The 144,179-nt window shown below is 39.7% G+C and overlaps 4 protein-coding genes, 1 long non-coding RNA gene and 1 pseudogene across 12 annotated transcripts in view; 2 read left to right on the top strand and 4 right to left on the bottom strand.

Annotated features, from left to right (window-relative positions):
* The window catches only part of PHACTR2 (phosphatase and actin regulator 2), a 298,637-nt gene extending 272,500 nt beyond the window's left edge, over positions 1-26,137 (bottom strand). For 3 of the 4 annotated variants that reach the window (XM_063666682.1, XM_063666684.1, XM_063666685.1), the window contains exon 1: positions 25,782-26,137. In XM_063666682.1, the coding sequence (XP_063522752.1) occupies positions 25,782-25,998 (217 nt within the window). In that variant the 5' untranslated portion in view covers positions 25,999-26,137. The remainder of the gene's footprint in view (positions 1-25,781) is intronic. The other variant, XM_063666683.1, reaches the window with a different exon arrangement.
* Positions 26,138-51,251: 25,114 nt separating this feature from the next.
* Positions 51,252-67,661, top strand: FUCA2 (alpha-L-fucosidase 2). Its single transcript, XM_054490418.2, has 7 exons — positions 51,252-51,692; positions 55,681-55,868; positions 58,891-59,230; positions 60,577-60,787; positions 61,016-61,206; positions 65,646-65,754; positions 67,300-67,661. Exons 1-7 carry the CDS (start codon positions 51,475-51,477, stop codon positions 67,438-67,440), a joined length of 1,398 nt encoding a protein of 465 aa, XP_054346393.2. The 5' UTR covers positions 51,252-51,474; the 3' UTR covers positions 67,441-67,661.
* Positions 55,863-66,141, bottom strand: LOC129037989 (uncharacterized). 2 transcript variants are annotated; one of them, XR_008503037.2, is made up of 4 exons: positions 66,041-66,141; positions 59,629-59,749; positions 58,542-58,616; positions 55,863-57,740 (listed from the first exon to the last, which is right to left on the bottom strand). It is a non-coding gene; the product is annotated as an uncharacterized LOC129037989 (long non-coding RNA). The 2 variants fall into 2 exon arrangements; XR_008503038.2 differs by lacking the exon at positions 59,629-59,749 and having other exon boundaries at positions 66,041-66,124.
* Positions 67,662-77,909: 10,248 nt separating the features above from the next.
* Positions 77,910-79,138, bottom strand: LOC129039134 (voltage-dependent anion-selective channel protein 1-like; annotated as a pseudogene).
* A 233-nt stretch (positions 79,139-79,371) lies between these two features.
* On the bottom strand, positions 79,372-118,944 carry PEX3 (peroxisomal biogenesis factor 3). Of its 2 annotated transcripts, XM_054490419.2 has the most exons (12): positions 118,481-118,944; positions 110,384-110,515; positions 106,588-106,669; positions 101,123-101,166; positions 98,210-98,334; positions 97,846-97,912; positions 97,684-97,738; positions 96,972-97,140; positions 94,736-94,806; positions 90,198-90,320; positions 84,136-84,232; positions 79,372-80,243 (listed from the first exon to the last, which is right to left on the bottom strand). In XM_054490419.2, the coding sequence occupies exons 1-12, from the start codon at positions 118,551-118,553 to the stop codon at positions 80,160-80,162; spliced, it is 1,122 nt and encodes a 373-aa protein (XP_054346394.1). In that variant the 5' UTR covers positions 118,554-118,944; the 3' UTR covers positions 79,372-80,159. The 2 variants fall into 2 exon arrangements, with proteins under 2 accessions (XP_054346394.1, XP_054346395.1); XM_054490420.2 differs by lacking the exon at positions 84,136-84,232 and having other exon boundaries at positions 118,481-118,808.
* ADAT2 (adenosine deaminase tRNA specific 2) lies at positions 118,876-142,674 on the top strand. 3 transcript variants are annotated; one of them, XM_054490422.2, is made up of 7 exons: positions 118,917-119,032; positions 122,687-122,750; positions 130,904-131,008; positions 135,629-135,779; positions 136,999-137,105; positions 140,911-140,983; positions 141,147-142,674. In XM_054490422.2, exons 3-7 carry the CDS (start codon positions 130,949-130,951, stop codon positions 141,188-141,190), a joined length of 435 nt encoding a protein of 144 aa, XP_054346397.1. In that variant the 5' UTR covers positions 118,917-119,032; positions 122,687-122,750; positions 130,904-130,948; the 3' UTR covers positions 141,191-142,674. The 3 variants fall into 3 exon arrangements, with proteins under 3 accessions (XP_063522751.1, XP_054346396.2, XP_054346397.1); XM_054490421.2 differs by lacking the exon at positions 122,687-122,750 and having other exon boundaries at positions 118,879-119,032; XM_063666681.1 differs by lacking the exons at positions 122,687-122,750; positions 140,911-140,983; positions 141,147-142,674 and adding an exon at positions 138,729-140,902 and having other exon boundaries at positions 118,876-119,032.
* The last annotated feature ends 1,505 nt before the right edge of the window (positions 142,675-144,179 follow it).

Genomic DNA, 144,179 nt, shown 5'->3' with positions numbered 1-144,179 from the left:
AAGCTTATACTCTATTTTCTGTCTCTAGGAATTTGCCTATTCTAGGTAAATCCTCTGCGTGGAATCATACAATATTTATCCATCTGTGTCTGGCTTATTTCATTGAGCAGAACGTTTTCAAGCCATGTTGCAGCATATGTTCCTCTTTATGGCTGGATAATACTCATGTACATAAATACCATATTTTGTTAATTCAACTACTCATTACCTTTTAGGAATAACTGTGGATGATGTATTTCCAATGCCTTAGATATGTTCTTTAATGTGCTTTTTTCTTTCACAATGAGACTCTGTGGCATGAATTGTATACACATAAATTTTAAGACAGGATTATTACCCTTGAAACTCAGAGTCACACCGGAGAGGCAGTCAAGTGATATAGTTTGGATATTTGTCCCCACCCAAATCTCATGTTAAATTGTAATCCCCAGTGCTCGAGGTGGGGCCTGGTGGGAGGTGTTTGCGTCACGGGAGCAGAATCCTCATGGTTTGGTGCTGTCTTTGCAATAGTGAGTGAGTTCTCGTGAGACCTGGTCACTTAAAAGTAAGTGGCACCTCCAACCCAATCTCTGGCTCTCTTGCTCCTGCTCTGGCCGTGTGACGGGCCTGCTTCCCCTTTGCTTTCCAGCCTCATTGTAAGCTTCCTGAGGCCTGGGGAGGCCAAGCAGATGCCAGCACCATGCTTCCTGTACAGCCTGCAGAACTGTGAGCCAATTAAACCTCTTTTCTTTCTAAATTACCCAGTCTCAGGTATTTATTTATAGCAGTGCAAGAATGGCCTAATACATCAAGTAAACAGATTATTCCAACACAACAGAGAGCACTGTGACAAGGCTACGAGGTCACAAAGGGAAGAACAAGGAACTCTGGCTGACGGCATAGAGTTTTCAGTGAAGCAACAACATCTGACTAGGGTTTTGAAGAATGAGCAGAAGCTCTGTGTCAGATGAAGAAGAGACGAGAGGCCCTCCAAGCACAGGAACCACTCATGTCAAGACATAGGGCAAAAAGAGAGGACGTATTTGGAGAACAGAGAGTAACTGAAGGCTATCATTCAATTAGTGATAGTCTTCAAGGAGGTTAACACCAAAGGCAACCTGAATTTCCTCAGACTTCATGAGCTGGCGGTGAAGGGTGAGATCACACAAGCAGTAATAACCCAGCTCTCCCTGGCTCACTGCCTTACTTACTGGCCTTCTGGTACCCAGCAAAGCTGTCCCCATGAATTTGGGAGTCTCCATTCCTGTCCTTCCACTCCCCTCAAACGTCCTTTCATTCAAGGTCACGTGGTAACTTGACTCCTCTCACCACTACTCCTGTGGGAATGCAGAGGCCAGGCCAGAGCCTGTGGGTGCTGCCCTCCCCAGAGACTTCATTATGCCCAGCTCCAGGGAGGACTGACTGGAGGAGGGGACCAGGCATCTCCCCTGCACTCTAAGCCCACAGCAACCCTGTATACCAGCCTGTATTAACCTTGCAACGCCTTCCTCCAAAAGGCTGAGACTTCAACCATGGGACCTGGGTGGTGATCACTAAAAAATTTCTTCCTGAAAGTTCTTCTCCAACAACTTCTCACATTCAGTTATTCATTCAACAAACATTAAGCAACAGCCTAATCTTTTGGGCTCTGGAGACCGAGTTAAAAAGGAGACAGCGGGCCCCTGCCCCCACTTCTCGACAGGTCACCGCATCTTGAGTGCTAAGACTGTCATCACAGGGTGAGGAGGGGAACTGAGCTCAGAGGGGTAGAACCTCCTGAAAGGGCAGAACGGTTCAAGCATCCCGCCAAGGTCAGAAGGTCAGTGCCTACTGCATCTTCCTCTCCTTCAGTCCCTGCTTGTGTTTGAGGTATGTGGGGCCTGGCCCAGGCTGGCAGCCAGTGAAGCCTATCTGGTCCTAAGACTAATCAGCCCAGCCCAGCAGCCAGCTTCAGGAGTCTGGCCAGTTTATTACTTAAAGCCCCCCTGAGTCCTTGCTGGTTCTAAGCCTAGAACTCCTGTCAACTCTTGACATTACCCTCCTCCAACTCTCCTACCTAACACACACACACACACACACACACACACACACACACACACACACACACACACACACACCCCTCTACTTTGCATTTTATATCCCAATCCCCCAGAGTTCCTCACTATTTCCCAAAATAAAGTCCTTATATGCCCTCTCATCTGTGCATCCAAGCTGCTACCCTTGGTTGGAACAAGTTCCTCTCCCTCCGCAGCGAGCACCTACTTGATCCTTCATGACAGCTTAGGTATCCAATACCTCCTCTGGGTGACCTCTCTTGGCAATCCCAGTCTAGGTCAGTTCTCCCTCCTACTATAGCCCATATTACATTATGTTGAAATGTAACCTAAATGAACTAGTCAAAAGATCTGTTTACACCAAAATAAGCACCCAGACACAGCAACTAATGGTATCTTACTCATTGCTGTCCAAATAGTAGAGTCTCATTCAGAGCTGATTAAATGAATGAGTGGGTAAATGGTAGAATCAAAGTGGAAGAGCTCAAGACAGTTGCCACAAACTAGGCTGGGTTTCTTGTCATTTTTAACTTGCTACCAGTAAATCACATGGCTTATGGATGAATTAGACTAATTTAAAGATACAGAATCAAATACTTGGTTCAGTTTCTAATCAATGAATTGACTGATTAGATCAATCCATTGCAACTGCAGGGCTCTGTTTGTAAAGACAGAAATTCTACAAGACACTTTTCTTCAAAATCCTTTCTGTGAGTACTGAGTTATTTAATTAAGGACAGATTTTAATTTTTAAAACCTAGTGAATTATATTTTCATAAATAATACCATACAATTATTACTAAAAATGTTTAAAAAACACCAAGTATCTGTTTTCCCGAAACAACTCCCAAATGTGCAAGAAATTTACAACTTATGTTTTCATAACAATCCTCATAATCCCTATTCTCAATTTTTGTTTTAGTATTGAAAAATAACAGCTGGGCACGGTGGCTCACACCTGTAATCCCAGCCCTTTGGGAGGCCCAGGCAGGTGGATTACCTGAGGTTGGGATTTCAAGACCATCCTGATCAACATGGAGAAATCCCGTCTCTACTAGAAACACAAAAATTAGCTAGGTGTGATGGTGCATGCCTGTAACCCCAGCTACTCGGAAGGCTGAGGCAGGAGAATCGATTGAACCTGGGAGGCAGAGGTTGCAGTGAGCTGAGATCGCACCATTGCACTCCAGCCTGGGCAACAAGAGCAAAACTCTGTCTCAAAAAAAAAAAAAAAAGAAAAGAAAAGAAAAATCACTGGTATTTTTATTGATATTTCTAGTACTAGAAAATAACTGGTATACTTAACAATATTTGTTACATGGCAGAGTAAGAGAGGGAAGAGGAGAAGGGGTTATCTTACATGCTCATGAATGAATTATATTCAGCTCCTTCCTTCATTGTCTCTTTCCACTTCAGATCCAGAAAGAATTAGGAGTGGAGGTAGGAGGGAGAGATGTCAGGATAGGGTTACCACTGATATATGTAGCATCACAAACTAATAAATAACTCATGAATCCTCTGCTTCTTCCTCTTCTTCCTTTCTACTGATATTTCCTCAGTAGGATCAGTGACGATTTTGAAATAGCCTGGTCTCACATCACATTCAGGGGATTCTGCCTCTGCATTCTTAATAGCCTGAGAGATGCAGTTGGGGCTGACCTGCTTGATCATATGCAAATTAAAAGCAGATGTCAGTAATGAGAACATTCCAGCCAAAATCCAAAGCTACCCCAAAGGAGCGGGGCATGAAGGCACTTGCTCTATTGGAAGAGTCATCTATATATTATAGCAGGGGAAAGCCTTGATCTCATTCCAGGAAATCTTCATGACCATTGAAGATGAGGTGGTTTCTTATTGGGTACAGCCCAACCACATGGGTAGCAGAAGCCAAAGATGGGCCGAGGGGGCTAAAAGCTACCATATCTGCTTCTGATTGCCAAGTGTCTGGAGAGACCCTTTCAACCGACTTGTAACAGATCTTCCCTCCTCCCAGGGAGTGGGGATGCAAGAGACCTAAGCCATACGCACGCATTCCAGCTGGTCAATCATCAGGGAGGCGTTTAGGGGCCCTCGAGCTACCTAATCACCATTACTGGTCCACTGTTTGCAGCAAGGTCCTGAAATCTTCCTCAGAGGTCTACAAATTCTAATGTACCTGTACTCAAAGGCCAGTTGGGAAACAAAGAGCACGAGCTCGACTTTGTAAAACGATCTCTACCTCCTCGCATTGCAAAAACGCATGAATGTATCTTACCACTACAGAAGTCATTTGTACACACTTCTTACCTTTCTCTACCCAGAATATTACTAAAGAAAATGACAAAGGAGACCGGAATAAGTGAGATAGTGAGCTTTCTGGTCTCCCCACCATGTAGCCTAAAAAATGAAAATGGACATGGAAACGTTTAATTTCATCCTTATAACAGATCTGACACTCAATTTTTTTAAAACCTAGTAGTTTTACTACATATGAATTTAGAAATTTAATATTTCTAATGCAAATAGGACATGTTTACATAGTAAAGGGAAAGAGTAGGTGAAAGGGAGAGTTGAAGATTTTGAAGCAAAAAAGTAGACATCTTTTTTCTCCTGTCATATTTTTACATGTAAATAGAGGGAGACTCTTTCTTAAAACAGACCACAATATTATTTCACACCTAAGAAGGAACATTAATTCTTTAATATCATCAAATATATCCAGGATAACTTTTTTTTTCTTACACTTTGAATAAGAATTCAAACAAAGTCCATATATTTTGATTGTGCAGTGTTTCTTATAAATCTCTTTCCATTTATAGGTGCTGGATCCAGGGCAAAAATGAAGACATACGGGACCCTAGGTGACAAGGAAGAAGCTCCCAGGCAGCATGTGGGATGGACCCAAGGAGAACGTCAGAGAGAAAGAGTTCAGTCTGGTGTCTCCTGAAGCAGGTGAGGTACACCTGGACATGAAGGATCCCATCCATCCTTCAAGGGTATTGCTGAGGCAGGAATGAGAAAACGAAACAAAGCAAAAGGGGAAAAAAAGCACAATTCTCATGGAAGATGGTTCCAGCTTATTCCATAGAACCCTGGCCTAACTTTACCTTCAAGAATATGACCTGACTTCGCTTCCCACTGACAAGGTGTCACCTTTTACATTTCTACTGGGGTTCAGGCAAAAGAAACAACACGCCTGTGTTTCAAAGGTGGCAGCATGCTGACAAAGGAGGGTGGAGTATGCAAGGAACTGGTGCCTCCAGGACTCACGACAAGACCTTACGGAGAAAGAAATCAGCCAGGGGAAAACGACTGGAGTGTGGAAGAGTCTGGAAGAGCTGGACCAAGTCCACATGGTCCGGTCAGTTCTCCAAACATCGAGACCCTGTGCGGTGAGGGTGAGCCATCTTAGCAGGAAGGTATACCTCCCTCCCCATGCCACCTCCAACACTTCCAGACTTTCTCTTCCCTCCTTCCCCAATCCCATCCAAAGCTCCAGTTCCAGTAAATGTGGGAGTGCAATGAATGGGGTGATGGCAGCAGCCCTGAACTTGGACTCAGAAGACTTGGCTTTAAATTCTGCCTCTGCACTTACTGGCTGTATGACCTAAGATGATTTACCTCCCTCTCCACTTTCCCCATCTGTGAAATGGGGTAAATAAGAGTCCCACTGGATTCAAAAGGTTATGAGGACGAACTATGGTTGAGAGATGAGAATCCTTTTAAACTTCTCTGCAATACTAGTGATGATGATGATTAAAGTAACTTATTTGCAAAATAATGTGAATGGCCATTACCTGGCCTTTAACCCTTCAGGAAGTGTTTATTCTTTAAAGGGAAAAGTTTGTCAAACCAAGTGAATCCTCTTGCTGAACCACATGGAGAACATATTTTGGAGAGAGATGGTAAGCGAGCTCCTGTGGCCCTCTCTAACTGAGGCTGGGGTTAGGGATGGAGGCCCTTTCATTCTGGCCTCATTTTTGTTTCAAAAGGAAATGTGGTCTCTCTGAGGGAGGAGGACAGACAGGCAGTATATCTTCTCAAGTCTTTGTGCATCATTTTTATTAGTTCCTGGCCCATATTTTTTAAAAAGAATATTTACTCTTAAATGACACACTTTAAAAGCATGCTTTTCTAAATGGCAGCAATTGGACCCCATGGCGTGGCCAGTGCGTTGAGTCTGAAAATTCTATGAGGACGCGTCGCTGTGGTCCTGTGGTGATGTACATCTTCCTTCTCCTCTAGTTAGCACCCTGTGAGCTGAGAGGTTCAAATCTGATAGCAGCTGAAAGCTTCAAACCTAGAGTCCTCCAAGCTGGGAAGCTGAATTGCTGCTCTAGGGCTGCGTTTAGATTGATTTTTTGAATGCTGTCACTGCAGAGGAGCTAGTCAACTTTTCTCAAAATATTTTTTCTCATCTTTTTCACTTTCCTCTCTCTAGTTTGACATATGGAGTTATAAATGTACTGTCTGGTTTTGTTATATGCCTCGATTTTTATTTTTGATGATTCTATCAAGCTGGCTGCCTTCAATGTTTTCTCCATTTAGTAAAATGCACTACTTCCTGTATTCCTCGCCTCCCTCCACCAGATATTCACTCTCCTGGCCCACACCTTGTGCCTGGCAAGCAGGAGCATTGGAGATGCCCCACACCTAAAGTCCATACCTTAATGTCTTGAAATAAATAAATGAATTTAAGGAAGAAAGTCTGAAATAAACTGGGGCCGAATTATACAGTAGCTGGTATCACAAAATTCTAATCAAAGCTAGGGACTTTAGTAATGATCCCTGCCTGAAGTCCTAAAAGCAAGTTCGTTTGTTAATTTCTTAACCATCATGAGTTTTCACTGTCCCTTCTGCTACTACCTTCAATGTAACACTACAAATAGATTAATTACTAAGAGTAAAAGATTTGGTCTCTGTTCTTTTTGTTCTTTTCTGTTTCTTTTTAAAAAAATTAATTGTGAAATAGCAAATTTAAAAGGATCATTTTTTTAAACAACAGTCTTAAAAAAAAAAAAAGCTAAATGTCATAGTGCTCTAAATTCTTTTGTGTCGGTGATTATATTGTATGTCAAGAAACCATCCTGAGGTGATAATTAGATTTTATCTGCAAATGGAGGTGGGAGGATGAGAGTAGGTGGTAGCGTCAACATTTCACCAAAACAATAAGACAATTCACACAATGAGGTAGGAAAAATATTACTCAAACAGATGGCTGGGGCTACTGTGTGATTAAGGGAATTTTGACACTATAATCATCTAGGGTGGAGGTATATTTTATTTGCCTATGGCCAGACATTTAGGAAGGCAAACTGGAGCAAGAGGAAAAGCAAGAAAAAATAGATTGATAACCAAAAGGTAAAATATCTCTGTGTTGATCTCATGGAAGTGAATAAAACAGGCCACAAAGACCCCTTTTTTTCCCACAGAACTTTTCAACAGATGGTTATACTAGTTGTTTCAGAATTAATACCAAAGACTGAGGGTTGGAGGCATGCAACTTAGAAGCAGTGCTGGTGTGAAAGTGATAAGGTTTTTGGCTCCAAGTAACACCTCCCAATTTGTACAGCAACCACAATAGAAATGTGCTTCAGGCAAGGTGGCGTCCTACATTTTAACTTACCCCCAAGAAAATATCCTGAATTTCACAGGTGTTCTCAGTAATATGACCTGACTGAAAATAGCTTCTCTTCTGTATTTTTCCCCAGGTTAAAATTAAGCTCGGCAGGCTCTATGTGAATGTGCAGACAAAGCAAAGCAGGAAGCCTCCCACACTAAAAAGGGAAGATAAGAATCACAGAAGCCGGGATGGTTTTTATTGAAGGGCATTTAAAGGCAAATACAGACATCTACAGCATATTTGTAAATCCTCCGTATGTGTATGGAAACACACACCTTCACACCTCAAAACTGGATTTGTTCCTGAGTAACAAAACGTCCTAAGAACAAAACGAAAGCAAACCGAATAGCAGAAAAATACTTCCAACGTATACCACAAAGGATTATTTACCAACTCAACACACCAAGAGTTAAGAAAATAATGCAACAGCAACAAAGGGCAAAGGATATGTACTGGGAAGACCACAGAGAAAGAAAATGCAAATGGCTAATAATAGAAAATATTTCCTAGGTTCAATAGTAACCAGGGAAAGACAAAATTACACTTTTGACCTCTTAGACTGGCAGTGACAAAGATTATTTGAGTGACCAAGCTTTAGTCAGGCTCCTGGATCTTCTAGGCCCATCTGGGCACTTCCTCGTAAAATATAGCTTTAACAAAAGCCCTGCTAAATTGGTTTACCAAGAACTCCCACCCTCAATCGAGTTCCTTAGCCCTTCACCTTTCCTCAGGTGAGGGCTGATCATCCTGGCCTGTCTTCAGCAAGAGTGCTCTAACCCCGACGTTTCCTCTTAGTAATTTTCCATCCACTGACACCCACTTGTAATTTATAGCCAAGGAGCAAGATACACTGCTCCTTGGCTATAAGTTATTTTCCCTGTTACATTCAGAGTTGAGCCCAATCCCTCTCCCCGACTACAAAATCGATAGCAGTAGTCCCTATACCTATTGCAATGGTCCTAAATAAAACCTGCCTTACTGTGCTTTAACAAGTGTCATTGAATAATTTTTTAACAGCAAATTGTTGGAGATAAAGACATTTTTAAATGTCTTCCATTAGTTTAGCTACTTCCACGTAATGTTAAAATCTCCATCAATTGGCTAGTGAATACTGTGGATTCACTCCTAAGTTGATATTGATATGAATGAAGTAGTTATCTCCCAAACTTTGCTTTCTACATTTGTATCAAAAAACATGATGCCCCTGTGCCCAGCGCCCCCCCTCCCCCGCCACTGGATCCCCAGTCTCACTCAGAGAAAATGTCAACGTCATTGCGATGGTCTACAGGGGCCCAACCCGGGATTCTTTTCTGTTCCTTGGGGCCTTTGCCCTTGCTCTTCTCTCTGCCTGGAAGGATCACCCCTTAACTTCTCTCAGGCCTTTCTCCAAATGCCACCTTCTCAGAGGGGCCTGCCTTGGTTGCCATACTTAAGGTTGCAATCTGCACACCTTCACCCCAGCACGACCTATACCCTTCCTCTGCTTTGTAATCACCATCTAATATTGTTTATTTAGTTTGTGTTATTTAGTTTATGTAGTTTGTGTATTGTCTCTCTCTCCCAGCAAAGACTCTTTTCTTGATCAAACTCTAGTCAGCTCCCCTGAGCCCTCTTCTCAACTAGGCCTCAACCTCAGCCTATAGAGACTCGAATAAAACACAAATACAGTTTCTAACAGCTCAAGGCCACATCTCTAGAATGACCTTAACTCCCCTTAAAGTGCCTGTCTGAGAAAACTCAAAACTGTCAAAATAATTTACTGTTTGTTCATCTAACATCTGAAGATGGGGCTCCTGTCTCCAGCCTCTGTGGGAGGGTGGGAGCCTGACTTCCACAAGCACCAGTTAACAAACCCAGATGGGTTTACATGTACCAACTCCCCTCTTCCTGCTTTGTATGATATTTTTACCTCCGTGAATTTACTGAACCTCTGCTCACCTCCCTCTATACTCCTTCATTTCCTCTTTAAAATGCACAGTCACTTCTGTACAAATTGAAGTTGTTCAGTTCACACTGAATAGTTCTCTATAGCAATAGTCTATCACTCATTAAAATCTCTCCTTGCCACTTTAGTTTCCAGCTTTATCTTTGACACCCTCACTATAATGCAGTCTCTATGAACTGGATTTTTGTTTTCTCACTGGCACATAATAGAGACTCAGTAAATACTTGCTGAACCTTGTTGATGGGTCAACAGTGGTACATGGGTTTTAGCCCCTCAGCCACACTTCTGGGCTGGGATAAGCATGTTTAAGCATCTGGATGAAACACCATTGCTCATTTCACTCCTTAAATACCTGGCAAGTGACAGGCGGCTGGACATCAGAGATCATGCCAGTTTTCCTAAAGGTTTCTTCAATGTGTTTTTTGGTTTGTTCGGTTGGTTGGTTAGTTTTTTGCTTTTTTTTTTTTTTTCTTTTTGAGATGGAGTCTTGCTCAGTTGCCAAGGCTGGAGTGCAGTAGCACGATCTTGGCTCACTACAACCTCTGCAATTCTCTGGCCTCAACCTCCTGAGTACCTGGGACTACCCACCACCATGCCTGGCTCATTTTTGTATTTTTAGTAGAGACAGGGTTTCACCATGTTGGCCAGGCTGGTCTCAAACTCCTGATCTCAAGTGATCCACCTGCCTTGGCCTTCCAAAGTGCTGGGATTATAGGTATGAGCCACCGCATCCAGCCTTCAGTTTGTTTTTAATTTTGATAGAGCACCATCTACTACATGTTTAATATTATCCATAAACAGACATGTCTGAACACAGAAGATCATGTTAATGAAAGATTATCGAAAGGTACTGGGTGAAGAGTAGTTGCTTCACAGGAACTTTTCTTGTTGGTTGTTGTTATTTCCCCGCTTCCCTGCCCTTTATTTCCATTTGTGGTTTTGCTCCTTAAACTTCCCTTCAACTCCAACTCCCTCAGTGACTCTCTGGGTTTTCATTCTTAGAACTTCATCAAAAATGCTTTGGCTGTGAATTCCAGTGACTTCCTTCAGATGCAATCTGAAGATGTCCTTTCAATTTTTCTTCTTTAGGTTCTCTTAGGTGAGCTGGGGCCCATTAACCTCCCTCACCACACTCTTTCTTCCCTAGTCTTCTAATTTTTTTTTCCAGCTGTGGCTTCTCACTATTTTCAGGTGACTACAAATACTCCCAAGTATAATCAGTCGCTTTCCAACAAATGCCTTATAAACAACTACTACGGATGAGGCACATTGAGATTACAAAAGTCTACTACTCAGAGTGAACTCGAAGAGAGGGAGACAGTCTATACTCACATGAAAAGTTAAAGTTTATTGCATAGTGCTTGCTGAACAAATTATTAAGCAAGCACTATGCAGTAAACTTTAACTTTTCATGTGAACAAAGCTATGTAGGAAAATTCCAGTGATACCCAAGGCAATAATAAATAGTCACATTATTAATCCAACCAGCAAGTCAAAGTTCTCCATTTAGAGCTTAGCCTCCCCCATTATTATATTTCTCTCTTCTACAGGGCATTTTCAATGGGTATTATAATATCAATCACAGATAATAAAATTAACATATCTTCTTATCGCAGCCTCAACCCTATTTTCCAACATGTTCATAATTATCATTGCCACCACCGACACTCTGATACTAAGGTGTATCTCAGCATCTTTAGTCTCCCTAGAAGGAGGTCTGTATGTTCAACCCATGGAGGCAATAGTACCCAAGGTCTCCCTTCCTTCCTGTTCCTATCATCACAGCCCTGGTCTGGGTGTCAAGAAACCCAGCTCATCTTGTTCAGCATTACCTTTTTCTAGTCTACAAAAGGCACAACAGACACTGAGAAATGAAGAATTAAAAATGCTTCACAATTGTAAAACTTTTCAAAAGTCCACAGTAATCCATAGTTATCTGAGGTTTTACTTTCCACAGTGAAGTAAGGTATTTTGAGAGTGAGAGAACACATTCACATACTTTTTACATTATAATTATTAGTTATTGTTGTCCTTACTGTATCTAATTTTAAAATTAAACTCTATCATAGGTATGTATGAATAGAAAAAAATATAGTGTATACATAGGGTTCAGCAGGTGCTATCTGCAGGTTTCGGGCATCCACTAGGGGTCTTGGAATGAATCCCACACAGATAAGGGGGGACTGCTGTATATCCATCTTCTACTCTTGTCTGTTCATGTTTTGGGTAATGTCACCTTAAAGAATGGATTTGAGTCTTCTGTGAATAAAATGTTTTAGTCTTTGGGGTTATTTTGTTGTTGTCTTTCTGTTTGTTGGAGACAGGGTTTCACTTTGTCGCCCAGGCTGGAGTGCAGTGGTGCGATCATGGTTCGTGTAGTCTCAACCTCCCAGGCTCAAGTGATCCTCCTGTCTCAGTTCCCCAGGTAGCTGGGACTACAGACACATGCCACCACACTCGGCTAATTTTTGAATTTTTTCTAGAGATGGGGTTTCACCATGTTGCCTAGGCTGATCTCGAACTCCTGGGCTCAAATGATCTGCCCTCCTAGGCCTCCTAAAGTGCTAGGATTAGAGGCGTTAGCCACCACACTCGCCCCTAATCTTTGTTTTTCTTTGTTTGTTTTTGTTGTTTTTATTGTTGTTTGTTTTTTTAAATCTATTCCTGCCTCTTAATTGTACAGTCCTCTAGACACTGGACACTAGAAGTTTTTCAGAGAAAGTCCCAGAAGCCAATTCATACGGACACTCTTGAAGCAAAATATTTTGTGTAGGTAAAAGTTCTAAAGCCATGCTCTCTCTCTAAATCCTTCAAAGCATGGATTAGTTTAGATACTTCATCAAAAAACTTCATGAAAAAGCATGACACCCTCCGCCCATTATTTACTACATAGATAATATACAGTAAGGTTTGCCAAACAGGAAAGCAAGAGTAGACTTTTAAGTAGCATGGAAGTTTCCATGGATGGGATGTTGAGGTACATCAGTGCTATAAGGAATCAGTCCTTAAAATAGTTGACAAGCCCGTTGAAAGCTCTCCATACAGACTTGCTTCCCTTAAAGTGTGGTCTGAGGACCAGCAGCATCAGCAAAACTTAGAAGCCTGTTAGAAAGTGCACAAGCTCAATTCCCACTCAAAACCTACTGCATTTCAACAAGATCCCTGGGTGATTCTTATGTTAGAATGTGTATGAGAAAGTCTACATTAGATATGAGAAATGCTACATTAGATAATACGACTCTGTCATCTACTCATATGTGAACTCGGAGTGGGAGCTCTGGTCAGCAGACCATTACGTTTGATTTGAGTAGTCCACTGATGCATTGAGATATCACTCCAACTCCCACCTAGCAAAAAATGGTAGCCTTGGCGCTTTCTGGTGTGGCTGACTGGGACTCTCAGTTTTCATCCTTTGTGGTGTGCCTTTGTTGCCTATTGTCTATTAACAGTGCAGCAAGGTGATCATGGCTGAAAACCACGATCTAGGATTAAGAGCTTGCTTGTTGAGGCCGGGGACCGGCTGAATCATATCGAGACACCCCACCCCCACTCCTAGGCATGACTTTAACACAGGTGAGGGCCTGCAAACATGAACATCAAGGGAAGCCTTAGAAGAAGGCTCAATAAGCAACTGTTAAAGTAGACGTGTGCAGAAGAAGGGAGGAGTGGCAGCCAGGCAGCTCAGGAAGGGGAGGTGGAACAGGGACATTTGCTTACAGATTTTAATGTACAAGGCAGGTTTTTCGGCACCAGAAATTTCAAAACACCTTTCTCCCTCCATAGCTGCTTAGCAGCTGCTGAGTCCCCCCCAGCATGTTCCTGGGCTTGGGCAAACATTCTCATCTTGCCATTGCCTGTGGCTGGCCTTCTGAGAATGTGTCAGCTGCCTAAGGAGCAGTCACCCCCATAAAAAAACAATAAATCCAGATCTGGATAATCACATGTGACCTCATGCAAATTCTAAACCCTTGCTGAGAAATGTTTCATCAGATTAGGCCAAAGGAATGCCATCCTGCACCCCGAGCAGGCCTCTGAATTCAGGGTCACCCTTGGGGATGTAATCCCCAGAAAGCAAGGGTTTGAACTGGCCTCACTACCATATTGTTCCATTTGGGAAGAGACCTAGGCCTGATCTGCCATGTGAGGCCCACTATTAATCTTCCTGAAGGAATGAGGAGAGCTGGTTAAATGACCACTGAGGGCTGCCTTGAATGGAAACCAGAGGGGCCCAGACAGCTCTGTGGAAATGTGCACCCTACAGACTGGCATGTTCGCTGGGGAGGAGATCAGGCACCATGTCAATCTGGGTCAGGGGGAGAGAATGCCTGTCTTCATGGCCAAGCCTTCTTCCCTGTACTCTTTATACTCCTCAAGCCACAGGTGCCCCCACCTCACCCCAGCCAATGATTTCCATCATCCTTCCTATTCTTACCTTGTTGTTCCCTAGGAACATGCCTCATTCTTGCTTGTTTCCCCACAACTCTAAAACACCTATGGTGCAATGAAACATCCACTTCGTTATTTAAAAAAAATGCTTCCTTATTTCACATAGTTTTCTTACTCTACTCTTTCCCTTCTTTCTCACCTAAAAGACATTAGGCTTTTCTCTGTGACATGTATGCTTCCCAGAAGCCCTGGAATTCCTTACCTCCCCAGGCCCCAGGTACAAGGAGGTAATGAATGCTTTTGTTGTGTTTTCCCAGTCCCCCACCTCTCATCGAGGAACTGTGCTCTCCACACCTGCAAGAATACATCCCAGTGGTCTCTGTCCAACAAAACGGATATAGCTGGTGTCAGGAATGGCTACCAGGCTGGTGTGTGGAATTGGGATCCAAGGGCAGCCCTCTCTGCTAGCTTTAACAGAAGACATGTAAATTGGGGAAATCTAAGGAGAATATATGCTCAAGGCATCAGAGAAATCTGGGAGGGAGGGAAAGACAGAAGGATGGATGGTTGAATGGATGGAAAGACAGATTAGTTAGGTAGTGTTATGGACTGAATGCTTGTATCCCTTCAAAATCCAAACATTAGAACCCTATCCCCTAACATGATGGTATTATAAGGTGGAGTCTTTGGGAGGTAATAAGGATTAGATGAGGTATTAAGGGTGGAAACTTCATGAATGAAATTAGTGTCATTATAGAAGCTCACAAAGAGCTTTCTTCCTCCCTCTGCCATGTGAGGACACAGCAAGAAGACGGCCATCTATGTACCAGGAAGCAGGCCCTCGCCAAACACTGAATCTGCCAGTGTCTTGATCTTGAATTTCCAGCCTCCAGAACTGTGAGACATAATAACAGAAACAAATTTCTCTTATTTATAAGCCAACCAGTCTATGACAGTTTGTTATAGTAGGTCAAAATAAGATAGATAGATGATATACATGATGATGATGATGATAGATAGATTAATAGATGATGGATGATGAATGGATAGATGGATAGGTAGATAGACAGACAGACAGACAGACAGACAGACAGATAGATAGATAGATAGATAGATAGATAGATGGATAGAGCAGGCAAGAGAGAGTTAGATCAATCCCTGGAAACAAAAAGGGAGTGCCCTCCTTGATCACAACCAATGTATCAATGTATCAGTTCCTGGCCGCAAGGTATCATGAAGCCACACTCTCCTTCCTGGTTAATGGCTGCTCTTGTTAACAAACAGACAAACAAACCTCTTTTCCTTCATTCGAAGAAGGGAGTCTCTATTGCTAACTATGGAAATTTGTTTGTTTTGTTCAAACCCTTGCTATTACTTAGTAATCCTCTCATTCATATCTGATTGAGTCCCTTCTACAAATGTCACAGTGGCTGTTTCAAAGCTCCTTTACTTTCTAGATATCACAGTCACTGTGTTAACAGTTCCAATTGATCTGCTTGGTTAGCACATATTACCTTGTGTGGTTATATATTTTGGAGGTACGCAGTGTTACTATAAAGTGATGTGAATGACTTAGCTGTCCAAATTATTGTTATTCCCACCAAAATAATCATGCTGGGAGACAATAAATGTATTCCTATAACGTGGCCACTGTTACTGCCATTTATGGAATGCTTTTTCAAATCTTCCTCAGTGACAGTACATCTATGTCACTCAAATGTAGACATGATTTTTAGAAAGAGCTACAATTGAGGTATAGTCAGGGCAAGAGGATAAAAACATGGGCCACATATTTTAGTCACAAAACTTTTGTTGAACACTGTTTTGCCTAATAAGATTATAAGGGGAATAAGTATATACTCTTCCAATATGACCACTCTAAAAGATAACACTCATTTGAAGACATAAATTCTATTACACTTACTAACCATAAGCCACATTCTTTTTTTTTTTTTTAAGATGGGATCACACTTTGTTACCCAGGCTGGACTGCAGTGCTGCAATCACAGCTCACTGCAGCATCGAACTCCTGGACTCAAGCAATCTTTCCACTTCAGTCTCCTGAGTAGAAAGGAACACAGGTGCACACCAGTTCACCTGGCTAATTTTTTATTTTTTATTTTTTTTTGTAGAGATGGGGTCTCACTATGTTGCCCAGACTTGTCTCAAGCTCCTGGACTACAGCAATCCTTCTGCCTCCACCTCCCAAAGTGTCGGGATTACATGTGTGAGCCATTGCGCCCAGGCTAAGTCACATTCTTTATCACTATCACATCTTTCTGTCTTGTTGTCCAAACCTCTGGAGCAGAAATCAAAGATTTATAATGCCCAGTAGTTTGGAGAAAAGGGGTTTAATATGTTTGTTCTTGATATTTAGGCTACTTGAAGATTATTTAATAGAAATTATACCTCCAAAGGAGATATGCCAAACATTCAGGTAGGTGAAAATATACATAAAACAAAAAAGATCATAAATCAACATTGATGACCTGACTAATGACCATCCATTATTATGTCACACGCTTACAGTATGTGAGTTACGGACCCAAAATCAAAGCATTGTACCTTTGACATTCTTGCCCTAGCCACAGTCCAAAGTTCTAGAGAGAGATAACATGCTTTTTTTTTTTTTTTTTTTTTAAGTCACAAGTTTCTTCCTGTTACGAGGGATAAGCAATAGCTACTCTTTCTCAAGACTTCACAGAGGTATCAAGAAACTGCAAAGTAAGGCATATAAATGTCAGATTTTAGCCAATAGGTCACAAAATAAGTTAGAGCTCAGAAATCTTTCTAAGGCAAGCTGCTGCAACCTACTTCTCTGTGCAAATTTCAGCAAGTGTGATCAAAGATAATGAGTCACTCAGCATGGTATTTTAAAAACACTAAAGCTGCTTCAATGTTTTTTCCTGAGTTTCACTGTAACCGAAACTACACTTGTACCTTGAGACAAGATATGGTTCTTGGGCATGAATTAAACACATGATTCCAAAACTGAATTGTTTTAGATTAAAAGAATCCACCTAAGTAATGATCACTGAAATGTGCTAGGCTGAAAACATGGCAGAACACTCCATCACGAGTAAGTCAAATTTGTTCTTTATGCTAGAAATGTGGTGTTGAATGTGCCTTAAAGTAGACAGACCATTGACTGGGGCCTTAAAAATACTTTTTGATAGAAAGTGATATTTATTCTAATGATCTCTTTCATAATTCAGAGTAAAACATAATGCAATTTTCCCTCTGTTGGTGGAGATAAACATGAGTTGTTTCTATGAGGGGCGACAGATATGTACTAGGGTGGTGTAGGGTAAGAAAAGAGTATGCGTTTTGAAGTCATGAAGATTTGAGTCTTGGTTCTATTCCTTCCCTGCTGCCTGAGGGACTTGGGTGGGTTACTCCACTCTTCTGAAACCAGATTCCTTACCTGAAAAAAGGAGCCGATACACTGTTCTCTCACAGGTTGCTATAGAGTGTGATCATGTGGGGAAATAATGCAGGATTGGGCTAGCATGAGTGCACTTCCTTCTGCCTTCGTTTGCCTACACTCTTGCATCCAATACCCAGCACCAGCATTCCCAGGAGGCTGCAGAGTCCCCATGGCTGGGGTTCCATCACCACTAGCCTCAGGCTGAACTGACACTTATGACTTTCTTTTCACTCTTCACTTCCACAGGTGTTGCCAAGTGAGGTTTACACACTAACCCCAAGGAAGTTCTAATGATCTCATGGGTAGCTGTATAAAAAACAAAAACAGGCCAGGAGCAGTGGCTTATGCCTGTAATCCCAGCACTTTGGGAGGCCTAGATGGGCGGCTCACTTGAGGTCAGGAGTTCGAGACCATCCTGGCCAACACAGTGAAACCCCATCTCTACCCAAAAATTCAACAATTAGCCAGGCATGATGGCACATGCCTGTAGTCCCAGCTATTCAGGAGGCTAAGGTGGGAGAATCGCTTGAACATGGGAGGCAGAGGTTGTAGTGAGCAGAGATAGCACCACTGCATTCCAGCCTGGGTGACAGAGTGAGACCTGTCTCAAAGAAGAAAAAAAAAAACAAAAATCTCTCATTATTTTTAAATTTTAAAACATTTGGAAATCCCCATTTTTACCCAATCTTCTATTTACACATTTAAAAACAATCACTTTAGGCTAGTTTTTGATTTATAGATACTTAATGTCAAAAGAACTATTTTTAAGGTAATTCATGCATTAATTCCACAAGTATCTACTGAGCACCTAGTATGTACCAGGCTGTGTAGTAGGTACTGAAAATGCAAAAATAAATAAAATATGCTTTCCATCTTCAATGATTTTATGGTGCAGGGAAGGAGAAAAATCCATGCATCCTTTGAATGCAGCACAATAAGTCTTATAATGGAAGCAAAGGTGCCACCGCTTACACAGTACTTTAAAGTTCAAAAGCACCTTTCACACATTTCAGCCTCACAATAATCCTATGAGCTATGTGTTACTGTTACTAATTATTTCCAGGTCACATATAAGGAAACCTAGCATAGGGAGGTGACTTAAACCTAGCATAGGGAGGTGACAGGTGTCAATCTGTCCTGACCAAGATTACACAGATAATAACCAGATTCTGTGTATGGGGGAGAAAGGTGTGATACCTTTTCTCACCTATCATAAGGGTCATGGCAACACTCTTATAACACAAGACAGGTTAACAAGAGGAAAGCCTAACAAACTTCTTGAATCAAAGTTTTATTTGATATGGGAGCCTGCCTGCCTTCCTTTCTTCCTTCCCCCTCCCTGCCTCCCTTCCTTCCCACTCCCTCCCTCCCTCCCTCCTGGAATGAAGGTCTTATGACCTACTATCACACAAGGCAGGTCAAAGGATTTCTTTATGGCTAGTTCCTACACAAAAAGTCAGGGCAAGGTTAGAGTAACATTCCTAGTTTCTACAACTCACCTCAGGGAAGAGGAATTCTAGCCTCTGTGGCCTGCGATTCGGGAGAAAGGGGAACAGAAGATAGGAGGTCAAGAGAAGAGCAAGAGAAGGTCAGAGAGAGGCTTTACTTCTGAGGCCTTTCCAATGTCCTTCAGTTAGAAATACTCAGCACATCAAAGCACCACGCTTTGAGGTATTGTTTTCTGAGCCCTGACAGTCCCAATCTCAGTTGTCTGTGCTCTTTCTACCATTGTCTCTGTCTTTCAGTATTCACGTCAGAATATACTCAGAATATATCCATATCAAACTTGCAAATGCCTTATAAACATTGCCTAAATTGTGTCTCCCAAGAAAAAGGCAAACACAGCAACCTCCCATACTCAGTCTCTGCCCAGCTCTCTACTCTCCCTTCTCTCCCAAAAGAACCCTGCTCAGAGCCAAAAGCAACTGCTGAGTGTTTTCTGATTATGCCAGTTTGTTTCAGGCCTTTGCATGTACTGTTTCCCATCCCCAAACACTCTTCCTCCCCAACCCAACTCCATCTTTCAGTTCCTCCTTTTGCACAGAGATAGCCCAGGTTTCACTTCTTCCCAGAGGGCTTTTCTCCCCAAAGCCATTCCCTATAGCCGACCCTCCTAGGTTCTCCCCCAGGCCCAGGAAAGGGCACTAATCATAGCTTATACTTTATTGCACTGTGGTCTTTGGCTTATTGGCCTGTTTTTCCCCACTAAACTGTGAGTTCCTGAGGGATGTCTTTGCAACCTTTGTGTTAGCTCATTAGCCATTTGTTGATTGAATGAAGAAATGAAAAATCAAGATATGCCCTTGCCTACAGCATCTTCAGCAGTAGGTAGGGGCCAGAATAAATCCACAGCTTTAATATCTGTCTCAGAGCTGCCACTGATGTACTGACACAAACTAGAGCTTAACTAGTTTAAGTAAATTAGCTCTTCATGCATCCTCTGAAAACAAGAACAGTCATCATCATCATCATGTTATTTACTGAGCATGATGCATGGCCTATAGCTTAGATCACCAGAGACACTGCTGTATCTGGCCTGCCACACCCTTTCTGAGTGTCCTCTCTGCTTTCAGTCTAACTCCAGAATCACAGAATCACATCTGCTCACCTTTGCATGCCCAGTGCCTGTACTTTGTATGCACAGTACCTGGCACATAGCAGTAATCAATAAAGACTAATTGAATGAATGGACGAATGGAAACTGGCCAGGCTCAGTCCCTTCTGCATGGCCATGTTGGCACTGTGACTTCATGCTCCACAACTGGTTTCGGCTCCAATTGGTATCTGATCAAAGGCAACCAATCCAGAGGCACCTCTGGGGCATATGATCTCTGTCTTGCTGTATAAAGATGGCTTCACACAATAGGTCTTTTCTAGAGAATTTGAACTACGAAATATGAAGAAATTTTCCCCAGGTAAACACAAGGCAAGAGCTAAAAGGAAACAAAGGAAGATTGTTGTCAGGTAGGTAGGACCCCTGATGTGCCATTTTAAGTAGATGGATGAGGAAACACCTATGAAGGAGAGATAATCTGTTTTGATTAGAGAATAAGAAAGCTGGTCAACAGAGAGACAAACAGAAGCTCAAGCCTGCTGAGACCATGCCAGCCTAGGAAAGGGCTAGAGAAAGAGGAATTGGTTGCCTCAATTCCTGACAATTCTCCGGTGTCAGCCCCAGGTCAGGGGCAATCTAACCTAATAAAGGGCCTCCTGACTTAACAGGTGAAGCCAATTTTTCAAATGTGCCAAGCTCTGGTACAGGACTGTCATCAGCTGCTATGGTAACTTGGTGAGAATCAGATGGGAGGTGCCCCTTCTGGAATGAAGCCTAACCGGTGGTCAGGCTCCTGCGTAGATGAGAAGCCCATGGATTTTGTGCAAAGAAAAGGGTGCTCTCCCTGGGGGAGAAGGAAGGCACACATGTCCACACCAGGTGCACAGCTTGACCTGGGCAAAGCACAGGCTGGACCTTAGCCCACCAGCACCTGCTCTATCCAGCACCCTCTTGTACTGCCTGATCTGGCCTGGGCAGGGTAGCCTTGCTATTCCCTGACCAGGGAGAGACAGAAAGTAAACTTAGAGCTAGATGGTCTTTGTTTGGGAAAAAAATCCACTCAGAGTTACACAAATGTAAAGTGAGCAGGTGTTCATCGTTCCTCGCTTAGGGCACCTGCAGCTCAGCTTGTGGCTGGGGCTCAGAAGCCTCTTGGGACCCAGCCACCCTTTCGGAGTACAAAGCATCAACTCAAAGAGTTACAACCTTGGAGGTCAGTAAGAAACACAGTAGAAGCACCAGCAAGGGATGAGCAAGCACAAGCTTCCCCCAACAGCACAGGTGACCCAACAGCAGAACTGGTCTTGGACAGCAGTATCTCATGGAAGTGGCCAGGAAGCAGTGGGTATGAACTGATAGTACACTGAGGTATGCGAGATTTCTCACTTCCACTCAGCACTGAACACACCAGGAATTAAAGATTCGAGAAAAAGATCCTGGATTTGCTGTTACCCCTATGCCTATATGTACCACGGCATAGGGATACTGAAGAGATGAATCAGAGTAATAAAAAGATGAGATTGTACTTGCACACTAAGCTAATGAAGTGGTCCATACACCTATACTGCTTTTTTTGGAGGTGGCTTGAATGGTTCTCTGATCTATGCAGCCCAATGTGCAAGACTAAGCATCATCACATGAAAATAAAAACACCTTTTGGTCCTCCCTATAGCCCACACAGGTCCAGAACAGCACCTGGCACCCAGTAGGCCAACAGTCGGTACTTGCTGAATCTTTACATGGTCTATGTGGCTGTGTGTCTTCAGGTTCTTTACTTACTAAACACTGTGCTTATAAGAACAGCACATCAGAAACCACTGAAAAGTTATCAAAGCTCCTTAATACCGAACAGGATTGGTCTAAAACTTAAGAGAATACCTGACCACATACTATGAGAACCTTGTTTCAAGATTTTACTTTAAAAATTGAGTTAAACATCACCTTATTTACAAAGAAATACTATATTTTAAAAATCCAAGGCTGGGAGAAGTGGCATGTGCCTATAACACCAGCTACTCAGGAGGCTGAGGCAGCAGGATCCCTTGAGCCTCAGGGTTTGAGGCTGCAGTGCACTATGGTTGTGCTGGTGAACAGCCATTGTACTCCAGCTTGGACAACACAGCAAGACTTCATCTCAAAAAAAAAGAAAAATAAATTCAGAACTTTTGTTGAATTCCAGAAGTGTGAGTTCAAAAACCATATGGCAAAATGAATCCACGTTTTTATAAACTCAATAAAAGAGTTTATTCATAAATGCCACTGTTATTTCAATTCTATCTTTAAAAATTACTTATTTGAAAATATTTATTTTCTTAACTTTTTTGTATAGATTTTGAAATATAAAACTGGCTTGGGTTTTTTTTTTCTGATAAAGCAGATGCATTCTTATGTGAAAAATTCCTTAAGCCACAAGTTAAATAAAATCCCTTGAAGTCTGAAACGCTTTTCTTGACAAAAATCTAGTAATAAGCTAGCATAGTCAGGGGAAGCCAATTCTCTTGGGGTACCCTCACAGTATCTATCAACACAGTGCTAGCACAGAACAGGTCTTTAACAATGTATATTTAGTACTAGACTGACTATTTGCAGCAGAGGGCAAGATTTTAGAGACTGAGTTCCAAGTTTTTATTATTCTTTCCTGGAAAGGATGGAGGTGGAGCTGTCGGGGAGGCTGGGGTAATGATTGCAGGTAGCAAGTATGGTCTGTCATTCCGGAGGGAGGCTGTTCTCTGACAACTCTTGGCAAGCACTCTTTCTTCCCCTTCCTCTTCTCCATTTCAGGTCACTGTCACTGCAAAAGGTGATTTCCTTTTCCCCTCAACACTCTTCTAAGGACTCACAGCAGGGAGTTAACTCATGATTAGAAATTATCCCTTAGGAAGAACATTTGACAACTAGCTGGAATCAAAAATAGGAGTGAGGAAGGCTGCTTGGGAGACTGCAGTAGTAGAAGAGAGGATGTAGCAATAGGGATGTGAGAAGGTACTAAAACAAATTCTTTAAACTTACACTTGTATCACGGTATCACAAGACATACGGTAGCAAGCCAGGGTGACATATATGGCACAGAACAGCAGTTCTCAAACTTTGCTACTCATTAGCATCATCTAATGACCAGGATGCACCTGATGCCAATTAAATCAGAATCTCTAGGTGTGTGACCCAGCCACAAGTTGTTTTGTTGTTAACTCCCCAAGCAATTCCTATGTGTAGCCAAGTTTGAAAACCAGTGTGAGAGAGTAGCACTTCTCAAACTGCAAGGTGTCTAAGAGCAACTTGGGGATCTTATTAAAATGCAGATTCAGTTAAGCAGGCCTGGGGTGGGGCCTGTGATTCTGAGATGAGGCCACAGATGCTGGTCCAGGGGCTGTTTTGGCAAAGCCACATATGACCTTGCTCTAGGTGCTGCCTCTGTGTGTGCCCAGAGCTTCTGGGGAAGGGCTGGAAATTGGGCTACTATAGTGTTAGGCCAAGAAATGTTTTTACAAGGCATGTAACCCTCTTATTGTGCCTCTGAGATAATTCAGAGATCCCAGCACGGTCATCTTGCTGATTCTCAGATCCATCCTGCATGGCTTACAGAGGCTGCAGAGGCTATGAGGCATTCTGGAGAAATACTCTGTGTGTCAGTGAAGGACCTGCTCATTCTTTTTCTCTCTGACTCTAAGAGCAGGGAGCTCCTGATCACATTTAGTCTGCTCTTAAAGGGATCTGAGGCTCAGTTCTGAAAATGAAATCAGGTACATGAAAGATGTTCACTCTTCTACATGTGTGCCAGCATCCTGCGGCACAGGGGACAACTGAGCTGAAAGGTTTCACTTCCTAGCATCCGTTAAGAGGACACAGAAAAGACAAAGAGTCCTTGGAAGTAAAATAATTTTATAAATTGGAGCCCATGGCTCACATGATGTACACTTTGCACACTCACATTTTAAATGTCTTTGTTGTCCTTTTTCGGCATGCAGGCCATAACTTCCATCTATGAAAATGAAAAAATGGCGATGCAAGCTATACTTTGTCTACAATCACCAACTAGGTGAATTCTCAGTGGTCTCTTTACAGTCTCTGAACAGTTAATCTTTGTAGAAATCAATCAAAATAATCCATGGCTCGAGTTCAGTTTGGCCAACACACCAAGAGCAGGTGGTTAAAAACATTCGGACTCAATGCTTTTCACAATACAAATTCAGAGGAAGAATCTTCACACAAATCCCACTACCTGTATTCTAACAGTTCTGACTTGTTTCATCCAATGCGATCTACAAAGTCACAACGGCAATGCTTTTGAGGTTTTTCAAGTACACATGTTGGGTGGCAAAAACAATATGACAAGAATAAGAAGACAGAAGGCTGAAGTGGAGTTAGAGGCATGGAAATGTGCTTTTTTGAACAGGAAGCTCAGCTTTAGGTGAGGTTGAGTTAGAACCCAAAGAAGGCCTGATCCCGGAGCACAGAGCCTGAAAACCAGGGCAGTGGTAGCGGGTACAGTGCACATTCACACCCTGGCAGGGCTTTTGCTGCTATGGGTAGTTTTTGATGCTAGCTAGCTTCATTTCTAATTTCCCAGCTCCCATGCATCCTACAAAGATTGCACATCAGACAACTGGTGGAAACCTGACACATCTGGTGGACTTTTAAAAAATAGTCCTACAGTTCTTAGGCTAATGCTTTGTTCAAAAGCAGTTTAAAATGATTACTTAATCCACATAACCTCCCGATGTGGTAGTACCATACTATGATTCCCACTCTGAATACTGAGATAGGAGAGACAAGGTTAAGTGATTTGTCCAATGTCACACAACTCGGCCGGCAGCATCGGCCTTAGCTGAGTTCCTGATTTTGTCTGTCCCGGTGCACGGGGCACAGGGCAGCCTCTGAGGACACATGAGCTGGTGCTACCGCAGAGGGGCTAGCTTGAGGTTTGTGTGTGTGTGTGTGTGTGTGTGTGTGTAAGACGGAGCATCACTTTTTCATTCAGGCTGGAGTGCAGTGGTGCAACCTCTGCCTACCAGGTTCAAGCGATTCTCCTGCCTCAGCCTCCTGAGTAGCTAGGACTACAGGCATGCGCCGCCTCGGCGGCTAATTTTTTGTATTTTTAGTAGGGACGAAGTTTCACCATGTTGGCCAGGCTGGTCTCGAACTTCTGACCTCAAGTGATCGGCCGGCCTTGGGCCTCCCAAAGCGCTGGAATTACAGGCGTGAGCCACCGCGCCTGGCCGAGGCTTTTTCAAAACATGTTAAAGGATGAGAGGCACAAACAGCCCGCCAAACTCTCCCCTGCTCTCCCCCATCAACCTCATGGGTTTTTGCAAGGAGGAAAAACTCATATCCCGCGTCCTCTTACCAGCAACCCGCAAAAGGCGTCTTTATTTCAGAACCATAAGCAGTTAGTTGGGAAGCCTCCCAAGACCTGCCCTGGCCCCAGCCCACAAAGTGAGGGAACCGCACCCTTCCGAGGGACCAAAGTCGCGCCGAAGACCGAGAATGTTCCTCTTTCTGATGGAAAAGCCTTGGAAGCCCAGCTGCGGTGCTGCCTGGCGCCGTGCAGCCGAGAGGGAGCGCTCCCTACCCCAACCCAGGCTGCACACTCGCCCCTTAAGGCGCACCAAGCCGTCGCCTGCTTTTAGCATCTTCCGCCTAGGGTCGCCGAGCCCCGGCGGCCGAGGAGGCGGCGGTGTGGGGAGTTCAGCCTCCGCCCTCCCCTGTCCCCCACCCCCACCCCGCCGCCAGCCTGCGGGGCCAGTGCTCGCGGGCGTCCCGGGTTGGCCGCGTCACCCTCGCGGCCACCTGCCCACGGCCGGCCCTCCCCGGCCAGCGCCCCGAGCCGCTCTTACCTGAGCCGGAGATGTGGACTCGGAGCGGGCGGCCCCTGCTCGAGGACGACGAGAGGTCGCTCTGTGAGCGGCCGCGGGGACTCGGGTCCCCGGGCAGCCAGCGCAGGGCAGGCGCCGGCTGCGGGGCGGGGGCCTCGGGCTCGGGGACTGGGACCGCCGCCGCCTGCCCGGCCGGATCGACCGGGGACCCCGCGGGGCGCCAGCCCGCCTCGGCCATCGGCTCCCGGCGGCGGGGCCGGAGCACCGGGTGGGGCCGGCGCCGAGGGTAGCGCTGCCCGCTGCTGCCCGGCTCTGCCCCGCGCGCAGGGACCCGGAGGCACCGAGAAGGGCGGGGAGGTGGACGCCGGGCGCCGAGGAGCCGGTGCGGAGGGCGGGAGGAGGAAGAGGACAGAAAAGTTTGCACAGGAAGGAGCCGCCTACAGCCGGCTCTCGCTCCAGCGGGCGAAAGCTGCAGGGCTCGGAGCTGGGCCGCCCTCGGTGCCCGCGAACCTGCCCGGCTGCTCCTCCCCCAAGCCCCGGGCACTGGCCCCCGGCAGGATGGCAGCAGGGGGTCCGCTCCACAAAGCGCTGTTCATCCAGCAATCTGGCCGCAGAAAAGCCGAGTTTGGGCTTCAGGAGCTGGGATGCAAGGTCAGAGTTAACGATATCATTTCCACTGTGGTGGGTGGGGGTGCCATGTACACATACGTGAGCTGCCCTGTGATGGAGCAAGAATGATCATACCCAGTTAACAGATAGGAAACTCCGGCGCGAAAATGCGTTGCACTTGCCGGACGGGTTAGGGGCAGATTCTGGAGTCCCTTGTGAAGTGAAGCCTAATGCCCTTCCCCACCCGCACCCATACCCCTTGCCCTCAAAGCCCATCTCTACCTCTCACGGTTGCCCACATCCCTGGGTATCTGTCTGCTGGGTGTAGGGAGCAAAAAATAGCTTCCCTCCACCCTTCTAGGTTCTTTGGCTGGTCTATGAATTAAATTGCCATAAGGCAGATTAACAGGTCAAAGAAAACCCATTTTAATTACCAACGTTCACCTGGGAGTTTCACAAAATATGAGGCTCAAAGGGTCAGATGACTGAAGCCTGTATAGCATCCTGAGTTACAGAAAAGAACAGGATCTTGGAGTTTGGGGGGCGGGCAGGTGACACAAGTTATGGGAGGGTGGGGGGAGGAAGTGTATAAAGAATAAAGGTTGTCTCGTGCAGATTTTAAAAAGCTGATCAAGTAATAAGGAGTTGTTTTCTAGCAGAAGCATAGGTGATAATCTGTCTGGGCCTGCTATGATCCCAGATTTTCCCATTCCTGACAGATGAACTCCTATTGGAGGATCTGTCTTTTTTTGGGGGGGGGGAGGGGGGACGGAGTTTCACTCTTGTGACCCAGTCTGGAGTGCAATGGCTTGATCTCGGCTCACTGCAACCTCTGCCTCCTGGATTCAACTGATTCTCCTGCCTCAGCCTCTCGAGTAGCTGGGATTACAGATGCCCGCCACCACACCCAGCTAATTTTTGTTTTTTGTTTGTTTGTTTGTTTTTAGTAGAGACAGGGTTTCACCATGTTGGCCAGGCTGGTCTCGAATTCCTGACCTCAGGGTGATCCACCTGCCTCGGCCTCCCAAAGTGCTGGGATTACAGGCTGAAGGATCTGTCTTTAGGCAGATAAAAGGAAGTTCAGAGAAAGCTCCTTCTTGCAATTGCTCTTCCCCAAGCACCCTCAGTTTGAAGTAACCAGCCTGCCAAAACAGCATATTTTGGGGCAGCATTTTCTGAACTCCTTCATAAGTAAATACTCAAAGGTCATGTTTAAGAAGCCAGTCTTCCAAGAACTAAATAAATATCACAGATTTGATGTCTGAGTCAATGCTTTCTAAAGGAAAGGCAGCTGCATTGATTAGAAATATCTTAGTTAATGCCACACCTTGTAGGATTTTGCAAAATGAGCGGTGGAGATCATGCTGATTCAGCTGGTGATTTCAAAGCCTAAGCTTTATCAGTTTCACAATTAGACCCCCAAGTTGTGACTCGCCCAGAATTAAAAGACTGTAAGTGAGGCTCAGGAGTCATCAGTCCTCTGAAAGTTCATGGCAAAGGAGGAATGTCCTTTGGTTCACCCACAGACCATAGATAGCCAGTGGGAAGAGATGGAGATATGGGGGGAAAGAAGGGACAGCGCTGGCAATTACTCTTGTTAACACACACACCCTGATTCTAGGTGCTATGTCAGGCATTTTGCACATATTATATCATTTAATAAGAGAACAAACCTAATCAAGAAGGTAAGAGAAAAGAGGAACAAAAACCAGGAGTACATGCCGCAGAAGCACAGCAATACGCACAAAGGCCTTAGTAGCAACTAGGTCATGATACACACACACACACACACACACACACACACACACAGCTCACCCTTGATCATTTAAAAGGGCTTTCACCTATAATTCTCACAGGAACTCTGTAGGGAAGATATGATTATTCCATCTCTGCTGCAAAAACTGTCCAAATATAGGCTAAGCACGGTGCTGCAACAACTGTCCAAATACAGGCTGGGCACGGTGGCTCACACCTGTAATCCCAGTATTTTGAGAGGCTGAGATGGGAGGATCCTTTGAGGCAAAGAGTTCACCTCCGGCCTGGGCAGTATAGCAAGTCCCCATCTCTGCAGAAATTAAAAATTAAAAAATTTTAGTACAGCTGGTGAGGCAAGCCTCTAGTCCTAGCTACGCGGGAGGCTGAGGAGGGAGGATCACCTGAACCCAGGAGTTCAAGTTTTCAGTGAGCTATGGTCATGCCATGGCACACCAGCCTGGGCAACGATGCAAGAGCCTGTCTCAAAATAAAATAAAATAAAATAACAAAAGTAATAAATCAAATCTGTCCAAATACAGGCCCCTTTTCACAAAGTCAGCCAATGTTGTCTGGTCTTGCTCTAAATATTTTCTACTAACAGTCTGTTTAAATTTATACTACTCCAAATGTTACCTTACTTTCTTGATATCTTGTGTAGTTTATGATAGGAAAAAAAAGGTATCTTTGCCTTTAGATAATTAACTATGCATTACTTTAGACAGTAGGTCATCGATAAGATTGAGAGTGCACTGAGATGGATTTTACAGTTACCCCGAATAACCAGCATTAGATTACAATGGCATTTCTCAGCACCGTTTGCTATCTAGTGTATTGTATTACCTGATGATGCTGTCTGTATTCCCTCAGTGCACTTCCTCAGCAAGAAGCTCCCCCTTCACAAGCTGCCTTCTCTCTGGGGCACACATTCCAGTTGCCTATGCCTGGGTCTCACCCCAATTTTCTCTCCCCATTGCTTACAACATGAATGTTCATACATTCTTCTGGACCGCATGCTTTTTCCTTCTCTGGTTAATCTTCTGGGTCCTCTCTTGTGAAGAGAGGAATTAAATGAGGAATTAAATGCTTTCAAACACAAGAAGTCTTCTCTGACTCATTTTTCAGTGATTTAGCAATTAATCATTTCAACTTTTATTAGATAATTACATATTTGAGTGCCTTTTTTGGGCCAGGCACTGTGCTAGGCTCTCCATATCGTCAAGGAACCTCTCAGCCCAATATTCCTCCATTCATTTTCCCATGACAGTCAATCTTCTAGAGAGAGTGGCATATACTCTAGAAGCTATTCCCGAGTTCTTACAGTCCCCCTTCCCCATTCATTCTTCTACCATCTGCGGTATGACTACTGCTCGCCCTACTGCATGGAGCTGCTTTGGCAAAGATCACGTCTGAGCAGCTCATTGTCAAATGTACTGGGAACCTCTCAGGTCTTACTTAATCTGATGTCTTCTGTCGCTTTTAACACTCTCGACCACTCACTCGTTTTGTGGGCTCTGCTTCCCTGGTTTCTAGGACACTCATCTCCCCAGGTGTTCCTTCAGCCCCTCTGCTTTCTTGTTACCCTGTTGTCAGGGTCTCTTTTTTCCATCTGCCCTTAGGTACTGTTCCCCAGATGTCCAGCATCAGCCCTCTTGTCTTCCCACTTGACTTGTTTCTCCTGGGAGATCCCAGCTTCAGCTTTGACTTACACACAAATGACTCTCTCCACCCCAGACCTCTCTCCTGGGCTTCAGATCCCAGCATCTAGTTTCTTCCTGGGCTTCCCTTCTTGATGTTTCATTGACATTTGGCAGTCAACACTCCCTGAGCTGAACTCCTCCTCCTCCTCCATGAACGTGCTCTGTCTATTCTCTTAGATAAATAAATATCTTAATACCTTAAATAAATATCCTCAGAATCGGTTTCCTCCCTGCTATTCCATTGCCACCTCTTTAGTTTGAGCCTCCATCTTCTATTTTCTCCTAAAGGAACTCTCTATCTCCGTACTCACTTTCTTCTACTCTGCCCCCATCCCATTTCTGGAATGATCTTTCCAAAGTACTCACAAGACTTCGCTACCCCTCCATTTTAATTCTCTCAAAACAAGTGTCTATGAATATACACAGAATAAAGTGTATATTCCTCAGCATGGCATATCAGGGTTCTATACCCTACCCCAAACTCTTTCTTTGCTGCTATTATACATACTGTGGCGGCTCAGGACACAACACCTCAAAATATGACTGTAGGAGGCCAAAATATGCCACTGTGGGATATACTTCTTTGGCATATTTTGAGCGGGTTATTCTGAGAAACTGCAGACACAGGAGTAGCTCTGAAAAGCTGTCCTTTGGTAAAAGAAATTTACTTCTGTAAAGGAAAACAATTTTTTAGGACTCTCATCAACCAGGGAAGATCTTATCATGGAAGATGAGAATGAAGGTTGACTCCTTGCCCAGATGGACTTTGTCACAGGCTGATACAGATTCTTCTGATAGGCTACCCTGAAACAACTTTTATTACCCGAGAGAATTTTTATCTGCATAATAAGACAACCTTTGCCACACATTTCCTCCCCTCACCCTCCCATGATGTGTGTCACCACCACTCCCAGAAGCACCAAGCCCCTCTTGCTTTCTGTAGCTCAGGGATACTATATGAGTTTCAATCATCTGACTCTTCTTCCAGTCTCAGATTTTGTGGGACTCCTGTGCATATATACATAATTAAATATGGTTTTTTCCTGTTAATCTGCCTACTGTCCATTTTTCATAGACTCAATGATCACACCCTCAGAGGGCAGAAAATCTTCCCTCTCTGCACAATACTCCACTCTCTAGCCATGCAGACCAATTCATCATTCTCTGAATGGCACCTCCTCTTCCTCTCGGGGTGCCTTTGAACTCCCGTTTCCTTTGTCTGCAGCACCATCCCCCGCCTTCTCTAGCATGACCTAATTGACCAACTGTCACTCATCCTTCAAGCCTCAGGTCAAGCGTCTCCTCATCTGTCTTAGTTTGTCTTCTGTTGCTTCTAATAGAATACCTGAAAGTTAGTAATTTATAAAGAAAATGAATTTTCCTTATAGTTATGGAGGCAAAGCCCAAGGTCAAAGGGTCACATCTTGGTGAGGGCCTTCTTGCTGGTGGGGACTCCCTGCAGGGTCCGGAGGTGGTGCAGGGCATCACATGGCGAGAGGGCTGAACGTATTAGCTCACGTCTCTCTTCCCCCTCTTATAAAGCCACCAATCCCATTCCCATGATAAACCCATTAATCCACGAATGGATTATTCCATTCATTAGGGCAGAGCCCTCATGATCCAATCACTTCCTAAAGGTCCCACCTCTCAAGACTGCCAGGTGGGGGATTAAATTTCAACAAGAGTTTGAGGGGACAAATGTTCTTTTTTCTTTTTTAATATGTATTTTTTATTTCAATAGCTTTTGGATTACAAGTGGTTTTTGGTTAAATGGATGAATTATATGGTGATGCATTCTGAGATTTTAATGCACCTGTCACTTGAGTAGTATATGTTGTACCCAATATGTAGTTTTTATTCCATGCTCTCCTCTCACCCTCCCCTTTCTGAGTCTCCAAAGTCTATTATATCACTGTCTCTGCCTCTGCATACTCATAGCTTAGTTCCGGCTTATAAGTGAGAACATACAGTATTTGGTTTTCCATTCTTGAATGACTTCACTTACAATAATGGCTTCCAGCTCCATCCAAGTTGCTGCAAAATACACTATTTTGTTCCTTTTTATGTCTGATTAGTATTCCGTGTTGTATATACACCACATTTCATTTATCTACTCATTGGTCAGTGGGCACTTAGGTTGGTTCCGTATCTTTGGAATTGTGAATTGGGCTGCAATAAACATATACGTGAATGGGTTGTTTTCATGTAGTGACTCCTTTTCCTCTGGGTAGAAACCCAGTAGTAGGATTGCTGGATCAAATGGTAGATCTACTTTTAGTTCTTTAAGGAATCTCCACCCTGTTTTCCAAAGAGGTTGTACTAATTTACATTCCCACCAGCAATGTATAGGCATTCTGGAGGGGACAAATATGCAAACCACAGCACCATCCAGGAAGCTTTCCTGACACTTCCCCAACCTCCAAGCCAGGTGAAGTGCCCCTCCTAAACAGTACCATCAGGCTCTTATGTCACTTTTTACACAGGATTGTAATGGCTGGGGTGCTAATCTGTCACCCCTACTCCCTTTGAGCTACTTTAAGACAGTAAGTACTGATTCTTGCCTTTATTTTCCCAGCACCGCTGTGTATTGAATGAATGAATCAATGAATGAAGTCTATTTGGGGAGTAGACATTAACAAATAATTACTTGGCAGTCCATGGCAATTGACAAAACTGAGATTTATGTAGAAGGGCTGAGGAAACTCAGAGGAGCAGTCACCTAACCCTCTTGGGGTGGAGAACCAGGGAAGGCTTCCCAGAGGATGTGGCGTCTGAAATGCAAAGGCACCCCAGGATGAGGAAGGTCATCTGCAAGGACAGAGACTTGAGGAACTAGGGCTCCTCTGGATGCTGTAATGTAGCACTGCAGAATAGGAACCCTGTGGGGAGTAGTTCAGTTTTGAACCTGACGAGGTGGACAAAAGTGGGCTAGGATTCACTTTTCAAATACCACTGTCTATGCAATCCAAAAATGATTAGGCATCCTGTTTATTTGAGGTTTTGTTTATTTCCAGTTTTGTTTATCCTGTCCCACCTATGCTATAAGATTTCTTTTTCCTTAGACTTGTCCCTTGGTACCACGGACATGTTGGCCAGCACGTAGCAAATGTGCCTATTTGACACTGATTTTAAAAAAAGAGGCATACAATACAGCTTTTCAAAGCAAAATGTTTCTAAACTCTATTCATTTATTTAGCTATTTTCATTGAATACAATTTCCAAAAGGTTAGGGATAAAAACTGAAGATGAAATAAGCATAGTTTTAATCACATAAGAGTGTTGTGATACCAAAAATAAAAAATAAAAAAAAGAAACAAAAAAACTATACCTCACTGTTTTACCACTCTCTTTAAAGTGATGACTTATGTAAGATTATAAAAGAAATAAATGAAAACTTATCAACTAGCTGGTTCCACCCATTAGTGCTACAAACACTGCCTTCAACAGGAGCCTAAATGTGGGCTGGGATCCGTCTCATCTCTGGCCAGTGTCTTCCTCCTCCTTGCTGTGCCAGGAGCCCCTCTTAAAGCCACAGTGCCACTTGAAGGGCTCTTTATACATTGCAGATTCACTTACAGAAGGAGGAATTTTTATTCAAAGGCTTTAATACATAATGAAAGGTATCCACATTTAATAAATTAGACAAGCTAGGGAGCTAAACGACCTTTGTAACTGAATTTGTCCCTATTTCATCACTAGTAGTCTTTAGATGCCTGAATGTGGATTTTTCATGGTAATGGAAACAGTTGTGACACTCTGGTTAAAATCAAACTTCCTGAAGGCATTCCTTGAGACAATACCCATCCCCTTCTAACTAATTATTTTTATAATTGCAATTTTCTTTTGCTATCTTCCCCATCCCCCAAATATATTAAGAAGTTTTATTTCTCAGAGTTTATATGCAAAACATGCACATAAAAATATGGTATGTTTTCTTATGAAATATTTTCCCCAAATACTTGGCATTAGAACTAAGTGTCTTTCACTGACAATAGCATTTCCTTAATATAGGCAGATAAAAATGACTGCAAGTAAGAGAAAGATCAAAATATTATCTGAAAAGAAATGGCAGAGATCAAAATTGACAATACACCATGAAAATGAAATAACAGAAAGGCAAGGAATCCAGGTAATAAGCAGAGTGAGGATAAATCACCTTCTGATAGTGAAAGTAGGCCTGCTTTTAAAGTCACTTAAAAAAAAGAAAGAGAGAAACAAAAAACAGGAAGTTAGTTTTGATGGTCTCTAAGGCCTCTTCTGGTCTGGAATGTGATGGTTCTATGAAATTTTTTCTTTGTTTTCATTTTAAAATCAAAGATGAATTTATTTTATGAGAGAGGCCAAAGCTGGCTCATAGTTTTGAGCCCATCCCACCACTTCCCTCTAGAGTACCAGACTGCAAAAGTAAACACCTCCTTTACCATGCTCTCTTCCTCCCACTCTTCCTTTCTTCTTCTTACTCTAAAACAAACTCATAGAAGTGGAGTGTAGGATGGTGTTTATCAGAGACTGGGGTGCGACAGGGTGGACGGAGAAAGAGGAGACGTTGCTCAACAGGTCCAGGGTTTCAGTCAGTCAGACAGGAGGAGGAATAAGGTCTGGTGCTGTATCGCAACAGCATGGTGACTGTACACATTTTGGAATAATGAAAAGAGCATTTTAGGTGTTCTCACCACAAAGAAATGATAAATATTTGGGCCAGATGCAGTGGCTCACATCTATAATCCTAGCATTTTGGGAGGTTGAGACAGGCAGATTGCTTAAGCCCATGAGTTCAAGACCAGCCTGGGCAACATGGCAAAACCCCATCACTACAAAAAAGCACAAAAATTAGCCAGGTGTGGTGATGTGCACCTGTACTCCCAGAGACTCTAGTGTCTGAGGTGGGAAGATCACCTGAGCCCAGGGAGGTTGAGGCTGCAGTAAGCCATGATTGAGCCACTATACTCCAGCCTAGGCAACACAGTGAGACCCCATCTCAAAAAAAGATAAATATTTGCAGTAATAGGCTAATTATCTTGATTTGATCATTCCACAATCTATACATGCCTTGAAACATCATGTATGCTATAAATATATGCAATTATTACTTGTCAATTAAAAATACAATAAAAAATAAATAAATTAAAACAGCTACTATGTCCTAACAGGCTCAGGCTCTGTGCTGGGCACACAGAAGTGAATAGGAATCTCTCTAATCTTGGACTAGCGGCATAGGAGACAGGGGTGTACAAACTACAGTGGAGAGATAAAGGAGGGAATAATTGACCCTTTTGGGGTGAGTTAGGAAAAGTTTCAGGACACAAGGAGTGGCTCATACAAGTGAGTAGGGATAAAAAAGAGGAAGAGGCAGGGAAGGCATCCCAGGCAGGGAAAATACCATGCATGCGGGCCCAAGGCAGGAAAATGGAAGCGAAGAGGAGGGAGGTGAGTATGGCTGGAGCCCTGGAGGAGAGCGGGGACGTGCTGGAATATGAAACAGAGGGCTGTAAAAAGATTTAGGCACAGAAGAAATATGATCAGTGTCACTGTCATTTGCTTCAATTTTGATACCTCAATTTGATCCCTAAGTAATGCATACGTTTAATTTGTGGTGTTGTTTTCAGGATTGAAATTCATGTATATAAAGCACTGGGTGTAATGAATGGCATGTAGTAGGAGCACAATACAGTGCTCTAAGACATTCAGGATACACATTCTATTTCTTTGTTTCTATAAATCAGACCTAGCTCAGCTCCTTCTACAAACATTGCCTAAAAGACATTTTCCAGGATGCCTTCCTTGTCTTGAACCAAACAAGAACTTTTGGGCTTATGAGTCTAGGAAGACAGGAGGGGACTGTCTTGAGTGTTAGCCTCAGCGATTGCTGCTTCTGCGACTCTAGCTCTCTCATTGAAGGCAAGCGATTCACTAGGGACTCCTTCCATCCTTGCTAGACTCAGCCACGGGTTTTTTTTCTTTTATATTTTTATTTTTAATTGACACACAATAATTGTGCATATTCGTGGGGGTACATAGCGATGTTTCAATACATATAATGTACATGATCACATCAGGGTAATTAGCATATCCCTTATCCCAAACATTTATCATTTCTTTGTGTTGGGAACATTCAATATCTTCCTTCTAGCCATTTGAAACTATATAATATGTTATTGTTAACTATAGTCATCTTAGAATGGTATAGGACACTAGAACTTATTTCTTCTGTCTAGCTATAATTTTGTACCCTTTAACAAATCTGTTCCTATTCCTTCCTTCCCTCTACTCTTCCCAGCCTCTAGTATCTTCTGCTCTACTTTTTACTTCTGTGAGATAAACTTTTTTTAGCTTCCACATATGAGTGAGAACATGCGGTGTTTAACTCTCTGTGCCTGGCTTTATTTCACTTAACATAAGGGCCTCCAGTTCCATCCATGTTGCCTCGAATGACAGGATTTCATTCTTTTTATGGCTGAATAGTATTCCATGATATATATACACCGCATTTTCTTTATCTATTTATTTGTTGTTGAACACCTAGGTTTCACAACGTCCTTTGAATAGATCTCCAAGACAACCCAGAAATCACTCCTTCCATGTCCTCACTCCTCAGAGATTGCTGGGGAGTGCTAAGATGCCCGTCACTAAAGATGCCAGAGGTCTCGACCCCATTCACAGTTGGGAGGTGGGGATGTTAACACACCTGGGGATTGGGTCCTCCTTAGTCCCACCCTCAAAAACTAAAGTCAATTGCTGATGGGAATGCAAAAGGGCCCCTTTGGAAACTAGTCTGGCAGTTTCTTAGAAAGTGAAAAGTAGACATATCAAGTGATCCAATAAACCCACTCATAGGTATTTACCCAAAGGAAATGAAAACTGATATTCATTTAAAACTCTGAAAGCAAGTGTTTATAGTGGTTTATTCATAGCCTCCCCAAGCTGAAAACAACCCAAATAAGTACATCCAACAATGGAATACTAGCCAGCAATACAAAGATAGGAACTACTGCTACATGCAACATGGAAGACTCTCAGATGCTTATAAATGAAAGAAGCCAGGCTCAAGAGGCTTCATACTATATTGTTCCATGTAAATGACATTCTGGAAAAGGCAAAACTATAGGGACAGAAAAACAGACCAGTAGTTGCCAGTTATTGGGAGTGGAGGAGGGGATGACTATTTAGGATAATGGAGCTGTTGTAAATCTTGATTGTGGTGGTGATTACGCAACTGTATTCTTCAAAAGTCAGAATTTTGTGCCCAAAAGACAGAAATTATGAAGAAAAGTTGTGTAACTTCCTTTTGCACATCACAGGTCCCTATAACTCATGTGGAAAGGGTAGCCCCAGAGGGAGATATCAGGCTTTCTGCTGAGAAGGTGGGTGGGTGCTTCAGATAGAATTAATGAAAAAAAAATAAACATGATGAACAAAATACCAAAACTTTAAATAGACAGGATCTGACGCTGAACTTGTACAACTGGCCTCATTTGCTCAAGCCTCATCCCAGCCTTGGTAAAGCTTTATGTTTAAAAATAGCTAGGCAGACAGCTATAGTTTGAGGACTTGATTTTTTAAAACACTGTATTGCATTAAAGTTATTATTTATCTTGATTACTGAGTATTTTGTGCTCCCTTCTATTTTGTTCTTGGGATGAGAGTCCTCACTTGCCTGACTGTAGTCCCTATCTTATTTGAGTGATTATGTGGAAAGGAGAAAATAGAGATCCATTCATTTGAACCCCGTGCAGAGAAAGCCATGCTTGTTTCAATGATCACAGGTTTCAGATTAAGCCTGGTCCTCCTGCCTTCAGAGCAGCTGCCTTCATTTACACTAGAAGATGATGAACAGACCTGGGCCAGCAGCGACCTCTGAGTGAGCTGGATCTGAATTCTCCCACTTAGAATACCCCGAACCTTGGGCATGTTCCCACATTTCTGAAAAGGGAACAATGCTATCCAACCTGCAAGGTTGTTATAAAGACTAAGACATCATCTGCAGTGCCTAGCATATGGATTGCACAGTGGGAGGCGCTTAATAAATAGGAAGTATTTGAATGTCTGAGGTGCCTTTTGCCAAAATCACTCATATGATGAAAGGTTCATATTTTACAAAGTAAAGACAAGCAACATCAACAATAACAATGACAAAAACAAAACTGTATATTATCCACTTGGAGTTACAGGAGCTCCAAAGTAGAGAGGGAGGCGGGGCAGGAACCATGACCAGAAACTTTGTGGTTGCTCACTCAGGCAGTCTTCCCAAAAAAACACCTCTCTCTGTCTTGCCTAATCCTCTGCACAGGTGGACATTTGCATCCATAATAATGTCCACATTCACAATGGGGTTCTAGAGCTCCTGGTTTAGAGGGATCAGAGAGAGCTCAAGTAAGGGGCATCACTGAAGCCCCTCAGACCCCCTGACCTCTTTGCTATGCTTCTCACCTTCTCAGGAATGAGGATTGAATCCCAACCCTCAAGGCCTCCACACCACCCAGGGGTGACAGTTCTGGATCTAGCAGTTCTTCTATTTTGTGGCATGAGGATGGTCACTTGCTTGGTTCAGAACTGAGGCAGATATTTCTCTGTTTGCAAGATCTGCTGTTACTTCCACTGAAGTTTGCTAGGAAAGAACAAAGTGGCTGGGGCCAAGCTGCCATCTCACCTAGAAGTGCTCGATTCATGTTCTCTGAGCAAGAGTGTATTAGTCCATTCTTATGATTCTAATAAAGACATACCCAAGCTGGGTAATTTATAAAGGAAAGAGGTTGATTTGACTCACGGTTCCACAGTGCTGGGTAGGCCTCAGGAAACTTACAATTATGGCAGAAGGGGAAGCAAACACGTACTTCTTCACATGGCAGCAGGAAAAAGAAGTGCAGAGCAAAAGGGGGGAAGCCCCTTATAAAACCGTCAGATCTTGTAAGAACTCACTCACTATTATGAGAACAGTAGCATGGGGGTAACTGCCCTCATGATTCATTACCTCCCACCAGCTCTCTCCTATGACATGTGGGGATTATGGGAACTACAATTAAAGATAAGATTTGGATGGGAACACAGCCAAACCATATCAAAGAGTATATTATGATCCATGCTGATATGAGGGAAAATTATTCTGCTGTGGTATGAGGTGGTTTGTGAAAGAGAAGGACAAGATTTGCTGATTTATTCAAAACATATTTACTGCATGCTTACAATATACTGGCCCTCTTCTAATCAATGGCTGTACTGCAGACAGCAAAGTAGACAAAGTTTTGCTCTCAAGAGACTTAAATTCTAGAAGAGGCAGATTGTGCTGAGCAGGAAATGGCCCCTCAAAGACATCCATATCCTGGGCCAGGTGTGGTGGCTCATGCCTGTAATCCCAGCACTTTGGGAGGCCAAGGCGGGTGGATCACAAGGTCAGGAGTTCAAGATCAGCCTGGCCAACATGGTGAAACCCTGTCTCTACTAAAAATACAAAAATTAGCTGGGCATGGTGGCGCACGCCTGTAATCCCAGGTACTTGGGAGACTGAGGCAGGAGAATTGCTTGAACTTGGGAGGTGGAGGTTTCAGTGAGCTGAGATTGCACCACTGCACTCCAGCCTGGGTGACAGAGCAAGACATTGTCTCAAAAAAAAAAAAAAAAAAAGAAGACATCCACATCCTAATCCTTGTAATCTGTAAATATGTTATTACATGGCGAGGGGGAATTAAAATTGCAGCTAGAATTAAAGTTGCTAATCAGCTGACCTTAAAATAAGATTATCCTGGTTTATCTAGGCGAGCCCAATGTAATCACAAGAGTCCTTGAATGGGGAAGTGGAAGGCAGAAGAGCGAGACCAAAGAGATAGCATCATGAGAAAGACTCAAGCTGCCTTTGCGGGCTTTAAAGATCAAAGGGGTCCACGAGGTAAGACATGAGGGCAGCCTCTAGAAGCTGAAAGAGGTAAGGAAACAGATTGTCCCCTGGAGCTTCCAGAAATAATGCAGCCCTGGCCACAGTGACTTTATCTCAGTGAGGCCCATTTCAGATTTCTGTCCTCAAGAACTGCAAGATGATAAATATGTGTTTTCAGCCACTAAGTTTATGGTAATTTGCTACTGTAGCAATAGGAAACTAACAGAGAGATAGAACCAAATAAAATGAATGAATGAATGAATGACATAATGTCAGGAAACAAGAAGTGCTCAGATGAAAACTAAAGCAGGGCAAAGAGATGTGTAGTGAAGGGAGTGAGTGATGGGTGATATAACAGAAGTGATGTTTTTGAAACATGAATGTGAGCTCCAGAGAGGTTAGAGGTGGGGAACTTGGAAACGGAGCCAAGTGATGTAGTCACATGACATGACTGAGACCCCCCCCTCCCAGAAGCATGCAGGGCTGGGCAGGCTCTTTCATGGGTCCCCCAATAGCTAAATCGTGGAGCTAAGTTGGTTGCTTTATGTTCCACACACAATACTCATAAGAAAGGCCTGGAAACAAAATTTATTGCGTAAGAAAAGAGAAATTGACTTAATCTTTTCAGCAAGTCATTTGAGAGTCCATTAACTTTTCCCTTATGCACTTGGTCTAATCCAATACTGAGTCATTTCTTTGATTCATTCTTTTTTTATTTACTTATTTGTTGGTTTATTCACTTATTCATTAACTCATTCAATCAATAAGCATTTCCTGAGCACATTACCAAGCCTTGGGAGTAAAATGGTGAGAAAAACAAATCTGGGCTCTGCCTTCATGAAGCACACTGTTGATTCGGTTGAAGGTTTCATATAAAAATGCTAAACGACCACTAAGTCTGGCATCCACTAATCAAAACTGGCACTGGCCTAGTCTTCCTTAAAATAGCCCTGGTCCATTCTTCTCTCTCCAGCTCCACTGCTACAGCCTTCTCTTACCTGGGAGAAGTGGTCTCTAAAGGGGGTTTCCCCACCCGCATCCAGACCCTCTGTAGCACATCCTCCCTCTGCAACACATCCTCCTGCAACACATCCTCCCTTCCCCACCTGCATCCAGACCCTCTGCAGCACATCCTCCCTAATACAGTCAAAATAATCTTTTGAAGAAACAGATCTGCCCCATCACTCCTCTGACTAAAATCCTTCAATGGCCTCTCATTGTCTACCAAAACTGATCCAAACCTCCCCACGATGTGGCATATTCCTCAGCCTTCTGGTATCCTATCTGCTTGACTCCACAAGGTGCTTGTGTCTTTCCTGCACTAGTGCCCTTGCCCAAGCTGCCCTCTCTGCTTAAAGTGCTTTGCATTTCTTCCTAGACAGTATGCTGGACAGTCTGGACAGCAAATGTGTAGAGGTTGAGAGCACAGAGTTCATAAGCCCAGTGGCCTACATTTATTTAAACCCTGGTTCTGCCACTCAGTATAGCTGAGTGACTTTGGGCAAGTTAGGCAACCATTCTTTGTCTCAGTCCCTCGTCTGTAAAATGAGTGTAACAATATGATAATGGAAATGATCACAGGTTGGCGATGAGCTAATATATGTAAGTAAAGCACTTAGAACACTACCTGTCATACATACAGAAGCAGCTAATAGGCATTAGTTATTCTGTATCTTCCCACTGCTCAGCACCTCTACCCTCTACATATTTCGATAATTGTGCTTTTGGTCCTTATTGCATTTATTTATTTTCATGTAGGCCTGGCTCTTCTAGACTGTCAGCTTTTTAAAGTCAAGGATGTCCTCTGATTCAGCCTTGAATCTTCTGGACTTGGCACATTTGTTAGTATATGTTAGGTGTTCAAAATGAATGAATGAATAAATTCAATAAAATGTGATTTTTAAAAGACCATGTGAAATAATTGAAAAAAATCATGTTATTTTGAGCATGTCACAAGCTATTATGAGATACATAAATCAAATGGAGAAATCTTAGTGTTTTATATGTATCCATAAATTTAAGATCACTTTTTAACATTTTCAACAAAAGAAGGGCAATCTGGGAAATCCTCATGTTTTATGTTGCTCAGTCACTGATCTAAAAAATTCAGATATGGATCTTATCTTCAAAAACAGACAAGGCCGGGTGTGGTGGTGCACTCCTGTAGTCCCAGCTCTTCGGGAGACTGAGGCAGGAGGATCACTTGAGGCAAGGAGTTTGAGATGCAGCGTGCCATGATCACATCTGTGAACAGCCAGTGCACTCCAGCCTGGGCAACACAGCGAGGCTTAGTCTCAAAAACAAAACAAAACAAAACAAATAGCAGTTTCCCAAAAATTGTAATGAATGTTTCATTTTTATGATTCCATTTTGCTTCATATGTTAATGAATAATCTACATGGCTTACTTTTTTTTAACTAATAAAAAATAGAAATTTATTTCTGGCAGTTCTGGTGGCCGGGAAGTCCAAGGTCAAGACACTGTACACAGGCAGCTGATTCAGTGTCTGGTGAGGGCCCACTTTCTGGTTCCTAGATTGCACCTTCTTGCTGTGTAGTATTTGGGCTGTCTCCTGGGTCCTGCAGGAGCAATCCACTTCCTTCAGAGGGTCTGTGGATTCTCTTGGCTTTCCTGGTATAATCCTGCAGTAGTAGTTCTGGAGCAAAAATTCACAACGTGAGTCTCCACATGCTGCTCTGTCGCTCTGAGTGTCAGCTGCAATTTAGTCCTGCCTCCTATCTGCCATTTTCCTTCTCTGATTCCACGGTTTACATTTTTAATATTTTATTCATAAAAGTAACACATCTTCTTTGAAGAAAATTAGGAAAATAAAACACAGAAAATGAATCTTATGCAGATATTTAAGGGAGTCTTACTTTTTTGGGATGAACATTGAGCAGTTCTGTAGTCAGATAATAATATGAGCTTCACTCATCTTCACAGAAGGAATGAAGTTCTTTCTGATAAGTTCTCAAGTATCAACATCCATGGATAAAGAAGATGTTTTGTAAAGGCAATGGGATGTGGCCTCCATCTAGAGACTTTAAGAGATTGGAGTCATACGTATTACACAGCCTGCCAAAGGGATTCTTCAGACAATTAGAGAAAAGGGTCTGTAGCTTGGGACCAGTCTGCAGGGCATGGCTTTTCTTTAAATGAGCCATCAACTCACCACTGCTCACACTTGCTTCTTTATTTTGACCACTGTGTCAGGATATGATCTTGGATAGATCCATAGGTCTCATCTATGAAGCCTCACATGGAGCTCATAGCAATTTCTTCCTTTTCAGTCTGTGTCCACGGTGCTATCCTCAGCCACTCCAGTAAATAGCCCCCAGGGCTCTAAAATGGATAAGATCCTCTGCATGCCTCTTGGCTTATCTAGTCTTCCTTACAGATCTCATCTTACATTGCTTTCATTGACTTGAACACCACCTCTCTCCTACCAGCACTTTCCCATTGTTCAAATGCTCCACACATCTGTCTCATGGCAGCACTTCATTGCTTGTCTCTATGGGTTTATTCTCTTTTCACGTTGGAAGCTTCTCGATGGCTCGGTTTATGTCCTGTGCACCTGACCCATGTTGTTGGCCTCTGCCTGGAACATCCTTGCTCCCACTGTTTGCCTAATTCATTAACTAATTATTGAGACCTTATCCAAATTTTAATTCCTCAGGGAAGCTTTCTCTGATGCCCAGATTAGACTGGGATCCCAGTGCTTTGATAGCATTCCATGGTTCATGCCATGAACTCCAGTTTGCAGTGTTATATTGAGGTGGTCGTTTGTTTAATGTCCGTATTTCCCACTAGAGAGTCAGCCATATAAGGAATAGGGCCGGGTCTGTGTTCCTGTCATTGCAACTGCTGAGCTCAGCTCAGTACTTGACACAGAGCAAAGGCTGAATAAATATACTTCAACCTACTGAGATAAAGATGTAATTAACAGGTGGGGTGTAGTGGCTCACGCCTGTAATCCCACCACCATGGGAGGCTGCAGTGAGAGGATAGGTTGAGTTCAGGAGTTGGAGACCAGCCTGGTCAACATGGCGTAACCTCGTCTCTACAAAAAATACAAAAATTAGCTGGGCATGGTGTCGCACATCTGTAGTCCCAGCTACTTCGGAGGCTGAGGTGGCAGGATCGCTTGAGCCCGGGAGGCGGAGGTTGCAGTGAGCTGAAATTGCACCACTGCACTCCAGCCTGGGTGACAGAGCGAGACCCGTCTCTCACACACACAAAGTGAATTGGTAATTAATAACTGAATTAAGGAACTGAAATAATGACCAATGAATGAATGAATATAGTGTTTTCATTCACATAATAAACAGAGTCTAGGCAGCTTTCCTTAGTTTAGCAGGATGGTTAAAAACCTGGGCCCTACACTATTTAGCAAGTTATTTAACTCTCTCTGCCTCTTGTCCTTATCTGTAGATTGAGGATAATAAAATACATTTGGAGGTACTTTATATACTTGAATGTACCTTATGAGGACTTAATAAAAGCCTAAATATATTATTCAGAACAGCCTAGCATATAGTAAGCACTAAACTCAGTAAGTATATGCCAGCACCCTAAAGAAACCACCTTTGTCTTGAATCACGAAATTTCCATGATCACTGCATCCAATCATTGCTATTTTAACGTACCTACCTTGGCTCACATTGATATAAATATTTAATCAAATCTCTTTGTATATTTTTAGTGGTTATTACTCTGTATCTCTAAGTTCTCCAGAGCTGACTTACCTATCAGGGGTGGCAGGTGCAGTGCTGGCAATACTTGTTGAGACCCACAAAAATGTTTTAATTCCATCTAAAATCTGAAGGAGAAAAAAAAAACCTTGCAAGTCAAAGAAAATATTTTAATATGTAATATTCATACATTCACCTGTTTACCAACATTGTTGTAGAATATACCTCTATGACTGTTTTTTAAATGGAGGAATAAGAGGTCCATGAAGGCAAAGGTGCCCAGGGCCCAGGAAAGTCACAGCACAGCCTGGCAATTCTCAGCCTGCTCCTCTGCATCAGAGGCTTCACTCAACAGTGAAATGGAAGAATGAAAACACCAGTGTGGCTTTACAACATTCATACACCATCAGAATACATCATACATCATCAGAATACCTACATAGACATACAGAATACATACATATACATGCAGAATACTTACCTATACATACGAATACATCATACACCATCAGAATACCTACATATACATACAGAATACATATATATACATGCAGAATACTTACCTATACATACGAATACATCATACACCATCAGAATAGTGCATGGCAAGGGCAGACTGCTGATTGAGAAAGGACATTTCAGCACTAGATAACCTTTCTATGTGGGTTCTACCCCCCAAAAGTGTGTGCACTCATGAATAATTTGCTAAGTAGTGTAAGGCCCATGTTTTTAACCATTCTGCTAAACTGAGGAAAGCTGCCTAGACTCTGGTTATTATGTGAATGAAAACACTGCATTCATTCATTCATTGGTCATTATTTCAGTTCCTTATTTCAGGAGGACTCCTCTTCACTCTCTTTTTCATCCATGTCTTCTTCCCCACTTGTTCTTCAGTCCTTGCCCATTGCCTCCCCAACAGATTTCCTGCACCTGCTCATGCTCACCTTTGCCAGTCCCTCCTTGGTTCCTCCCTCGCTGTCCCCTCCCCTGTGCCCCTGCTGGCATGCCTGCTGTGATGAGCTCAGCCTAAGGCTTCTCATATTGCTTTGGTTTTGGGGTTTATTTTAGCATCTCCTTTTGATACCTCCACCTCTCCCCTCTTCCCTTGTCTTTATTCATTATTCTCACTTATTGTTTGTCTTTGTGTTTTAGTTTCTTTTTTATTCTAAGTTTGGGACACTCTTGGTTTTGAATTTCTTTGTGTTTGAATCTTTTTTTTCCCCAGCTCCATTCTCTGATGTCCTTTCTCTCTCTCTCTTTTTCTTTTTCTCTCCCTCCCTTCCTCTTTCTTTCTTTTCTTTCTCTTTCTTCCTTCCTTCCTTTCTTTCTCTCTCTCCTCCCTTCCCTCCCTCCCTTCTGTCTTTTCTTTCTTTCTTCCTTTTCTTTCTCTTTTTTCTCTTTTTTCTTTCTTTCTTTCCTTCCTTCCTTCTCCCTTTCTTTCTTTTCCTTCCTTCCTTTTCTTTTCTTTCTTTTTTCTTTCATCTCCTTTCTTCTTCTTGCCCAGCCCTATCTCAGTTCTTTCAGTTCCTTCTTTCTGAGGGCTCTGTTCTGTTCCATTGATCTATGTCTCTGTTTTGGTACCAGTACCATGCTGTTTTGGTTACTGTAGCCTTGTAGTATAGTTTGAAGTCAGGTAGCGTGATGCCTCCAGCTTTGTTCTTTTGGCTTAGGATTGACTTGGTGATGCGGGCTCTTTTTTGGTTCCATATGAACTTTAAAGTAGTTTTTTCCAATTCTGTGAAGAAAGTCATTGGTAGCTTGATGGGGATGGCATTGAATCTATAAATTACTTTGGGTAGTATGGCCATTTTCATGATATTGATTCTTCCTACTTCTTTCTTTTTTTGCTTCCTCTTCCTCTTGAGGACCTGACCTCTTCCCTCCCACTTCTAACCAGGGCTGTGCAAACTCCGCCTTCTCTTCCAACTGGTGCAGCCCAGGGGACACTGTCTCCCTCAGCCATAAGGGCCACTGGAAAGGAGACTCAACGTGTGACTGAGACCTCATTTCCCTGAATTAGGCCTCCATGCCCAGCCATTCATTAGATCATTCATTTTTCCCTGACGACATTGGGAAGGACAGAAGTAGAAGGCAAATGTGTCACGTGTTCTGATGCTTAGCTGCATACTAGGGTCATTAAATTACCTGCCACTGACAACCCTGGTGCAGAGAAAAAGTGGCAATTTGTTCTTATTTCTAGTCACCCTGCTTGCCTCAGCAGACAGCATGCTCCTGTCCCCCATGCACACACTGGGTGGTTGGTGATCAAATTTAATTATTCTACCTGCATTAAACATAGTTAAATCTTGTCAATTAAATAGCATCTTCAGCAAATATGTAGGCTGTTCTTTGGGTAACAACGCTCAATTTTGCAGATGCCTCCCCCTCCCCTGCTTCTCTCTAAGGTGGCATGGAGTAGAGGTGGGGTTCTCCAGCTTTTGGGAAGGAACACGCCGTCCCTGCCTCCTCTGGTCCTGGAGTGCTAACACCCGTTCTTTCACTGTTCCCAGATAAAGCCTGAAGCTGCTCCAATTCAAGATCTGGTCTGTATCGGGCTTCTGCCCCCCCACTCAGTTTCCACAGACAGGCAAGAGTCCTCTGAGGAATGGCTGTGAACCCCAGGTCCTTGGCACAGGAGGCCCTGCCACAGAGAACCACTCAGGGCAGATTTCCTGTTAGGTTCTTGGCTACTTCTGGGTCCTGTTTGTGTCACTCGAATATCAAGGTCACCCCAGGAAAGGTAAAAAGCAGCCTCTCCATCTGTCTAACATGGCCGTACCTTGCTACACTGGCCAGTTAGCCTGAGTCCTAATCAGGACATTTCTGTCCTGATTCTCATTTAGGACTTCAGGTTAAATGGGAATCAGGACAAAATTTCCGCTTCCTGTAGGCTCCCCTGAATTGATCTAACACACACACGGTAATACTGGTCCACACGTAGACGAGGCTTAACATGTACTTCGCGTGATTTAATTCTCACAACACCCCTAGGAGGGAGATGTACAATTATCATTCACATTTAATAGGTGAAGAAACTGAGGCACAAAGAGGTTGAACGCCTTCCCCAGGATTACACAGCCCTATGGCAGAGGCTGAAGTGGGGCCACAGCCTGGCAGATCTCCCCTCTCTGCTGACACCCCGGGGCCTCCTCCCTTTATTCCTCTCTGCTTCTTTTCCCTGCCCCCTGGCCTGAAAAAGGTGAGTTTTCTTTTATTTCCCCCATGCCTGCTCTTCTACCGTGAAGCTGGGATATTTACCATATAAAGACTGGATTGGGTTCAGTTCCTTTTGAACCTTTTCTTCTGCATATCCAGAGAGAGACTGCGTTGATGCCAGCTGCCGGGCAAATGTTTCACTTCTTCCACTGTCCACTTCAGAAGAATTCTGGGGACTGCCAAGACTGGCTGGTGGCAGTCATCCAACTCCCATATGGAGATCTATCCAGAATGTGTCCTCGAGAGCCTCGCTCAGATATCAGCTCCACCTCGGCAGCTAATCATATCCCTGTGGACACACATGGCAAGACTGCTTCCTCTGGCAGCAGCAAGGAATTTGGCTAGGGCTGGCCTCTCACCGTCTCCCGCCTGGGCACCCTGAGTATCAGCAGCTGCCCAACATGCGGCTGCTGGCCATGATGGTTCCAGAAGGGAGGCACGCCCTTCTATCTTCATCTTGTACCCCAAGTAACCTCAGACAAACAGGATCAGAGTTGACAGTGTTCCCCATCAAGGCTACAAGCCCTTCAAATGCCTTATACATGAGCCATGTGCAGCTGCAGAACCCAGGGTTTCACTCAGATTCTAGATCCCCTGTCAAAACCTTTAAATACACATTTAAGCCTTATGAGGTGTGACTCTATTGCTCTATTGCTCAGTTAGCAGTAGCTTTAAGTGCAAAGACTAGCTTTGTAAGGCATTACAAACGTATAAAATGTGAATGGACTCTACAGCAGGCAGGTCTTTCCTTAAAGGACCATGTTCTAAACGACTTCATAGATTTATTTCTTTCAGTCATTTAACAAATATTTTTAAGTAGAATCTCTTCTTCCTCTTCACTTCCAGATAATACTATTTGCTATTCCTTTCAAATCCTATAGCAATGGTTCCCAACCTGGTATATTAGGATCCTTATGTGTCCTGAAGGGCACTAAGGGAGGTCTTTAATATATTTTTAGTATTTCTTACAGAAAATAGACTTTTATGATAAGGTTGTACTTACCAGTTAAAAACATTTCTTTGCCTTCAAATGAAATGACAAATGACGCAAGTGGCATCCATACAGATCTGATTACCACTCTTTAACTGAAATATATGGAAGTGTAAATAATTCATAACATGATAAAAGGACTTTGGAAGATGGGCGTTTCTGCTATGTGGTGTTCATGGGGAAAGGATGCCCATTTATGAGAGGACAGGGTCCTGCTGCTGCTGCATTGTCACCACAGTCATGTCTACTCTCCCTTTGACAGTTCACAGTATCATTGTCACCACAGTCATGTCTACTCTCCCTTTGACAGTTCACAGTATCATTGTCACTGTGAATATTGTCTTTTGCACTTACTACACAAACTTCTGATTAGAGAGGATGTCAAGGCATAGTGGCTGAGAAGCCCATATTTTTGTTCAAGCGTGCCCCAGGGTTCAGTGGCCACTGAGGCCCTAGATCATTCTGGGTTCCACAAACTTGATAATAAAAATTGTCAGGCCAGGCACGGTGGCTCATGCCTGTAATCCCAGCACTTTGAGAGGCTGAGGCAGGAGGATGACTTGAGATCAGGGGTTCAAAACCAGCCTTGCCAACATGGTGAAAATACAAAAGTTAGCTGGAGGTTGGTGTCTGTAATCCCAGCTACTCGGGAGGCTGAGACACGAGAATTGCTTGAATCCCCGGGGGTGGAGGTTGCAGTGAGTCAACACTGTGCCACTGCACTCCAGCCTGGGTAACAGAACCAGACTCTGTCTCAAATAAAAAAAAAAAAAATTGTCATCTTTATCACAAACTGGAGCTATTGCAATTGGATTCGTTGAGCCCTTTCTTCTAGAACACCCTCATTGTAAAAAAGCAAAACAAAACTGGGGACTCTTACGGTGGAGCTGTGGCCCCGGGGGGCCATCTGGCATGTCATCAAGAGGAAAAATGCCCCTACACCTGCAGTGACAGCGCCCTCTGCTGCTCCCATCTCTCTCTGCAGAGATGGGATGGGATAATGCAGGCAACAGCCACTTAGTGTCAAGTTCTTCACTCAATAATTAGAACCCCAGTTCACTGGAGAGCTTCAACAAACATTTTGAGTGCCACTTTTCTGCTGTAAATGTAGGCACTACAGAAAAGAAGGTCATTATGAATGCCCTCAAAAAGCTCACAGTCTGATGGGAAATCAGACCTGTACCACCTAGCTACTACAGGATGCGTGAAATCCTGTGTGTGCTTGGAAGGAGGTGTTATGAAGCAGATCAGGGAAAGTACAACATTCTGGGAGGGGAGGGTGGTGGCAGAAAGCTTCACAAGAGGCAGCATTTGAATTGGCTCATTGAAGGGTAATGATTTCATGGGGGCAGAAGCAGTTGAGGATTCTGGCTTTACTTTGAAAACACTTAAGACGTGGAGGAGAGGCTGGACTTGGTGGCTCATGCCTGTAATTCTAGCACTTTGGGAGGCCAAGGCAGGCAGATCACCTGAGGTCAAGAGTTTGAGACCAGCTTGTCCAACATGGTGAAACCCTGTCTCTACTAAAAAAGAAAAATACAAAAATTAGTCTGGCACAGTGGCACGTGCCTGTAGTCCCAGCTACTCTGGAGGCTGAGGCAAGAGAATCCTTGAACCCGGGAGGCAGAGGGTGCAGTGAGCCTAGATCATGTTACTGCACTCCAGCCTGGGCGAGAGAGTGAGACTCTGTCTAAAAACAAACAAACAAACAAACAAGAAAACCAAACGAGGTGGAGGTGATAAGCTTCCCAAATATCCTTTTGATTAGTCTTTCCAAGTTACTGGCCTTTTTTCCCAAGCTTGCAGGTTTCTTAAACATTCATTCCACTGGTTTCACCTGTCTCAGATCATCTCCTTGTTCAATGCAGTGGTTCTCAGGAAAGTTTGGCCCACCAATCAGCAACATCACAATTTTCTTGGTTTTTTGTTTGTTTGTTTTGTTTTGTTTTTTTGTTTTTTTTTTTGAGACAGAGTCTCACTCTGTAGCCCAGGCTGGAGTGCAGTGGCACCATCTCTGCTCACTGTAACTGCCTCCCGGGTTCAAGCAATTCTCCTGCCTCAGCCTCCCGAGTAACTGGGACTACAGGTGCCCGCCACCACCTCCGGCTAATTTTTTGTATTTTTAGTAGAGACAGGGTTTCACCGTGTTAGCCAGGATGGTCTCGATTTCCCGACCTTGTGATCCGCCCGCCTCGGCCTCCCAAAGTGTTGGGATTACAGGCGTGAGCCACCGCGCCCGGCCCAACATCAGAACATCCTAGAAGTAGGAACTGGGTAGAAACGCAAATTCTTGGGCCCCAACCTAACTGCTGAATCTGAAGCTCTTGGAATTTCATCTGATACAAATTCAAGGTTGGCAACCACGGTTCTAACATGCAGGATCTTGGGAGTTGATACAGAGGCCGAGAACGATCTAGGCTGCTTTCCATGTTCCATCATGGCGAGACCCGGCTAAAGTTCCTGCCTTGACCTTCTCGTCCACGCTTCGGACGTGTGGAGCAGCCACCAGGGTGGGCTGGTGGCGTTGTCCTCTTGGGCAGTTTCTTGGTCAGGGTCGTGTCTGCTTGAGGGAAGAGGCGCTGGCCACAGGGCCCTGACTCAGACTCATATTTTCCCCTCAAGAGGATAGAGCCTTAGCAAAGCCGTCGCAGCTGGCTTTGGGGTAATGCTGGCCTCCTTAGTTATGCTGAGCGATGCAGCGCTCCTGAGGTCATTCGGAACGCCCGGGAGAGTGGCCACTCCCGCCCCAGAGGGGGAAGGGTGGCCGGTTTCCAAGTCCGGCTTGGTCAGGTGACCGCGGCGCGGCATACTCAGCGGCAGAAACGGAAGAACAGCGCTCCCGAGGCCGCGAGAGCCTGCAGAGAGGACAGCCAGCCTGCGCCGGGACATGCGGCCCCAGGAGCTCCCCAGGCTCACGTTCCCGCTGCTGCTGTTGCTGCTGCTGCCGCCGCCGCCGTGCCCTGCCCACAGCGCCACGCGCTTCGACCCCACCTGGGAGTCCCTGGACGCCCGCCAGCTGCCCGCGTGGTTTGACCAGGCCAAGTTCGGCATCTTCATCCACTGGGGAGTGTTTTCCGTGCCCAGCTTCGGTAGCGAGTGGTTCTGGTGAGTGCGCTCCCTTCTGTCTCGTCTGCCGCGCTTTTGTCCCCACCTGCAGCCTCCAGCCACCACCCAGCGGGCCTGGTTCGCCGCCTGGTACTGCCTGCACCCTCGTCGGTTTCACCTCCCACTGCGTTACCCGCGTTTCGCACTTCCGGGTGTTGAATAAGTGGTTTCCGGCCTAAGTGCTTCTGCTGGATGAACAGGGAATTTTTCTTACGTGTGACTGTAAGAGTTTTCAGATACTCCTTGACTCCTCAGCTTCTTCATAGTTGCGCATATTAAGCTGTAGTTATGACACTACAACATCGAGCTACTACAGACATTCATCAGTTTGTGCAAGGGCATCACACGAGCGGTGACTCAGGCACAATGGCCCATGGTTGCTCTGCTGCTACCTGCCAATTTACAGTCGTTCTGCCATGAAGTTATGGTTAAAACATAGTCATGAGCATGTGAAACGACTGTTCATTGAACACCATTGGCTACTTAATGTTAACATTACCCATGTGTGGCTCTAGGAACTTTTTAAAGAGGTTCTAGAATGGTACTCTTAACACAACCCAATTATCATACTGCCGTATGAAAGGTGCTACACAAAAATCTGTGCTTTAGATTTTACTTTGAGATCTATGTGAAAATGTGCATGTAATTTCTTAAACTGTTGCACATGCCTTTTCTGACTAAATGCTACAAGTATTAAGTCCTTCAAAATAGAAATATTTTGTGTGCATATATAGAAACATACACATAATATATTCTTTTTTTTTTTTTTTTTGAGGCATAGTCTCACTCTGTCGCCCAGGCTGGAGTGCAGTGGCACCATCTCGGCTCACTGCAGCCTTCGCCGCCCGGGTTCAAACGATTCTGGCGCCTTAGCCTCCCGAGTAGCTGGGACTACAGGTGCACGCCACCATGCCTGGCCAATTTTTTGTATTTTTTTAGTAGAAACAGGGTTTCGCCATGTTGGCCAGGCTGGTCTTGAACTCCTGACCTCAGGTGATCCGCGGTGGCTCATACCTGTAATTCCAGGACTTTGGGGGCACATAATATATTCTTAAGTAAAACAAGGGAATCATTAAACAGTATTTATTTGAATCAACTATATACTACATAAATAGTATACATCCAAATTAACATACTGTATTTAGTAGACACAATACAGAGTATGAACTATATATTATATTAACATTACATAGTGTACACGGTACCATGCTCTACTCTAGGGGTAGAAAAATTACACCTCCATTCTGTTAGGGCCTCTATTGGGTCCAAGAATTAAATTGACATTGTGTGACTAAATTATGTGGGGAGGCTTAAAAAATAAATTTTAGCAAGGTCTGTACAGTATTCTACTTCTTGTCTTTCAAGCTTAGGATGTTGCCTTTCCTTCTAGTACAGAATGCCTTTCATACTGGAATTTCATCTTCTCTCCTAAGAAACAGCACAAAGGTCAAAGTGCTCTTCATGCACCTATTTTTCAAGTTTCTTTACCTTTAATAATATGCCAGAATAGCATATTTTAACCCTTTCATTACAAAGAAATTGACTACCTGCAACCAGTAACCTTTCTTATTGGTAGGTTAGTTGATGTAAAAAATAAAACTGGGTAAGCTATGGAGAATTATTCATATACTTTAAATAATTCAACTTCTAAAACAGAGACTCTTTCTTCTTATGCCAAAACATAGCTACTTCAAAAAGATGTTACAAATCTTTATTTGCATGTTTTGGGCTGTAAGGAATCTTGAGTGTATTTTGGAAATATTTTAGATTAGTGTGGTACATAATTAACAACTTTCTTCCCCCTAAATTGTATCTTATATTATCATTTTGTTCAACCATGAAGATTAGGTAAAGATATATTGGTACCAAAGAGGATTTGACATTTGTTAACTGAGACTAGTACTATGCCAAAATAAAACAGCTAGTTTTGAGTCATTTTATTCTTTGCTATGAATAACATCATTTTCTACAAATAAACCCATGGTTGTTTTGACCTAGAACAATAAAGATACTTCTCATACTAAACAAAATAGAGAACACATTGCTGATTATCTGAAAATGCATTAACCCTGTGGAAGATTCTTTAATTATCTGTGATTTCCCTTTCTATCCTCTGCTCCTCACTCTCAATTTGACTTTCGGGGAATCAACAGTATAGATGAGTATATGTGACTGTTCTAAATGCCTATTAAAAACCAAATATAAATGATAGACCTTTACCATAAATGCCTCATCTCTCAGCATGAAATTCAAGTCTAGACTGTAGGGGAGAGTGCACGTTCAAATTAGATGGTGCTAGGAGAAATTCCTTATTCTTGTTCAACTTTCTGAATGTCCCAGTTTCTGTTTTGCAGTTCAATTTAAAATGTAATGCCCGTAGTCCCAGCTACTCAGGAGGGTGAGGTGGGAGGATCGCTTGAGCCCAGGAGTTCAAGGCTGTGGTGTGGTATGATCATGACACTGCACTCCAACCTGGGTAATAGAGCAAGACCCTGTCTCAACCAATCAATTAATTAATAATAAATAAATAAATAATAAAAATGCTTCAAGGATTTTAAACCCAACTAAAAGGTATAATGATAGGGGCTTGTTATCTCACATAACAGGAAATTTAGAGGTAGTCGGTTCATTGATGAAATCAAACACATGGGCTCTTTCTGTCATCCTCAGCCTGGGGACTTGTCCCTTCATGGTCACCGGATGGCAGCCAGGCACCAAAACTTCACACAACCCTGCCCAAAGGCAGGAAGGCCAGTGTCTCTCTTCATTAGGAGGGAAACCATTTCCACCGTCCCCAAAGATGGCTTTCCCTCAAGTTCCCTTGGCCAGCATGGATCTCACATCCCTGTCGTAGCTGTAGTGGAAGCTGGGAAATTAGGTAAATACGACTTTTGCGCAGGCAAACAGCGTGCCTGCCACATAGTATGCCCTTCAATTATTTCTTCTTAGCAGAGTCTCCTGATCATCTTGGGAAATAATAGTGCTGATTATGGATTTGCTTATCCTGTAGAAATACTCATATGAAAGGAATGGTGATAGAAAAAGCAGGAGGTGGGTCAGAAATGGGGGTTGCATTTATTTCATGAGGATAGTTATTGCTGTGTTTATCTAAAATATGTAGATGTGCTTTTCCTCATGAAGTCTTGCTTACGCAGTTTAGGGTCAATATGCCATTGCTTAGAATGAATGCATATAGCAAGTAATTGTTGAAGGTTGAGTCATTTATTAAAATAACAGCATCTTTTTAATTTTACTTTTGCCTCCCTTTCTGTCCTGTGCCTCCAAAGTGTTCTCTACTACTGAATATAATAGATGCATGTTATGTTTTAGGCATGTAGTCTTCCTTTTAGAAGTCCTAGTCACTTATGTTACAAAGGACAATGTGTAAAGACACATACTACATGTTGTGATTTAAAAGTGAAGAATTAAAAGAGAATGGGGCTGGACATGGTGACTCATGCCTGTAATCCTAACACTTCGGGAGGCTGAAGCAGGAAGATCGCTTGAGCCCAGGAGTTTAAGACCAGCCTGGGCAACATATGGAAACCACATCTCTGCAAAGAAAAAAAAAAATAGCCAGGTGTGGTGGCACGTGCCTGTGGTCCCAGCTACTCAGGAGGCTAAGGCGAGAGGATCGCTTGAGCCCAGGAGGTCGAGGTTGCAGTGAGCCATGATTCCACTACTGCATTCCAACTTGAGTGACAGAGTGAGACCCTGTCTTTAAAAAAAGAGAGAGAGAATGGGTAGCTGAGTTGCCTAGAATGCTCTAGTTTATGAGCTGAGTGGATATCACAGGGGGATAGGTGGGAAATGAGAGGGGGTTTAGTTTGCATAAGCTGTCTTTAAAGCCAAGTCAAACTGATGGGGAAGTGAGAAAGAGAATCTGGGTCCTATCTGTGTGAGGGGTAAATGGTAAGGGGAGCTGGAACAGTTCTTTTAAATGTGTGTGTATGTGCTGTTTATGCACTCTTTCCTTTCCTCCCCTTAGGTGGTATTGGCAAAAGGAAAAGATACCGAAGTATGTGGAATTTATGAAAGATAATTACCCTCCTAGTTTCAAATATGAAGATTTTGGACCGCTATTTACAGCAAAATTTTTTAATGCCAACCAGTGGGCAGATATTTTTCAGGCCTCTGGTGCCAAATACATTGTGTTAACTTCCAAACATCATGAAGGTAAGTCAATCCAGCCTATGGAAATTGATGACAATGGTTAAGAAATGAAAAGTTGTTTTTTTGGAAGAAAAAACTAAAGCAAGGTCTAATTTTCTCTTAGGAGCAACCATAAGTGGTGACTGGCACTTGCTTATAACTTAGGGACTGCAAGTTCAACCCAAATTGAGAGATGTTAGGAATACAGAAAGGATCATACCCTCCACATAACAGACGAAAGATGTTCACGTTTTGTCACATGTATTTTGAATAATATTTCCAAGATTTACTTAAAGCTGTTTGTTGAAGGGAGTGTGGGTTGCAAGTCAAAGTTCATCATTGGAATTGCACTCTTTCCTTCCCTTTCTCTGTAATGCATCCTGTGAATGCATCATGGGGGTTATACTGCTATAGTCTTGCATCATTACGATACACCTGGCTGCACTTTTTGCCAACTCTTAGATGGCCAAATGGTGCAAATAGTGGATGAACTGACAGTGATGAAAGTGACCCAGATCACCTGGAGGGAAAAGGATTGTGGAACTGTAATGGTTTCCAGAAAAATCAGAGGTGGTAGAAGAATATCTAAACCCCCACATAGTAGTCCTATTTTAATAGAATGGATTCCACCCATTACCACTCCAGTATTTGTAAGGCCAGGGAAGCATTAACAAATTGTTTTTGTTCCAACTGCTTGTTCATTCATTGGTTTCTTTTGCATGATCATCTTTGCCTTGGTATAAAAAAATTTGCACTGGATGTGGTTGCTCATGCCTGTAATCCCAAAACTTTGGGAGGCCGAGGAAGGAGGATCATTTGAGCCCAGGGGTTCAAGACCAGCCTGGGCAACATAGTGAGACCCTGTCTCTACAAAAACAAACAAACAAACCAACAAACAAAAAAACCTAAAAAATTAGCGTGGTGGTGTGTCTCTGTAGTCCCAGCTACTTGGGAGGCTTAGGTTGGAGGACTGCTTGAGGCTGCATTGAGTGGAGATAGAGTCACTACACTCCAGTCTAGGTGGCAGAGGGAGATCCTGTCTCAAAAAAAAAAAAGGAAACTTTGCCTTATTGTTTTCTCCAGGGACAGGATGGGAATAGGAGAGGAGAACCAACACAAAAAATCTGGAATGATCATAGGATATTTTTCCCTTTGGCCACATTCCAGTAGCTTCATGATTTTCTCCTGTAGATATTTATCCTGCTGAGATGAATGTCTATCAAGTGTATTTGCTTGAGAACATGCTGATTTCCTGATGTCTAGGAACTTTCCCAAGCCATATGGCACAAAACGTTACATAGTTTATTTAATAAAAATTATTAATCAAACTGTGAGGAGATGATGTAGCCCACATGTATACATTTTCTGGGACCCATGTTGTCAGATGTTTTCATTGCTTATGGAAAATGCATACTAAGCTCAGGAAGGAAAGTCGCAGTGTGAGTTTACGGTGGTGATATTCAAATGAAGACTCATGTGGTTTTAATACTGACATTAGGGCCTGTCAAGTTGAATAACTTTGAATATGACTTTAGATATCAACACTGCTCTGAAGCTTACCACAGAAATGATAGGAACAAGAGTGAGCTGTTTTAAAAAGCTTATTAAAATGAATCTAAGGCTAGGTGCAGTGGTTCACATCTATAATCCCAACACTTTGGGAGGCCAAGGAAGGAGGATTGCTTGGGGCCAGGAGTTTGAGACCAGCCTAGGCAGCAAAGTGAGACCCTGTCTCTGAAAAAATAGACAAAATTAGCTGGGCGTGGTGGAGTACACACCTGTAGTCCTAGCTACTTGGTAGGCTGAGGTGTGAGGATCACTTGAGCCCAGGAGGTCGAGGATGCAGTGAGCCAAGGTCGCACCACTGAACTCCAGCCTGGGTGACAGAGTCAGAACCTGTCTCAAAAAAAAAAAAAAAGAAAATCGAAAGTATGAGTCATTCTTAGACTTGTTCTAATTTACCAAGGGTAAAATGTTTCACCAAATGTACCTTATAAATGTTTATTCTCAAAGATTCTTTTAGATTTTAGTGGAATAGTAACAATGTACTTAAGTCGCTAGGCACTGATGAAATTTTTAAGGCTTTCATATTTATTATGTTTTAAGTATTTCAGTTTATATATCTCTTCTAACATTTTTATATAGAACAATCAGTAATCTAAATGCAAATTCCTGTTAAAAACGAACCACTTCTAAGTGTTTGTATAAAGGTATACACTTTTTTTTTAATCTATGTAGTTGGTAGACTATTCACATTTGGGTAATTTTATTAAAGAGGAAAATCCAAGCTTATGATTTTATAGTAGGATGAGATTACACGTGGTGAGTATATTTTAAAGTATAGAACTATTGGGAAATAGTAGGGTTTTTTTTGCCCCTCTGGTTAAATAATCAGGCTAAAAGAGATTTGCTATACATGGATCACCAGTGTTCTAAGAATCACACTATACATTGTGCACATGTACCCTAAAACTTAAAGTATAATAATAATAAAATTAAAAAAAAGAATCACATTATAATAAAATAAACAATCCTAAAATTAAGCAGTAGACTTCAAGCTTTGGTCTAGAAGACACTAAGAATCTTGCAGGAGTGCATCACAGGATCTTCATGATAAATAGTGGTAGTCATCATTTAGCATGGTACATGTATATGTTCCCATCTTAGTTGTGAGCTGCTATTGTTGATTGTTTATACCTTGTGCTAGCAGTTGGCTGAAGACATAGCAGGGAGCACTGCAGACATGATGCAATCCCTCAAGGACCTTAAAATCTAAGAGGGAAAATACCGGAGATAGATCAGACCATACAGTGATATACCCTGAAAGTAGCTTTTAAAAACCTCATTTAAAAACCTCATTTAAATTCTCACTTCTCATATAAAAGCACGATATATGCCATGAAAAAATGGCCATAAAACAGTCATTTGTAGGAGCAGGTATTTATATATCGCATGTACTATGTGATTTGTTTGGGCATTTGTGTGGGTTGAAATTTACTAAAATAAAGTTGACATGCTTACAAAGGTTTTCACTATAATTTTCTAGGCTTTACCTTGTGGGGTTCAGAATATTCGTGGAACTGGAATGCCATAGATGAGGGGCCCAAGAGGGACATTGTCAAGGAACTTGAGGTAGCCATTAGGAACAGAACTGACCTGCGTTTTGGACTGTACTATTCCCTTTTTGAATGGTTTCATCCTCTCTTCCTTGAGGATGAATCCAGTTCATTCCATAAGCGGCAATTTCCAGTTTCTAAGACATTGCCAGAGCTCTATGAGTTAGTGAACAACTATCAGCCTGAGGTTCTGTGGTCGGATGGTGATGGAGGAGCGCCGGATCAATACTGGAACAGCACAGGCTTCTTGGCCTGGTTATATAATGAAAGGTGTGTATGCTATGAGATTGTTGCAGTTACCCTCCACATTCCTAATATATTTCTAACATTTTAATTCCTTCACCTCTTGAAATATTTCATTTTAAGTCATTGGTGGTGTGAGGGGAGAAAATCATTGTGAATAATACTTATTAGATATATCACTATTTACTCAACATAATCAAGGGTAAATAAATCAGGAGTAAAATCCAACTCAATGGTCTGATTTTGAGATCAGACTAAAAATCACAGGATCAAGAACTTTGAAGGTGTTAATTTTGTGGGTCCCCCCTTTTTCTCTCCTACCCTGGTCCTTTATGGCTTCTATTCTGGGACAACTCTGTTTCTTCATCACTATTTCTGATTATGTGCTTCTGAATCACGCTGACTGCTTCTTTTTGTCCTCTTACCTTTTGGTCATCTTTGCTGCCCAGCCAATGTCACCCTTGTTTGTCTCCTCTTTTCCTTCATCGCAGCATTTTCACTTTCTCCAGTTTTTTCCTATTGCTTTCTGGTATGTTCAAGGCTGCCCTATTAGAACAGGGAGTTCTGATTAAACTCCTCCATGAGGCTTAAACTATATGGGCCAAATTTGCATGTACACTAGAAAGCACTGGGTATTGTGCTATGAAGTCAGGCAACCTTCTGCTTGCACTTCCTGGGCCCACAAAGGGCACAAATACAAATATTCTTGAAGAACTCTTGATACTTAAAACAGCAGTGTGTCCAGGTACTCCTTCCAAGGGAAAAAACTGGGAGCCATCACTTCAATTTGTGACTCAAAACTGTCCCCTCTATGTGGCGTGGATTTCCCTCTAAAATATGCCATCTGCTATGATAAGTAATGTGGGGATATTTCACATGACATCAACAGTCGAATTTTCTGAGATTTTTCAATATTAGGCACAATGGTAAGAGAAAGAGAAAGGCTAGACTACATGTATGAGATCATTGAATCATTGAAAAGAAAAGTGTCTTGGGTATAAATTCAGTTTTGGCTACCATTTACAATATGGAAGGGAGCTTAAAATATTCATATAATACTCTTATGAGTGCTGTTTGTGCTGGGTACCGGGCTAAATGTGTTACATAACTTATTTTTGTTCTAATCATAGATGAGGGAATTCATTATTCAGAGGAGTCAGGTAACTTGCTCTAGGTCTGGGAGCTAGAAAGTGACAAAGCCAGAACTCCAATCAACTCAGGTCTGTTTGACTTCAAAACCATGGGCTTTCCACTGTGCTATGCCATGGTCCCTTTTCAGAATTATATTTCAATTACATGTCTTTTCAGTGACATTTCTTTTTGTATAAAAAGCTTATACCTTTTGTTTTAAAAAATTGTATGTTTCATTTCAGCCCAGTTCGGGAGACAGTAGTCACCAATGATCGTTGGGGAGCTGGTAGCATCTGTAAGCATGGTGGCTTCTATACCTGCAGTGATCGTTATAACCCAGGACATCTTTTGCCACATAAATGGGAAAACTGCATGACAATAGACAAACTGTCCTGGGGCTATAGGAGGGAAGCTGGAATCTCTGACTATCTTACAATTGAAGAATTGGTGAAGGTACAGTAAAATGTCTGGTGGCTATTAACATAATATTCTTAATAGTGTGGTCATGTAGGAATTATTTCTTATATGGCTCAATGGCCTATAAATATAGGACATTGTTCTATCCTGCGTTTGTTCTTCTAGGCAGTGACTATATATACATGTATAAATATATAAATGCAACATATTAGCACATTAAAGATGGAATTATTTTATCTAAAAACATTATTCTTAATTTTTTAGCAACTTGTAGAAACAGTTTCATGTGGAGGAAATCTTTTGATGAATATTGGGCCCACACTAGATGGCACCATTTCTGTAGTTTTTGAGGAGCGACTGAGGCAAATGGGGTCCTGGCTAAAAGTCAATGGAGAAGCTATTTATGAAACCCATACCTGGCAATCCCAGAATGACACTGTCACCCCAGATGTGTGGTAAGTCATTCTTGTTACCAAGTGCTCTTTTATAAAGGAAGAGATTTAAAGTTTATCAGACATATAAAGAAGAGTAGGATAAAAAGAGAAATTGGATGAATTCCTACATATACAAAGCACTTTCCAAACTTTGCTTACTCTAATATAAAGAGAACGGGAAGAATTTGCATGTTTTGAAACATTTATTGTTTATCAGATTGAGCTTACATCATTTCTAGGTATCTCCCAGTGGTGGACAAATTTTGGCTGAAAGTACTCAGCTCTTAGAAAAATTGTAAGCCATTCAGACCAATGAAAAATGCTGAATGGTTAGTCTAAAATGGAGACTACTGTTTAACTAGTTCTGTAAATTCTGACTTTTGCAGATGTTGCATCCCATGGAATTAGCAAACAAGAGGTACCTAATGGCAGAGAAAATGTTAGATTAAAAATGAGTCAAAATAGGGAGGGTTCAGGGAAGATGCTTCTCTCTGAGCTTGAGGAGGTTCTGTGTGTCAATGAGTACCTGAATCAGACTCCACAAATATGACAGTTTCTGATATGGTTTCTTAACATATATAAAATAAGATGAGTATTGGCGAAGTTCTAAAAATTCGCTTTCAGTTGCCACCTGAGTCCTGCCTGATCAAATAGGGACCGAAAGATTAGACTAATTGTTCTTCAGTCTACTTGACTTATGACTTAAAACATTATCAACCCATTGAATAAAATGAAGTAAGGCAATCTGGACAGAGCAAATAATTGTGGAATTTTAAAATGTTGATCTGGGAGAAGCCATAATGAGAACTCAGTACCAATCTCTCATGTGACAGAGGATAGTACAAATCTGGTTTTGGAATTTGCTTCTGTACTTACATTTGAATATGAGGGTATCTGATCTGGGACTTCACAATCATTAACCATTATTCTATTGTGTTTATTTCAATAAATAAACATAAAAGCTAAATATTTAATGCGGCTTATAAAGCCGTGAGTCTGGCTCCTACCAACTTCCCTGCCGCTGAGTGGTCCCGCTCTCCCTCCTCACCATAGGAGCCTTCTTCCCCCCAGGTTCTTCGTGCCCACCTTCTTGCAGTCACCTACAGACTCCCAGGTCAACCCTTAAAATCCTTTGAGAGAGCCCTGGCTTGCTGTCCCTGTCCCCAGAACTACTCTTCACATAATTCTTAGAGATTGAAATTTCTATTCACAGTTCTAATTACCTGCACCTCCTGTCTTCTAGGGATCTTGTCCGCTTGACCTTTGTTACCTGTTCCTTTGCATTATCAATATACAAGGTCATATTGGTAATGCAAAGTCGAACTTCTAACTCAACACTTCCACTTGGATGTATAGCATCTTAGACCCGTACGTCCACAACTGAAGTCCTGAGTTTTAAATTTTTGCTGTAGACCAGCTCCACCCACAGTCTTCCCCATCTCAGTTAATGGCAGCTTTATCCTTTAGGTGGTTGTCAGGCCAAAAACCTTGGTGTCCATAACTTCCCTTTCTTTTATAAACATACTTTAGACTTTGCATTACTAATAACTGAACCCCTTCCATGGCTCCAGTTTGAAGGATTCTGCCGTCTACTACCACTTCTTCTTCTATTTTGGCTCACTCTGCATGGCACTTCGGCTTCCAAAGGGATCTATAATCCAGTGATCATACTATCTTTTAATCCTATCATCTTTTCTCTGTCTTTTTCCTTATCCGGGACAGATTCTGTGGCCCATCACTGTAACTAATCTATTGCATACACCCAACTCCTGAACCCTCGTTCCCTCTGCCATACTCACTTGACAGAACATCAACTTTAAATTCAGATCTACTTATTCCATGCCTGCTCCTGGACAGCTAACTGTTAACTATGGAAACACACACACACACACACACGCACCCAGACACATATAATGTAAAATTATCTCACTTTTGGCTTTAAGGTCAACCCTTGTGTCCTGATCCGATTGCAAATCATCGACCCAAGGATTGTTATAGCAATTCTCCCCTTTCACTCAATTTCACTTGCATTTCTAGCGATCTTCCCATTTCTCTCCTTTCCTTTGTAGTAAAACATCTTGAAAGGATTGTTTTCACTTGCTATCTCCAATTCCTTGCTACAGTTTTTCTCTTGAACCCACTCTGGTCGAGCTTCCACCCCCACACTCCAGAAATGCTCTTCTCAAGGCCCACAATAACATCTGCCTTGCCAGTTCCAGTGATGAGTACCCAGTGCTCATTTTCTTAGCTTACTGGCAGTGACTGCCTCAGTTTATCACTGTCTCTCCTGGTGTTCATCGTACCTGTTGGCTCTTCCTTCTTAGTTCCTTTGCTGATTTCATCTCATTTTTCCAACCTCTAAATCTTGAAGTGCCCTGAGGTTTAGTCTTCGGACTTCTATTCTTCTCTATTTATCTTTTTTTTTTTTGAGGGCACTGGTGTGATCTCGGCTCACTGTAACCTCCGCTTCCCGGGTTCAAGCGATTCTCCTGCCTCAGCCTCCCGAGTAGCTATGGGATTACAGGTGCCCGTCACCACTCCTGGCTAATTTGTATTTTTAGTAGAGACGGGGTTTCACTATGATTGGCCAGGCTGGTCTCGAACTCCTGACCTCAGGTGATCCGCTTGCCTCGGCCTCCCAAAGTGCTGGGATTACAGGCGTGAGCCACTGCGTTTATCTTAATGTCCCAGGTGATCTTATCCATTTTCATGGCTTTAAATGCTATATTGATGATCTCCACATTTCTATTTCCAGTGCAGACCTCTTTCTGAACTCCAGCCTCAATAACTTCCTACTCAGCATTTCCACTTAGATGCATAGCATCTTAGACCTGTACATCCAAAACTGAAATCCTGAGTTTTAAAATTTTGCTATCAACTAGCTCCACCCATGGTCTTTCCCATCTCAGTTAACGGCAGCTTCATCCTTTAGGTGGTTGTCAGGCCCAAAACCTTGAAGCCCTTAGTTTCCCCTTCTTTTATAGTCACAGCCAACCCATTAGCAGATATCATCCTCTTTATCTTTGAAATATATTCAGAATCTGACCACTTCTTATCCTCTCTGTGGCAACCCTCATCCTTTTAGTTTCCATTGTCTCGCCCCTGCCTGGATTATTTCAGTAGCTTCTTAATAGGTCTCTATTTCTACGCTTTAACCTATTCACCACAAAGCAATCAGAGTATACTTTTAAATAATAATGCCACTCCCATGGTCACATTTCTCCAATGGCTTCCAGTCTCAGAGAGAAGGCCAGGTCCCATAGATGCTTACAAGGGCCTGTAAAATCTGGCTCCTATCGCCTCTCTGATCTTATCCGCCATCACCCTCCCCCACTTCCTCTCCTTCAGGCACTCTGCCTTCCTTGCTATTGCATCAACAGGCAGAGCACACTCTTGAATTGGGGCTCCTGCACTGGTCATTCTGTCTGGAAGGCTTTCTCCAGACACTCCCGTGGCACTCCTATGGCGCTCCCATGGTTCTCTTCCATGCCACCTCTAAGAAGTCTTCCCTGACTATTCTGTTTAAAATAACACTCCCAGGCAGGCCCCTCCTTTCCTACCTAGCATGCCCTGTCCTTCTAACCTGGCTTGTTTTCTCCATAGCATTTAATCAACACCTGACATATTTGTTCATTCTAATTTCTCCCACTAGAATGTAAGCCCCATGAGGACAAAGACTTTGTTCAATGTTGTATATAGCTCTAAAACAGTGTCCAGCATTTTAAGATTTCAATAAGTATTTCTTGAGTAATTGAATGAATAAATGAATGAAATCCATTTTTTTTTGTCTATAGCATACTTCCCTTACCTTCTTCTTTGCTCCCATTCATCCTTTAAGTCTCAGATTAAATGTTATGTTCTTGGAGAGGCTTCTTTCTGATGTTCTAATCTAAAGAGATCCTTTTGTTATAATCTCTCAATTTCCTTTTCTTTCATGGTGCTTATCAGAACTCACACTTTCATATTAAATTTGTGTGATTATTTAGTGTCTGCTTTCCCCACTCTAGTCTAAGCTCCATAAGAACAAGGACTATGTGTGTTTTGTTTTTTATTGTAACCCTAACACTGAGCACAGTACTAGGCACAGAATTGACACATGCATATCTTGTCTTGTTGAATGAATGAATGAATATAAAAATTTGAATAACACATGTAAAGCCATGAAGCTCTCGCATCCTGCCCCCTTAGATCATCTCCCTCCCCTTTTCAGCTCCATGAGAGCAGTCTGATGAAGACGAATGCTAGCTCAGGAAAATCTTTTCTTCCAAGAACTTCCTTTTGGTCTTGGGGGAGGAAGGTGCTTTTTAATAACACCATGGGGCTATTTTTCCTTCCCTTCTATTAATGGTGACATTGTGGAAGTATCTGTAAAATAATTCCAGATTGTTCCTGATCCATAAATAGTGAGAAACATGGGATGTAACTTGTTACTATGCTCTTTATTTTTTTCTTTTATCCAGGTACACATCCAAGCCTAAAGAAAAATTAGTCTATGCCATTTTTCTTAAATGGCCCACATCAGGACAGCTGTTCCTTGGCCAGCCCAAAGCTATTCTGGGGGCAACAGAGGTAAGAGGGAATTTTACCTTGTTCCTTTAAATTGCTGATTAGAACATCTTGATGCAAACATTAACTTTTAAGGGGAGCCTTACAACTGTTTCTCTTATAATTCATAAAAGTAATTGTAAATGAGCTCCAGCCAAGCGTTGTGGCTCACAGTGTAATTCCAGCACTTTGGGAGACTGAGGCAGGAGGATGTCTTGAGGCCAGAAGTTTGAGACTAGCCTGGGCAACATAGCAAGACCCCTGTCTACAAATTTTTTTTTTAAAGTTAGCTGAGCATGGTGGCACGCACCTGTAGTCCTAGTTACTCAGGAGGCTGAGGCAGGAGGATTGCTTGAGCCCAGTAGGTCAAGACTACAGTAAGCTGTGATTGCACCACTTCAGCCTGTCTCTGAAAAAATAAAATAAAATATAATAAAATAAAATGAATTTCACCAATATCAGTGTTTGGTCAAAATCTTTGAAACTTTTTGTTTCCCAGAAAACTAAGCTGATAAAACAACTACAGTATCTCTATGCATATCACTGTAAAAGTAGACATTATTCTTCACAGTCATTCTACGTTGTTCAAGTTCATTGCATGCATCCAAAACGATTCTTCTCATAAAACTAGAATTTGGATGCTTTCCCTGACACCCCACCCCAGAACATATCTGAATACAAGATGTCATGACTCTACTATTTTATGTTTATAAAACATTTTGGAGAAAGTTAAGAGATTAATCTAACTGTTGTAACCACCAGATCTGGCATTGAGTTCATTCTGATATATTTTGTAACTTATTTTTTTTTAATAAATTATCCCTTTGGAGGTGAATTGTCCATATGGGGGTTCTGCTTGCATCACCTTTCTGCATTTCGTTTCTAATACATGTGGTTGATGAGGCAGAAAGAAGATGAGTTCAAATCTAATGTTTAATTACAGCTTAGTAGCCCAGGTATGATACTGATTATATTTTTATTTTATCTATGTTCTTTTTGGTGCCAATTAACATCATCATTTAAAAGCTCATGGGCTTTGTTTTCATATTGATCCACCTGAGAAGCAAAGTTTTTGGTTCAAAATAACCCTAGAATATGTAGAGAACTTATTTGAATTTGCTTAGTATAGTAAGACTAAGAATATAAAACAATTACAGTAACAATTGATCAAATGTATGTATTATTGATTAGTGGAGGTTATTAGAATATCTGGGGGAGGAACGCTGAGTAGATACTTGGGCAGACTCTGGTTTCAGAGCTATTTCCTGCTCCTGATCCTCTCTTCAGCATTTTCTCCACTCTGACACTCCATTCAGCCTTGAAAATTCTCCTTCCCCAACCCCTGCACACTTTTATTTCCCTCTTGAGAGTAAAATAGAAGCAAGAATATAGAGGCAAGATACATACACTCAATTGGATGAAGAGTGATTGTGAATCACTAAATAAAGGTAAAAATGAATCTCTTGTCTACATTTTTTTTTTGAACTACTAATCAGTCCTTCCCAGTAGAAAGTGGGTGAGATAAAGAGATAAATTTGGAGACATTTGCATGTATGTTTTTAATTTCAGGTGAAACTACTGGGCCATGGACAGCCACTTAACTGGATTTCTTTGGAGCAAAATGGTATTATGGTAGAACTGCCACAGCTAACCATTCATCAGATGCCGTGTAAATGGGGCTGGGCTCTAGCCCTAACTAATGTGATCTAAAGTGCAGCAGAGTGGCTGATGCTGCAAGTTATGTCTAAGACTAGGAACTATCAGGTGTCTATAATTGTTAGCACATGGAGAAAGCAAATGTAAAACTGGATAAGAAAATTATTTTGGCATTTCAGCCCTTTCCCTTTTTCCCACTAAATTTTTTCTTAAATTACCCATGTAACCATTTTAACTCTCCAGTGCACTTTGCCATTAAAGTCTCTTCACATTGATTTGTTTCCATGTGTGACTCAGAGGTGAGAATTTTTTCACGTTAGAGTAGCAAGGAATTGGTGGTATTATGGACTGAACTGAAAATTTTATGTTGAAGCCATATCCCCCATGATTATATAGTTATGCATCACTTAATATGGGGATATCTTTCTGGGAAATGCATTGCTAGTCATTTTTTTTTTGTGCCAACATCATAGAGTGTATTTACAAAATCCTAGATGGCATAGCCTACTACACACCTAATGTGTATGGTATAGACTGTTGCTCCTAGGCTACAGACATATATAGCATGTTACTGAATACTGTATTCAATAGTAACACAGTGGTATTTGTATATCTAAACATATGGAAACATAGAGAAGGTACAGTAAAAATACTGTAAAATAAATGGTGCACCTGTATAGGGCACTTACCACGAATGGAGCTTACAGGACTGGAAGTTGCTCTGGGTGAGTCAGTGAGTGAATGTGAAGGCCCAGGACATTATTGAACACTACCAGACTTTATAAATACTGTATGCTTAGGCTACACTACATTTGTAAAAAATGTTTTTCTTTCTTCAATTATAAATTAACATAAGCATACTGTAACTTTACAAACTTTTTAATTTTTAAAACCTTTTTGGCTCTTTTGTAATAACCCTTAGCTTAAAACATAAACTCTATGCAAATGTACAAAAATACTTTCTTTCTTTATATTCTTATTCTATAAGCTTTTTTCTTTTTAAAATTTTTAACTTTTTACTTTTACAGAAACACATTAGCTTAGGCCTACATGGGGTCAGGATCATCAATGTCACTGTCTTCCATCTCCATATCTTGTCCTGCTTAAAAGGTTTTCAGGGGCAATAATACCCACGGAGCTGTCGTCTCCTATAACAATGCCTTCTTCTCACAGACCTCCTGAAGGACCTGCCTTATGCTGTTTCACAGTTAACTTTTTTTTTAAGTAGAAGTACACTCTAAAATAATGACAAAACATATAGCACAGTAATACATAAACCAGTGACCTAGCTGTTTATTATCAAGTATTATATACCTTACATCATTTTATGTGCTAGATTTTTATATGACTGACAGCACAGGTTTGTTTATACCAGCATCACCATAAACAACATGATTAACGTGTTGTGCTACCTTATGATGGCTATGATGTCACTAGGTGATAGGCATTTTTTTTTTTTTTTTTGCATGGACAGACATGTTTTTATTAATGTTGGGTATATACTATGTTTAACCACTTGAATAATTAGCATACTTTTTCTTTTTTTTTTTTTTTTTTTTAAGACTAAATCATTATAATTTAATAATTGATTACATGTAATTTCTTCCAGAGATTTGCATGTTTCAAGGTTTTTCTTTTTTTTTTTTTTCTTATATTATTATTATTATTATACTTTAGGTTTTATGGTACATGTGCACAATGTGCAGGTAAGTTACATATGTATACATGTGCCATGCTGGTGCGCTGCACCCACCAACTCGTCATCTAGCATTAGGTATATCTCCCAGTGCTATCCCTCCCCCCTCCCCCCACCCCACAACAGTCCCCAGAGTGTGATGTTCCCCTTCCTGTGTCCATGTGTTCTCATTGTTTAATTCCCACCTATGAGTGAGAATATGCGGTGTTTGGTTTTTTGTTCTTGCGATAGTTTACTGAGAATGATGATTTCCAATTTCATCCATGTCCCTACAAAGGACGTGAACTCATCATTTTTTATGGCTGCATAGTATTCCATGGTGTATATGTGCCACATTTTCTTAATCCAGTCTATCATTGTTGGACATTTGGGTTGGTTCCAAGTCTTTGCTATTGTGAATAATGCCGCAATAAACATACGTGTGCATGTGTCTTTATAGCAGCATGATTTATAGTCCTTTGGGTATATACCCAGTAATGGGATGGCTGGGTCGAATGGAATTTCTAGTTCTAGATCCCTGAGGAATCGCCACACTGACTTCCACAAGGGTTGAACTAGTTTACAGTCCCACCAACAGTGTAAAAGTGTTCCTATTTCTCCACATCCTCTCCAGCACCTGTTGTTTCCTGACTTTTTAATGATTGCCATTCTAACTGGTGTGAGATGGTATCTCATTGTGGTTTTGATTTGCATTTCTCTGATGGCCAGTGATGGTGAGCATTTTTTCATGTGTTTTTTGGCTGCATAAATGTCTTCTTTTGAGAAGTGTCTGTTCATGTCCTTCGCCCACTTTTTGATGGGGTTGTTTGTTTTTTTCTTGTAAATTTGTTGGAGTTCATTGTAGATTCTGGATATTAGCCCTTTGTCAGATGAGTAGGTTGCGAAAATTTTCTCCCATTTTGTAGGTTGCCTGTTCACTCTGATGGTAGTTTCTTCTGCTGTGCAGAAGCTCTTTAGTTTAATTAGATCCCATTTGTCAATTTTGGCTTTTGTTGCCATTGCTTTTGGTGTTTTAGACATGAAGTCCTTGCCCATGCCTATGTCCTGAATGGTAATGCCTAGGTTTTCTTCTAGGGTTTTTATGGTTTTAGGTCTAACATTTAAGTCTTTAATCCATCTTGAATTGATTTTTGTATAAGGTGTAAGGAAGGGATCTAGTTTCAGCTTTCTACATATGGCTAGCCAGTTTTCCCAGCACCATTTATTAAATAGGGAATCCTTTCCCCATTTCTTGTTTTTGTCAGGTTTGTCAAAGATCAGATACTTGTAGATATGTGGCATTATTTCTGACGGCTCTGTTCTGTTCCATTGATCTATATCTCTGTTTTGGTACCAGTACCATGCTGTTTTGGTTACTGTAGCCTTGTAGTATAGTTTGAAGTCAGGTAGTGTGATGCCTCCAGCTTTGTTCTTTTGGCTTAGGATTGACTTGGCGATGCGGGCTCTTTTTTGGTTCCATATGAACTTTAAAGTAGTTTTTTCCAATTCTGTGAAGAAAGTCATTGGTAGCTTGATGGGGATGGCATTGAATCTGTAAATTACCTTGGGAAGGATGGCCATTTTCATGATATTGATTCTTCCTACCCATGAGCATGGAATGTTCTTCCATTTGTTTGTATCCTCTTTTATTTCCCTGAGCAGTGGTTTGTAGTTCTCCTTGAAGAGGTCTTTCACATCCCTTGTAAGTTGGATTCCTAGGTATTTGATTCTCTTTGAAGCAATTGTGAATGGGAGTTCACTCATGATTTGGCTCTCTGTTTGTCTGTTATTGATGTATAAGAATGCTTGTGATTTTTGCACATTGATTTTGTATCCTGAGACTTTGCTGAAGTTGCTTATCAGCTTAAGGAGATTTTGGGCTGAGACAATGGGGTTTTCTAGATATACTATCATGTCATCTGCAAACAGGGACAATTTGACTTCCTCTTTTCCTAATTGAATACCCTTGATTTCCTTCTCCTGCCTAATTGCCCTGGCCAGAACTTCCAACACTATGTTGAATAGAAGTGGTGAGAGAGGGCATCCCTGTCTTGTGCCAGTTTTCAAAGGGAATGCTTCCAGTTTTTGCCCATTCAGTATGATATTGGCTGTGGGTTTGTCATAAATAGCTCTTATTATTTTGAGATACGTCCCATCAATTCCTAATTTATTGAGAGTTTTTAGCATGAAGGGTTGTTGAATTTTGTCAAAGGCCTTTTCTGCATCTATTGAGATAATCATGTGGTTTTTGTCTTTGGTTCTGTTTATATGCTGGATTACATTTATTGATTTGCGTATATTGAACCAGCCTTGCATCCCAGGGATGAAGCCCACTTGATCATGGTGGATAAGCTTTTTGATGTGCTGCTGGATTCTGTTTGCCAGTATTTTATTGAGGATTTTTGCATCAATGTTCATCAAGGATATTGGTCTAAAATTCTCTTTTTTTGTTGTGTCTCTGCCAGGCTTTGGTATCAGGATGATGCTGGCCTCATAAAATGAGTTAGGGAGGATTCCCTCTTTTTCTATTGATTGGAATAGTTTCAGAAGGAATGGTACCAGCTCCTCCTTGTACCTCTGGTAGAATTCGGCTGTGAATCCATCTGGTCCTGGACTTTTTTTGGTTGGTAAGCTATTGATTATTGCCACAATTTCAGCTCCTGTTATTGGTCTATTCAGAGATTCAACTTCTTCCTGGTTTAGTCTTGGGAGGGTGAATGTGTTGAGGAATTTATCCATTTCTTCTAGATTTTCTAGTTTATTTGCATAGAGGTGTTTGTAATATTCTCTGATGGTAGTTTGTATTTCTGTGGGATCGGTGGTGATATCCCCTTTATCATTTTTTATTGCATCTATTTGATTCTTCTCTCTTTTTTTCTTTATTAATCTTGCTAGCGGTCTATCAATTTTGTTGATCCTTTCAAAAAACCAGCTCCTGGATTCATGTATTTTTTGAAGGGTTTTTTGTGTCTCTATTTCCTTCAGTTCTGCTCTGATTTTAGTTATTTCTTGCCTTCTGCTAGCTTTTGAATGTGTTTGCTCTTGCTTTTCTAGTTCTTTTAATTGTGATGTTAGGGTGTCAATTTTGGATCTTTCCTGCTTTCTCTTGTGGGCATTTAGTGCTATAAATTTCCCTCTACACACTGCTTTGAATGCATCCCAGAGATTCTGGTATGTTGTGTCTTGGTTCTCGTTGGTTTCAAAGAACATCTTTATTTCTGCCTTCATTTCGTTATGTACCCAGTAGTCATTCAGGAGCAGGTTGTTCAGTTTCCACGTAGTTGAGCGGTTTTGAGTGAGATTCTTAATCCTGAGTTCTAGCTTGATTGCACTGTGATCTGAGAGACAGTTTGTTACAATTTCTGTTCTTTTACATTTATTGAGGAGAGCTTTACTTCCAAGTATATGGTCAATTTTGGAATAGGTGTGGTGTGGTGCTGAAAAAAATGTATATTCTGTTGATTTGGGGTGGAGAGTTCTGTAGATGTCTATTAGGTCCGCTTGGTGCAGAGCTGAGTTCAATTCCTGGGTATCCTTGTTGACTTTCTGTCTCGTTGATCTGTCTAATGTTGATAGTGGGGTGTTAAAGTCTCCCATTATTAATGTGTGGGAGTCTAAGTCTCTTTGTAGGTCACTCAGGACTTGCTTTATGAATCTGGGTGCTCCTGTATTGGGTGCATATATATTTAGGATAGTTAGCTCTTCTTGTTGAATTAATCCCTTTACCATTATGTAATGGCCTTCTTTGTCTCTTTTGATCTTTGTTGGTTTAAAGTCTGTTTTATCAGAGACTAGGATTGCAACCCCTGCCTTTTTTTGTTTTCCATTTGCTTGGTAGATCTTCCTCCATCCTTTTATTTTGAGCCTATGTGTGTCTCTGCACGTGAGATGGGTTTCCTGAATACAGCACACTGATGGGTCTTGAGTCTTTATCCAGTTTGCCAGTCTGTGTCTTTTAATTGGAGCATTTAGTCCATTTACATTTAAAGTTAATATTGTTATGTGTGAATTTGATCCTGTCATTATGATGTTAGCTGGATATTTTGCTTGTTAGTTGATGCAGTCTCTTCCTAGTCTCGATGTTCTTTACATTTCGGTATGATTTTGCAGTGGCTGGTAACGGTTGTGCCTTTCCATGTTTAGCGCTTCCTTCAGGAGCTCTTTTAGGGCAGGCCTGGTGGTGACAAAATCTCTCAGCATTTGCTTGTCTGTAAAGTATTTTATTTCTCCTTCACTTATGAAGCTTAGTTTGGCAGGATATGAAATTCTGGGTTGAAAATTCTTTTCTTTAAGAATGTTGAATATTGGCCCCCACTCTCTTCTGGCTTGTAGGGTTTCTGCCGAGAGATCCGCTGTTAGTCTGATGGGCTTCCCTTTGATGGTAACCCGACCTTTCTCTCTGGCTGCCCTTAACATTTTTTCCTTCATTTCAACTTTGGTGAATCTGACAATTATGTGTCTTGGAGTTGCTCTTCTCGAGGAGTATCTTTGTGGCGTTCTCTGTATTTCCTGAATCTGAATGTTGGCCTGCCGTGCTAGATTGGGGAAGTTCTCCTGGATAATATCCTGCAGAGTGTTTTCCAACTTGTTTCCATTCTCCCCGTCACTTTCAGGTACACCAATCAGACGTAGATTTGGTCTTTTCACATAGTCCCACATTTCTTGGAGGCTTTGCTCGTTTCTTTTTATTCTTTTTTCTCTAAACTTCCCTTCTCGCTTCATTTCATTCATTTCATCTTCCAGGGCTGATACCCTTTCTTCCATTTGATCGCATCGGCTCCTGAGGCTTCTGCATTCTTCACGTAGTTCTCGAGCCTTGGTTTTCAGCTCCATCAGCTCCTTTAAGCACTTCTCTGTATTGGTTATTCTAGTTATACATTCTTCTAAATTTTTTTCAAAGTTTTCAACTTCTTTGCCTTTGGTTTGAATATCCTCCCGTAGCTCGGAGTAATTTGATCGTCTGAAGCCTTCTTCTCTCAGCTCGTCAAAGTCATTCTCCGTCCAGCTTTGTTCCGTTGCTGGTGAGGAACTGCGTTCCTTTGGAGGAGGAGAGGTACTCTGGTTTTTAGAGTTTCCAGTTTTTCTGCTCTGTTTTTTCCCCATCTTTGTGGTTTTATCTACTTTTGGTCTTTGATGATGGTGATGTACAGATGGGCTTTTGGTGTGGATGTCCTTTCTGTTAGTTTTCCTTCTAACAGACAGAACCCTCAGCTGCAGGTCTGTTGGAGTACCTGGCCGGCCGTGTGAGGTGTCAGTCTGCCCCTGCTGGGGGGTGCCTCCCAGTTAGGCTGCTCGGGGGTCAGGGGTCAGGGACCCACTTGAGGAGGCAGTCAGCCCGTTCTCAGATCTCCAGCTGCGTGCTGGGAGAACCACTGCTCTCCTCACAGCTGTCAGACAGGGACATTTAAGTCTGCAGAGGTTACTGCTGTCTTTTTGTTTGTCTGTGTCCTGCCCCCAGAGGTGGAGCCTACAGAGGCAGGCAGGCCTCCTTGAGCTGTGGTGGGCTCCACCCAGTTCAAGCTTCCAGGCTGCTTTGTTTACCTAAGCGAGCCTGGGCAATGGCGGGCGCCCCTCCCCCAGCCTCGCTGCTGACTTGCTGTTTGATCTCAGACTGCTGTGCTAGCAATCAGCGAGACTCCGTGGGCGTAGGACCCTCTGAGCCAGGTGCAGGCTATACTCTCCTGGGGCACCGTTTCCTAAGCCCGTCGGAAAAGCACAGTATTCGGGTGGGAGTGGCCCGATTTTCCAGGTGCCGTCTGTCACCCCTGGAAGGGGAACTCCCTGACCCCTTGCGCTTCCCGAGTGAGGCAGTGCCTCGCCCCTGCTTCGGCTGGCGCACGGTGCGCTCACCCACTGACCTGCGCCCACTGTCTGGCACTCCCTAGTGAGATGAACACGGTACCTCAGATGGAAATGCAGAAATCACCCGTCTTCTGCGTCGCTCGCGCTGGGAGCTGTAGACCGGAGCTGTTCCTATTCGGCCATCTTGGCTCCTCCCCCCGGTGATAGGCATTTTTAGCTCCATTATAATCGTATGGCACCACCAATATATATATGCAGTCCATTATTGACTGAAAAGTTGTTATGTGGTACATGGCTATATTTCGAAATAGGGCCTTTGAAGAGGTAACTAAGATTAAGTGAGGTCACAAGGGTGGGGCTCTAAAGCCAATAGGACTGATGTCCTTATAAGAAGGGGAAGACACACCAGGGATACAAGTGCACAGAGGAAAGGCCATATAAAGACAGCGAGAAGGTGCCATCTGCAAGTCAAGGAGAGAAGTCTTTGAAGAAACCAAATCTGCTGATACCTTGATCTTGGATTTTCACCCTCCAGAACAGTGAGAAAATAAATTTCTGTTGTTTAACCTGAGTAGGGGTTGTGTTTTCTATTCCCATTTGCTGCAAGGTATGTTTACCAAAGGCTGTTTGAGTTTGTGACTGTAGTGGGTCAAATTGTGTTCCCCAGTAATTTATGTCCACCTGGAACCTCAGAATGTATTCTCACTTGGAAATCATGTCTTTGCAGATGTAATAGGTAAGTATTGAGATAAGCTCATATTGGATATGAGTAGGTTCTAAATCCAATGACAGTATCCTTATAAATGACAGAAAAGGACACAGAGACAGAAGGCCATGTGACAACTAGGCAGAGATTGGAGAGGGAGCATGGCCCTGCTGACACCTTGATTTCGGATTTCTGGCCACCGGAAGTGTGAGAATAAATTTCTTGTTTTAAGACACTTATGGGGTGGTAATTTGTTACAGCTGCTCTAGGAAACAAATACAGTTACCAAACAAATTGATTATGCCAGGTGAACTTTTTATGATGATTATATGAGCCAAGGACGCAAGCGTGAAGGGTTGTAGTTTCTGTGAAAGCCAAGTTAAATACTTTGGAAAGACTAGATAAAAGTTTGTTGACTTTAAAAATTAAAAAAAAAAAATGCTATTGGTTAACTGTGGGCAAAACTGCTCTAAAAGATTGGGGGAAAATATAGTAAAAATCTTCAAGAATTCTGCGTCTCTGGTTCACACCTACGTAATGTAATGCATGTAATTTGTACAAGAAAGATAATTAGATTACAAGCTCCAGCTTGTAATCCCAGCTACTTGAGAGGCTGAGGTGGGAGGATCCTTGAGGCCAGGAATTAAAGAAAGACAGAGGACATCTATCAGCAGACCTATATGGGAAGGCAGCTATGCTGTACCACTATATCACCAACAGCCCAACTGAGTAGACCTACACTAAAAAGTTAGAAAAAACCTGGATCCTATAGTAAATAAGTGGTAAATGTAGAATATTTAAAGTTAAAATGTCTATATGTGTATTTTTTATGACACCCTGACTTAAATAACTTTTTAGATTAACCAAACAACTAAAGGTTTCTGATGAGAGGGCTCCTGCTATACGATTAGAAGGCAGATTTGTACTAAGACCAATTAACTTTATTTTGTATTTATTCATTTTTTTGAGACAGAGTCTCACTCTGTCGCCCAGGCTGGAGTCTCACTCTGTCGCCCAGGCTGGAGTGCAGTGGCATGATCTCAGCTCACTGCAACCTCCGCCTCCCAGGTTCAAGCAATTCTCCTGCCTCGGCCTCCCAAGTAGCTTTAAATACATGTGGTTTTTACCTTGTCATCTCTTCCACTGCCACAATTATACAGACGCATATGATTCTAGGAGATAATTTTCAGCTGATCAAATTTGTATCCTTACAAGGCCACACCTGTTTAGTCTCAAATTTTCCCTGGATGAAATCCTGGGTTAATTTTGTTGGAAGAGATGTGTGCCCATTACACACTCATTCCCAGATTTACCAAAATGCTATTTTTCATTTACCCCATTAAAAATGAGAATATCGTATTTTGTCAAATTTTGAAAAGAAGCATATTCCCTCCTCTCCACCACTTTTTTTTTTTTTTTTCCCCCAGACAGGGTCTCACTCTGTCACCCAGGCTAGAGTGCAGTGGTGCAATCATAGCTCACTGCAGCCTTGACTTACTCAGCTCAAGTGATTCTCTCACCTCATCCCTACAAGTAGCTGGGACTACAGGCACATGCCACCGTGCATGGCTAATTTTTTTGTAGAGACAAGATTTCACCATGTTGCCCAGGCTGGACCATTACCTTTTTTTATTTTATTTTTTTTTAAGTTAATTACAGCATTTGAGGAAGAGGATCTAATTCCACACAAAATGGAAGACTCTAAAATGTACCCATTAAACTGCTAAAAAATAAATTGAGTGGTGAGAATACCACATAAGCCCAATTTAGATTCTGAGTGCTGTCACCCTGTGATTACAATTATACAGACTCTTCCAAGCTTATAGCTAGAGCTCCTGGAAGCTATTTTATACTCTGATGCAAGGACAAAAAAACCCACAACTCAGGAAGGAATTAAGTCCTGAATTATTGGCTTCATCACATCCACCCTCTCCACCCCAAAACAGCACAAAAGAAACAGTGACCACACCCTGTAGATCTTTTTGTGTAAAAGAGGTAATGAAGAACTGGGATGGGAACAAGTCATGAAGATCTGTCTTAAAAAGGTCCCTTTCAGGTAAGTTTGTACACACCATCAAGCAACAAGCCTCTCATCAATTAGGATTAGGAAACCGAGGTTCAATTCTCAGGAAATCACAATTTCATTCATTTACTCAATATGAATTTACAAGGTGCTTATATATTATCAGCTTCCACTTGCAGCCATTTCTAGATAAAAAAAGAAACCTGGCTTCTCTACAGGGGCCACCAAGTTCCCTAAATCTACCACTGAAAGGACCTTTTTGGAACTGGGTTTCTTCTGTACCCCTGAAAGGGTAACACCTTAAAGCTGAATCATCTTTAACCTGGAGGTCCAACATGACATTTAGCAATACTTGCAACCCAGACATACATTAAAAGATACACTAAATTGTGAAGGTAGCTATGCTGCAAAATAAACAATTCTACAGCATTCATTGATGCTTGAAATTCCAGTCCTAGACCAAGCTTGTGGCCACCAGCATAGACGTTCTTGCCACCCAGGAGAGCTGACAGTGTCAGTATGAAACCTGGCTTTAGGGTTTAAGTGTATCCTAAACCTATCAGGCTGGAGTTGTTCACTTTAGTGGAGAAGTGGGCTTTAGGGTCGATCTGATACTTGGCTGCTATTCTGAAGCCAGTGTTACTGTTTCCTGCTGTCCCAGCGAGACTGACAGCAGTCTCCAACTTCTTGCTCACCTTCTGCTAATTGGAGCTGCCAAACTCTGTCCCGTCATTCACATTAGTGTGAAGCTGGAATTCATCAGTCTTGTGGCCAACCGCAAAGTTGCTCTGGGTCACTCAAGACTTTGTGGTCTCAACATTCACCTGGTAGCTGGCCAGACAATCCTCATAACCCAGCACTTAGAGCACCTCAAGACTGAAGGCCCAGCAATGTCCAAATCCATGTCGCAGCCCAGGTTAATGTGCTCCCGCTTGTATCCTGTCTTGATTTTAGCATTTTTCCCCCAGTGTTAGGGGAGAAGGATGAATGGAGGGTCAGCTTCAGTCCACATGCTAACTGATCTTCCATAGTAATCTCGGTGCCTAGTGTGTTGTCAACGTTCCATTTCTTTGCAAATGTCAGGCCATATTTGGTCTATCTGTACTTGGTTTCCAGACTGCCTGTCACTTTGGTGGTCTCAGTGTTGGCTGAGCCTGAGCTTGTAAATTCCAATCCATTCTCAGATTTTGTTTTCAAATCAGGTTTTATTAAGCCAAATCCATATCCCTTGGTGAAGACATGCTTGGCAGATTTGCCAAGATTAGCATATGTGAGTGGCACAGCCATCTTCTGCTCAGAGACAATGCCAGTGGGCTCAGAGGTGTCTATGGTGAGGGCTATGGCTCCACTACCTATTTTTAAAAACATTGTAGACACAAACTCCCTAGCAGTGAGCTTCAGGCCTAGCCAGGCCTTAGAAGAGATGTCATAATTTATTTTCTACCTTCTACTGTTCAGCTACATGTTATGTTGGAGGAACATAAAACAATGTTACTGAAAATATATGTCAACATACTAATAATGTATAATGATTTATTTACTTTTGCCCTAATTACCCTTCTAAATGAAGAATTACAGATGTAATGAATTATTTCTTTTTCAGAAAGTAAAGCTATTTGCTTTTTACTAAATGAACAAGTTAACAACAACAAAAAAGCACCAAGTGCATGACCAATTAAAATGAAACAAACTAGCATGCTCTCTCTTCCAAAATAATAACAAAAATGCTATGGGATAAGTAAATTAATAGCTGAAAAATATTAACTCAACAAAATAATATTTTACTAAAATAGTTTATTGCAATAAGATTTTCACTGTATTCAAAATCAATACAAAGTAAGTTTTTAAAATTATGTACATACAAATGATTAAAACTATGTAATTAGGTGAGTAAACAGCATCAACACAATTTTAGCCTCTAAATCAATATGCAACTTTCTAAGGCTTTTTAATAAAACCTTAAAAAATATAGTGAAGAAATAGCAAAGGAACAATAGTTCATCATAGTTGTTGAAATTCACTATTTCCATAAGAATAAAAAAGTCCTCCATCAAGGTATATTTGAGACAAATAATTTATTATTTTGAAGGGTAGCTGGAGAAAAGTCTGATTCACTTCTGTTTACAGCAGTCTAGGGAACATTATAATTAAATAGCATATTTTTCCAAACTTCACACATCCTAGACCTATGTCTCCAACAGATTTTTCCTCAGTATTAATATGGTAAAGTACACTGAATTTCATATTTTTATATATATATGTATATAAAATATCTATATTGATTTTTAGTCAGTTTGGAACAAATGTCCATGTGTAACAAATTATTAACAATTCTGATATTTGCACATGTGTACATATATATGCCCACAAAAACTGGTCTGTTGATGAATCTAAAAAAATATATTAAGATGCCAAATAAATTGATTTCATTATGAAATGAAGACTTTTATTAAGAATATATTTTATCAGGCATTTTGATAACAAACTGTTACTCTAAGTATAGGTGATTTACCCAGTGTATTTTAAAAAGTAAATGAATCCCACTGCAGTTTTTCTTGAAGGAAAAATCATTTCTCCAGTTGCTGAGGGGTACTAAAAGCTTCGTACACATTAGCAGCAAAGTCTTTCACTTGCTCCATTGTCAACAGATCCTAGCAAAGATGATAATATAACATTATAGTTTGCAAAACGTATAGATAATTTGAATTAATTTCTGCAATCAAGCGATGAATTCAGCTCTAAGTTTTGTGGTAAAGGCCAAGAGGCAAACCGTTTAAGAAAATGAGTAGTTTTTCTTATAATAAATTCTAGGAGATAGTTATTATTTAGGTTCTTATATGAGGGATGATGGTATCATAAGCGTTCAAGTGTGACTTTGAGGGACAAAAACCCCAAATAGTCTTCAAATGAATTTTTGTGTATGTCAAGTGCTAGATAAGTATCTGTTGAATAAATAATTATAGGAGTAAAGGTACTTTTGCTGGAAGCTGACATAACATGGTTAAGGGTGTATTACTTTCTAGAAGATCTAATATATGGTATGAATATGTGTAGTAAGTGCATATTTTACATGTACACACATACATGAGCCACACATATACACTATAGTGTAAGGGTTCTTAACACCCCAAGGGATTTGCGAATGTAAAGATAAGAAAAAAATTACATCTTCATTTTCTTTAACTTTTAACCAAAATCTGGTATCTCTTTCAATTATGAATGTAGGCAACAAACTGTGATGATATTAGCAGGTTGTATGACTTTGTCTTCAATAGAAGTCATAGGCATTTTCATGTCATATGACAGTTGTGGAAGTTATCAGAACTTTCATTATATCTTGGTATTTAATGCATGAATAAAGCAATACTGCTATATCATACTCTTAATTTTAAAAGAAATTTTGAAAACTATATATGATTGGTTTCCTTTATAATATTATGTATTTTATTGTATGCACTTATAAATATTGTTCTGAGAAGGGGTCCATAGGCTTCACCAGCCTGTGAAAGGGTCCATGACAGAAAAGGTTGAGAGCCTCTGAGAGTGTCAAAGAAATGGGAAGTAAACCTGTCCCTAGTGATCTCTGTTTCTTAAGTATTGGAAAATCCAAGTGAGGTTTAGACATGTCCTAATCTCAATCAATTCATGGTTAAATTATCAGAGAATTTGATGTTATTTAGTTTCAAGTATTCAGTCTAGGTGTTCAATGAAACACAGGTTTAGATCAATGTTTCTCAAACCAGAATTTACAGACATGCTTTCAGGGGCCCAAGAATTTGAGGGGAAATTTTGTGTTTTGATTTCTATGAAAATGTAAAGAAAACTCAAACACGCTCTTGGTTATTGAGAAGATAAAACATATAACCTACTATTGTTCCTGATTTTAGGGCATTCGTTTTATTTATGTTCTTATTGGCTTTAAGTAACATTACTTTAACTGTCTTGTGCTAATGAGAAAAGAACAGAGGCAGAAAATCTTTCAAATTAAGGCCAAATCATGTAAAACACATGATACAAATGAAGCTTTCAGAATAGTTACAGTAGATTAAAAAAAAAAAAAATACTAGCAAGTCAGCTTCAGAAAATGCAGGCTGAATGCTCAACAGCATGAACAGTAGCAGACAGGTCCACATTCACTTTGGCACAACAAATTATTAATAGTAGTCGTCAGCCATATTATAGAACAATCTGTTTTTTGTAATTTAGATTCTACTTGATAATAAAAGTGCTTTGGTTTTGAGTTACGAAAAAGCTCTAATCTTAAGGATCTTACTGAGTTTTTAATTTATACACTTAAAATGATTTAAACACTGGAGGACTGTGGTATATGTGTGTACATATGTCTGTGAGGTATATGGACAAATCTGAGAAATACTACCATTGTAGTGCAAAAGCAGCCATAAACAACACATAAACCAATGGGCATGCTGTCATCCAATAAAACTTACAAAAGCTGGTGCTTGGCTGGATTTGGCTCATAGGTCATAGCTAACTTATATCAGCTTTATAATAAAGACTTCAATCTGTTCAAACACTGTATCCTGATGCAGCTTCCAGGATGTTTTCAGTAGTCTGAGATAAAAATTATGTATCATAGGGTTGGTTCACACTATAAAAGCTCTTTCCTTATGTTATCTGAAAGCAATCTGAAATAATTTATCTCCTGCTTATGTTATTTGAAAGCTATTTGAAAATAATTTGAAAAGCCACCTTTCTCGATTGTTTTCTGATTCTCCCATTTCCTACCTTTACCAACTACCATCCTAGTATCTTCTACCAAAGGGGTCAACAAAGTATGGCCGGCAGGCCAAATCCACTGCTGCCTGTTTTTGTATATAAAGTTTTGTTGAAACAGCCATACTCTTTTGTTCATGTACGTTTCTGACTGCTTTCACACTGCCAGAGCAGAGTTGAATAGTTTCTGTAGAGAATGTATGTTGCATTAAGCCTAAAGTATGTACTATCTGGCCCTGTACAGTTTGCAAAACCCCTGTTCTACAGCATTCCCACCATAGGCTCTCCTACACACCATTGTAGTTGAAGTAGTAGCAGTAATTCGAAAGGACTAATTTTATGTAAATTAACATTCTAATCAAGGCAAAGGCTTTAAAAAAGATAAGTGGAAATAGTAAAGCATACGACAATTTATTAAGAAGACCACTTGGTATTTTAACTCATAGAAATTATAGTTTAAAAAATTAAACTATAATTGTAATAGCCTTGTCAATCAATGGTCTAGTATATACATTTAATATACCTCCAGTTACACTAAACAACTTTACTAAACATTAGTATCAATGGCGTTTTTACTATACTGAAACATTTGTTTTTATTATCAATTATATTGATTTTAATTAAAGTATAGTACATAAAATTATTTAAGCATTAAGGCTGATGATGCTTTATGCTTGGTTGTAATTTCCACTCATCTGTCAAAATGAACAGCCTACTGGCCAAGCCAGGGACTTCTACAGAAGAGAACAAAGGTAAAGGTAAGGTTTAAATGCCCCAAGTTATGACCTTTTTCTCACATTGATATAGATGTGAAGCTTAAAATTCAGTAAAATGAGATCAGTCTTATTCACTATTTCTTCTGCAATATGAGTGCCCAGCTCTTATGGGTGAGAAAGAGGACAGAAGACTGAAGAGTCCAGTGCGGGAAAATGTGCATGTGAAGGACAGACTGATGACACCAAAGTGAAAGGAGGAAATGAACTCTTAGTCTCAGTGCTCTCCACGTTCCCAAGAGTAAAAAGTCTACAGAGAGGATACACTAAATTGTCTGAGACAAGTTACACTAAGAAGATGTCAGCTTTATGCTTAGGCCATAGGGTCTCTTCTCATTGTACATTATTGAAGCAGTTTGCAATTGGTATTGCAAACAATTTTTTAACTTATAACACAGTTTCCAAGTTTGCACATGACTCAGAAATTCAAAGTTATTTTGTTTATAATGTTTGTCTTACTCAATGAATTACTGAATTACTCAATGAATTACTGAATTACTCCATGCATTCCAAATGGAAACGAAGAAATAAGACGGAGTTATAGGTAGTCTGATAAAACATTTAAATGACCCACTGTTTATGCGTCTTTTAGTGAGCATATTATTGATGCACTATTAACAGTTACATTTTATTAATCACTAAAATGCTTTACTTCTCCACAAATTTTTTTAGTTTTCCTCAAAATGTGTAGAACAGGATCCTTGATCTGCCTCAAGGCTCAATCTTCTTACTAGCACAGCTTAATGCAAAACATTCATGCTATATAAATTCAACTGACGACTATAATATACCTGGACTAAAATGTAGTCCCATAGTGTTGGACTACAACACGGAGAAAGGTACTCCAAACTTACACATTTGCTATGGTCCATTATTACTCTCATGGGACACTCTACCACACTCTACATGTAGTTCCAAGTTCTGTGATTTTTTGAAAAAAATCTCTCAGCAAAGAATGTAACTTTATGTTAGACAAACATGACCACCACCACAAATATAATTTGCTTTTAATAACACTCCCAAGCTTTCTTCTTACCTGAACAAAATGACTAGGTGTTTCACTGCAAACTGAATGGATCTGTCCGTTTACTATTGGAATTATCTTAGCTAAAGGCAGGCTGACACTGGAAAGACTGAAAAATCATCACAGTAATGATTATTTTCTGAAATGACCACACAGGACTTTAACTTCTTAATTATAAAAGTAATACATAGCCATTGAAGAATATTTTTGGAAATCTATTAAAAAGGAAAAAAAACCTACAATTCTATTGCTTAGAAATAACAACTCTAATTGACATCATGACCAATTTCTTTTGGCATTTTTTTACACATATCTTTGTTTTTTTGTGTCTACCAAAAACCTCTAATCTCCTAAGCATACTGTTTTTGCATTTTTATTGTTATGAGTATTTTCCATCTTATTAAAAGTTCTAAAGTGTTTGATTGTTTTTTAATGACTATACAGTAATCTGTCCTCTAGCTGTGACAATTTATATCATGAGCTCCCTAGAGTTGGGCATTTCAGTTTTTGCCTAAATTTTCTTAATATAAGTAAGTTTTTGTATAAACATGAAATCACTGGATCAAAGTGTATCTGCTCCCTTATGCCTTCTTTCAACATCCAACATTATCCTTTTCTTTAATCTTTCCACATCTGATAGGTGAAAATGGTATCTTACAGGTTAAATCTGCATTTCTCTTAATTACAAACAATGTTGGGTATTTCCCCCCTACTCCAGTGAACCACACCATTATCTATCAGGCTCTAGAAGCAGCAAATATGGCCATTATCCCTGGCACTTCTTTCTCTTGCCTATACCCAATCAGATATTCTAAAGATTTCTCAAAAGAAATCTTTTAATAATCTTAAAATCTTTTGAAAATCCTTGGCACTTCTTTCCCTTGCCTATATTCAAATAAAGAAGTGCCAAGAATTCTCCCCATTGCCCAACAGATTCCAAGCTGAGCATTATCTCTTGCCTGGACTACAGCAATAACTTTTTAACTTGTTACAGCACAATAAACATTTGTTGGATACATAAATGAATACATGTATGTATCAATGTATGTATGTGATGTAATGACTTAAACAACAAGACTCATTTTTGTGTTGGGCTTGTAGATTTAGTCTTATTACATTAAATATGACATCTCATACATTTCAATCTAGGGCTACACTAAAAATTTCCTTTTAAATATCATGCAAGTGCTGAAGCTAGGGTGTACAACCAGTGTGCTATGCTGAGATTTGAGGCAATGCTTAAAAAAGAATAAAGGAAGTGGGAAGATTTATGTATTCCTGAGGGAAGCAGGCATTATTTTTTTTCATGGTACCTTTGCGGCATTTTTCAAAATCTATCATGATTTTGATTACTTGATTGCTCTGTCTCCCCCTCACTATCATGCAAGCTCCATGAGGTTACATACCATGTCTATCTTATGCACTGTATTGTCCCAGAACATAGTAAAGGGTCTTGTGTACAGCGGACATCCAATACATACTAGTTGAATTGATTAATAAGTCTTCGTTCATCCATTGCTGTGTCCTGCCCCAGTCCCTGTTTCCCCAATTCCTTTTCCACAAACCAGTCAAAGAAATCATACAATGTAAATTCCATTACATTACTCTCCTGCTCAAAACTCTCCAGCAGCCTTCCAGTGTTCTCAGATGACAGCCATATCTGTATGTGCTGCATTCTCCAGCTTTGTCTGACACCACTCTTGTTCTATGTATTCAGCTACCACGCCAGCCTCTTCATAAGTCTTAAAATGTACTTAGGTGGCTTCAAAACCTTTGCCCTGTGGCTTCTGCCCAGAATGTCAACTGTCCCACTGCAGTCTAGGGTCATATTTAATACCTTTCAATCTTAGTTCTCAGTTCAAATTATTTCCTCAGGAAAACTGCTTGACTGTCCACTTTTGTTTAAATTTTTCTATTATATGTTCAGTGTTCTTCTCCTTTATAACACTTCTCATAGTTTATACAATTATATTTACTATTTCCCCAACTAGATTGTAAGATCTATGGGAACAGAAACCTAATACAGGGCCTGATTCATAGCACGTGTTCAATAAATCTTAGATTAACAAACTGGCCATTTCCTTCTGTTCTTTTGTGAATTATCTGTGTCTTTGATGCACATTTTCTAAGAAAGAAAATTTTTCTTTCCTTAGGTGTTTGCTTCCTCAATTGATGTGCAAAAGTTCTGTATATAATGTCATTACACTCATGTATGATATGTATACATAGAGAGAGCAAACATTTCCTCCTATATATTATTTGCATTTAATATTGATGAAAAGCTTATAAAAGCTTGTTTGATCTTTAAGTTTTAAAAATTATACAGTCAAACCTAGCCTTCTTTTATATAAAGTTCTTTACTTTCATTCTTAGAAATACCTTCTCCATCTTGAGGTCACATAAAGAGTCACCTGTTTTCGATCAGTATATTTGTTTTTACTTAGTATATTTAAATGCTTAAACCTCCTGAATTTTATTAGTCATTGTAAAATGACTAATTGTTATTTGTCTTACCAACATATATTTTGCCCACAATCATTACTAAAATCCTACATTTTTTAGGGCTACTTCTGGATTTTACATTCTATTTCACTGACTTACCTATTATTTTATGAGTAACATTAATAATTATACCTTATATTATATATTATACAGGAAAAGCATATTCATTGCTCTTCTTTTCCAATAATTGCTTAAACATTCTCACTCCATTATTCCTCCAGATTACCTTTATTACCATTTGTCAGGTTTAAGATGAAAAAAATCAACCATCCTCCAATCTCCAATAGAATTTTGATAATATTTTGATTATATTTTAGATTAATTTTGGAAGGCTAATTCTACACTTTTTAGTTGATTCTCTTGGGTTTCTAAGTATAAAGTCTGTCACCTTCATATAACAATAGCTTTTTCTTCTCCCTTTTCAAAATTAATATCATTTTTAAAGATAGCATGAGTTTAACTTAGAAAACCAACAGTCAACTAACAGTTTATTAAAATGGTAAGAACACTCAGTAAATTGTCTATTTTCCTTCTTTTTTCACTATCCAACAATAAAAGTTACCTATTTTCAAGATATAAGTATAGAAAAAAATCAACAGCTTTCCTTAATTGGATCTCAAAATTGGTCTTCTCCTAGCCTTACTCCATTAGATAGAATAATAGAATGACGCTGAATAATCTGTCAATAGTGACCATCTTTATACTGTTTTTGAACTTAATGGAAATCATTCTAGTTTTACTATTAAGTATATCTGCTTTTGATTTCAAATACTTTTTATATTTTTTATTTCTTTTTTAAGAGACAGGGTCTTGTTCTGTCACTCAGACTGGAGTACAGTGGCATGATCATAGCTCACTGTGGCCTTGAACTCTGGGGCTCAAGCAATCCTCTTGGTGGTTTTTAAAATTTTTGTAGAGACGGGAGTCTTGCTATATTCCCCAGGCTGGTCTTGAACTCTTAGCCTCAAGCAATCTTCCTGCCTTGGCCTCCAAAATCATCGGGATTACAGATGTGAGCTATCACACCTGACTCAAATATTATTTTATTATATAAAAATGTATTTTTTATTTCTAGTAAGAGGTTTTATCCATAATAAATGTTGTTTTATTGAATGTCTTTTCAGCAACACTGAAGATAATGTTTTTTATCTTATTAGCTTATTAATGTTATGGATTACCAAAATAGCTTTTCTAGTTTTAACCCTCCTTACATTCTTAAACCTTAATTAATCATAGTGTTGGAGAATAATTAAAAATTTGGAGAAAAATTTCTATCTCAGATAGACATTATTGAACACCTGGCTTTACCACTTGACCTGAAGTTATTTAATTTTTCTGTGTCTTAGTCTCCTCACCTGGAAAATGAAGAATACTAGTACATATTTCCTAGGATTACTTTAAGAATTCAATGAGATACATTCTGAAAAATACCATCAAACTAGCACATGGAAAAAGTATTAGCTGCTATTATTACTGTAATATACTTCTGGATTTCATTTGCACTTTTGACTTTTAAATATCCATTATACATTATATTACATACATATGTAATACATATAATACATTAATACATATATGTTGCATATTTTTTATATATATATATATATACACATTAAAGCCTTTATTAGTTTACCTCATTTTTCAGTTGATTCTCTTCAGAGGTCTGGCTTATTAATTATAATACACGTAAATAATATACTTTGTGTTCTTTGCCAATAGTTAAAAACCTTACTTCCATCTTTTTTTGGGGGGGGGGGTGGGGGGGGTCTCACTCCCTCGCCCAGGCTGAAGTGCAGTAGCACAATCACAGCTCATTGCAGCCTTGACTTCCCGAGCTCAGGTGATTCTCCCATCTCAGCCTTCCAATTAGCTGGGACTACAGGCATGTGCCACATGCCCAGCTAATTTTTGTATTCTTTGTAGAGATAGGGTCTCTCCCTATGTTTCCCAGGCTGGTCTTGAACTCCTGGGCTCGTGCAATCCACCCGCCTCAGCCTCCCAAGGTGCTGGGATTACAGGCCTTAGCCATTTGTTTTTTCCTGACTTACTATGATAGCTAGACTTTCACAACATATTAAACAACGATGACAATAGGCTTGATGGAAATGTTTCTAGGGTTCAATCATGGAGCATGAAGTTGGTTATTGAAATGAAATAGAAAAACTTATATAGAATATATCTACTGAGTGCCTTGTATGAGTAAAGAGAGATGAAAGGGCACAAGATAGTTTTTGACTTTTGAGAGGAGGCTTAAAATGTAACTGAGGAATAAAACTCCAATTCAAGGTAGCACATGTAGGTTGTATATGAAAGTGCAGATAATGATTACTATAGTTCAGAAAAGAAACACTATCATGGCTGATGTGGCTGTAGTATAATTTTTACATTTCTTCAGTGTACAAAATCAAGTATTTGTTTATGTTAAAATAACCATTACAATTACGTATCACCACTTGCAAAATAACGAATATCTTGCTATATACAGATTATGGTGAAATTTTACTAATTGGAGCACTTTGATTTATACAGTGTATAGGATTGGTCTTGAGCTGAAATTTATTTTCGTATAAGCTAAAAATTTTTTTAAGATTTTATGTTGATATTTAAATTACTTCAGAAAATAAACTTTATGGCTGTAAGCATTCCAAATGCTTAATGTCAATGTCAAATTAATCTTTTCTCTACAATAAAGAAGGGTCTCAGAGAATCTAGTAAGTAACTTCTGGCCCTATGTATTTAAGAATTAAATTGGTTATTGCACATACATATTGCCTATCAATTACTCCGTCCCCAATTAAAAAAAAATTTTAAAGCTACTTCAAAGGATGTGTCTCAAATTTTAATGAATGAGTTTACAGTCAGTCAACAGTAATTTAGTACCCATTATTTTCTGAGTTTGATATAAAAAACTGCAAAATTGAAATCCTTAAAGAGTATAAATTCTAATATGAGACCAAAGATATTCGTGTTGGGATAATAAAGATATAAAAAACCATAAGATACCTTATGGCATACGTAAGTCCATGATTTAGTAATAGTTATGATTAAAATCACTAACAATTGCACTAATAAATGTTCCTAATTCTATAATAAGGACTGGAATGAATACATTTAAGTATTTGTAGAACTATAAGGAGCTAATTCATCAAATGAGAATCTATACCAACAATGCCCAGGTATTATAAGGACCAAAATATTGAAATATGCAGACCAAAATGGCCTGCAGTAATGGAATAACATTAGAGAATGCATTAAAATTAAAACACATTGTGAGTTTTGTATTCTAAAGAGTTAAAAAAAACAATAATTGGAATTCAACTTACAGAAAGGTAATCACAACTAAAGTACTTCAATATAGTGGCAAAGTTTTTGGAAGACTGCAAATTTTAATACTGAAACCAAGAAGGAGCTTCTGCTAGTGAAGAAGTTGTTGGTTTAACAGAGTTTAATTTGTTAAAAAATGAGGCACTCAAATTTACTAGGTTTGTTGTTGTTATCTGGAATAAAAAGACAAGCAAAGCACCATTTTTTAAGAGCATTCATTAGTATAACATATTTATATGTCATCTTACCTATTCATAGAGTTACCATGTTGCAGGTCCTGTTCAGTAGGTCGAAAGAACTCAGCCATATTGTCTAGAAGTCTACTAAAACCTCGGTTTAAACAGGTATTCAAAACTGTACTAAAATCTGGGCTATATAAAGTAAGAAGTATAAGTTACTTTTTAGATTCTGAATGGAAGAGAAAACAAATTCAGTAATAACGTGGTTACCTTTGAAAGCCACCAACATTTCTAGTCATAATCTAATACTGTAAAAATATATCAAGGAATCAATCTTTAAAAAGTAAGTATTAAAAAATGAGCTTCTTTAGCACAACATAATGAGAATATTCATCCACTTCAGATTTTTTATACTAGTCAGCACTTTGTACAATGAATTTTTAAAAAAATATCAATACTAGTACTACTAATTTTGAGGAAACTCTTAAATTTCCTTATAGTCATAGATTGGTTGGCTTTACATACTCTAGCATGATATTTCAGTGAGACAGAAAATATTATTGTGTACAGATGAGGAACTGATACTTGAGGGATGAAGAAACTTGACTAAAGGCATGTGATTAGTAAATCAGGGAGCTCAAATATGAGACCAGGGCTTTTTGATCTTAATTATACTCTCTTAGTTCCTCACAAAACTCTTTAATATAAAGAATAATATATAAAATATTATTTTATATATTACTAAAGCTAGAAAATATCTAGTTATGTTCAAATTTCTTGACTAGAGTGTGCATGTGTATGTGTGTATCTTTCTATCTATCTACGTTTTCTCCTTAGTCGTCTCTCTTTTTAAAAGCATTTTAACGGCTTTATTGAAGTAGGACTTAGAGGGCATAAAATTCACCCATTTTAAATGCACAAGTCAATGATTTTGAGTAAATTTGCATAGTTGTGCAACTATCACTACAATCCAATTTTAGAACATTTTCGTCACCCACTAGGCCCATTTCCAGCCAATTCTCATCTCACTCTTAGCCCTAGGTAACCATTAATCTACTTTTGGTCTATATAGTTTTCTGGACATTTCATAGAAACAGTCATACATATGTGGTCTTTTGTGTCTGGCTTCTTTCACTTAGCATAATGTTTTGAAGGTTCTTCTACGCTGTAGCATGTATCAATGGTTTGCTCCCCTTTTTTGCTACATAGGGCTCCATTATATGAATACAGCAGATTTTATCCTTTTGTTAGTTAATAGAAATCTGGATTGTTTCCACTTTTTGGCTATTGTGAATAATGCTGTTATGAAAAATCTGAACAAGTTTTTGTCTAGAGATGTTTTCATTCTTTTGGGTAGACACCTAGGAGTGGAATTGCTGGGTTGCACAGTAATTTGGGCTGAACTTTGTTCTTTTAAAGGTAATATGGTAAGGTTCCAAGAAGAAAAATGATTAAGGGGATGAAAGTTGAAGAAATGGAAACTGAAGAAAAGATCATCATAGTACCTACCTCCTAGGGTTACTGTAAGGTTTAAGTGAGTTAAGATAGACAAAGCAGTATAGAACAGTGCTTGCTGCACAAGCACTCAAAAATGTTAATTTTTATTCTTATTATTGAATTGAATTCATTTAGGCCAATGAGAGAAATGAGAAATAGGTGAGCTTGCTTCCTATTTCACACACATAACAATAGAAGCAAAGAGAACTTCCACATACTCGTCCCACCCATCTACCCACTTACATGCATCTGACCTATCCTCAGCCATCCCTACCTGACTCCTAAACTATTTTGCTGTGTATTGAATCTCATTCCTTTCTCCTATTCAAAGTACTTTGTTCTTAAAACTAACGATGCTTTTCTACATCAATTTTTCCCTCTATCAATTCAGTAAATACTTATTGAGCATCTACTACATGCAAGGCACTGTTCTAAGAGCTGAAGATACATTGGTGAACTAAACAAACAAAAATTACTCATCTCATGGAGTTTAGTAGAAAGGTGTATATAAAAAAATGTTAAAGTCAAAATCTCCTGGCTCCCATATTCCCCTTAAATACTATTTCTCAGAATCTCTCAAAGCAAAATGTTGCAACAGTTGTCTGTGCTTGGTCTCTGCTAAACTCTAATTCTTTGGAATTAGCTTATCTCCACTGCTCCTCTGAAACTTCTCAACAAGATCAATCAACAACTCCATCTAATGTTATTTCTCTGTCTTTATCTCCTTTGGCCTTTCAGGAGCATTAGACCCAATTAATCACAGTCTCCTTGAAACATTTCTTCAATTGTCTTCCAAAATACCTCATTCTTTTGGTGTTTCTTTTCTTTCGCTAGCAGCTCCTGCTCAGTCTCCTTTGCTGGCTCTTCCCCCGATCCCAAACTCTAAATGTTGGAGTGCTCTATGACTCAGTTGTCTTCTAGTCTCTATCTGTTCCTATTCCCATGTCTTTAAATACCATATACAAAGTGATGACTCCAAACATTATATTTGTAAACTAACTCTTGAATTCCAGACTTGCATATTCAATTGCCGATAGGCATATCCACTTGGATATGCTTAACACTGCCAAAATGTAAATGGCAGTTCCTATTTCCTCAAATGCTCAGCCCCAATACCTAGGAGTCATCCTTGCCTCCTGTTTTATAACCCACACTAAATAATTCCACAAGTACTACTGGTTCAACCTTAAAAATAAATCTATTATTTAGCCACTTGTTATTGCCACCACTGCTACCACCCAGTTCAAACTGCAACTGTCTCTTGATTAGACTACTTCAACTCTTGAAACTGGTTCCCTCCTTCTATTCTTATCTCTTTATAGTCAGCTTACCATAGAGCAATGAGATCTTTTTTTTTTCTTTTATTATTATTATTATTATTATTATACTTTAGGCTCTATGGTACATGTGCGCAACGTGCAGGTAAGTTACATATGTATACATGTGCCATGCTGGTGCGCTGCACCCACCAACTCATCATCTAGCATTAGGTATATCTCCCAATGCTAGAGATCTTTTATAAACACAGATGATGTCACTGCCCTGCTTAAAATTCTCCAATGGCTTCCCATACATTAAGAATAAAAAACAAATTTCTTATCATGGACTACAAGGTTCAACATACTCTAGAGTTTCCATCTATCTCTCCAATCTCACTTCCCTATTGCTTTTCTCATTCACTGTGCTCCAGCCAACAATGGCCTCCTTGCTATTCCTTGAACAGGCCAAGCATTAGGATCACTGCAACTGTTCTTCTGCCTTGAACTGTATTTTTCTGGGTTATAAGGTTCACTTCCACAGTATATTCAGGTCTCTGCTCAAATGACATCTCCTCCAAGAGGCCTTTTCTGACCAACCTATTACAAACAGCATCCCTGGTCACTCTCTAACCCCTTAACCTGCTTTGTGTTTCATCAACAAAGTTATACATACTTGAGATTACATTAAATTTATTAGTTTATTATTTTCCTCTCCCACTAACATACACATTCCAGTAGGGATGAAGACCTAGCATTTAGAACAGTACCTAATATACCACAGACAGCCAATACATAGTTGATGAATAATTCAATGAGATAAATGAATTAAGTGAATGAACAAATTATTTCTATCTATGAAATGTAGAAATTTCAATCCAGACAAGCTCCTGAGGGTGGAGGACTAGGGCTATACATTTGGCTTTAACTACTAGCATAGTAAAGTAATGGGAGTATAAAACACTGCCTGGGAGGCAGTTGCCAATGAAGAAAGAACAAATACCTGAGAAACACTGATGGCTTTTTTTGTTTTGTTTTGTTTTGTTTTGCTTGTTTGAGACAGGATCTTACTCTGTTGTCCAGGCTGGAGTACAGTGGTGCAATCATGGCTCACCATAGCCTCAACCTGCCAGGGCTCAGGTGATCCTTCCACCTCAGCCTCCCGAGCAACTGGGACCACAGGTGTGCACCACCATTCCCGGCTAACTTTTTTTTCTTTTGTTTAAGATGGAGTTTTTGCCATGTTACCCAGGCTGGTCTTGAACTCCTAGGCTCAAGCAATCTACCCGCCTTGGCCACCCAAAGTGCTGGGATTACAGGCATGAGCCACTGCACCAGGTTGGAAACACTGATGTTTAAAGGAAAGACAGAGATAGAAAAGTCTAAGAAATGATTTGAGAGGTGGGAGAAAAATATAGATTATACTGTCACGAAAGTCATGTGAGCAAAGAATTTCAAGAAAGGCAGTGTCAAATATCAGAGAAAGGTCAAGTAAGATGAACATTACAGGTTCATTGGATATGACAAAAGATCACTGATGACCTTCTCCAGAGCTTCATGAAATGATGGGGTGGAAATCTGAATAAGAAAAAAGTGGACAATCCTACTGAGGAAAAACAAACGACTGGAACTCGATGAATTCAGATAGTAGAGTTAGTAGCTGAGTTACCCTAAGAAATCACTGCTTCCCTCCAGTTTGAGTAGGAAATCTTATCTAAAGGCTGGGGAACAGAGTCAAAAATTTAATTTTGATATAATATTATACTGACCGTGTTGTTCAAGAAAAACTAAAAAATAGTCTCAAGTACATTCAACATACACACATATTTTTCCTGTTACATGAAGTATACATACCTTTCCAACATGTCTCTAGTTTCATTGAGAAGTTTAATAGTGGTAATGTCTCGAGGAGAAAGTCCACAGGCCTATAGAATTCAAATGTCACACTTAAGGTTTTCAAACATTAGCACAAGGTTATGATGAAACTAATCACATTCATAAATAAAGAGTTCAGGAAATCTAAAAGTCTATGTTCTATCAACAATAAAAAAAAGTTAGACCCTCCCTCCTCAAAATAAAAACCTATAATGGTTTATGTGTGCAAATAAGTAGAATTTAAGACATGAGTAAAAGTAAAATTATACTTAGTAAGAGCTCTGTTTATTTGGCCCTTCTTGGATAGATTTCTAGTATAGTCAGACAAAGAAGAAACAGGTTTTGAGTTTGCAGAGGTCTGAGTTTTTTTTTTTTAATTTAATTTTATTATTATTATTTTTTTTTGAGAAAGGGTCTCACTCTGTCATCCAGGCTGGAGTGCAGTGGCATGATCATAGCTTAGGCAACCTCGAACTCCTGGGCTCAAGTGATCCTCCTGCCTCAGCTTCTTAAGTAGTAGTTAGGACTACAGGCATGGGCCACCATACTAATTTTTCATTTTTTTTTTTTTTTTTTTTGTAGGGGTAGGGTCTTGTTATGTTTCCCAGGCTGGTCTCGAATTCCTGGCCTCAAGCCATCCTCTTGCCTTGGCCTCCCAAAGCATTTTTTTTTTTAAGAGACAGATCAGTGTTGCCCAGTCTGGAGTGCAATGGTGCAACCATAGCACACCATGAACTCGAACTCCTGAGCTTAAAAAATCCTCCCTCCTCAGCCTCCTGAGTAGCTGGGACTATAGCCGTGCACCACTATGCCCATCTGACTGATTTTTTTAATTTTAATTTTTAGAGACAGGATCTCGCTATGTTGCCCAGGCTGGTCCTGAACTCCTGGACTCAAGTGATCCTCCCCGTCAACCTCCTATGTTTTTTTCCTTTATCAGTAAGAGATTTTATCAGGATATGTATGTCTTTTTTCATCAATCTAGTCTGAGACTCTATGTGTCCTTTCAATCTTAAATTTCAGGTTTTAATTCAGTTCAGTAAGACCTGGTCCATCATTTCTCTCTTCACCTGTTCTTTTGTTTTCTTTTTGGTCCTGTTTTGAATTTTGAAAACTGTAAATTACTTTAGAGTCCTAAAAAGATTTCTTAATACTCTTATTGCATCTCCTTGAGATTCTATTTTGTAAGTTGTCTCCTGTTTCATTAATTCTGTTCCATCTGTTCTGTTTGATCAGTTTAGTCTCTATCTTTCAAGTTACAGGGTTTCCTTAAATGGGATGCAACATTTTTTTTGGCCTACTCATGAATGTAGGATCTCTCAGCACCCAAACAGGTTCATCTTTGTCTCTGGCAATGGGAAAATCCTGCAGGCAACGAAAACAAGGCATTCTGTTCTAACAGGGCCTCTCTGCTGAGGTATGGCATAGGGGGCCTCTCTGTTCTAAGGCTTTTCCAGTTGTCAAGTAAGAGGTGTTCTCCCAATTACAAAGAATGGGTGCAAACCAGCAGACAAATGAAAAACTACTAATTTAGGAAATGAGCCATAACCTGCAATCGGGCATTTTCATTATTCTTAATCAATGAATAACTTATGTAACAACTACCCAGGACACACCAGTGTTTAGCAACACTATAGTTGATAATTTTTGGATTAGACCTTGTTTCTCAAGTGGATGACCATAACCTCCTCAGTCCATTTTTGTACTTTCATCATTAACTTTTTTAAAAAGCAAAGGTGATTGTGTCATTGGACTGGTTAAAATCTACCTTTCTTTGTCTACAAATTGGAGTTCAGACTCCTTATCTTGGCATACAAAGCTCTTTATAATCTTGCCCTGACCTTCAGCTCTATGTTCTGCTACTTGATCTGATACAAAAATACACTGCAGCCCACCAATTGAATTTGTATCTTCAGTTCCCCAGGTGTAATGAACATGTCTTACTCATTTTACATCCCCAGAATACATCACAGTATCTACTGTCACATACCTTATAATAAAAATGTACTGAATATCTAAAATTGTTAAGTGCTTCTTACTAGAAATCACTCATAATGGCTGTTTGTTTTCTAAATTAATGGGGTTTTACTTCAATTATTGAAATATATACTTTTCAATCACTTACCTTTCAAGAGACTCAGAAATCAAAATTTCGAGAGTAAAATTTTAAAAGAATAGAGTAACTGGTTTGGTTAAATGGTTATGAATTAAGCACCTGCACTGCTAATGGAGTTTCTTCATCTGGCATCATATAATGGCATAATAAAGGTTTGGATCCATCTTTATTAATCCAAGAAGAAGACTTATGCTGCTCAACGAGATTTCTGATTTCTTTTAGTTTTTGCTCCAAGTCCAAAAGGGACAAAGAATGTTTAAGAGAAACACTAGAAACAGAGAAAAGGGAATTGGGATAAATAGAAACTATACAACACATCCTATATACACTCTTTTCTTAACAGGCTACTATCTAAAATCCTGTTTCTTCTGCTTACACCTGTAACTGCTGACTGGAATAGAATGGATTAAGAAATCAGCCACTAGTTAAGGGCCATTACTACAGAGCCAAGAAAAGTATTTCTCTGGATTCCATAAGAGAATTCCTACTGTAATTATAGATATTGCTAGTATAAATGGGAGGTAAAAGCCTCAGAGGCAGATTTTAAAGTAGGTCTTTTATCTCATGACCCAGATATTTCTGATTTGTATGAAATCAATTAACAATGAAATATTAAAACTTTCCCCTCTGTATAAAAAAATGATAAAGAAAATGGATCTCACAATGCAATATCCTAGGATGGTATCTGATTAGATTACAAAGAGTTTCACAAATCACCATTTGTCAAGTCACTGGTTTCACTAGAACAATTCTAATTTCCTTTCACTCATTAGAATCAAGAAGTCAGAAAAGTCAAAGAAAAATGCCTTACCTTCCTAAAATCTTCTGCACAGCTTGTTTAATGACAGTGATCAATTCTGTCAGGCCTATTAAAGAAAAAACAAACCTGAAAGCCTTGCTTAGTTTAAAAATTCCTCAATAATAAAAATAAATGAATTAAAATTAGTATAAAAGTCACAAATAAGAATCTTACCATCTCCAAGTAGGTGCTGAATACTTGATAAATATTGCTGTTGGACATCTGGGGGAGCAAGAATTGTCTGTACAAAACAGAAATACAGTTCAATTATCCAAGTTTTAAACTGGTAAATAAATAATGTTTTCAATATAACTTTGGCTGAGATTTTTCAAGATCTGAAATGATGAGAAAAATAGTATTTTTTAACATACCAAAAATTCTAGTTTCAATATATAAAAATTATTCATAATACTAAAAGTTCACAATCACATGAAATATAAAAATATTTATTTCATAGAAATTGTTATCAGGATAAATAAGTTAAACTTTGAACCTCTTGAGGGAAAGAACAATGTCTATTTAAGTCTATTAAACTTACAGTGCCATTTTTGCCAACTGCTGCATTATCCAGGTAAATATATCCACCAATTATGTTTAACTGGACCCGCAAAAGCACAACCAGCATACAGGTACTGTATACAGCCACAATACTTCTTGTGAAACCTTCATAGAGAAAAGAAAACCATTTGGTACTGTGATTAATACAAATGTGTAAAATCATGAACCATCCCTATGGTTATTTTTTCATAAGATGACTTTTAAAAACATATTTACAACTGTTTCTAGTATAAAAATATATCAATTCAAAATATTTCAGTCTCTCCTCACAATTGTTTAATAAAAATTAGGTATGATCCCTTAATTGAAACAATAATCAATGAAATATATTAGGTGAAAGAGGTATATACTATTAGCTTAGAAAGGAAAACAAGGAAAAGTCTGGGAAGCACAAAGAATTGTAGCTTCAGAACTCTTAGTTGTCAATGGAGCTATTTTCAAGTAAGAGAAGAAGGCTGAGTGTGGAAGAACTCTAGCCTTCAACAGCAGCCCGAGGAGGATGAGCCTGTTTAAGGACTACAGAAAAGTACAGAAAGACTGGGGAAGCTTGGTAAGACAGGCTTCCCAGTAGCTTAGGACAGGGTGTTCAAAACAGAGGAGAGAGTGAAGGTGTTGACTGCTGCCTAGAGTCCTAGCAGAAGGAAAATGTCCAGTAGATTTGGTAACACAGAAGTTGTTACTGATGCTTGAGAGACCTGCTTGGGTGAAGACACAGGTGTGGAAGCCAGGCTGCAGGGCTGTAGTGCATCAAAGCGTGAGGGAGTGAAGAGAAGAAAGGGAATGTAGAAATCTTGGTCATAAGGATTATAAGAAAGCATAGGCCAGGCATGGTGGCTCATGCCTGTAATCCCAGCACTTTGGGAGGCCGAGGCGGGTGGATCACAAGGTCAAGAGATTGAGACCATCCTGGCCAACATGGTAAAACCCTGTCTCTACTAAAAATACAAAAATTAGCTGGGCGTGGCGGCACGCACCTGTAGTGCCAGCTACTCGGGAGGCTAAGGCAAGAGAATTGCTTGAACCCGGGAGGCAGAGGTTGCAGTAAGCCAAGATTGCACCACTGCACTCCGGCCTGGCAACAGAGCAAGACTCCATCTCCCCCCACCCCCCGAAAAAGGAAGTATAAAAGCTGAAAGGAACTACAGGGAACTAGAGAGGTTTGTTTTCAAATAGGCAAGGCTTAGCTGAAACTGGATCCCTTTCTTACACCTTATACAAAAATAAATTCAAGATGGATTAAAGACTTAAATATTAGACCTAAAACCATAAAATCTCCAGAAGAAAACCTAGGCAATACCATTCAGGACATAGGTATGGGCAAGGACTTCATGACTAAAACACCAAAAGCAATGGCAACAAAAGCCAAAATGGACAAATGGCATGTAATTAAACTAAAGAGCTTCTGCACAGCAAAAGAAACTACCATCAGAGTGAACAGGCAACCTACAGAATGGGAGAAAATTTTTACAATCTACCCATCTGACAAAGGGCTAACATCCAGAATCTACAAAGAACTTAAACAAATTTACAAGAAAAAATCAAACAACCCCATCAAAAAGTGGGCGAAGGATATGAACAGACACTTCTCAAAAGCAGACATTTATGCAGCCAACAGACACATGAAAAAATGCTCATCATCACTGGCCATCAGAGACATGCAAATCAAAACCACAATGAGATAGCATCTCACACCAGTTAGAATGGCGATCATTAAAAAGTCAGGAAACAACAGGTGCTGGAGAAGATGTAGAGAAATAGGAACACTTTTACACTGTTGGTGGGACTGTAAACTAGTTCAACCATTGTGGAAGACAGTGTGGTGATACCTCAAGGATCTAGAACTAGAAATACCATTTGACCCAGCCATCCCATTACTGGGTATATACCTAAAGGATTAGAAATCATGCTGCTATAAAGACACATGCACACATATGTTTATTGCAGCACTATTCACAATAGCAAAGACTTGGAACTCAACCCATCAATGATAGACTGGATTAAGAAAATGTGGCACATATACACCAAGGAATACTATACAGCCACAAAAAAGGACGAGTTCATGTCCTTTTGTAGGGACATGGATGAAGCTGGAAACCATCATTCTGAGCAAACTATTGCAAGGACAGAAAACCAAACACCACATGTTCTCACTCATAGGTGGGAATTGAACAATGAGAACACTTGAACACAGGGTGGGGAACATCACACACTGGGGCCTGTCGACACCAGGGCCTGTCGTGGGGTGGGGGAAGAGGGGAGGGATAGCATTAGGAGATATAACTAATGTAAATGACAAGTTAATGGGTACAGCACACCAACATGGCACATGTATACATATGTAACAAACCTGCAGGTTGTGCACATGTACCCTAGAACTTAAAGTATAATAAAAATGAAAACAACAACAACAACAACAAAAAACAAATAGGCAAGGCTTAAGCATCATTCTGTTGACAAGGATTAGCTGAATGGATGGGAAAACAGGATAACAGTTCTGAGACAAGCAGATATGTAGGCCCTAGTTTAGCTTTTTGTTTCAATTTTTTATACTAACAAAAGTTTACAATACAATATCAAAGTAAATCTATGATCTGGATTGGAATAAAAACTTCCTTTAAAGTACATTAGAGATATCAGTACCTAATAAAGGCATATGTAGTCTAGGACAATTTTACCTACCATCATCATCATAATAACAATAGCATTACCACTAACATTTACTGAATGCTTTCTATGACCAGACATTGATCTACTTGCTTTACCCGTACTATATTATTTACTACTAACAACAATTCTAAAAGGCAGGTAAAAAAGAGTCATCCCAATAGAATGCAAACATTTCCCTTTATAAATATTTTAAGGATGTGCTGTCACACAGAATATGCAGGCTTACTTATTATCTTCAGATCCTCCCATATTTCTAGCTTGTTTGAAGGCCTAAAGAACAAAATAAAAAAATATGAAAATAATAATCTAGATAATCTAATAGAAAACTCTGAATTTTACAGATCTATATTTTTTTAAAAAATTAAAAGCAACACAGCATAACTGCAGAAAAGCAAGCCCACAAAATACAGTAAAAAAAAATTTAAATTCCAGTAATCAATAACAATCACTTTCACTGGTATATATTCTTACAATCTTTTTCTCCTTGAGTGTTATGTATAGATACACTACAAAATCATATAGGAAACACAGAGGAAATATTTCTTTCTTTTCCCTAACTTGCTGTTTTAGAAATAATGAAGTAGGTCCTATAATCCTTCAAAGGTAAATATGAAGTGTTTTTTTGTTTTACAATCATAAACACATGAATTTACACATATATTTCATGTGTATCAATCCACTGTAGTTATTATCTCTGTCGATGTTCAAATTGCCCATCTTTCACTTCTGGAAGACTATTCACATTGCCTCCTGAATCCTTTTGATTTGTATGATCTTTTAGTAGTCTTTTATAGTATCTACAGTTTCTGACATGAAAACTTATTCTGGGTTCATTTCATTTAATTCTTGCTGCAGACTTGATATCACCAATTTCACTGGGTCCTGTTTTCTCATAGCAGGAAATGGTAGAGACCAAAACCTTTGATGAAGAATGTTCATTGCTACTGGGTAGGTCACTATTTCTAAGATTTTTTCAGTGAACTAAGCTAATAAATGTTTATTTATTTATTTATTTATTTATATGTGCATATAATCAAAAAGGTAATATACATCATTAATTCATACTGATATTTCTAAATTAGTCAAAATTTAGAAAATTAGTCAAAAGGTTTTTAACTTAATCTCATTGATCTTACATCTGTGTTTCTTTTTGTCCACATAAAAAATAGGTGAAACCAACAAAATTACTAATTTGCTTCATCCCTCACTCTATACACAACAGTCTCAGTGTAAAAGAGTTTAAGGTTTCTGTTTTTCCAATTCTTTGTGTGTGAAGAGTATATATCCTACTAAGGATATACAGTGAAATTTCTGTTTCAAAGTAATTTAGCACAGTTTCTGTCTTTGCAGTTATACTACCAACTAGAATCATATTTAGATTAATTTGATTTATGGTACTATATATTTTTGGACATTATTTTTTAAACACTATAGTTTTATAATATTAAATATTTATATGGTTCCCAAATCAAATTTATATAATATGGTATATTCAAAAAAGTCTGTTCCTATCCCCCTTCATTTTCTCCCTTCTTCATAGGTGACAACTTAAAAAATGCTTAAACTTTCCATTGTTTTGCTTTATATAAGCAAATAGGTATATATACATTTATATCTGCCCCCTTAGATAAGTGAAAAATATTATACACATTTTTCTTTACCTTTTAAAAAATATAGCAATATATCTTGTGGAAATCATTCCACAGTACTACAGTAGTCCCTTCTTATCCTTGGGGGGATACATTTGAAGACCCTCAGTAGATGCCTGAAACTGAAGATAGTACCAACCCCTACATATACTATGTTTTATCCTATACATATGTACCTATGATAAAGTTTAATTTATAAACTAGGCAGTGTAAAAAATTAACAACAATAACTCACAATAAAATAGCACAACCGTAATATGCCAGCATCATTACTCTGGCACTTTTGGGCCATTATTAAGTAAAATAAAGGTTCCTTAAACACAAAGCACTGCAATACCTCAACATCCAATCTGATGGCCAAGATGGCTACTAAGTGACTAACAGGTAGATAGCATCTACAGTATGGATCCGCTGGACAAAGGGAGATTTCATCATGTTATTCACAATGGCACACAACTGGAAGCTTAGGAATTGTTTATTTCTGGAATTTTCCATTTAATATTTTTAGACCATGGTTGTCATGGCTAACTGAAACCTTGGAAAGTGAAACCATGGATAAGGTGGATGGGACTATTGTATACAGATGGTAGCCACTTTTCTCTTCTAACCAAAGTATAGTACACCATTGTATGGATGTACTATGTGGAGGTAGTTTAGTGCTTTTCAAATCACTAGTGGAAGGATCAGTTTTTTTTTCCTTTTCCTTTCCAATCTGTCACAGAGCAGCACTTTTGTTAAATACAATAAAAATAAATTACTAGAAAACATGAAATAAAAAAAACCACAGATATAGAAAATACAAGTCCATATTCTTTATTATTACTTTCAGACATAAATTTGCATTCCAACAAGAAATTGAGTTACTATTACAATTTTAAGGATACTACTAGCTTCTTGTCTTTCTTTGCCAATGAGGAGACTCTAAAGTTTCAGTTACCTCTTTCCTAGATGGCACAGATTCAGAAAATGTGTTGAGTAACTCATACAAGACACTGCTGCAACCTTAATCTAATCTAGTGTTCAAGACTCATGGCAGAATGTCCTATGTATTCGGATTAAACTGGGAATCAACCACAATTCAAAGGTGAGGTATTTAATGTATCATAAGTGACTCATATCTCTTTTTGAATGCTTCCTCAGAAAAATTTCTAAGTACTTCTTATAAAAATTCTAAATGAAAAAAGATAAGAAAACAGTGGTTCTGAAAATTTCAATATAGAAAGTGCTTAGTAGTGAGCCATGATTGTGCCACTGTACTCCAGCTTGGGTGACAGAGTAAGACTCTATCTAAAAAAAAAACCAAAACTAAACGAACAAAAAACTGTATTTTATTTGGGATGATTTTGGTGGGAGAAGACAGTTATAGTTACCCAGGACATTTCTTCATGTTTACATTCAACATTATTAGACCTTAAAAGTAGATTTTTAAATACTGATGCTATTTTTTTTAAAACTCCAAAATCTACATAAAAGATTCCAAATCTATGTAGAACAGAGAAAAGTACCTTCAATGCAAATATTCCTTTCAAATGATTTGTCTGATGGAAATCAACTGCAAGTTAAATACAACCAGACTCTTTAATGTCACTAAAATACCTTCATGGAGAAATAAAAAAAAAAGAGAGAATTAAATGAATCCTTTCAAAGTGTTCTACTTCTCTTATGATGGAGGATGTTTAAGATTTTTTTGTTTTTGCAATTGAAACTTCATTGCCATTATTAGTCTTCAAGAAGAGTGCCAAATATCAAAAACAGTGATAACTGTTTATTTGCTATTATGAAGTTGGCAAAATAAGACTATCAAATCATCTACTTATTTCTCATTAGTTATTATCTTAGTTATTATCACAAATAGTTTAAAGAAAAAAAAACTTGCTCAACAGGCTTATATGAGACCAGAGTCTCATATAAAATTAATATAAAAGCAGTCATAAGATTGGAGGCCTTATTTAATCACACTTTGTAAGGGATCAAGCCCTTATTTATGCAAATATTTTTCAAATGGATATTACCCTTCTCCCCCCACCAAATTACAAACAGCTATTTCAAATCAAAAGAAAGCCAAGAAAAAGTAACATTGAGATATCTAAAGAAGAAACTGTGAATGAGGAGAACTGTGGCCCATCTTAAATTCTCCAGAATTTAAGAAATTCTCCTCTCTGTGTACCGATTAAGAAAAAGAGAATCACATCTTTTCTTTAAAGCTGTCCAGGATAATCCATCAAAATTAATCCCTTGGTTTTTTTGATACTCCTAAATTTTCCTTTTACTTTTTGTCATTGCACTAAACATGTCTGGAATTACGATAATTTATTTAGTCTACTTCCTCCTTTGGATGAAAAGGTCTTAAAGAGACTTGATCTTAACTATTAAATCCCCTAAAGCACATGGAACATAGGGCCTTGCAGGAAACAGATTCACCAAGAAGGAAGAATGCCACCACGATTATTTTATCTGTATTATGTTGCTTGTATAAAAATGCTATTCACTTATTTAATTTGTCTTGTCTTCTCATCACGACAAAAAGTAAGGAAATTAAAATCTACTTCTTTTCAATTCCTACCTGTGTACATATAAATGGTAATTATTTATTTGATTAAAAGCAATCTGCTTATATGTTTCTTCTTCATAAAACTGTATGAACTAATTTATAAGCTAAACCTTATATCTGTAAGAAGGAAGGAAGGTCTGTCTACCTCTAAGAATGAATAAATTTAAAATGGAAAACCCCTCATCACTAGCATTCTGTTTTAATCAGATAAAAGAAATCTCGAGTACACAAATCCACTGTTATTTTGGGAAGTATTCTCTGAATATAGTAAGTGTTTTTAAATAAAATTCACCACTTGTTATGTAGACTGTCTGAGCACTCAATTCCTATTGCAAAATGAATAATAGTAACTGCCTCACAGGGATATTGTGTAAATTAAGTGGGAGCATATATGGAAGGTACCTAGCACCAGGGCTAGCACAGTGAGACAGTTTAGAAATAGAACTACTTTTCCCCTGGCTATTTGAAGGGTGATTAAAGGCAAGTGATTATTTTAGGAAGGCCACAATGATTAACATTTATTTAGTGAAACCATTTCCCTGCCTACCCTCCCATCACTGTCATTAAAATAGGAAGCCATTTCCTGCTGGAAGTCTTCTCAAACTAATACAGCATCATACCAAATTACAATACCCCAACACATGCTACACACAATATACAAGGTTACATATGTGAAAGTGCTTTTGGAAACAGCAAACTGCCATGACAATGTAAATTATTAGTATTGCATGCTCATGTTATGTTTGTATTTCATTTTGTTAGTAATTTTTTTTTTTGAGACAGATTCTTGGTCTGTCCCCCAGGCTGGAGTGCAGTGGTGCCATCTGGGCTCACTGCAAGCTCCGCCTCCCGGGTTCACGCCATTCTCCTGCCTCAGCCTCCCGAGTAGCTGAGATTACAGGCGCCCGCCACCACGCCTGGCTAATTTTTTGTATTTTCAGTAGAGACGGGGTTTTACCGTGTTAGCCAGGATGGTCTCGATCTCCTGACCTCGTGATCCACCCGCCTCGGCCTCCCAAAGTGCTGGGATTACAGGCGTGAGCCATTGCGCCCGGCCAGTAATTTAAAATATAAGTTCTGTATATCTTATTTATTTAAAATGTATGTTCACATGCTTTATTACACCGTAAGCTCTTTCAGAAAGAAGCAGAATATTTAACGTAACTTTGTTAGCTTCACAGCCTCTGGTTCAGGAACACATTTCACAAGCACTCCATAATTAAATTTGTGAACAATTTCAAAGTGCTATAAGGTCTATTTATATGAAAAACAATACATACAAATATCATTGCCTTGAAAGCTTTATGCACAAAAGTAGAGCATAGACAAAATTAAATGTGGGTTAAATGATATAATTAGTATTTTTCTTACTGAGCCTATATAAACTTTGATTAGATAGAAAAATAACAAAGATTTTTGAAAAGTATATCAGTTCATTCTATAAACTTTAAGTGCAGTGCTTAAACAGAAAATGCTGTAACTTGCATTTACCTGTTTTTTAGCAGAGCTGTGAGGCTCTCGGAATTCAGTTGCTGCATTAAGGCCTCTCTCAGTGTTGGAAGCATGGACAGCACTGTAATACAAACAAAAAAGTAAAAAAGGTCACAAGTGATATGACTGCCCTCACTAAGAAATGCTCATTGTTTTAGGCTATATGATAGGGCTAGCAACTAGCAAGAGTCAGAAGGGAAAGTCAGGGCTAGACGATTCAAATTATTATTATTATTATAAAACGATTATATCCTAACAAATCATTTATCTGCTTATGTAATTTAATAAAATTATGTAAACATTATGATCACAGCAACACAAGTACACACAGAAGAAACAATAGAAAGAATTATTCTCAGATTTTAACAGTGGTGGTCTTTGAGCTATGGATTATTAACAATTCCTTTTTTTCTTTTCCATACTCTCCAAATTTTTTACAATAAGTGTTTACTTCTGATATAATGACAATGATCAAAAACATTTTTATATTCAGCTATACTTTTTGCTTCATTTTTCATTCTAATTTTAAAGAAGTTTATTTATTAAATACTACAAAGTAACGAACATTTATTATAACCTAGACAAATGCATACTGGGTTAGGAACTAAGAGTTGCTGAGTTTTAGTTTTGTCAGTGGGTATTATTTGTTACTGTTTATCGTAAATGTTTACTGTTTGTAATACTACAAAGCAATAAACATTTATTATAACATAAATAAAAGTGCACTGGGTTAGAAACTAAGAGTTGCTGAGTTTTAGTTTTAGTTTTGTCAGTGGCTGTTGTTTGTTATTGTTTCTTACTCCCAGGAATAATGTGAAGATGAAATGAGACTAGCAATCTATGGGAAAAAAACTTCATGTGATTTTTAGGAGTTTATTTATGGCTCTACATGTGGAATAAGAAATGCTGGAGAATAAGAATCTGTCATGGGATTAGAGAAAAAAAGAAATGGAGAAATACACATATAAAAATGTAAAATGAGTCTGTAAACCCTAAAAAAGTAACGATAACAAAATGAAAAAATATGAAGACCCCCACATTCCTTTTTTTTTTTGAGACAGAATCTCACACTGTCACCCAGGCTGGAGTGCAGCGGTGCAATCACGGCTCACTGCAGCCTTGACCTCCTGGGCTCAAGCGATCCTCCTGCCTCAGATTCCTGAGTAGCTAGGACTAGAGGCATGGGCCTCCATGACCAGCTAATGTTTTAAATTTTTTGTACAGATGAGGTCTCACTATGTTGCCCAAGCTTGTCTTGAACTCCTGGGCTCTAGCAATCCTCCCACCTTTGCCTCCCAAAGTGCTGGGATTACAGGTGTGAGCCACCACACCTGGCTATGAACACCACATTCTAAAAGGGAAAACTTCTTGGGTAAGGGAAAAACTACTTATATTTACCCCAAAGCACCCATTTTTTTTCCTAGTATATCAATGACATCTTATCCAAAGGAATAGAAATTTGATATTATTTGTAACACCATTATCAATGCTCATGTTATGAATTGTACAAAAAATGCAGAATGTGCAGAAAGCTAATTTGGAAAGTTTCATTGAACCTATATTTTGGCTCTTAGAGATTAAATATTTTACTTTTAATTGCCTATAGTCAGCTATTTGTTCATCTTAGGGTTGCATCATGGAAATGTGTGACCCCTATCTTTTGCTGGAGGAGCATACATAATTGACAACCCCATCTGCCACTCCTCTGGATCCATCACCATGTTTGCACTGCTCCCAGACAATGACACTGCTTGGATGGGCACAGTAAAGCAGGCCTATTTCTGCAGGTCTCCTCTACCAGAAACTTTGGCTTGCAGACACTTCATGGTCTCCCAATGCTTTCTTAGAACTGTGCTGTAGTCTGAGACTCTTCTTGCCTAATCTTTCTTCCTTCCTTGTCTTTTTCCCTTCACAAGTGTCAGACCTGCACTGTGGCCTAAACGCTTCGCTTGCCTTCTTCTGCCTCCCTTCCCCTTTATTCTTTACAGGCATTTCTACTAGTAGATCTCTTGTACATCTAATCCCATCCTAGCATCTGCTTCCCAGGGGACCCAAACTGACACAAGGGTCCATGTCAAACTGAGATGTATTTTAAGACCCCAGCAGCTACATTTTACCTTTTTTTTTTGAGACAGAGTTTCACTCTTGTTGCCCAGGCTGGAGTGCAATGGTGTGATCTTGGCTCACCACAACCTCCACCTAACAGGTTCAAGTGATTCTCCTGCCTCAGCCTCCCAAGTAGCTGGGATTACAGGCATGCAACACCACGCCTGGCTAATTTTGTATTTTTATTGGAGATGGGGTTTCTCCATGTTGGTCAGGCTGGTCTCAAATTCCTAACCTCAGGTGATCCACCAGCCTCGGCCTCCCAAAGTGCTGGGATTACAGGCGTGAGCCACCATGCCTGGCCCATTTTATTATTTTTTGAAAATTCAAATAATAACCAGAAATGGACCATTCTCTAAAAATTCATTAAAATGTCCTAGGCAGTGCCAATACATTGAATGCTGAATATCAATTTAACTAATTTTGTAATTTTTAAAAAGTTATCATTTACCGAGTATTTATCATACATCAAGCACTTTATAGGCATTATCTCATCACGGCCTCACAAAACATTTATGAAGTGGCTTTTATAATGTTCATTTTACTCTCAGAATTGTCATTATGTATAGCATTTATGATTACTATTCGCTTTGCAGAATGAAGGTATTTTTCTAAGTATTACTACTTCAAATATTAAAAATCATACTCCAGTTGTAATTTTGGATGTGCCTCTTACCCTTCTTAATCTCAGCCTCAAGTAAAATGAGGTAAGTAAACTAATAATAAAGGCCTTTAACTCTAAAAAATTTCTACTTTTAAAATTAAATAAGGAGAATGTACCTTTATAAATTCTTTCCAAATTAATTGTTCTTGAAAGAATGTTAGAGAAATGAGTAAGCTTTAAATAATAAAAAAGAAAAACAGGCTTTGCATGGATTTGAGAACTAATTCTTCAGTTATGCCAGTTAGAACACACTGTTCTCTTCAAATATGGGCAGGTTGATTTTGTGATGGCATTCTCCCAGGACTATGTTTCTAGCTCTGGAGGTTAAATTATTGCCATCAATTAACATTGCCTGAGTGTATACTATTGTGGACGACTCACAGGTCTATAGTTGCCTACTGTAAATTTAATAAACTTAATGACTCTTTCCTATGGCCAATAGGCCCAGTGGGATCAAGCCTACTTCTGCAGCCTTGTTTCCTATCACTGCCATTGTTCATTCTGCTCCAGCTACATGGACTTTTTGATGTGTCCTGAGAGTACCAAGCTTATTCCCGCCTCAGGCATTTCACATGGCTCCCTCCATTGTAACATTTGGTTTCTGCTCAAATGTTACCTCAAAGAAACCTGACTCTACTGATCCCCTGTCTTAAAGAACGTTCCAGCCCTCACATGGCTTTATGTTCCATATGGCAGCCGTCACTGCCTAAAGTTACTTATTTGTTGTTTATCATCTTTTCCTCTCCCTAGAATATAAACTCCAAAAGTCAGGGGCTTTTTGTTGTTGTTGTTCACTTCCTGCTTCCCCAGGCCTGGATACAAGTATTTGCTGAATGAATAAATAAAATGAATGAACTGATTTTTAAAATTCACATTAAAATGATGTAATTCAGTTCAATCATTCAAACACTTGCTAGATTTACCATCCTTTCTTTGCCTTTTCCTCTAAATTTGATCCCGGTGATATGCAAATTAATACAAACCGTCAAACAACTTTACACATGTATAAATATTTCTCTGTCTTACCTGTCATATTGCAAGTCCTCTGGTTACTTTCAAAATGATATTGTCGTCGTGCTTGGGCAATGTATTCTGCAGCCTCCCTTTCCTGTATTTCTCTGATTTTCTTCTGTCCATATTTCCCCAGAATATATACTCCTACAATCATTAAAAAAGTACTATATTCATTAGAGTACCAAAAATTCTACACAGTATTTTTAACCTACTTTATGCAATTATAAGTTTTATATTGGTGGATAGCTAAAATTACATTTTTAAAACCTAAATAAAGAATTTTGTAAGACTGGCCCAAAGAAAAGGAAATCAGCATTTTTACAGCCAATGACAGAGGAAATGATGGGCACATAAGGGCTAGGTTTGAAGAAGGGAAAGGAATTAAATCTAAAAAGTCTGGCAGTGCCTTTACTAGTAGACTAGAGATATTCTACATGTCCAGCAATGGAGAATTGTTTAAATAAATGATAGTCTAGCCATACAACGAAATCTTACGTAGCTATTAAAAACCACATTGCTAAATAATGACTTAAGGAAATACCCACGTTATACTGTTAGGTGATAAAATAAGATCCCAGAAATTTTACTTTTTTTAATGGAAACAGATACAAAAAATAGGTGAGTTTTAATTTCTAAAATATAATAAACAATGATCATTGCTGAATGGTGGAATAACAGGTTATTTTGTCCTCTATATTTTCTTCAATGAACACAAAATACTTTTTAAAAATATAAGATACAATTTTTAAAAGGAACAATGAAAGAAAGGTAGTTAGGCAGAAGTCTATTTATCCATCCATGTTAGAAAAATCTCTTTGAGATAAGGAGAGAAAATACAACTCTCTCATCTAAAAATTAGTAACTTAATTGGAAAAAAAAGAAGGAAGAGGGTACAGAAACTCCTAAATTGTAACACCACAGGATAAGAATATAGGTGGTGTCATGTGGCCTGTGATTTAACAGATTTCAGCATAGGCAGTATGCTGAAAATATGTGTACTAAATGTGTACATTTTAGTCTATATCTGAGGGGCAGTCAGTTTTCCTAGCTGGGAATGTGAACATTCCAGAGTGGTTAGTTAGCCACACTTGATCAAAAGCCACATTCCAAGGCTTAAGCTCTTCAACTAGCTTTTATCACTGATCAGCACCAAATATTTTTAATTAGCATAATGATTATCAGGAATGGATTTTCATAGATTAAATTAATGGTTTTCAAGATACTGGACTAGCTAAAACATTTTAGTAATATTCATATGAACTAGAACATACAAATCAAGCAAGTCCTTCACCTTTGCCTGGGATCCTTAGCCGCTAGTTCAAAGGATTCTTAGTCAACTGAGTTAACCAGGTAGCAAGCCAAATCCTACAGCTAGAATACTGTTGCATTTTCTTCAGGTAAATCTTTTATAAGCAGTTCTGCGGTAGCATGAAACAAGGACAGAACACTGGGACTTCAATAAGCTTACAGAACAGGTGGTGTTACTTTTAATCTCTGTTTGCCAGTAGATGTTTTTAAGTGTGCCAGAACTTGGTTTCATTATAACCTGAGAGTAAGGTTGTAAGGAATTAACCTACCTCCCACTGTCTGTGACCCCCAGTATCTACTAAACATAACCTAAGAATTGTGCATGACCTAAGTAATTAGATTTGGTCTGTCACAGGTAGAAAGTGGGTAGCCCTCTAGGAACTGCAAAACAAATACATATCCTGAATTATTTTCACTAATACAGGTGCTATAGGTGAACTGATAAGATATTACATATTCTTAAAAATAGTAGTTCAGTAAAAGGGTATGTGCTAAAAACAACTAGAACTACAGTATGATTGCTGTTGCTATGTTTATATGCAAATTAATGTACTATAACCAAGCTTAAAGAAGAAATGAGAGTTCATATAAGTGGCTACATGGCTACCTTTCCTGTACTCCATTCTAAAGAAACTGATGATAGTGCTACAATACCAACAAAGGAAACTGACTTACATTTCACAAAGTTACTCTATGACAGGCAATTCTGACATAATAGATCTGAAGGAATTGTTTGTATCTTATTTGCACAACAGCTTACTGAAAGTTACATGTAAAATGATTATTTCTCAAATTATACTGTAAAATCAAACACTAAGATGACACTTTTTGCACAGCTAAGAATTTTTTTCTTTAATAATAGTAAATTTGATTGGTGTGTTTTTCTGGGGAGAAGGTCCACTGCTTTAACCAGAGTCTCAACAAATCTGATGATTTTTTTAAGGAACTGTTATTTAACACATTTCAGCATAGGCAGTATGATATAAGTGTGTACATTTGGTCTATATCTGAGGGGAAGTCAGTTTTCCTGAGTGTGAAATTTTCCTGAACGTGAAATGAGAATGTGAACATCATAGAGTAGTTAAGTTAGCCACACTTTGATATTCTAACTAAACTAAAAAAGAAAATGAATTGCCATGGGAGCCCCAACACCTCAGAATGTGACCTTATTTGGAAATAGAATCTTTACAGTGGTAATCAAGTTAAAATGAGGTCATTAGGGTGGGTCCTAACTCAATAAGACTTGTCCTTGTAAAAGGAAACTTGGACGTCGACAATTGCAGAGGGAAGACGAAGCAAAAACAGAGGGGACGGCTATCTATGAGCCATGGTGAGAGGGTTGGAACAGATCCTTCCCTTACACCCTGCAGAAGGAACCAATCCTGATCTTAGACTTCTAAATTTCAGGATTGTAAGATAATAAATTGCTGTTGCTTAAGCCGCCCATTTTGTGGTACTTGGAAATCAGGCTAAAATCACACAATCTATTATTTTTCTTGAGTTTAGCACTGAACTAAGTTCTTATACAAGGTCTAATTCATCAGGCTCATAAATTCTGATTTTGTCAGATTTGTTCCCTTAGAAAAATAAGAATGAGGACAGGTAATTCATTGGCTAAAACATGGAGCTCATGACTGTCTATATACTTGACTGGCAGCCTAGCCTGGAAAACAGGAGATATTGACGGCTCTGATATCAAGCAGTTAGGTGACTTTTGAGAAAGTCCCTTCCTCCCTCTGTGTCTAAATTTCTTCATCCATAAAATGAAAGATTAGGATTATATGAGCTTTAATGTTTCTTTTGTAGCTATGACTTTATGTATTAACAATGAAAATATTTACTAAATACCTTAAAAAATAAATGTCAAATGCTTTGAGTTTTCCATTAATAACATTACCAGTAAAATAAGACTTCTAGTCTTTCCACAATTCAGTTGTTTTAAAACCATCTCTTAGTCTTCTCTTTCTGGATGAAAATCCCTACAATGCAACTATTTCACAAGGTTAATAATTTCAAAAAAAGTTTGAAAATAACCTATTGTTCCCAATCCAACAGATCACAAAATCCTACTACAGTATTCTGATTCTATTTCAGACACATTTTCTAAATCTTGCCAATTATCTACAACTTCTTTATCACTGTCATCACTTAGACCCTAAACATTAATGCTCTTGAACTGGTTCAATAGGTCCCTAACTCTTCAGTCTCTGGTCACACATCTGTTTAACCCATCTTATATATGCAAAGTGATTTTCTAAAACATAAATCTCATCATATCACTCATGTTTTTAGAATCCTTCAACATCTTGCCATCGTTTCTTAATGTGGTTTCCCTGTTCCACTTACATCAGAATCACTTGGGACAATTAAAAATGTAGCCTTTAAGAACACTCCTTGAAAATACCCCTAAATGGGCCAGGCTTGGTGGCTCATGCCTGTAATCCCAGCACTTTGGGAGGCCGAGGCAGGCGGATCATGAGGTCAGGAGATCGAGACCATCCTAGCTAACATGGTGAAACCCCGTCTCTACTAAAAATACACACACAAAAAAAAGTTAGCTGGGCGTGGTGGCGGGCGCCTGTAGTCCCAGCTACTCAAGAGGCTGAGGCAGGAGAATGGCGTGAACCCGGGAGGCAGAGCTTGCAGTGAGCCGAGATCGCGCCACTGCACTCGAGCCTGGGTGACAGAGCAACACTCCATCTCAAAAAAAAAAAAAAAAAAGAAAAGAAAATACCCCCAAATGTCTTATCTTGCATGATGCTGCATCCCCAGTACATAAACTCTGACTGGGACTCAGTTAGAATGCAATAAATATTTGCTGAATTAAGGAATTCTTGAACTGCACTCTAAACCTAAAGAATCAGAATCTGGAATAAAGGATCCTATGTTTTATTAAGCTCCCTAAGTGATTTTTTTATCCATAGTAAACTCTAGGAAGCACCAATACAAAGGATAATGTCCAAATTATGTAGAATGGCTTCACAATCTGTACTCTAGCTACTTTTCCAAGTTAATCTTTTGCCACTTCTCATTTGCATAGCCACAGTGAAATACAGTTTCATTCATAAAAAGCAATGTTGCTGAACCTCTTGAATGGCTTTTTCCTGCTGTGTCCTTTCTCCTTTGCTAGCTCTACAACTTAAGTAGAAATTCTTCCTTATGGAGATTTGCCTGACATCTTCACTTTCTTCTCATCTATGCTCCCACAACACCCTGCTCTATTTTTGTACTATACTATCATACTACTTTTATTTCCATTTCTGTACCATGAGTTCAAAGTCAGGATCTGTCTTATTCCTTTGTATTTCGAGAGTAAAGTACAGTGAGATCAGGCACTTACTCTCTTTCAAATGTTTGTTCAATGACAGAATGAATGAATAAAAAATGTGAAGAAGCCAGAGATTACAGGATTTAAGGTATAAATCCAAGTCAATGTTCTGAGTTTTTCAGAAACCAGCAAGTCAATAAATATCAATCTGGTTGCTCTCTGTTCTCCAACACTTTTTCCAGTGCAATGGTTCTCAAAGTGTGGTATGGGCACCCCTGGGGTCTTTAAGACCATTTCAGGGGGTCTATAAAATCAAAACTGTTTTTGTAATAATACTAAAATGTTATTTGCCTTTTTCATTCTCATTCTCTCATGAGTATACAGTGGAGTAATTGAGAGGTTACATGATGTGTGATATACCACAACTGACAGAATACAGAAAGAGATGAGAATCCAGCTTTCTTCAATTAAGCCAAACAGTAAAAAGATTTGCAAAATGTAAAACAATGACACTCATTAATTTTTTGAAAATGTTATGTATGTTAATATGTAATAGGTTTATTATTTTAAAATGAATTAATATTTAAAAAAATTTCATTTTAATTTTGAATATCGTAACTATTAATAGATATAAAATTTAGAAAGCTTTTGAGGGGCCTTAATTTTTCAGAGTGTAAAGGAGACCTTAGATCAAAAAGTTTGGGAGTCAATTCTCTAGTCTTTTCACAAACTGGTCAAATTATGCCAGGCTCAGTGGCTCATGCCTGTAATTCCAGCACTTTAGGAGGCTGAGGCAGGACGATTGCTTGAGGCCAGGAGTTCAAGACCAGTCTGAGCAATGTAGTGAGACCCCCGTCTCTACAAAATAATTAAAAATTAGCCAAGCATGATGGTGCACACCTGTAGTCCTAACTACTTGGGAGGCTGAGGAGGTGAGAGGACCGCATGAGTGAGGAAAGTGTGAAGATGTCAGGCAAATCTTCATAACGAAGCCTTTCTACTTGCCTTACATTGTAAAGCTAGCAAAGGAGAAACAAGGCTGCAGTGAGCTATGATCACACCATTGTATTCTAGCGTGGGTAACAGAGCAAGATCCTGTCTGAAAAACAAAAAAACAAAAAAATACAAAAACCGAACACACCCAAACCCCCCAAACTGGTCAAATTATACAAACGTGTAAACCAATTAGTTACCCATCTCAAATTCGAGGAAACAGAAATTTTTACTTAAGAAGGCCTGCTACTCAAGGTTTTACTTACTTATTTCCCCCACCATTGAATGGCCAAACTTCTCTGAGCATGCCTGTTGATATACTACCCAGCTTTCAAGCCTGTCAAAATGTGTCTCTTCTTCCATCAAATTCTTCCTGATTTTTCACAACTGCATATGCTACTTGCCAGTGTGATCCGTACAGCATTTTTTCACCTCTCTTGTTTTTCTGTATCTTAATTACATGTATACTTGCTTTTCCTTCCTATCAGACCATAAAGGCCAAGAAAGCACAGTGATATAATATGGAAAGAGAATGTGCTTTGCGGTCCAACACACCTGGGTTTGAATTCCAGTTTCCCTTCACTAATTCTGAGACCTGAGGCAAGTTTCTTAAATTCTTAGGGTTCTTGCTGCCACATTTTTGAATGGGGATAATAATAATTGTCTTCTTGTCATTCTGCCTAAATAGGAAGAGCTTAGCACAATGCCCAGCGCAAAGTGGGCACCCAATAAACAGTAGCTGTTACTATTAAAAATATATAAATCTTGTATTTCCATTCATATTACCTTCAGCATTACAGGCACTTGATAAGTATTTCTTAAGTTAGACTAATTAAAACCTAACACACTGTAGAACTTTCTCCCTGAAGCAGAAAGAATATGAGACTCAAACAAATGCCAACCACGGTCATCTACTCTTCCTTTCTTTTCAGACTGACTCCTTTTTTGATATAAAACACTAGGATTATTTTCTCTTTCTGGCCGTCTGAACTTTTCTTTTTTTTGCATTCCTCTTATTCTGTAACTATAAAGCTCTTGTTAGTTTTTTTAAAAAAATTATAAGTTTCTTTTAAGTATACTCTTTTGCTTCCCCTGTGATTATTTCTAATCTACTACAAGGTTGTTCCATAAGCTGAAGGAGTATTCCTTCTGAGATCGCTAAAGAGATAATTTTCCTTCCTTCAGTAAACACAAAAATACTTTACTTGTATTTCTTCAATCACACATACATTTTTAGCTTTTATAAATAAAATGGACTCTGTAGTCTTAGGATAATTTAAATATACATTAGGTACTAGAGACTGAAGATATCAGAAAATACCTTTTATATATAAAGGATTTCTCAAAGGTGTTCAAAATTTACATATGCTTATTATTGATTTGTGACAGACCTCAGAGACATGCAAAACACCATCCTTGGCTCAGCAACAAGAACTCTGTTTCAAACTTTCAAGCATCACCAAACTTTCAAGCATCACCAAAATCTGAACTATTGATGCTAAAGGTATTGTTAATTGCAAATTGTTTGGGGAGAACAGAATACAATCTAATACATACTGTTAATTTCAAATTGTTTGGGGAGAACAGAATACAATCTAATATTAAGAGAAAAGCCAACCAAAATCTTTGGGAAACTCTGTTCTTGATTTTAAGTACTTTTGTAAACACAGCATGTAATAAGTGATAAGACTATTTCTCAAAAACTCAAGTTCTAACAAATTCCCTCTTTTATAGTTCCTAGATGTCCTTTTCATATAATTCACAAAGCTTTTATTCCCTCCTTCAAATCCCTGAATATTACCACATGAGCATTGTATGAGGAAAAAGCGTCTCAAGATTTTTATCTCATCTGTTTCTAAATCTCCTCTGGGCCTGTGCAACTCAGTTATGTCAGCTAGATTACGATGATCCCAACCTTGAAGATCCTGAGGAAGATTGCACAACATCCCTCAAGCATTTTTCTTACTGCCATAGTTTGTATTCTAAAATGGCAGAAACAGAGCTAAAATATTGATTTGTTTTTCTTTATCTAATCCACATCTTTCAGTCCTTTAGGACAACTGCGCTGTTTTCAAAAATTCAAATCGACTTTAACCACCACCCGAAGTACAGCCTATAGGTAACTTCCCTAGATTATTATTAAACTCCTGAGAATGGTGAGAGCCAAAGTATCAAGAGTGCCAAACAGAAATGAAAAATCTCAAAGGAAAGCAGAATTTTTTTAAAAAAGTTCCTGTAAGAGAATGGTGCCTTGAAACAGAAACTTAAACTGTGACGAGTTCTCCAAAGGTCCGTGAGAAAAAAGGATAGGTGAGAAATAGAGTTAAGAGTCGGTGACAGGGCAAAGGGCACAGAGGCATTTCTCAACTGCAGAGATGGGAGAACCCTGGAGGTTGGCCACCTCCCTTTTCATCCCACGGTTGATCGAATCTCCTCTACATATCCCAGACTAGGATCTCCCGGCCTGTCCTTATTTTAGAAAAAGTCACCTCTCCCACCCCCTTCTCCCAATGCCCCCTTTCAAGCACGCTGTCACCCACCTCCAAGGACCGTGCCCAGGAAGATGCATTTCTTTTTGTGGCGTTTCAGAAAATTCCATACAGACCTCAGCATCTTTAGGCCCTAGGGGTGTGGGCTGACTAGGGGTGAGGGGCTGCTTCACCGGGAAACTGTTTCTTCGTCACCTGGCCCAGATGACCCAGCAAGAGCGCCGTCGTCCCACTCTGTGCTCTCCCGAAATCACAAACGTGACTTTCCGCGGAGACTGTCACCGGAGCGGCAAGGGGGCGTGGACTACAGCAAAGCCGCTACGCTTTCTGCCGCTGCCGCCGCGCAGCCGCCGCCGCTCACTGGTCCGACACGCCCAAGTCCGTTCAGAAATAGCTCCCGAGTGCCTTTTCATTCGACTCCCCAGGAAACGGGGTCCCGGGCCTGCCGCGTTCCGCTGCCCGCGCTCCTCCTCCGCCGCGGCCTCTGTCGCTGAGTGGTGGCCGGGTATGGAGGCGAAGGCGGCACCCAAGCCAGCTACAGGCGGCGCGTGCTCGGTGTCGGCAGAGGAGACCGAAAAGTGGATGGAGGAGGCAATGCACATGGTGAGGAGCCCGGGAGGTGGATGCTGCGGGGTGGGACCTTTCTCTAGCCCTCAATCCGACCCCGGCATTTGAGCAAACGTTCTTTCTCGTCACCATAATTTTTATGGCAGTCAGATGTTCTGGGTGAACAACTGGCTTTACTGCCTCGAAACTTTCTGTAGCCCATTCTCACAGTGGCTCTGGGCGAAGGAAGGGGAGGAAATACAGAAATTATTTGTTTCATTGCGGTGGACTATGCTGCAGACTTAACATTCTGTCGCCGGCTGGCACGTGCTGCCTCCCTTTCCTTTCTGTGGTTACACACTCTCCAATCTACAAAGTCACATTATTTGAGGTTTTGGCCCTTGGAACATGTCCAGCAGAAGGAAGGAAACTGAGAACGTTTCTGGTAGAGAGCAGTATGGAAACAAGTCCCTGTACAATCGGCGTCTCGCATTCATTCGTTATTTCCTCTGCCCTTTTACTTCCTTCCCTCACTCCCTTCAGGACTGCGAAATAAAGGGGGCTTTCAACAGAATGGCGTGTGCTAGCGAGATTCTTAACTGGGAAAAAAGTTTGTTTGTAAATGTATGTATTTACATTTTAATAACTGTACATACAGCCACGTGCCACACAATGACCTGTCAGTAAAGGTCGTTATCCTGGAGCATTAAATCTACTCACCTTAGCCCTGTTGTCCCAAGTACTAACCAGGCCTGACCCTGCTTAGCTTCCGAGATCGGGGGACATTCAGGGTGGTATGGAGGTAGACAACACTAGTTTCTATGTAGACTTCTGGGCTAAACACTTTTGCTACCTTTTAAGTTGACCCTGGGCTAGCACATGTAAATATATTTACATACGTTTACAAACAAACTTTTATCCCAGTTAAAAAGCTCGCTAGCACTTTTCAGCTCCATTATAATCTTATAGGACCACATATACGGCTGTGGTCCTATAGGATTATAATGAAGCTGAAAAGTTTCTGTTGCCTAGTGACATGTAGCCCTCCTAACAAGTACTTTTTTTCCTTTAAGACCTTGAAGAAACATGTATATGCCAGAACCCAAGAAGCAGCTGCCTCCTTAATCCTGTGTAGGAGGACGTAAACTGAGAAATCACATCCCTAGGTATTTATAATACAATTAAGAGACAAAAATTGTCAAAGCCAGAGAGGTCTAGAAATTCTTTGAAAACATCTACATGTTTAAAAAGATACAAAGTAGCATGGCCAGATGCAGTGGCTCATGCCTGTAATCCCAAAACTTTGGAAGGCAGAAGCAAGAGGATCTCTTGATCCCAAAAGTTGAAGAACAGCCTGGGCAACATAGACCCTGTCACTACTAAATAAAAATTTAAAAATTAGTAGGGCATGGTGGCATGTGCCTGTAGTCCCAGCTACTCAGGAGGCTGAGGCAGGAGGATTGCTTGAGCCCTGGGAGATTGAGGCTGCAGTGAGCCGTGTCTGTACCACTGTACTCCAACCTGGGAGACAGAGCCAGACCCTGTCTCAAAAAAGAAAAAAAAAAAGATACAAAGTAAAGGAAATACAAAGAAGGAAAATATTTGCAACATATATAAAAGGACAGGTTTAATAACTGTAACATATAATTTATATAAATCTAAGTACTTTCCGAAGTAAAAGGAAAGATGTATATGCTAATACTGAAAAAGTCAAAGGCGATGAATATATTTGTTTTTAAAATTTCTTTTTATTTTTAGAAGATTTTTTTTTTGGTTTAGACAGGCTCTCTCTGTGTTGCCCAAGCTGGTCTTGAACTCCTGGGCCCAGGCAGTTGTCCCACCTCAGCCTCCCAAAGTGCTGGGATTACAGGTGTGAGTCACCACACTTCACCTGAACATGGTATTTCTAAAAGAAGTGACGAGTAGCCAGCAAATAAATGAATACACAATTTCACTATTAATGAAATTCAAATTAAAATGATACACAATTTTTCACCTGTTAAATTGGCAAAAGTGAAAGCAATTTTAATGCTTGGTGATAATAAGGGTGTGCATGTTTGGGGTGTTTGTTGGTTGGGAGGAGCTGAATTTAGAACACCCTTTTTTTTTGTATGTAACATGTATATTACAGTTTTTATTTAATATGCTGGTAAAGTTAACTCTAGTTAAGCCAAAGTTGAAAGTTTTAAGTTTAATTTACTTTTTTAAAATTATTATACTTTAAGTTCTAGGGTACATGTGCACAATGTGCAGGTTTGTTACATATGTATACATGTGCCATGTTGGTGTGCTGCACGCATTAACTCGTCATTTACATTAGGTATATCTCCTAATGCTATCCCTCCCCTCTCCCCCAACCCCATGACAGGCCCCGGTGTGTGATGTTCCCCACCCTGTGTCCAAGTGTTCTCATTGTTCAATTCCCACCTATGAGTGAGAACATGCGGTGTTTGGTTTTCTGTCCTTGTGATAGTTTGCTCAGAATGATGGTTAACAGCTTCATCCATGTCCCTACAAATGAAAAGGATGAACTCATCCTTTTTTATGGCTGCATAGTATTCCATGGTGTATATGTGCCACATTTTCTTAATCCAGTCTATCATTGATGGACATTTGGGTTGGTTCCAAGTCTTTGCTATTGTGAATAGTGCCTCAATAAACATACTTGTGCATGTGTCTTTATAGCAGCATGATTTATAATCCTTTGGGTATATGCTCAGTAATGGGATGCCTGGGTCAAATGGCATTTCTAGTTCTAGATCCTTGAGGAATTGCCAAACTGTCTTCCACAATGGTTGAACTAGTTTACAGTCCCACCAACAGTGTAAAAGCGTAGAACACCCTTTTATTAGGACAATTCGGCTAGGTAGATATAAAAGGCCTTAAAAGTGAGCTTATCCTTTGATCCAGTAATGCCTTTTTTTTTTTTTCCAAAGTGAAAATATTTTAATGTTTTCTTTTTCCAGTTATGTAAATAATTCATGGTCACAAAAAATTCAAACTATATAGAACAGTTAACAAATTATGTAAAAACTACCTAAAAGTCCTATTATTAGAGATAATACTATTAGTATTTTGGGAGCATCCTTCCATATCTCTCTGTCCATATGTAAACAGCCATATGTACTTTTGCATAAATGGAATTATATATTCTCTTTTTGATTATCAGCAGTTTTTTTTGGTAGTCTTAATATATTAGTCACTCCTCCCTACCTCACGGTATTTCTGTTGCTATGGAGTGACTACCCAAAATGGGACAAAGGATGTATGTGCTTTGAAATTATATAGATATTCCTGTATTGCCTTCTAAAACCATGATGCCTAATATCGTACCCACTAACCACGTGTCTATTTAAGTTTAAATTAATTAAGGTGAAATAAAATAAAATCCAGCTCCTCAGTTGTATTAACCACATTTCAAGTAGTCAGCAGCCACATATGACCACCGGCTACCGTATTGGACAGTACAGATCAAAGGACATTTCCATCACTACAAAAGGATCTGTTGGATAGCATATACGGTTATCAACTTTACTGCTTTTTAATAAAACCATTATTTTTCATGGCAGGTTTCTTTCTGAGATCTAAGCATAGCATCATCGTAGGTTATCGTTTTAATCATCATAGCATGTTCAGCATAGCATTCTAAAGATAGGCTTGGAAAAAAAAAGTATGACTAAGTAATAGTGTTGCACTCTTGGTGTGTTCCAGATACTATGCTATGCACAATGTTTTCATGTGGGCCATGTCATAAGCCCCACAGCAGCCCTATCAGGTGAGTATTATTATCGTCCTCATTTTCAGATGGGATATTGAAGCTGAGAAAGTTCAGTAACTTCCCCAAAGTTAGAGAGCTGGGAAGGATGGGGCTGTGACTTGAGCCCTGTCATCTGCTGTTAAATACTGGCCTGGCCTGCCTCTTGGTGTTAGGTAGCTCACTGCTTGCCAACATATCCTCTGCTCTCTTTCTTCCTTTTCAGTTTCCTTACCTGAATACTGTGTATCTACTGTGTAATTTAATGGAACATTTAGATTTTTTTCTTCTGTGAATTGCCGAGGCATATACTTTGCCCAATTTTATAATAGTTTGATTTAAAAAATTGCACTGTAGGAGCTCTTTGTATTTTACAGCTGTTTCTAGGAATAAATTACAAGGATGCGATATAAATATTTATATAAGAGAAGTTCTTCACTTGTTTATAATAGTGAAGAATTTGAATCACTTAAATGTCAAATAATAGGAGACTAGTTGGTTGAATCAGATATGTTCATAAGGAGAAATACTGTACAACCTTTACAAAATCATGTGATGAAAAAATATTACCCAATATAGGGAAAGGTTAACAATACATTTCTAAATGAAAAAGGCAGACTGCTGAACTGTATATATAGTGTAAATCTGTTTGACTTTTTAAAAACTGTGAATATGTGTATGCAGGGCATAGGAAAAAACAGAAAAAACCTCCATTGCTTCAGAATAACAGGGATTATATTTTGGGGTATTGGGATTCTTAGTGGGGTTTTTTTTTTTTTTTTTGATACATGAGGTTTTTTTTTTTTTGTTTTTGTTTTTTTGTTTTTTTTTTTAATCCCTAAGTTCTCCACCTTGAACACATCTTACTTTATAATTAGGAAAAAAGAAAGATTGACTATGTGTGTATATATATATAGAAAAAATGTTACAAGTTTTCTAGAAAAAAGTCAATTGTATTTTTTTGTAGTATGCATTTTTGGGGCAGTTGGTATTAATGTAACATTATGCTAGGCTCTGAGGGAAATTCGAAAAGAAAGCAAACACCACAGACACCATTTCAACAAATGTGGTATGATTAAGTTTTTGCTATGTGTTAGACCTTGTGCTGGGTGCATAGGCTGCAGAGGTGAGGAAGAGAAGCTTCATAGTGCCTGGATCTAGTGCTTGCCTTCCAGGAACATACTGTTTAATTGATGAAATTAAGCCAAGCACAGATGAAAAGGTTGGTAAGTAACATGTCCAAAGACCACAAGAGACAGATATAAAGTGCTGTCAGATAACAGCTGGCAAGGTCCTTCAACACGTCCGTTGAGGTAAATGATAGAATTCCTTCTAAATTTTAAGGGACCAAAAGGATGTGGCTGGTGGAAAGGAAAGGTTGATCCAAGCAAAGATACTGTCATGTACAAAGAAATCAAGAACTTTGTTTTGGGTTAGAAGGAGATCTAGCTATCTATCTAGAACAGGGCTCCCTAACCTCGGGCTCAGGTTTAGGGGGATCTATGAACCCTGAAACTATATATAAAATATTATGTGCGTGTGCCTTTTTCAAGTGAGACAGTCCGTAACTTTCATCAGAGTCTAAAAGGGGATTTCTGCTCTGAAAAGGTTAATAACCTAAATGAATAATGAAAAGTTAGGTTGGTTCGGTTGGCCAATGGGAGGATGGGTGATAGTTGGGAGACCTTCAGTGCCATATTGAAGAATTTAAAGTTGATGAAATAAAAACATCATCACTTTTTAAACCCCCAAAGTTAAACTATATAACTGTTTCTGCTAATTACTCAGAGAGTAATCACTCAGAAGAGAGTAATTAGCAGAAACAGTTATATAGTTTAACTTTTTGAACAGGATGATGTTCTACCTGAGAGTTGTTCTGGGTAACTTATTTGTTCCCCCTAATTTTTTGTCTTTATAGGAAATATTTCTTTAAGGACTCATCAGACTCTGTGCAAACAAGGTCTGTTTCCATCTCTCCCCCTTTTATCATGACATCACTAGAAAGCAGTTTATAGTAGTAATGTCTTTGGAGAAAATAATAAACTGCAAAGTCTCTTCCATCTAGATGCTTTCATTATCTGTAACTGGGCAGGCCCTGACTAGAGAAAAAAAAAGAAATTATATTCAAAGACAAAATAGAGACCAGTGTCTGGGTGGGAAGAACAGAGATTTTATTCTTTAAGTTTGAAGGTTGATCATTTGTTACTTTACGCAAGACCTAGCAGCCATTTTTAAATAGTACCTGACCTTGGTCTTTCCCCCTCAAAAGGGCAAGAAAGGTTAAATTCAAAGCTACCTGCACTAATTTCAGACCCATTTTGCCTGAGCTTTTTTGCATTTGTGAAGAAGTGATCAGACTTGACAGTAGAGTTGCTGGGAGTGTTTGAAAGTATGATATGGGTATGGGGTGAAATTGATTTCCAGGTTAATTAAATCTATTGTGAACTTGTTAGTGAAGCAAATCTATGTGTTAATTGTTGCAAAGGAGTTCCCTCAACTCACTTCCATGGGGCTTTGTGTTATTCTCACCGCCCCCTCCCCTGTCTACCATTCCAGTTGCTTACCCACTCATCCTCAGCATGGCAGGCTCGGCCATTCCTCAACAATGACGTTATTTGTCCTTTTAAAATATTCCGATCGCTCATATATGCTCTCTGTTTCGGACAGCAATGGAAGGCATTTCAGGAAAAAAAAATGTGTTACTCAAAATAAACATGAAGATAATATTGAGAGGAGTAAAATGAAATAAATTTGCTAGAAGGAAAAAGAGAAAAATCCAAAGGAAGGAATGGAAGGCATAAACCCAGTAACATGGTGGCGTGGGTGCTGTCTCCAGGTGAACAAGACAGAACTTGTAGGCAACATGGAATCTCATCTCCCATCCCACTCACGTCCTTTCCACTCGGCCCTGCATTCTCTTCTGCAGGTTTGAAATGGCCCGCATAGCCAATGTAGAGCTCTTCAGGAGACATTTTTACAGAAAATCTTGATCACATGGCCTCCATTTGTTTATTCTCTTACAGTTTTGGTTTTTTTTAACCTTTTTTTTTTTTTTTTTTTTAAGACAGAGTCTCACTTTGTCACCCAGGCTGGAATGCAATGGCACAATCTCGGCTCACTGCAACCTCCGCCTCCTGGGTTCAAGCGATTCTCATGCCTCAGCCTCCCGAGTAGCTGGGATTACAGGCACCCATCACCATGCCCGGCTAATTTTTGTATTTTTAGTACAGATAGGGTTTCACAATGTTGGCCAGGCTGGTCTCAAACTCCTGACCTAAGATGGTCCACCTGCCTCAGCCTCCTAAAGTGCTGGGATTACAGGCATGAGCCACTGTGCTCAGCCTATTTTTTACTTTTTTTAGAGATGGGGTCTCGCTGTGTTACCCAGGCTGGAGTGTAGTGGCATGATCATAGCTCACTACAGCCTTGAACTCCTCTTGCCATTTTTTTATCCTTAAAATTTCCATGTCTCACTCTCTTGCCAACTGTTCTCTCTCATTTGGCCCCTTGATTCACTCTAAACTCAAACCCTGATTAAGCAGCTGATGAGTGAAGTGTCTGTGGTTACTAAAGTAGAAGTTAGAGGCAGAACAGTGGCAGAGAGCCCTGGAATCTGGCCCTTGGTAGGTGCTCCACAAATGTTTGTTGAACAAATGAATAAGTGGAGCCAGGTTGTCTATGCCCTAGTCCCAGCTCTCTCACATGCGCTAGTGATATATATAATCTCCCTATGCCTCAGTTTCCTCATCTGTAAAATGGAGAAGGTCATTATAGGCTTGTAAATGAAATGAATTAATACTCATAAAATGCTTAAATTAGTCCTGGATCAAAGTAAGCTTTCAATAAATTGTAAGCTCTTATTTTCAAGCTCTCAGAACCAGAATACTTGAGATGTAGACAAAACATTAGCTCTCTTAAGAGGTTTGTTGGGGAAAGTACAGCTGGAGTTAAAAATTTAACCTCTTAGATAAGTCACTGTTCAAGCTACTGGTTTTCATCTCCACCATTCCACCTGAATTGCCGCTGCCTCTCTGAATTAGACACACTTGACCACCCTTCCTTCTTGGCCTAGTGTTTTTCTGGGATTGTCCGTAACACCAAATGTTTCTCTAAACTCACTAAACATCTCTTTTTAATCTCCATTGCAAAATCCTTTTTGATCTTTTAACTTTCATTTTGAAATATTATAAGTTCATGAGAAATTATAATAATAATATACTGGGAGGGCCCAAGTATCTAGTGTCTTTCAGTGGTAACATCTTGCATAGCTATAGTTCAGTATCAAAACCAGGAAAAATGCATTGGGAAAACTGCAGAGCTTATTAAGATGTCATCAGTTTTATTTGTACGTGTGTGTGTGTGTGTATATGCATGCCTATGAAATTTTGTCATGTGTAACTTTATATAACCACCACTGGAACTGTTTCATTACCACATGGCTCCCTTGTGCTACCTCTTTATAGCTGCAGCTTCAATCTGTTCTCTGTCTCTATAATTTTATAATTCAAAAATGTTATGTACATGAATCTGTAACCATTGGGCTTGGCTTTCTCCATTCAGCATGATTCCCATGAGATCTATCCAAGTTGTTGAGATTATCGATAGTTCATTCTTTGTTATTGCTGCGTTGCGTCCCATGGTATAGGTGTACCATAGTTTGTTTAGCAGTTCACCCACTGAAGGGCATTTGAGTTGTTTCCACTTTTTGGCTATTATGAATAAAGCTGTTATGAACATTTGTGCACACAGACATACATTGTCTGAGCATAGGTTTTCATTTCTCTGAGATAAATGCCCAAGAGTGGAATTGTTGGGTCATGTGTTAAATGCATGTTTAGCTTTTTAAGAAACTGCCAAACTATTTTCCAGTGTGGCTGTACCATTTTATATTCCGACCAGCAGTATATGAGTAATATCATTTCTCCACAGCCTTGCCAGCATTTGCTGTTGTTTTTACGTTTCACTTTAGTCATGCTGATGGGTGTGTAGTGATATCTCATTGTGGTTTTAGTTCACATTTCTCTACCGGCTAATGATGTGAAAACATCTTTTCGTGTACTTATTTGCTATCTGTATTATCTTCTTTGGTGAAATGTCTGTCTTTTGCCTTCTCATATAGTTTGGATATTTGTCGCCTCCAAATTTCATGTTGAAATGGAATCCCTGGTATTAGTAGCAGGGCTTGGTGGGAAGTTTGGATCATGGGGAAGATGCCTCATAAATCATTTTTATAGTAGCAAGTTCTCACTATATCATTATCATGAGAATATACCATCCCCTCCTTTCTTTCTTCTTCTCTTACTGTGTGATGCCTGCTCCCATTGCCTTCTGCCATGAGTGGAAGCTTTCTGAGGCCCTCACCAGAAGCAGATGCTGATACCATACTTCTTGTACAGTCTGGAGAACTGTGAGCCAAATCAACTTCTTCTCTTTATAAACTACCCAGCCTCAGGTATTCCTTTATCGCAGCACAAATGGATGAAAACAGTCTTTTTCTAATGGGATTATTATTTTACTGTTGAGTTTTAAGAGTCATTTATATAGTCTAGATACTAGAGTGTTGCCAGAGATGTGGTTTGTAAGTGTTTGTTTTCCCATTTTAGCATGTTTTTCTTCATCTTTGCTGCATGTATTAGTTTCCTATGGCTGCTGTAACAAATTATCACAAACATGGTGGCTAAAAACAACACAAGTTTATTCTCTTATAGTTCTGGAGGCCAGAAGTCTGAAATTTTAGCGAGCCCCAATCAAAGTTTTGGCAGGGCCGAATAACTTCTGGAAGCCTGCCTTTTCCAGGTACTGAAGTGACATTTATGACCCATTCCTCCATCTTCAAAGCCAGCAGTGCAGCATTTTCAAATCTCTCTCTCTCTCCTTCCATTATCACTTTGCCTCTTGCCTTCTGTGTCAGACATCTCTCTTAGGAGGACATTTGTGATTACATTTAGGGCCCACCTGGATTTGGGATAATCTCTCCATCTCAAGATCCTCAACAAATATTTTTTGCATGAATAAATGATTTGTCTCTTCTGTGTACCTGGATCTCTGTGTAATTCTACACTTACCTTAAATAAAATTCTTAGTATAATAATTGCCATAGCTACACATGGCATTTCCATTCTCCTTAACTGTCCGTCTTCTTCCTGGCTTTCTTCTCTATAGTAGCCTATGCTGCATTTGTCTATATTAACCAAACCTCGGGACTCTTCAAGCCTTTCGAACTTGCATAAACTGGACATGCTTTAACCACTATCACAGAACTGGGACACAACCAGCCTGTGGATAGTTCATACAACAGTCCTGAATGCAGTATTATTGCATCAGATACTGTCTTCTCACATCTCTCCATGCCCCATCTCTGACCCACCAACCAGATGGAGAAAAGAGAGGCCCAGTTTGCTCCTGCTGTGGGCTTCTCCTTTTTCCTGTAATGGCCACATGAAGAATAAGTGTCTGTTGAGCATGGTGGGAGTAACTGAGGAAATCCTGTATGCCTTATGATAGGAAGTTGTCACTAGTTAAATAAAGTAGAACTGGGAGTAAGAGACTAGTGCAGGAGACAGAAGACACTGTTTTAACAATGCCTTCAACTTTGTACTTTATATGCCCTATGATGTGTATAAGTACCTGCACTTAAGTGAGAATCAAGTCTTCCAAAGCCTCTTCAGGGCTGCCACAGTAAGGAATACCTTGCCTTTCCGGAAACAGCTGTACAGCAGTTATATTCTTTCGACTGCATTGAGATGGGAACGAATGTACACTAGTCCAAGGGTAGTACGCTTCCCTTATTCTGACTCTCAGAGGCAGTATCAGGTTCTACTGAGGCATAAGCTGCCTGCTTAAGCTCTCCACCTGAAGGTAGAGTTAATTTTCCTAGGGCCCAGAGCTGCTATCATGGGGCAAGAAGAAAAATGAATGGCCTGTGATAAAGGGAACTTTGAGAATATAATAATTGATTTGCCATTCCTGGGATGGTAGTCATGGAAGTGTTCCTACACTTGTTTTTCTCATTGATTTTTTTCAGTTGAGGTGTACTTTATATACAGTGAGATGCACAGGTTGTAAATGTATCCTTCAATCTGTTTTGAATAATGCAAACATCTCTGTAATCCATGTCTTTATCAAGATCCAGAAAGTTTTCACCACCTCAGAAAATTTTTTTGTGTGCCTCCCCAATCAATCTGCACATCCTCCTCCATGAAGCAACCACTGTTCCAGTTTCTGTCATTGTAGTTTAGTTTTCTCTATTCTGGTACTTTGTGCAAAAGGAATCATATAGTATGTGTGCTTTTGTGTGTGACTTCCTTTACTTAGCATGTCTATGAGGCTCATCCATGTTGTTACAGTATCGGTAGTTCCTTTTTATTGCCGACTAGTATTCCATTATATGAATAGGACACAGTTTGTTTATCCATTTTCTTGTTGATGGCCACCTGTGCAGTTTCAGGTTTTGGCTATTAACATTCTTTTTCAAGGTTTTGGTTCTTTTTTAAGCTTGCTTTCTTCTTTTTTTTTTTTTTTTGTAGACACATATTCCCTTCTTTTAAATACTTAGGAGTGGAATTTTTTTATAGACTGTGTGTATGTTTACTTTTTAAAGACATTTCCACAACGCTTTTCATAATGATTGTGCCATTTTACATAGAGTACTTCTAAACTCTTATTGTCTCACGTAGAGTAGAAATTGTGGGACAGGGCGACATCTAGTCTGGTTACCTTTAGCTATTGGGACTCTAGAGGATAATTTCTATAATTTTTAGAGAAGCAAAGGAATTTCAATGAGGAAAGGATTGTAATAAAGGATTTATAAGTGTTATTTATTCCCGTACCTTTTTGCAAATATGTATTCTATCTCTGAAAAGACACATAGACCCTGGCACTTTAAGAACAGTGGTCAGTCACAGGCTCCTTTGATCGCATCTGTTTCCAATAAGAAGAAATCAGAGGCTCTGGACCTATCAAGGGGATTTTTTTTGAGTCTCCCTTAACATGGACACAACACAGAACACAGGCACTAAATACTGTAATGGAACTATATTCCAGAAAAGGGAAAGCTGCACTTCTTTGTTTCAGTCTTTGTACACGTATATCTTGTTCATGCTGCATCTCTTTCTTTCCTATACTCTTTTCAAGTATGGAGTATTACATCTTACATTTTCCACTTTGTGTTTCAGGCCAAAGAAGCCCTCGAAAATACTGAAGTTCCTGTTGGCTGCCTTATGGTCTACAACAATGAAGTTGTAGGGAAGGGGAGAAATGAAGTTAACCAAACCAAAAATGTATGTGAGTTGGGCAGTATAATTGCAAACATACAGTAGTGATGGGTGTACTAGAGAGAGTTTACCACAGTTGGTGTGAAGGTGAGACTGAATATAGTCCCGTAGCTGCCAGTGGTGGGTAGCTTTTCTTAACGTCTCTCTTTTTCAGTATCATTTTCTTCCTGATTTTGAAAGTGATACATGTTGATTTTTTTATTGTGGAAAATTCAGAACAATTTAATGAAGCCATAAAATGTTAGTGAATAATTTTCTGTTTCATAGAGTTTTACTCTAATGCTTGAGTGAAACCCAAGAGGGGATTTTATTTCATGAGAATGTCAGCATGAAAGAAACAAGTCTGTCTCTACTTTAAGCCAATCTAATATATGAAATTTTCATTTTACAAAATAGGTCAATTTAACTCATAATGCATTCCTTTTTTAGTACCTTTAAATAATATTTTCATCCTAGTAAATTAAACAAGTATCCTCAATGTATAGCTTTGGAGGGAGATATGAGGATTATATAAAGGAAGCTATTTCTTTATCAGATAATTCAACAAAATAGGGTCTTCAACACCAGCTGCCTCTGTAGCTATATGTAGCATGTACATTTTAATAGCTTATATGACTTTTATTGTGGTTAGGTTGGGAAGTTCATGGTTCAAGGCAATGCTTCTTAAACGTGGTATCACAACAGTGTGTCATGATAAGTATACTTGGGAAGTATAAGTAAACTACCAAATTTTATGATTACAGAAATTCCTAGGTGGACTCAAAGATCACTTATACCTGTAATGCCATTCACACAGACCTTTATCTTGTCATGTGATTTTGGGAGCCAGAGAATAAGCTGGTGTTGATACCAGTGCTATGGGAACTAGTTCATCCATCAATCACATCTATTGAAAAGAAAACTGATATTTAGCAAAACACATGTAAAATAGGAATCCAGATTCACAAATCATGTATTTTTTATTTTTAGCCATAAAATAGAACAGGATTATATTTTAATACATAACTTCTGTACAACCAAAAAAATAAAACACCACAGTAAAATAAACAGGAATAAACATGGTATTTCATTTGCAATGCTTGACAAAATGTTCACATCTTTAATCAGAAATGAGCTCTTAGAAATCAGTAACAAAGAGACTAATATTACAAGGGAAGTGAAAATAAAAGGAACAGAGGAAAATGAAATAACAACCAATAAGGCTACATGAAGATGATCTAACTTAACTTTAACAGAAGAAAAAAGCAATTTCTTTGTAACATTACATTATCAGTGATTAAAAATACTGATATCTAATGTTTGAACAGTTTTAGGGAATGGGAAACATTCAAACACTGGGAAAGCTTACATTGATAATAGGAAATTTACTCAAAATGTAGATTTTGCAAATACTTCGCCCCAGCAGTTCCAATCAGTAGGAACTGTTCCGACAAAGTAGTTGGACAATTCAGATTTATATATAACCATGTTCACTGCATAGAAAATCTGTAGTTAATATGTCAGCCCCCCAAAAAAACTTTTTTTATCAATTTGCTTATGAAAAATAGTAGATCGAAGTGTAGAATTAGAAAGAAAAAAGGCATTTAAATAAAAATATAGTATTTCACAAAATTCTTTGTCCTTTGAATTCTTGAAAAAGACAACTTTTTAATGAATCAGTTTTAAATTTACCCTGTAATAAGTGAGAAGCATGAATATATGTAAGTTCATACTTTTTATTTTTATTTTTTTTTTATTTTTTTACTATGGAAATGCTTTAATAGAGGTGAACACACAGCAAGAACAGCAAGTGCCCACACAGACATGGCTATCACAGAACACATTGTGGGTAAATGAAGAATTCATACCGCCCCCACCCTTAACCCAGTAACAGAAGGCTCTAGGCCCCCATTTCCTCAGTCCACTCCTCAAACTCTCCCTCCTCCTCAACAGTGGCATCCTGATACTGTTGGTGCTCTGATACCAGGTCATTCATGTTGCTCTTGGCCTCAGTGAATTCCATCTCATTCTTGCCCTCGCCCGTGTACCAGTGCAGGAAGGCCTTGCACGTGAACATGGCTGTGAACTGTTCTGAGACGTGCCTGAGCAGCTCCTGGATGGCCGTGTTGTTACTGATGAAAGTGGTGGACATTTTTAGCCTTGGGGATGGGATGTCCCAGAAAGCTGTTTTCCCATTGTAGGGGATCCAGTCAGCAAAGTAGCTGCTGTTCTTGGTTTGGACATTAAGCATTTTCTCCTCTACCTCCGTCATGGACATGCAGCCCCTGAAAATGGCAGCCTCTGTTGGGTAGAGGTCATACTGGGGGTCATAGGCAGCCATCATGTTCTTGGCATCATACGTCTGCTGGGGGTGTTCAGCCACTGTCAGGCCCTTCTTTGTTGTTTAAATGCTCATTTTGAAATACCTTTTTAAAATTTCAAATACAGAAAGTAGAAGCAGTTCTATTCTCATTTCTCTATGCAGAACTATTAAAATTTTGCCATATTCTTCCAGACAGTTTTCTTTCATATAAATCATGTAACAATATTCAAATATATACAGTCTTTTAATTTTAACTCGCATGTACAATAATTTCAAGCAATGTTAAAATAATTACCATTATAACACTGAGAAATATTATTTAACTGTCAGGGTAGTCATTTTTAAATTAGCCGTTACCTTTTCAGTTAGAAAAAACAGAAGCATGTACACATACCTCTGCAAACAATTAGCTGATGTTTGTTGAAAAATGACATAATTTTAAATATCAATTTAAAATACTGTAAAACATACAAAAATTTTTTTTGAAAAAACGTTTTGAAGAATTTTTAAAAATGTTTTAATTACATTCATGTTGAATCACAAAGCAGTTATTAAGGGGATATTAAAACATATGAGATAAGTAATAAACATAATACAGCAATTAATGAATGTATAGATACTTATTTAGGAGTAGAATTCTTTATTTTAAATTGTGGTCAAATTTTCCAATTTGCATTTTGTGTATGATGTCTTAAGATGAGAACTTTGAATGTCCTAACAATACCCATCTAACCCCATCCAGTGACCGGGGTTTCTTCTGTATGCTGAAATTAACCTGGGTTTATCTTGTTATTCCGTATCATAAAGAAGATTACTCTCTAACTACAGCATAGAAAGACTCTTGACCCCAAATGAGAAGACCTGAGTTCTACTTTTGGATCTGATACCACCACCACCACCCAGTCGCCACCACCACCTCCTCTCCCAGCTGTATGTGATTAACACATGCCAGCTTTGCTTAGCTTCTTTTTCTTTAGTAATAAAAGAGATGATTTAGTAATAAAAGGGATGACTTAGTAATAAAAGTAATGACTGAGATGATTGAGTTCAGCAATTGTTTATTGAGAGCAATAGGGAGATTTGATTCCATAATTCTAAATCTGATTTTTTGAAAGCACCTAAGTTGGGGAAACCTTTTTTTTTTTTTTAAACTCTCCACTTAGTTTTGGTGTGCAGCCAGGTTTGGGAACCTCTTCTCTAAAGTACCTTCCATCTCTGGTAATTAATTCTGTGATTCACCCATGTAGCCCCTTGGCCAGCTCTGCTCCCATCTGCCTCTAGCTTCCGTGGCATCTTGGGCCACTGTGCTAGCACTTTTCATACCCTGCCCTATCTCACAGGTAAATGAGCCCCACCAGATTTTATGCTTGTTGAGGACAGAGACTTTTTATCCTACACAGAATTTATTTAGCCCAGTGGCTTGTGCATAGTTAATACTCAGTGTAAATTATTGATAAATGCTATTGTCATGAATATTATAAATAATTATTCCATATAGAATCTATGATTCACTTTAAGCTGTTTTAGTAAGGGAGAAAGAAAAGGAGACAAGAGCTAGTAGAGTACATGTGTAGTATTATGTGGCACCATGCTTCATGTAATTCAGATTTATAAGGTTTATAAGTGTAGATACCAGTGTATACCGTTTTACATACGGGGAATCCTAGACTTACAGAAGTTAAGTTACTTGCCTAAGTCCACATAATTAGTAATGTCTCTGTCAAGATTCAAATTTAAATGTAGTCAGTTCCACATGCTATGTGATTTCTCCTATCCTCTACTGCTTCCCATGAAGTGTCTGAAACCAATACCAAATCTCTACTTCTCTAGAGTCTTCCGGTATATAAAACCTCATTCCCCAAAAGTGTGAGAGATGACATTCCAGTAAACTTAATGTAGATTTGCTTGGAGTGAGATCAGTGACAGCCTTGAACATATATTTGAAACTAGAGCACAAGCTTATGAAAATTTTGCTTCCCCTGAAATATTCAGAAACCACAGACTTTATCTTTTTTTCTTTGTTTTTTAGACTTACCTTCTCCATGGCATTTTAATTGAAAGAGTTTCCCCTAAGGTACTTAGGTACTTAACTAAAAATACAGCATGATTCCTATGGCATCTCTGATTAAATATCTTTCGCAAGCGAGGTTATGGTACTTGAATTGGGGAATACGTTGTCCACTACTAAGGGTGTCTTGAAACTGTATTCATTAAAATATTGGCAGAAAGGATAGGCGCATATTTTATACTTAGTTTTTGTATATTTGTAAAATAGTAGTCACATGAAGCAAACAGCATCAGTGCAAGCCCCTTTCTCTTTTCAGGCTACTCGACATGCAGAAATGGTGGCCATCGATCAGGTCCTCGATTGGTGTCTTCAAAGTGGCAAGAGTCCCTCTGAAGTATTTGAACACACTGTGTTATATGTCACTGTGGAGCCGTGCATTATGTGTGCAGCTGCTCTCCGCCTGATGAGTATCCTTTGACTTCATGAGTTAATGTATTGTACCATTCGTGTGAACAAGAGAGTGGCCAAACATGTAGCCTGTTTTCCAAAATATGAAAACACAGACTTAGGAAACACCTTGTAAAATATAGTGTCTCTTAGCCAAAAAAAGGAAAGCTTTTTAAATAGTAAAATGACCTGTTTCTTTTCATATCAATAAACATAGAATGATTAAACAAATAATCTAGAGAAAGAAAATATTAGAACTGTCTTTAACAGTTATATAAAGATAAATCATAAATTAAGTTGAAGTGGATTATAAAACAGTTTGCAAAGGAAAAGTCCTAAAGAATATGCAGCTAAGTTTTGCCTTTGGATAATGGATTATGAGTGACTTAAATTTTTTTTCTCTGTTTATCTGTTGGTTTGTTTGCCATGAATACCTATTACAATGTATCAAACATTATCAGTAAAAAGTAAATAAGAAGTAAATCCTTTATGATATTCTAATTGTAAATGGAAAATGAGTAAAGTTACAGCTCTTTGGATTGTCTCGCATGGATTAAGCAACTTAAATAGTGCAGAGACTCTGTAGGGACTTCTAAAGATCTTTTTAAAAAATTATTTGAAAATTGAAAAACTCAGTTTTTTAGTTCCTTAATTTTTATGTACTTATTTTACTATGTATGGATGGATAATTTTAACACTTTAAAAATAATACAGAGGTTTTGGGGTATGATAAAATGTACAGTCTCTATAAAAGGGTTGTTATGGGCAACTTAGAATTCTCTCCTCATCCTGCCTTACAGAGTGGCTAAGCTTTAGTCTATTTTGTATTAGGGTACAGGTTATATTTTATTTGGGGCAAGAACAGGGAAGAATCTGTTATTTTTAAAAGGTGAAAATCCCTGGATTAAATTTCTGCATCCTTTCTGGCTCTGACTCCCTAATGATTCTGAAAAAGTGATTTAGGAAAGAGCAGAGAGAGCCCTGAACTGTGAACATTAAGCAAACACATACTCAGTTTTCATTCTGTTTGCAGTTGTTAAATGTCAATTTCTCAATACTTTAACCCCTTTTCTTCTGTGTAACTGGATTGTATGGTTTATAAGATGAATCCTAAGCTTCACTGTTTTGAAGAGTAGCATGAGCTTTCCTCTCCAGGATGGCTAGTATAAACCTACTCTGGTTTTGTCACGATACATACTTGAACTGTACATTCTATGCATGACCTTAATTCTGTCTTATAAATCCCACTGGTTGTATATGGCTGTCAGAATGAACGATTTGGTGGTTGTGGCTCTGTTCTAAATATTGCCTCTGCTGACCTACCAAACACTGGGAGACCATTTCAGGTAATACAAACTGCTTATGCTTTTTCTTTCTTGCTAATTATTTTCATCTCTTTATGGGCTTGTGAATAACTAGTGTGTGGCCAGTATACAAAGAAACTATGATAGAATCAGACATCTTGGATCTCAGGGCCTCTGGTGGAGTTCATTTATGCCTCAGTATAAGATGACAGGGAAGAGTTTCTAGATGAGTGCCTACCTCTCTTCATTAACAGACTCCCTCCTGAAGGAGAGTCCACCCTTCCCAGCTGACTCCGAACACTCTTCACCGACACCGTTAGGTATGCCTGAAGACACTCGCTGTTGGAGTTTTTATTCAATGAACGTTACCAGCTGTATGCTCTACCAAGTTTGGTGATGCTTGGCCTGTGTCAGTGACGCTAGAGACTATTTACAGCACACACAATATTTTTGCACAAATTTAATCATTTTGCTTGATTGCCACATCCTAATTTTAGTATCTAGCAATCACTGTATTTTCATGTGTTTTTTTTCTGTCTTTTTAATGTTGAAATTTCCCCCAGACTTAAGAATCCATGTCTTTAGTCTCCTAGAAATTCTCCTTTCCCTTTAATCTTGCCACTTCTCCCAGAGTTTTTATGGGTCAGACTATGAACAAAAGGAATTTGTATTTCAGAGTTTGGCCTGTGACTATACCCCTACTTTCATTAATTGGTTTGATTGTTTTTCTCTCTAAGATGTAAGGTTAATGTAAAAGTATTATGCTTTAAAAAGAAAAAGCTTTAACAGATGCTGGATATGGCTGGGCAGTTCACTTCAAAAACCTCAGGGGTTCCTAGAATACTTTAAGGACCTACGAAGGACTAAATTTGGCTGAGTCTCACTGAGAACGAGTTTTTAAAACGTTCTTGAGTTTTCTAGCTCAACATTAGCTTTCCTATCAACTTCTGCACATTTGAGAATAGATGCTGTTTAACATTACATCAGAAAAGAAATTCTAATGCAATGATGGAGAGTAAAGGATACAATTGGTTTGATCATTAAAGACATTCAGAAAGTGATTTGATTTTTCCAATCACTTCTATTAGTAGCTCAAATTTTGCTTACATAACTCTTTGCAAATGAATTGCTGACTCCATATTTCCTTTATAAGAATGATCTAAATAATTTTTCAGTTTCTGGGCAGAACAAAGATGAGTGTTTTGATGTCAGACATGGGTGGAATATTTCTCTCCAACATGTCAGTGATATGAGGGCACAAACACAGTCCTTTCTCACACATCTTTGTAGTCGATGCAGCAGAACCAAAACAAGTTCATTTGCAGTGTGTATACCTAGCCACATCGGCTCAGCTGCAAATCAATGCCTGTGGCTTACAGCCGTATCTCCAGGCTGAATGCCAAATTATGGTTTTTTTTAAAGGTGCTTTTAGATTCTAAGGAAAACAGTGGTGGCCCAGGCTCTGAATGCTGGGTATTCTTTTTTTTTATTCGTCTGGTCTTAGGAGGCAGCAGGTGATTGGGAGGTGGGATACTGTTTCTTACTGCAGAATTACAGATTCTTTTCATACTATATTATAAGCAGCATTAAAATTTGTAGAGGCCTACAGAACTATTCTTTTCAAAGAAGATGGTGATTAATTATAACACCTGTTCTGTTTTTTAGAATTTTTATTTTATGGCCGGGTGCAGTGGCTCACGCCTGTAATCCCAGCACTTCGGGAGGCCAAGGCGGGCAGATCATGAGGTCAGGAGATCGAGACCATCCTGGCTAACACGGTGAAACCCCGTCCCTACTAAAAATACAAAAAATTAGCCGGCCGTGGTGGCGGGCATCTGTGATCCCAGCTACCTGGGAGGCTGAGGCAGGAGAATGGCGTGAACCCACGAGGCGGAGCTCGCATTGAGTGAGCCGAGATTGCGCCACTGCACTCCAGCCTGGGTGACAGAATGAGACTCTGTCTCAAAAACAAAAAAAATTTATTATGAATGTGTGCTTTTTATTAACGCCACAAATTTGTTGCTATAATGGATACTTGAAAATATAAATAATAAATTATCTCGGTGTGTTAGAGCGGTGCAGTTTCCTTCGAGGCCTGTAACTCAGCGGTTCTCATCCCTGACTGCCTGTTAGAATCACCTGGAGGCTTCTGCGCCTGACTCTGCTCAGTCCCTGCCCCAGACCATCTGAATCAGAAGGCAGGGGGCCAACAGTACTGTGTTTCCAGAGAGTTCCAAGCGGTTCTCCTGAGCAGCCATGGTTGAGAACCACTGCTCTCATCCCACGTAAGAGGAGAGGGCTCTGAGTGTGCGAGTGGAGTGGAGGGGGACCTCTGGGGAGCTCCAGCAATTAACACAGCAGGAAGCAGGGGGCAGCTGTGACAGGACTGGCTGGCAGTGGTTAGGATGATGAAACGCTGAGAAGCCAAGGGAGGCAAGAGCGGTCAGACAGAGCAGGTGTGGCCAGTTGCCTCCAGGACTGCAGAGTTGAGGAATCTGAAAGGAGGCCAGTGTTTTGGTCAGTAGGGACTTGGGGTTTTTTTGAGAGGGCAGACTCAGTGAAGTGCTGGGAACTCAAGCCAGTGAAGATGAGGCCACTGAGGAGTGAAGGCAGGAGCAGGGTGTCAGCCTTTGATGGGACAGGGTGGACAGAAGGTTATTTGTTATGGTGAAGGTTTATGCAGGTGTCGGAGGCCCAGGCAAGGGCAGACTGAAGACACAGGAGAATGGGAGGTTCGTTCTGAACAGCATCTCACAGTAGCTGCTCTTCCTGTCCTCTGTGCCTGTGCTTTCTGGCTCCTTCCTTCCAGATGCTCATTGTGTCACTTCTTGCACTTCAGAAGGGTGCATGGTTTTAAGTCCAAACTCTTCTGACAAGCTTTCAAAGCCGTACATATTTTTTACCCCATTTTTTGTCTTTCTTTCCTTATGCTTCCTTAATAGTCACCTCCTCGTCTATCAGCTGATTTCCTCACACACAATCCAGGCTTCTTCTTGCCCTTTCCCCGAAATGCTCTGCTTAGCCTCTTTAAATATTCTCTATCTCTAAGGCAAGTTCAAGTTTCATGTTCTTCAGGTAATATTTCATACGGTTAACACTCCTTACTGATATCACAATTTCTTATTCTTTCACATGTTATGATTTCTTTTCTCCAGTTAGATGCTAAAGATAGAACAAGCTGAATTGTATTTTTTAAAATCCTCTGTAGCAAGGGTTGATAAACTTTTTCTGCAAAGGGTTAGCTAGTAAATATTTCACCCTTTGTGAGCCACTTATGTCTCTGTCACCTAGTCTTTTTTTTTTCTTTAACAAAGCTTTTAAGATATAAAAACCATTCTTATCTCACAATTCTCAACTATGGAATGGATTTAGTCCACCAAGTATAATTTGCCAACCCTAGCTCTATAGCATGGAATGCTTAATGGGCCACTAGTAAATAGGAGCAGATAAAAATAACTAATGCTTAATGAGCACTTATGATGTGCCTGGTATTTAACAGGTATTATCTCACTTAATCCTCACAAAATCCATCTGAAATAAGTGCTATTATTGCCAGCATTTTATAAATAAGGCATGGAGAGTCTAAGTGCCTAACCCAAGATCACAAAGCTGGTAACTTCTATAATAGTTGATGGATGAATAACAGTTGATTGGGAATGATGCCTAACTGAGGCTATATATCAAACATCTTTTGGAAGTGTACCTCCTTACCCATGTTACTAATATCCCCAAAGTTTATTAACATCTGAAATCTGTTACATAACCATGTACATATATGTTGTTTTTATGGGATACAACACACATTTTCATAGACCTATGTTTATTCTCAACTTTCTCATTCCATCAGTGTATCCCTGGATATCGGGCTGAGGAAGCAGTGGAAATGTTAAAGACCTTCTACAAACAAGAAAATCCAAATGGTCAGTTTTCTTTTTTTTTTTTTGAGACGGAGTCTCGCTCTTTTGCCCAAGCCAAATGGTCAGTTTTCTATTGTAGATAATGTACTTCCCTTAAATCCATACAAAGAGAGTCTGCTATGAGCTTACCTCTTCACTTTCTTTTTCTTTTCTATTCTTTTCACAGCGCCAAAATCGAAAGTTCGGAAAAAGGAATGTCAGAAATCTTGAACATGTTCTGATGAAAGAACCAAGTGACCCAAAGTGACCTGGACAAGATTCATAGACTGAAAGCTGTTGACATCGTTGAATCATATGTTTATATATTGTTTTTAATCTGCGGGAAAATGGTGTCTCTCATCATTTGCTCTGTTAAGGGAACAAATTAGCACTTTTTAGAAGTCTGACAGTTGTAAACAGTTATTAGCTTTTCCACAAGCTGATTCCTGTTTTAAGATGGGGGAAAATTAAGGTTTGAGGTTTTAGAAATTAGCAAGTAGTGTGTACCCTTCTAGCCACAAGTGCCCAGTCCAGGCAAGTGCTGAGTTTTTAGAGAATGTGTGGCCAGACCCAGGGACCTGGGTGTCTGGACGGCAGTTTGCCACCCTGAGAACACCTTCTCCAGGACTGGCATTTCAGAGTCAGATTCTTCATTTTTTGCAGCTACGATGTTCTCCCAGGGCACTGGTGGCTGTGACTTCTCTCTAAATTGTATATAAGTTGTGTATATAGAGATCATAATTATATGGTCCTTAGAAAAGACTTTGCTTTTATAAAGCATTTAGAGAAAATGCATACTTTTAAAACAAGTGCTTGAGTTGTCACTTAAAAATTATGGCATATTGCTATAATAAAACCTTATTTATGTCTTATTTGAAGATGAATAGTCTTAAAAGATAAAGACATAAATGGGACAATTGTTATTGAGCAAAAAACCAAATTATCCCGCCCTCGTGGAGCTTATATTCTAGCAAAGGGAGATGAATATGATAGATTACACAGTTTATTGGAGGACAACAAGAGTTACGGCAAAAAGCAAAAAGAACACAGGGTAAAGGGGATAGGTGCCATTTGGTGGTGAGAATGCTGACTGAAAAATATAATGGTCAATTTAATCTGGAACAAACGGTTATTTCTTTTAAAATCCATATAATAAATTTAAAATCTAAAATGTAAAACTTTGAACACAACACTGGAAAGGGTATCCACAGCAGGAAGTCCCCAGTTCACCTTCCTGACTACAGGGCAGCTTTGCACAGCCCCGCTGGGCGCACTGTGTGCCTCTGCCCAGAAGGGGGCCTCGCCGTTCCACCAGAAGCTCAGCTCCAGGCCCTGGAGGGGCTGCTGCTCCTCAGTTGCATTTCTTCGGTAGATTCATTTCCTTGATGCAAAGCATCTGTATTTGTTGGTTCTGTCATTTGAGAGATGTCTCTGACTTGTTTGTTTTGAATTACATTACAGGCTGGAATGTAATTGTGGTGAAAGTATTTTTATATTGCTGAGAGTAGCAGCTAATCACAGTTACATGCTTCAGAGGACTTATAATTGCTTGGTTTTGTGTGTGTGTGTGTGTGTGTGTGTGTGCGCGTGTTTTTAACTGCATTTGAAAAGTTTTATGGAGAATATGCATGATTTTAAATCTGTGATAATGTTACATGCACCTTCAATTTTGTCCACTTTAAAAATTATCTTCTCATTAAATTTTAGTGCTTTGACTAGTTTGTTCCTTTTTGCAGTTGGTCGTAATTCATTTCTGGCTTCTTATGCTTTTCTGCAAGCAGATTTCATTGTATTTATTGTGTTCATATCATTTTCTTGGGGATTATTTGTAGGACAACCAACCTGGAGTTTTGCCTCTTTGGAGTACCACCCAGTAAGTCTGGCTGAGCATCTTATGTCCAGTAGGTTCTTGGTAAACATTTGCTAAATGAAATTACTGATTGAAATTTGGGGAAAAGTGAATAATAAGACTATCTAGGACAAAAAGCCAAAGCCGAAAATAGTATATAAGTATTCTAGCCCAGAGACTGTCGCTACTAAAAGAATCGAGGAAATAATAAAATGATAGACAGGGAAGGATAGAAAAGACTTAACAATATACATATGTTCCGTCTTTGCTGTTTTGGAGAATGGTGGATAAGTAGTGTTTCCTGATTCTGAAGCATAGCTGAACAATTTAGTTTTGGTTTACCATCTTTTTGGTTCCCTCTTCAGTGACTGACCTATCGAAAATCTGTCCTAAATGTTTGGACTGGGGCACAGTTCCCTCCATCGCTTTGGGGGAAAATCATTAATATGGCATACTGCAGATTGGAGGGCAGGACCATTGAGGGTGTCATAGACATTAGCTCTGTGGAATTCTGCTAGCAATTTCCAAGTGATGATGAGGCATTATGGATATATGTTGAGGTCATTCAGCTTCCTGAGTACCACATTCCCCAGCTACTTAGACACGGGTTAAAATATTAAGATGTCCTAGTTCAAAAGCTTGAATTCAATTGATTGATACTGATAGTGCCTGTCCAAGAGACCAGCTGAAAGACTTGTTTTGTGTACGAAATAGTTTGAAAGTGGTGAGATTAAAAAAAGGGTTTAGAATCACTGCCCTGTTGAGATAAATTAGGGGGAAATGATTACATTTAGAAGCTGCTAGAGTTATCCAGTATTTGCTGGTCTTTGCAACAAACTGGAGAATGGGTGGTATGTAATGCTTTGGTAGGCTTCAATCCCTGATAAAAGATCATGTTACAATATCTTTGTGCTTTCTTGTTACTTGGCACAACCATCTCTTCCTGTGTTGTATTTGGAGTATCATGGAGAGAAAATAGATGGCCAAGAGCTTCAGTGTAGGCAAGAACTCTTAATTTTTCTTTAAACTTTTTACTGGGAAAAGTATATATATAAATATAATACACACACACACACACACACACACACCATGGCCCTTACCCTGAAAAGTATATATATAATACACACACACACACACACACACACACACACACACATACACACACACACACACACACACACACACACACACACACACACACATGGCCCTTTACCCTGAAATGCTTCAGTATAGTTATTGACTTAAGTAAATTTAACATTGATATACTTGAATCTATCATTTGTATTCCAGTTTTGTCAGCTGACCCAACGTCCTGTAAAGTTCTCCCACTGCCCTATAATCCCAGGTCCAGTCTAGGGTCCAGCATTACAT

The sequence above is a fragment of the Pongo pygmaeus genome, chromosome 5 (genome assembly GCF_028885625.2).
Source record: "Pongo pygmaeus isolate AG05252 chromosome 5, NHGRI_mPonPyg2-v2.0_pri, whole genome shotgun sequence".
Classification (NCBI taxonomy): Eukaryota; Metazoa; Chordata; class Mammalia; order Primates; family Hominidae; genus Pongo; species Pongo pygmaeus.
Note: the sequence above shows the minus strand (reverse complement) of the source record. Positions and strands in the feature narration are given on the sequence as shown.

Excerpts from the sequence above, each read along its gene's own strand:
- FUCA2 (XM_054490418.2), top strand. The coding sequence starts at position 51,475 with ATGCGGCCCCAGGAGCTCCCCAGGCTCACGTTCCCGCTGCTGCTGTTG. Across the intron at positions 60,788-61,015 it reads CAATTGAAGAATTGGTGAAG|CAACTTGTAGAAACAGTTTC; the intron begins GTACAGTAAAAT and ends TTAATTTTTTAG. Across the intron at positions 61,207-65,645 it reads ACTGTCACCCCAGATGTGTG|GTACACATCCAAGCCTAAAG; the intron begins GTAAGTCATTCT and ends TCTTTTATCCAG.
- PEX3 (XM_054490419.2), bottom strand. The coding sequence starts at position 118,553 with ATGCTGAGGTCTGTATGGAATTTTCTGAAACGCCACAAAAAGAAATGC. Across the intron at positions 97,141-97,683 it reads GTGCAGAAGATTTTAGGAAG|TGTTTCTCTTAAACATTCTT; the intron begins GTAAGGCATTTT and ends CTCTGTTTCTAG. Across the intron at positions 90,321-94,735 it reads ACTAGAGACATGTTGGAAAG|CCCAGATTTTAGTACAGTTT; the intron begins GTATGTATACTT and ends TACTTTATATAG.
- ADAT2 (XM_054490421.2), top strand. The coding sequence starts at position 118,937 with ATGGAGGCGAAGGCGGCACCCAAGCCAGCTACAGGCGGCGCGTGCTCG. Across the intron at positions 137,106-140,910 it reads ACACTGGGAGACCATTTCAG|TGTATCCCTGGATATCGGGC; the intron begins GTAATACAAACT and ends TCATTCCATCAG. Across the intron at positions 140,984-141,146 it reads CAAACAAGAAAATCCAAATG|CGCCAAAATCGAAAGTTCGG; the intron begins GTCAGTTTTCTT and ends TTCTTTTCACAG.